Source organism: Nelumbo lutea, chromosome 2 (genome assembly GCF_056320005.1).
Source record: "Nelumbo lutea isolate HS-2025 chromosome 2, American lotus-T2T, whole genome shotgun sequence".
Taxonomy (NCBI): Eukaryota; Viridiplantae; Streptophyta; class Magnoliopsida; order Proteales; family Nelumbonaceae; genus Nelumbo; species Nelumbo lutea.
Window position 1 is genome coordinate 100774453 of NC_142685.1, and position 112271 is coordinate 100886723.

The 112271-nt window shown below is 37.4% G+C and overlaps 2 protein-coding genes across 2 annotated transcripts; both read right to left on the bottom strand.

The window, feature by feature from the left end:
* Nucleotides 1-21029: 21029 nt before the first annotated feature.
* LOC148872331 (protein transport protein SEC31 homolog B-like) lies at nucleotides 21030-64014 on the bottom strand. The gene is made up of 22 exons (XM_088969594.1): nucleotides 63079-64014; nucleotides 60153-60207; nucleotides 59901-60023; nucleotides 53882-53978; nucleotides 53748-53784; nucleotides 53537-53642; nucleotides 53387-53444; nucleotides 51472-51569; nucleotides 51189-51308; nucleotides 50699-50741; nucleotides 27311-27432; nucleotides 27098-27225; nucleotides 26427-26982; nucleotides 26198-26290; nucleotides 25321-25506; nucleotides 25032-25242; nucleotides 23365-23480; nucleotides 23093-23260; nucleotides 22781-22903; nucleotides 22407-22692; nucleotides 21685-21923; nucleotides 21030-21481 (listed from the first exon to the last, which is right to left on the bottom strand). Exons 1-22 carry the CDS (start codon nucleotides 63393-63395, stop codon nucleotides 21386-21388), a joined length of 3378 nt encoding a protein of 1125 aa, XP_088825720.1. The 5' UTR covers nucleotides 63396-64014; the 3' UTR covers nucleotides 21030-21385.
* Nucleotides 64015-76531: 12517 nt separating this feature from the next.
* Nucleotides 76532-88573, bottom strand: LOC148872332 (Cyclin-like family protein). Its single transcript, XM_088971303.1, has 7 exons — nucleotides 88004-88573; nucleotides 86403-86427; nucleotides 79583-79712; nucleotides 79362-79492; nucleotides 79126-79214; nucleotides 76995-77071; nucleotides 76532-76904 (listed from the first exon to the last, which is right to left on the bottom strand). The coding sequence occupies exons 1-7, from the start codon at nucleotides 88354-88356 to the stop codon at nucleotides 76771-76773; spliced, it is 939 nt and encodes a 312-aa protein (XP_088827429.1). The 5' UTR covers nucleotides 88357-88573; the 3' UTR covers nucleotides 76532-76770.
* Between the last annotated feature and the right edge of the window lie 23698 nt (nucleotides 88574-112271).

Below are 112271 nucleotides of genomic sequence, written 5' to 3' on the forward strand. Positions count from 1 at the left end.
TAGATCTGGAGACTTCCTAATTAGATTAGGAGATGGCTGATCTAATCTGCAGATAAGATAAGGGTTATCCCTTATCTTAAAGGGACTTCTAACTCAAATATGATTTGGGTTGGCAACTCCTAATGGGATTAGGAGCTGATCCCTTTAAGTCTATAAAAGGAAGAGGGGGCGGTAGCCTTTAGACACACAATCACAAGCAACAGATAGTCTTGTCTTCAGAGCTGAGATTACAAGAAGAAAGAATTCTGCACCCTGCAAATACTCTCTTGCCGCCTCCTTCCTGCAGCCACCACCTACAGCAGTTTGATCTCTAGTTCTTGGGAGAAATCAAGATTGGATCTTGATTCTAATCTTTTGGAGAAAATATTGGTGGGAGTTGTATTCACAAGCTGTCCAGGTGATTCTTGAGAATGATCAAGTTCTTTTTGAAGAACACTATTGATTCTGTTCCACCCTGCACTGCGCCATATTCAGTGGGAGCAGATTTTGGATCCTACCTTGGGCGTGAACACCTCCATTGAGAGATATTATTTCTTTGTATCAGGTATTATCCTTCCCTACTCCTTTTGGTTCAGATCTGGTTCAATTTATGATTCAAGAATGATCATTGAAAATATGATTTTCTAAATGGAAAATTCGATTCCCAGTTGAAGGGAGAGAAAAAATTTTTGAAATTTGCCCCCTTATTCCGCAATCTTTGGGCATCCATGTGATGGATTTCCTATCCCTTCAGAAATATCAATCCAGGGTTGATTAGGCACTGGTAAAGGGATTGTACATCATGCGGTTTAACTTTAGATTTTACTTGTCTTATCACAAACAGATTGTACATCATGCTTCACAGTAGGCCAATAAAAATACTCACGCAATACATCTAAAGTCTTTTGTACACTGAAGTGCCCCATCAAGCCTCCTCCATGAGTTTCTCTAACAAGTAACTCACGAATAGAACAATTAGGCACACACAATTTATCTTTCTTAAACAGAAATACTTCATGCCTATAGAAATCATTAAACACACACTTATAGCATGCATTCCATACTTGGCCGAAATCAAAATCATTCGCATACATGTCCTTAAGCAATTCAAAACCAAGTAGCTTAGTTTGCAAAAATGTAAGTAATGCGTACCTCCTAGATAATACATCAGCAACAACATTTTCCTTTCCATGCTTGTATCTGATCACATAAGGAAACATTTCTATGAACTCTAGCCACTTAGCATGCCTTTTATTAAGCTTACCTTGGGATTTCAAGAACTTTAAGCTCTCGTGATCAGAATGAATGATGAATTCCCTTGGCCACAAGTAATGCTGCCATGTTTGAAGAGTCCTCACTAATGCATAAAGTTCCTTGTCATAAGTAGGATAATTCAAGGCTGCCCCACTTAGATTTTCACTAAAATAAGCAATTTGTTTGGAATCTTGCATCAAAATAGCCCCTATTTCAATTCTAGATGCATCACATTCTACCTTAAAAGCTTTATTAAAGTTAGGCAAACACAATAAAAGTGCATTAGTTAACTTATCTTTCAAAGTTTCAAAAGCTCGATCATGCACTTCATCCCACTTAAAAACAACATTCTTTTTAACAACTTCATTCAAATTTGTAGCAATAGAACTAAAATCCTTAACAAACCTTCGATAAAAACTTGCTAAACCATGAAAACTTCTTACCTCGTTCGCATTTTTAGGTGTAGGCCAGTCCCTTATTGCCTTTATATTCTCTTCATCAACACTAATACCTTGCGAACTAACAACAAATCCAAGAAACACAACAGATTCCATGCAAAATGTGCACTTTTTAAGATTAGCAAACAATTGGTGCTCTCTTAACACACTAAAAACAACATGAAAGTGTTTCACATGTTCATCCAAATTTTTTCTATAAACTAAATTCCATGCAAAACATGCACTTTTAAGATTAGCAAACAATTGGTGCTCTCTTAACACACTAAAAACAACATGAAAGTGTTTCACATGTTCATCCAAATTTTTGCTATAAACTAAATTCCATGCAAAACGTGCACTTTTTAAGATTAGCAAACAATTGGTGCTCTCTTAACACACTAAAAACAACATGCAAGTGTTTCACATGTTCATCCAAATTTTTGCTATAAACTAAAATATCATCAAAGTAAACTACCACAAATTTCCCTATGAAAGCACGCAAGACATGATTCATTAACATCATGAATGTACTAAGTGCATTAGTTAAACCAAAAGGCATTACTAACCACTCATACAATCCATATTTAGTTTTAAATGTTGTCTTCCATTCATCTCCCTTTGGACAGTTTTGTATGCCCTTAGCTTCAATCAAAATGATGTACATTATGAATTTATTGTAAATGAATAAAAGTACATATTTGATTGATGTTCCCTTGGTATGTTTCTGTGTAATACCCTTAAACCGGACACTTAATGAGACTCGTGTTAGTTTAGTGGGTCGGTCTGGGGAGACCTATCCTAATAAGGCTGACACTGATGTGCCACCAAGTCGGTTGGGGTGGCCTGTCTCAGCTACCGGGGTGAGACCCTAGGCACATGCAGTGTAGGATCAATTGAATCTTTGAACTAGACCAGATTTCCAATATAGCATTGGACCTTGGAGATTAATGGGCAAAACTAGAAAGTTACACCCGGCCCCTAGACTCGATTATGATACTGCACTAGGTGTCAGATTGGGTTGTCTTTGATGTACCAATCAGTGAGATCCTTAGCAGGGGTCAAAACCTGGGTATGTTGGGACAGTCTGAGAATTCATCTGAGTGGGTGATCATAGTGACAAGATCAGCCCCTTTGTCGAACAAAGGTAATGATCGGGGATGCACTCTCTCTGATGGAAACCAAGACTGTCGGCAACCAATTTCAATCATTGAGATTTGTTTTGCAAAATACATTTTATATGAGATATAAAAGTATTTCTAAAATGTTTGCAAAAGGTTTTAATTCCCGGAATCCATATAAGTAGAGAGTGCAACACTGTTCCTTGCAGCCGAGGGAGAGGTTCTCTCTTGTCGGGTAGTGTGTGATCATTATGGGCTGAGGGGTTGAGTATAAGACCATTGAGGATATACCTGATGGGCTAATTTTGCTTCTGCCCACAATCCCTAGGTGTTATAAGGTGGCTTGGCCCATGGACCACTTAGGGTAAGTGTTGGGCCCATAGAGCTCATTTGATGGGTTTCAGGGGGTGCACTATCCATAACAGTGTATTCGGCCAGGCCTTGTAACAAAGGCTAGGCTGAACCCATGTGGCTGATGTGTAGATCAATGCTTGGGTCCCACGCCATACAAGGAAGCCCAATTGGATAGCAGTTAGGAAGGCTAAGTGAGCACTGGACCTTAATGGGCCTAAAGCCCATTTCGAATTGGACTATTTAATTAGTTAAATATGGGGCGAATTTTGAGATGGATTAGCAGACAGAATAGGGCCTTAAACACTATCCACTTAGAGAGTCCAGATCTAAATGTGATTTGGATCTGGAAACCTCCTAATAAGATTAGGAGAAGGTTGATCCAATCTTTAGATAAGATAAGGGCTTATCCTTAACACCTAAAGGGATGCCTGATCAAAATATGATTTGGATCAGCAACTCCTAATTGGATTAGGAGCTGATCCTTTAGGGTTACAAAAGAAGGAAGGGGCGACAGCCTTTAGAAGACAGATATTCACATCCTCTTTAGTGCTGAAATCACAGAAGAAATAATCAAACAACCCTACATAATTCTTTCTTGCCGCCTACCTTGCTAGTTCAATCTCTAGTTCAGTGGGAGAAGTCAAGATTTGATCTTGATATCAGTTCTTTGTAAAAGAACTGATAGGAAGTTGTGCTCACGTGCCATCCTGCTATTTCTTGCGAAGGACTAGGTTCTTGGAGAAGAACTCTGCTAATTCTGCGCCATCCTGCACTGCACCATCTTCAGTGGAAGCAGTTTTTGGATCCTTCATTGAGCGTGAACATCTCCATTGGGAGATATTACTTCTCCGTATCAGGTATAATTCTCTCCTACTGCTTTTGTTCAGATCTGGTTCAGTTTATGGTTTAAGATTGATCTTTGAAAATATGATTTTCTAAATAGGGAATTCGATTCCCAGTTGAAAAGGAGAGAAAAATTTTTGAAATTCGCCCACCTTATTCCACAAGATTTGGGCATCCATACGATGGATCTCTTATCCCTTCAACCACCCCATTTTGTTAGATTGTATCAACATAAGAACATTGGTGTAGAATACCATGGTCAGTAAATATGAAGACATGGGGCCAGTTAAGAATTTTAAGCCATTATCTAAATGCACAAACTTAATAATGGTATTGAATTAAGTTTTTACCATTGTATAATACATGGTAAGATATGTATAATAGTTTATCAAACTAATGTTTCAACAAGTATATCTAAGTTGCTCTAGTAAAATCATCAACTATTAAAAATGCTCGATTACAAGCACCACAATAGAATTACTAAAATAGGAAAATTTCAATTTAGGAATTAGTGACATGGATCACTAGCAGCATGGCCAAGTTTAGAATGGCAAATCTCAGATGTTAAAGAAGTGGTGGTGTGAAGTGCTACTGGCCAACGATGGTGTGGCAAAATGATGAAGTCTGCTTTCCATCTTACCTACACCAATCAACATCTTCAAATTAAGGTCCTATATCACACAAAATGACGGAAAAAATGAGACAACCCAGTTCAATTATGAAGTCAATTTACTTACAAATATTAAGTTTCATCTCAGTTCAGGCACAAAGAGAATGCCATGCAATGAAAGAGTAGGAGTGAGATGTCCGTTCCCTAACTGTGTATAAGGTATTGTATAGTAATTGAACAAGCTTAGTAAAAGAGTCACAATCATTTAAAACCATGGAGGTCATATGGTTCAAAGCCCCACTATCTAATAACTGGAGAGAAGAATTAAGGGCAAATTTCTTAAACTACCCTAATGGTTTAGCTAATTGACTAAGTGTATCCTTACTGCTTGAAAATTGACCAATGTTACCCCTAATGTTTCTGACAATTAACAAAAAGACAAAAAAGACTATTTTATCCTTTATTCTTCTTTAAATTTTCAAAATAAAATAGGGAAAAGGGGAAGGAGAGAGAGAGAGAGAGTACACATCTAGATACCGCCTTCTTCAACAAGTCTGATCTTTGATGCTAGTGGATCAGCTTTCGACTGCCATTAAATTCTAGATGGAACTGGCATTGGCATGGAGGGCAGCAATTGTTTCCCTTCAAGAAGATGATGTGCTTGAAGATGGAGGTGGGGAAATCTCTTCCTTACAAAGTTCAAAGTTCTCTTTGACTTGCAGAGCCTGTTTTTTATGATTCAGGTTAGCCTCAAGCTCCAGTGAGCCATTATCTATAGAAACACCTCTGATACGGGTTTCTTGGCCATTAGTTCTCCTTATACTTTCCTTGGTTTGTGTTGAAGCATCAGTTGCTCCATCACCTTTAGAAACCTTGTACTTTGTCAAGCTCAAAGATCCACCCCAATGGGGATTCTTTCCAACTCTATAATCTAGGGACATATTGGAAGGACTCAATCATTGAAGTGGAGGAGAGATTTCCACTTCTTGACGCCTTATATCTTTCCCATCCATGCTCGAAGAAGATGAAAGAGTTTTGACCAATCAAAACCCACCCATGAACTTTGATAAATAACACCATGTTCTCTACCATGTTTAAGATTCTGGTTTATTTGTCAGTTATTTTTTCGATACCATATGTTTTCCATATCATAGTCGAATCCAAAAACAAATCTTATTTTTCTTTTTACACCCTTTCATTTTATTATTTTCATTAATGCACATAATACAAACAAATAAATTTTTTAGATGAAAAAATTCAATAGACTCTAGGAAAAGAGGCCATTTTCGGCCTTCAGTTCATAATTTGTCACACCACTTTAAACTACGTTTTGAAGTCAAAAGAGAAACATGCAAAAAATTCTTTATTGTTTAAAAAAAATCAAAATTTTGACATGAAAATCTTAAATAACAAACTTGATTATTCTCTTTCCCACGTTTAGTCTTTATTTTTTGTATTTCTACTTGGAGTCTCTCTCACACTCTAACATGTTTCTCCATCTTCTTCACTACCTCTCTCTCTCTCTCTCTCCATTCTTCACGTCCATATTTGTTCTTCAAAAAGTATGTTGGCAAAAAGAGGGGATCTCATGCTCGAAGAAGATGAAGGTACCTTTTGGCTATGGACAGATCCAAGGTCTTGCAATTGCTTCGGGGCCAGCTATTTTGTGCTACCATTTGGATTGAAACGATCTAGGGAAAAGAAATCCAAACTTGAGGACCTTGATTTTCCTTATTTCTGGCATGATATATGCAATTCATCCTTGGAATGAAATAATCCATCTGTTTTGCGGTTACCTGAATGGAATGATTCTTCAAAGAGCTCAGAACCTTTAAGAACGTATTCATTCCCATGTGCAAGAAGAATCAAGTCATCCTCAGAAAGGTCATGCCAAACAGAACCATTTTCGTAGCTCCTGCACCAATCCCATAGGGGAGATGAAAACTTATAAGCATGAATCCTAAAAAGATTTCTAAAGTGAGAAAGGAGAAACTACGATGCCACTACTCTTGAGCATTCACCTCTTACAAGACCAAGAGTACATGGAAGGCATGCCTCTTCCTCTTAGAACATTAAGCCTGTCAATCACATATGCAAAACACACAAAAGTCAGATAACTAGTTTTGTTTCCCGTGAATTAATTTTAAGAAGGAAGAGAGGGAAATGATTGAGAGATTGAAGAAAAGAGAAGACCACCAATAAAGGTGGTGGAAACGGTAAGAAAGTGGGAAGAAGGAGAAGAAAAGAGAAAAGGAGAGAGAGAAAGAGAGGGGAAATCATAGGAAATATAATTGGTGGAGGGAAACCATTGCTGCCCTCCATGCCAATGCCAGTTCTGTCCAGAATTTAATGGCAACCGGAAGTTGATTCACCAACATCAAAGATCAGACTCGTTGAAGAAGGTGGTATCTAGACATGTACTCTCTCTTTTCCTTTTCCCTGTTTTATTTTAAAAATTTGAAGAAGAATAAAGGGTAAAATAGACTTTTTTTTTTTTTTTTGTAAATGTAATATTAAGGGGAGCTAATGGTAAGGGAAGTATTAGTCAATTGTCAAAAATAGTAGGGGTAGCATTAGTCAATTTTCAAACAGTAAGGGTGCACTTAGTCAATTAGCTAAACCATAAGGGTAGTTTAAGAAATTTACCCAAGAATTAATTAGATTGCATGTAGAGATCTTACCAGTACTATCAGTTGCAAAAACTCTTCTATCAATATTGAGAGAAACCAAGGAGCTACTAACATTGTTCAAGACTCAAACCAATAATTAGAGAGGTATTAAAAGGAGGTTCAATAGGGGAGGTGGATTTCTAAATTGGTTTCTCTATCTAAATAGAGGATTCTTGATTTTTAGACACTAGCCCCTTCTTTTCCTAGTTTGGAGGATAACCAATCAATGCATAACACTTATATTTTGTATGACCATTACGCTTACAATGGTTGCATTTCAGTGAAGATCAAGCTTGTTTCGAATTCTTTATGGTAGAATCCATGACATGGAATGCAACAACTTCAATGGAGGGCACATAGCTATTGGACAACAACTGATAATGTTCATCTTGTGAAATCAAGGCAAATGTCATTCCTAAGCTTGGCGAGGGATCTAAACTCAAAATGTTTGAAAGAACCATGTTGTAAGAATCATCCTATCTCATCAAGAACTGGTAAGTTTGATCTTGTTCTCTTTCTGCTCCTAATTGTTTGTTCACTCCATACGAACACATAAGAATTGGAATGAGCATAGCTACTTTGTCCCAAATCGCCTTTAATTCGGTGTAGTATGCTGAGACTGACATGTTTTCTTGTTTGAGAGTTATTATCTTTCTTTTTTAGATGAAATATGTGTGGCACATTTGCTTGTGAATAACACTCTTCAGGACCTCTCCATATCTCCAAGGCATTTCTACATAAACTATGATCTCATATATATCTTGTGAGAGAGAGAGAGAGTTGAAAAATCCATGAAATTACTATGGAATTGCATTTCTACTATGCCAAAGCATGAAAAAATAAGTCACTTGGTTTCTTGAACGATCCATTGATGAAACCATATTTATTTATCGCACATAAGGCAATTGCATAGATCTCTTCCAAGTCAAGTAATTATCTCCTGTAAGAAGACAAGAGACGACGACAACATCTGGATTTTTAGATGGATGTTGAAAGAACAAAAAGGAAAGATCTGTCAAAACATCTCTATTGAAAATTACATTATTGTTAGTTCCGCTTGATGACATCTTTGTTGTAAATCTTTCTTAGTAAAAAATGGGGGGGATAAATCTAATTGGAGATCTCGATATGTTTTGATATAACGAAAACTCTAGAACATGGAAGAAAATGGAAGAAAAAACTTGAAGAAATTTATTGAAGATGATTTATAGACACAAGAGCTTGTGTGAATACAACTGTCAAGTTCGTTGAGCCATTTGGATAAGTGGACGTAATGGTTTTTAACAAATTCATTAATCTTGCCTAAAGAACTTATTGGCATAATAAGAGAAATAAAGAGAATTAAAGAAATAACCCATTGTCACCACCATGCCACTACAACTAATCTCTCTGGCCTATAAATGGTATCTATTATATGTTGTGCTACTATTGTAGGGGTATTTCTAGTATTTCCCCATTTTATTTTATTATAAGTTGTCACCCTAAGTATAAAGACCAACTTAGGAGCTAATAGCTACAACTTTTAGAATAGAACACTTCTCTTTTTATTTCTCCTTTTTTCTCTCTTTTTCTTACTTTATTTTTCTCTCTTCCTTGTTGGACTACATGGTATTAGAGCACTAATATGGGCTTAACCTTCTTAGATCAAGTTCTTCATCTAAAATTTACCTTTTTTATTAGAAGAAGAGACAACTCTATTGGACTGAACTAGGCTCTTATTTTATCATTTTTTCTTTTTTTTTTTCCCTTGGTCATTGTACCAAGAAGAGGTTATGTGGGTATTGTGGTGACAATCGAGTGTAGTTAGTAGCATTCTCTACGGTTTGCACCTATCTTTTATGAACTATGGGTCATGAAATCATTGTTGCACTCCAGGTATGTACTATTACATTCATATCTAAGTGTGTGATAGCTGTGAATGTTATAGTTTGGACTTGTAGGCCCAATTGTCTCCTTGCTATAAGATGATTCCGATTATGCTAGGGTTTATAGACTTATGATTTTGCTGAATATGCTTTTGAAGCCTTCTTAAATCATAATTGGTTGAAGTCCCGTTGTACTCCTTGTTTAGTGTATTGTTCATTGTTCATGTGGTTAGTTAAACCATTATTTGTACTAGTAACAGTGTTGTAGAAGTACAAAACTTTAGTTTTTTGTCATTTCTTAAAAAAATCATCAGTGAAACATTGGGTGCAATGGCTATTGAAGATTTAACAACCTCTAGTATTACTTCCACTCAAGGAAACCTTAACGAAGGGATGGACAACATAAAATTTTCTATGACTATAACCCCCTTTGATGGATGAAATTATCTAGAATAGTCCAAAGGAATTAAACTATATGTCATGGCTAGGGGAAGCCTGATTACATAAATGGAAAAGTTAAAGAACCAAAATTTGGCATAGCTGAACATGATAGATGGGATCAAGAAGTAACATGGTTATGTCATAGATTTTGGTTTCCATATTGCCCTATGTAAAGAAAAACTTCATATGGGCTAATACAACTTATGAGATTTGGGAACAAGCTAAGGCAACCTACTCAGAACAAAGACATCATGCTAAGATTTATCAGCTTCAAGTAGAATCATCTACTTGTAAGCAAGCAAATCATAGCCTATATGCATACTATTCAGCCCTTACCTATGAATGGAAGGAGTTGGACCACTATCAAACCATTGAATGGAAGAATGATGAGGATGCTAAAGCCTACAAAAACTTGATTCCCAACAATGAGTGTTTGCATTCTTGTTGGGGTTGAACCTAGTTTATAAACCACTTTGGGTGTAGATATTAGGTAGTGGACTCCCCTCAATACAATAAATGTTAGAAAATTTTGTATGCCCTTAGCTTCAATCAAAATGATGTACTCTATGAGTTTATTGTAAATGAATAAAAGTGCATATTTGATTCATGTTCCCTTGGTATGTTTCTGTGTAATACCCTTAAACTGGACACTTAATGAGACTCATATTAGTTTACAATGTTCACAACCAATGGGTCGGTCTGGGGAGACCTATCCTGACAAGACTGACACTGTGGTGCCACCAAGTCAGTTGGGGTGGCTTGTCTCAGCTACCGGGGTGAGACCCTAGGCACATATAGTGTAGGATTAATTGAATCTTTGAATTGGACCAGATTTTCAGTATTGCCCTGAACCTTGGAGATTGATGGGCAAAACTGGAAAGTTACACCCAACCCCTAGACTCGATTATGATACTGCACTAGGTGTCGGATTAGTCTGTCTTTGATGTACCAATCAATGAGATCCTTAGCGGGGGTCAAAACCTGGGTATGTTCGGACAGTCTGAGAATTCATCTAAGTGGGTGATCATAGTGACAGGATCAGCCCCTTTGTCGGACAAAGGTAATGATTGGGGATGCACTCTCACTGATGGAAACCAAGACACCGGCAGCCGATTTCAATCGTTGAGATTTGTTTTGCAAAATATATTTTATATGAGATATAAAAGTATATATATTATTGTTTCTAAATGATTTGCAAAAGGTTTTAATTCCCAAGATCCATATAAACAGAGAGTGCAACATTGTTCCTTGTAGCCGAGGGAGAGGTCCTCTTTTGTCGGGCACTGTATGATTATTATGGGCTGAGATGTTAAGTGTAAGACCATTGAGGATAATACCTGATGGGCTATACTTGCATCTGCCCACAGTCCCTGGGTGTTACAAGGTGGCTTGGCCCAGGGACCATTTAGGGTAAGTGTTGGGCCCATAGAGTCCATCTGATGGGTTTCAGGGGGTGCACTATCCATAACAGTGTATTCGGCCAGGCCTTGTAACAAAGACTGGGATGAACCCATGTGGCTGATGTGTATATCAATGTTTGGGTCCCACGCCATACAAGGAAGCCCATTTGGGCAGTAGTTTGGAAGGCTAAATGAATACATAACCTTAAATGGGCCTTAAACTCATTTCGAACTGGGCTAATTTGATTAGTTACTTAAGGGGCGAATTCTGAGATGGATCAGCTGATAGGATTAGGCCCAGACTCTATCCACTTAGAGAGTCCAAGATCTAAATGAGATTTAGATCTGGAGACTTCCTAATTAGATTAGGAGATGGCTGATCTAATCTGCAGATAAGATAAGGGTTATCCCTTATCACTTAAAGGGACTTCTAATTCAAATATGATTTGGGTTAGCAACTCCTAATGGGATTAGGAGCTGGTCCCTTTTAAGTCTATAAAAGGAAGAGGGGGCGGTAGCGTTTAGACATGCAAGCTACATACTCTTGTCTTCAGAGCTGAGATTACAAGAAGAGAGAATTCTGCACCCTGCAAATACTCTCTTGCCGCCTCCTTCCTGCAGCCACCACCTACAGTAGTTCGATCTCTAGTTCTTGGGAGAAATCAAGATTTGATCTTGATACCAATCTTTTGGAGAAAAGATTTGTTGGAGTTGTATTCACAAGTCGTCTAGTTGATTCTTTAGAAGGGTCAAGTTCTTTTGGAAGAACACTGTTGATTCTGCTCCACCCTACACTACGCCATCTTCAGTGGGAGCAGATTTTGGATCCTTCCTTGGGCGTGAACACCTCCATTGGGAGATATTGCTTCTCTGTATCAAGTATTATCCCTCCCTACTCCTTTTGGTTTAAATCTGGTTTAGTTTATAGTTCAAGAATGATCCTTGAAAATATGATTTTCTAAATGGGGAATTCGATTCCCAGTTGAAGGGAGAAAAATTTTTGAAATTCTCCCCCCTTATTCCGCAATCTTTGGGCGTCCATGTGATGGATTTCCTATCCCTTCAATAAATATATGCATTGGTTCGATTTGAAGAGAGTAGAATAAATCTAATGAATATTTCTGAGGAGGAGCTAGTTGCCCCAACTGCAAGAGTGGGTAACACTAAAATGAAAAGGGTGAATAAGAAAAATGATGACAAGGATAAACTATGGTGTACTCATTACCAAAGGTCTAGACACACCCAAGAGGCCTGTTGGGAATTTGTTAGGAAGCCTATCTAAGCAACCAAAAAATTAAAATACTTCAACAAAATCTACTAAAGAAAATTTACCTTTGCAAATCTGACTACACAAGATTGCCAATCAAATAACTTGACTAAAGGTACTTCCCAAGAGCATTCTATTGGTTTTGACCCTAAGGAAGAAATCATTAACTCCTTCATAGATCACTTGGAACTGTATGATAGGACCCTCGGACAGGTGGATAAGTCGGCTCCTACCCCATCTACCTCCTTTGCTTCTACATTAGGTAAAAATGTTTTTGCATTTCATTTGTCTACCTTTGTTCTAGATTTCCCTTAGATCATCGACTCAAGGGAATCCAATCATATGACTAGTAAGCCAAATTTATTTTAGACATACACCCTTCTCTTTGATGGGGACAAAGTGAGACTAGATAATGGGTCATTCTTCACTATTAACTTGTTGTCTATTAGTAGCATTACTCAATTCCTAAACTGTTATATAACCAACCTTCTTTCCTCGTTCTTGTGTTTTTCAAGATTTGGCCTCAAGGAGAATGATGGGTAAAGGAGACATGACTGATGACCTCTACATCTTGGAGAATAAAACTGGTCCTATGGCATCAACTCTTATAGTCATATGAGCTAGTTAGTGAGCCAGTCTACTAAAAGCAAGTGTGGTTATGGCATAACCACCTTGGTCATTTTTCCTTTAAGTATTTGAAAGTTATGTTTCCTAAACTATTTAAGTCAGTGTTTGTCACTAAATTACAATGTCAATCATGTCAATTAAATAAACATTATAAAACAAATTTTCCTTCAAGTAATAAAAGATCTATTTTGCCTTTCTATGTTGTGTTTTCTGATGTTTGGGGCCCAATAAACATACCCACTAAGAGAAAAAACAAGTACTTTATCAATTTTATTGAAGAGTATAAACTTGAATATATCATATGCATTCTAGAGAAGAAATACCAAGAATTGTGAAAGAATTTCATTGAATGGTTTTTACTCAATTCCATGTTGAAATACAAAATTTTCAATTAGATAACATAGAAGAATACTTTCATCATGATCTAGTTGAACTTTTTGCATCTCATGCACGAATCTCTTCATCAAAGCTCTTATTCCAAAACACCACAACAAAATGGTGTTTCAAAAAGGAAGAACCGACATTTCCTTGAAGTTGCCCATAATATAGTGTCATACATGAATGTTCGTAAGTGATTCTGGGACGATGTTGTGATTGTCACAACTTATGTTGTTTGGATGCAAGGTCCCACATCAGCTCTTATTTCCTCAGTCTCCTCTATTTACTATTCCTTTAGATGTTTGGATGTAAATTCTTTGTTCATGATGGTCTCCAAACTGGGATAAGTTGGACCCCAAGTCTATCCCATATTTTTTTTGGGTTACCCATCCTCCCAAAATGGCTACAAATGCTTTAATCTTTCACACATAAGCACTTTGTATCGATGGGTGTGCCCTTTTATTCTTAAGGTATCATAAGGGACAATTAAGTTCAAAGGGTTTGGAGCAGCCAAAATCTATGCATCCGACATAATTTGACTCCTTGGAGGTGGATCCAGGTATCATTGTTCCCCTTGATAATACTAAGCCAATTGATATTGATGAATCTATTAATGATCTTGATGTCCCAATTGCTCATAGGAATGGTGTTTGATCATGTACTACTAATCACCCTATTGCCAATTTATTATCCTATGAAAACATCTCACCCTCTTTTTGTGTTTTTCTGACTACCATTGATTATGTTTTCATTCCCAAAACTGTTGTACAAGCTTTATCTATCCCTGAATAGACATATGCAATGAAGGAAAAAATTTGTTCTCTATACAAAAATAACACCTAGGAATTGGTGGATCTTCTTGAAGGTAAAGAGCCAATGGGGTATAAGTGAGTATTCACGATAAAGCACAAGACAGATGGAACAATTGAGAGGTATAAGGCTAGGCTAGTTGCAAAAGGGTACACATAAGTGTATCAGGTTAACTATACAAAAATATTTACCCTAGTTTTAACACTATTCGAGCCATGTTATCCTTGGCTTTTAACTTTGATTGGGAGCTTTACCAACTAGATAATAAAAACGCTTTCTTAAATGGGGATTTATAGAAAGAAGTATATATGATTCAATCTCTTGGGTTTATATCACAAGGATGTGAAGGGAAAGTTTTCAACCTAAAAAATGCCCTATGGTTTGAAGTGATCCCCTAGGGCCTAGTTTAATAAATTTCACTTGGCTCTTCAATAAATTAGGTTCAAGTAGTACTAGTTTGACCATACTCTATTTGTCGAAAGGAACAAAAAAATGTTGTATTCCTGATCGTCAATGCAGATGACATAATAATTTTAAAGAACTAGAACTCTAAGACTTATAAGGTGAAATAATCATTAGCTATGCACTTTTAAGTTAAGGATCTGGGACAACTATGTTATTTCCTCAAAATTGAGGTTGCACATTCTTAAAAGGGCATTTTCATTTCTTAAAGGAAATATATCCTAGATCTCTTACAAGATACAAGAATTTGGGAGCAAAGCCAACAGACTCTCCTATTGATGAAAACCATAGACTTGGTAATTGTATTGGAGAACTTGTGGTAGATGTCATGAAGTTTCAAAGGTTGATAGGAAGACTCCTCTACTTATCAATGACTCGACCAAATATAACATATGCTATTGATGCCCTCAGTCAGTTTATGCATGCTCCAAGAACTCTCCATTTGGAGGAAACAGAGAATGTTCTTAGATATTTAAAAAAGTATCTAGGGACTGGTATATTGTTCAAGAAATATGGTCATGTGAAAGTGGAAATTTACACAAGTGCAGATTGGGCTAACAATTGATGATAAGAAATCTAGTAGTGGACACTGCACATTTGTTGATAGAAACTTAGTTACTTGGAGGAGTAAAAAACAGTGTAGTGTCTTAATCTAGTGCTCAAGCTGAGTATAGGGCTATGGCTCATAGAGTTGCTAAAGTGCTCTAGGTAAAATTTTAATTAGTGAATTGGGCTTCTCTGTTGATGGTCCAATGTCCCTTTACTATGACAACAAGGCATCTATTAATATTGCGGTCAACTTATTTCTTCATGACAGGATCAAGCATATTGAAGTTGACAATCATTTCATAAGAAAAAAACTTAAGAAGGGAGAAATTTGTACTCCTTACATTAGTTCTAAGGAGCAACTATCAAATGTCCTTACAAAAGTCTCCACTATTTAAAGCAAAATGAGTTGTATGACAAGTTGGGAATGATTGAAATATATGCCCCAACTTGAGAGGGAGTGTTTTAATATGTTATGTTATTACTATAAGGGTATTTTTTGGTATTTTCCCCATTCTATTTATCATAAGTTGTCACCCTAAGTAGCTTAGGTGCCAATAGCTACAACTTTTGAAATAAAACACTTTCTTCTTCTTTCTTCTTCTCTTCTCTTACTTTATTTTTCTCTCTTCCTTGTTGGACTACAATATCTAGAAATCCAAATTCAAACTTGAGATCCAAAATAAACAAACAAAAAAAAAAATGAATGGTCTATTTTTTTTTCAGTAGTTTAACTTTTACAAAATGTACTTACCAATCACTCTAAAGATTTTAACGTCAATGTCACTTGTGACATCTCATCTTAAAGACTACAATATCCAAAAATCCAAATTCAAACTTAAGATCCAAAATAAATAAAACAAATTCAAATGGTTTATTTATTTTTTCAGTAGTTCAAGTTTTACAAAATAAACATTTCATCTTATCACTTTCATCGATGATAAATCAATGCTTATTGATGATGTGCATTTTGGTAGCTCCCGGCTGGCAGGTGACTCGGATGCCTGGCTAAATAATCCCTACCTGGAATGTGGCTTGTATGCCTAACTGAGTGGTGATGAGCTTGAGAGGTGACTCTAATGCCTAACTGAGTGGTGACGAGTTGGAGAGGTGGTTCTGATACTTAACTGAGTGGTGATGAGTTGGAGAGGTGGTTTTGATGCTTAACTAAGTGGTGACGAGCTGGAGAGGTGGCTCTGATGCGACCTGAAAGGAAACAATGTTAGAGTGCTCGGGTTGCTTTACCCGGGGTGGGCACTCTGATGCTTAAGTTAACAAATTAGAGATTTTAAGATAGCTAAATGTGAGAGCTAGAGAGATACGAGAACTAAATTGCGCATCTACCTGGGTCTTAGGGGCTGATGCCCTTATATAGTTGGGTTGCTGTGGGTATCGCAAAATGCTCCCGGAATCCTCGACCCATGACGTAGGGGCCCGTTTCGCTTTGGAAGGAGGATAGTGTGCTAGTTAATAAGCCTTACCATTTCCCTCCAATTCGGGCGGGATGAGGATAAGGCCTACGGTTACGCGACGTGATCTCGAAAGGTTCAAAGATAACTGGCAAGCTTCTAGATAAGTAGGTCACCAAGTCAGTGATAGAGGCAGGTCACCAGGTCGCTAGGTCAGCGGCAAAGGCAGGTCGTCATGTTGGTGGAAGAGGCAAGTCGCCAGGTTGGTAGCAAAAGTAGGCCGCCAAGTCAGCGGCAGAGGTAGGTCGCTAGCTGGGACCCCATTTTGACTAAGGTAAGTTGTTGCCTAGGTGATGCTGGGATATAGTCTAACTGTTCTGATATGCCATGTGTCATGATGTCAGTGGAGGGACAAATCTGCCCTCATCACTTATCAAACCCAAATTGTTGTTCGGTGAATTTCAACAAAGATGAAGCAGAATATGTTTATAGCTATATCAATAAACCTTGCATGCAATTAGGTACAACTAACAAACCTCCATTCTTGATCTCTATGAATCACCTTCTACCATTGAAAAGCTCCCCAACTTTTCTACATGGTTTTCAAAACTGGACCGGACTAGACGGTCAGGCCAGAAAACCAAGAACAGGTCAGGTGGCCGGTTCCGTTTTCCCCCAAAATGGGATTTTCCCCAAAAACCGTTGATTTTGGTAAGCAAACCGCTGAACCGGACGGTTAAATGTTCGAATGGTTTTGACCTTTTTTTTTAAGTTTTTCTTAATTTTTTTTTGTCAAAACAGGCCAACTGTTCGACCCAATAACCGAACCCCTGACCATGGTATTGACATTCATGACCATGGTAAACATAGCAATATCATACCTAGTTACATTTATGTGGTTTATAGAGACTACTAATAATATGTATGTATATAAAGAAACTTATAAAACTTATACAAAAAATTAACCATGCGTATGATATTATATACTCATGATATTGAACAAAAAATAAGTACGATGAATACAGTTTTTCTTATTACTGATTGAAATGAAAAATCTAAGTATTCACTTTGCTTTAATTTCACTTAAGAAAGCTCATAGTTAAAGATGTCATATGTTCATTGATTTACATTACATAAGGTGTACTTGCTAATCATATTAACAATGTTTAGGAAATTGGACGAGATCAACCTGTCCAATTTTTCTTATTACTGATTGAAATGAAAAATCTAAGTATTCACTTTGCTTTAATTTCACTTAACAAAGCTCATAGTTAAAGGTGTCATATGATTCTCATTGATTTACATTACATAAGGTGTACTTGCTAATCATATTAACAATGTTTAGGAAATTGGACCAGATCAACCTGTCCAATCAGTTGAATTAATGATCTGGGGCCCTAGCTAGTTCGGTTACACTGCAATAACTATAATTTCTAAAAAATCGGTGAAAAACAATTGACCAACCGGTTTAATCGGAAAATCAATGAATTGGTTCTGGTTTCATAAAACTACCCGGGCCTTAGCCAGTTCGGTCACACCGCAATAATTATAATTGCTAAAAAACCGGTGAAAACCGATTGACCAATCAGTTTTATCGAAAAAGCAATGAATTGATCTTGGTTTCATGAAACTACCCGAGTCTTTAAATAATTGAAATTTTAAAACACTTGACAAGATTTGAACTCTTAACATCTTTTTTTAATGTATTACTTAATTACCACTAATCCACCTGTTTATTTGCGTTAATTAATGATTCTTTGTTATAAATATTACTTTATTATACACATATTTTAAAGAAAATGTAGATTAAGAGACTTGCAATTTAGTCATTTGCTTTAAAAATTAAGAGATTTGCATCCACCCACCATATTTAATTAAGCACACTAAAAATTAATATATATATATATATATATAATATTTATATGACCTGTAGTATATATGTATATTCCACATCATCACAATTTGATCTCTGATTTGACCCCGGTTGAACCTCTAACCTGTTAACCTCTCCCTTTTCCGGTTCTATGCCCAGTCAAGTTCTTTGAGCATTGAATAATAAACAATATTAAAGATGTCACCTATGACATCTCGCTTTATTATTGATTAATAAACAAACCTAAATTGTTGTTCAAGGCGAATTCCAATGAGGTAAAAGAAAAACATATTTGTAGCCCGATGAATACCCCTACGTGCAATTTTGCAGCTAAATAGAACTAAGAAGCCTCCATCCTTTATGTCCATGAAACACCTTGTACCATCGAAGACCTCCCAACTTCTTTAATCTTTAAAAACAATAAAAACAAAGGGAAAATCTAAGATATAGAAAGAGTTTTGACCAATTAAAACCCACCCATGAACTTTGATAAATAACACCATGTTCTCTACCACGTTTAAGATTCTGGTTTATTTGTCGGTTATTTTTTCGATACCATATGTTTTCCATATCATAGTCGAACCCAAAAACAAATCTTATTTTTCTTTTTACACCCTTTCATTTTATTCTTTTCATTAATGCACATAATACAAACAAATAAATTTTTTAGATGAAAAAATTCAATAGACTCCGGGAAAAAATTCAATAGACTCAGTTCATAATTTGTCACACCACTTTAAACTACGTTTTGAAGTCAAAAGAGAAACATGCAAAAAATTCTTTATTGTTTAAAAAAAAAATCAAAATTTTGACATGAAAATCTTAATTAACAAACTTGATTATTCTCTTTCCCACGTTTAGTCTTTATTTTCTGTATTTCTACTTGGAGTCTCTCTCACACTCTAACATGTTCCTCCATCTTCTTCACTACCCTCTCTCTCTCTCTCTCTCTCTCTCTCTCTCTCTCCATTCTTCACGTCCATATTTGTTCTTCAAAAAGTATGTTGGCAAAAAGAGGGGATCTCAGGCTGTATTAAGGTGGAAAAAGGTGTTATTTTCTCTTGGAATACAATTACTTCTTCTCAAAAGAAAAATAAACCCTACCACTAAAATTGCAATAACAATCTAATCAGAATTGGATTTAGAGGCAAAATTCATGGTTCACAATAGAAAAATATAAATAAAAAGATTAATACTGGTAAACATTAAACAATGCAATCCTGAAAAAAAAAATGAAACAATGATTAATTCCACATTTATTTATTTATTTATAAAGCAACCAACTATACTGCATTGTCAACAAGCGACTGGGTTGTTGACATTGTTGTTTTGTGCTGGCTTAAGCCAACAGTCACTCAAAAAATATTCAAGCTCTCAATCTCTAATGTTGTCTTTTTTTCCATTCCATGCTTCTTGAAAATATGAATGTTTTCTTTATTGTCTTTCATCATACAATTGCCAATTCAATTACAAACCCCCTTATTCTAAGAACTCTCATTTGGGGATTAGTTTGCAAAATCTGTACAAGTTTCTTTGCTAAATTTGCATTTTTAATGTGAGTTTGATCAAAAGGCTCTAGGAACTCAGAAACCATCCCGTCAATCAAAGAATCCACCATTATTGTGTTGGTCCTTTTCGTTTTTTTGGTGAAGTCGTACTGGTCTTGAAGGCACACAAAATCAATTGAAAAGTTTTTCCTATTTGAGAAGTGGGGGATATAGAAAAATGGGCTTGAGAGTTGAGACTTGATAGAGCAAGAATGAAAGGCCTAGAGAAAAGAAATGGTGAAATTTTTTGAGATGAGATTGCTTGGGGCTGGGGAGAGTAGATCGTAAACCAATAGTTGAAAAAAGAGCACTGAGGGTTTCATATGAGAGAGAAAAGGGGTCTCGATTAGAAAAGAAAACATGTAACAGGTTTCATACCTTCAACATATTCTAAGCAAACAAAAAACGTGGCATGCCATGGAGGGTCAATATGGTCCTTTCTTTGGTGCTTCCACATCAAACTTTTACTCTTTTTAAAAACATCAGAAAAGAAAAATCAGCAATTATTCTTGCTATTACTCAGTTTTCACAAATAAAAAAAGCCTCTCTCTCTCTTCGTACAAAACAAACTACTAGGCCAAACTCCAATCAAGGGAAACTCCAAACATAACAAAATTGAATGACAGCAAAAAGAACAAGCAAATGAAATGTCTTGTTCATGAATGACCCGATGTTGTGCGCATGTTTATAGAATAAGCAGCTTGTTAGCCAAATATGTGCTTACAGTCGACACTTGCCACTATGCAAACTTGGTCTGTTCTGACTCCATTTCTTTCCGATTGTATTGAAAAAGATTCACCACTGAGATTGCAATGGAAATTTACCTTGTTAAGCTTGGGGAAAAGAAATTTGAATTGAAATCTTAATTCAATTCGAATTCACATTTACAGGCCTACACCTTGAATGAATTACTGGCTTTACCATCTGGGTCCAAAGTTTTTTAACCAAGCCAACAGGTTTTTGGAACCTGCTATGTTTTGGGTAAAAACGAACCATCATTGCATCCCTGAATGATTGACCACAATGACCAGTCCATGTTTCCAACCATCCGGGTCAACAACGGTTGTGAACATTGGCTAGTAACAGAACGATCAAATTTCAAAAGAGAACTGAACTAAAAGAGCCTCAAATCAGGGAAAATGAGAGAAATGACAAAAATATATATTGAAGAAAAGGGGAAAAGACATCACTACAAAAGAAAATTAGATTTTCAATGCCCCCAAAACAATCTTTTCTAAGTGCTCTTTCAAGGAGCTTAAGTGGGCTCTCTGACTCAAGTTATTGGGAGGAAAAAGGATGTATCCTAATGTAATAACCAAGGAAAAAATCCAAAAGAAAAGAAATAAAAAAACAAAAAAAAACAAAAAAACAGAACTTCTATTGCTATAATGCCAATCTTGTTTACATGAGATTATCAGTGCTTCAAAACTACACTCCCGAGTTTCGTATAAAAAAAATGCAGAACCACAGTGGGTTGCCTGGAAGAATCTCCAACTTTAGCTTAATCTCACAGTCTGCCTTGCCTTGATCATTCGCTTAAGAGCCGCAAGCCAGAAATTGCACTCATCCCACTCACTTGTTGTCAAAAGGACCTGTCCAAAAGAGGCATTCAGTAATGACGAAGAGAACCTTATACCTAACCTGCTACACATCCATGCTGTTAATTCCATAGTAGCAGGGGTGCTTCTTTAGACAATTAAAAAATTCACATGAAATGTTTTTCTGCTCCAACAAATATCTATCTATCTATGTATATAAATATCTGATCCCCTACATAAAGTAGTAAGCTACTTACTTGAATTTGTAGAGCAGTACCATAATCCCCATTATCCAAAGCCTGGCAAAGCTGAACGAGCTTATCAGCAGCATTTTTAGATATATCCCCACTGTTAAGTTTTGCAAACAAGGCTCCTATTTTCTTAGAGTTGTCTTCAATCTCCCTCTTCTTAGCAGGATTTGCGCGTGAACCACCCATTGCTTCTGATGTCTCATTGAAAAGCCTTGTCAACGTTGTGATGACAGGTCTTTGATGGGCTGCAACAATAACAAAGAGAAGCTAAAACATTAGAGCAGGCAGCTTGATGTTTCATACAAAAAACCTTTGCATGGAAGATGAACCACACAAAGCATATGTTCTGATAGTATTTAGATGCTTCTCTTCTTCAATTGAAGATGATATATTTGCAGCAAGGAAGCCAAAATTTATACACAGCATAAAATAGTACAAAAGAGACCTCACTAGTAAAACAGAATAGACAGAAAATTACTTTGTATAGACAGATATTCTAATAATCATAGTTGAAAGACCTTGCATCAATTCAAGATATTGGCAAATATGCATATCAACACTCTAGATATCTCAGAACCATAAATACACATACAAAATTAAAAAAAAATTAAGGTTTTCAGGTACACTTGATGTATTGAATAAAAGATGTCTAGAAATCAAACCATCACTCTACCAATCTCAGGGCAAAATTACATAAAGATGGCAATTAAAACAAATTTTAAGCTTACCAGGTACATTTGATGTATTGACTGTCTGCACAGTAGGGGCTGGTGCTGGAGGTGCAGTGGCTGGTTGGACCTGTGCTGGCTGAGTAGGATTTGGCGGTTGCATGGCTCCCATTGCAGGTGTTTGAACAAACCCTGAATTACTCACTGGCATAAAACCCTTTGGAGTAGTTGCAGGTGCCATAACTTGTGGTGGTTTAAGGCTAGGAACTGAAGCCAGTTGAGATGGCATAGAAGCAATGGAACCAGTAACAGGTGGGCCAGGCTGATAAGTGGGGTTGGCAACTCCCTGCAGTAAACAGGGCAACAAAATCAGTATAACAAATATAATGAATTAAGAAAATACCCGACTTTGATAACAAAGTAGATATACGCACAGGGTATAGATGAGAACCCAAAGTGGGTTGCTGATACTGTTCCACGTTTCTCACCACAAGAGGTGTTGCAGGAACAAATGGCCTCACTGCAGGTTGAGTGATAACAGGAGCAGCAAAGTTTGCCTGAAAATAATTCAAGGAAATAAAATAAGTTAGTCTAATAAAGAGTGAATTTTAAGGATAACGGTATAGTATTAATGCTTGAAAAACTCATATGAAGATGCCCAACTTGGTCATTAAGAAGCATAAAATAATACTAATATATGACTTCATAGTTACTTCTTATGGCAATGAGCCCAAACATAGAAATACCTGAGGTGGTTGAGGTGCCTGTGATGGGAGAAATATCTGAGGTTGTGCCGGTTGATATGGGGCAGGAGTGACATATCCTCCTCCATATGAAGCACCAAAAGGTTGTGAATAATTTTCACCATAGGGACTGCCAGGGATATTTGGCTGCAACTGTGGATGTGTTTTATCCTAGCAAAGAATAAGGAAAGATAAAATGTTAGTAAGTTATCAATTGGATGCAACAAAATTACACTGCATTTGAACTGTAATTGAATGGGATATGCTAAAAGAACCTGATAATATGGTTGTGATCCATCAACTATGCCAAAACTGGGCTTTTCAGAACCATATATGACCTCTGTTTGTGGTTGAGAGATTTCATAAGGGAGTGCCTTGGGCAATTCTTTCTCTGTGACAAAGTATGGTAAGATCATGAACTTGGAATCACAGGCATCAGACAAACTTTATCTCAAGCTAAGCAAAAGAATTAGGATAACATTTTCTGACATCATTTATCCATGATAAAAATTAGAAGAAAATTAGGTACTTGGATTCCTACAGGAGGTAAACTGCTCCGCTAATGAATGCACAAAATACAATCAGAGTTATCTGAAGGCAGATTCAGAATCTAGTGATATGATTGCACCGTATTATTTGTCATGCACAATGTGAACCTACCTTATAGAGAAGGAGCTTTTTGCATCCAAGGGGCAAGGCACAAGGTGAAGCATATGTTTTATTTAAGCAAAGTGCAAAATTTTTAAAAAACTCAAAAAAATAATATTCAGAAAAAATGCATACTTGAATTTTTAAAGAAGTTAAGTGATTAAAAACCTTATTGGCTCAAATTAAAATACACAAACATATAAAACATGTTCAAAGTGAAAAATGTAGAAATAAAGTCAAACATAGCATCTAAAACATATCCAAGCACTCAAAAATTTAAGCATATTAAAGTTTCAATCTGTATATTTCTCTCCCAATTGCATTACTTCAGGTACCTAATATAATGTTAAACATCTTGCATTCCTAATCCTACAAGATTGGCCATCTGCCTCTATAAAGGACCCTTGGGACAAGCCCAAACATGCCTATTTGATGAAGAATATCTTGTATTGAGAAGGGTGAGAAAACACTAGCAAAAAAGTGTGTGGAGGGGGAGGGGGTGATCATGAGCCAGGCTTATGTCATTAAATGTATTACATTTAATACACACACACACACACACACACACTTACAATACTTCATATTATATGACATATAATATATGTATAAAATATGTCATAATTTGTAATAAAATATAAAATATGATATATATAGTGTATGTTGTTTTAAAGAATGTGTATGTCGTTTTAAGGGGTTAGGGAGTTTTTTTCGTTCTGGGATGATTTCTCCTTTATTTTCTTTTATAATAATTTTTCATTTGCTATCAAAATGAATGATTTTACTAGAATTAATATAAGGGAGAGGGGTCAATGCCCCTAACCTCTCTCACATTCATGCATCTTCTTCTCTTTATTTTCTTTTCTTTTCTCTATCAGCTTTTTTTTTAATACTTCGCAGCCCTCTTTGTGAACAAGATGATGGCCTTGATGTACTTTTTTCTTAGTAAAATAAAAGAAATATAATGCTGGAACTGAAAAAAAAAAGTAGCATGTGTCAAAAAAGAGACAAACAGAAAAACATTCTTTTTAATTGATGCTTCATGAGTACCAATATACTTCACTGCCCTTATTGTGAACAAGATGATGGCCTTGATGTACTTTTTTTCTTAGTATAGTATAAAATAAAAGAAATATAATGCTGGAACTGAAAAAAGTAGCATGTGTCAAAAAACCATGAAACAAACAACAAACCTTCTCCTTCTTAATCGATGCTTCATGATTCATGATTACCCATATAAATGTACAGCATTTATACTTAATGTGGTATAGAGCACAGAACAAAAAGGAAATTTTACCTTCTAAAGAGAGAGCTATGCGATCTCGCAAGATAACAAGTTCATGAGATGAATTTTCTGAACCCAAAAGTTTTAAGTATTCCATTGCTGTTTTTAGGAGCCCTTGGCTTGCAAGTAGTTCAGCATAATTCTCAACCAGCTTGGACAGTGATGCACTAAATTGCTTTTGTCCAGTTGCCAAAGCAAGGATGATAGTCTTTTCCATCAAGTCCTACCATCAAAAGTAGAAAAACACTTATCAACCTGCAGTTGGATCAGTGTTTTCAGGGACTAAACAAAAGATATCCACCTGGAGAAGGTCAACTCTGGGTTTCCCTTCATGCTCAGCCTTCAGACTCTGGGACCAGATTTCCACGGTTTTGTCAATATTTCCAGCACATATATAGCAGAGAGTTGCAGCTAATGTGTTTCCAACAACCATTAACCTTGAAGCAAGAGTGTCACATAGCAGAGTCCACTCCTCCTGCTGTGCAAACTGTTAAATTAAGATGGCCAGAACAGCATAAGTAAATGTAGCAAGTCCTGTAAGTTTCAGCCTAATCGCTGCAAAATAAAATGTACAACAATTATTATAACTTAAGTCATTCATTTCTTTCTAAAATGATTAAGAGAATCACAGCACTGGAAAACTTAGAGTTATTGGTCTACATGCTCAGACCAAGGGGATGTGGTCACTACTACATTTAGCATAGGATTATTTAGGCCATCCCAGTGAATTGGGATTTGCTCCTCACAGAACGCACTTCACACCAACCTCACAGCACATCCCACCGTGTATTGGGAACATTTTCCCACAAGTAACAACACACAAGTACAGGAGATGTTCCCGATGAGCAGCTGGGATGTGTTGTGAGGTTGATGTGAAGAGCGCTCACGAGCAGATCCAGACCCCATCCCAGTGAGGGGACCCTATCCTTCAGTAACATCATTAAAAAAACAAAAGATGCCAACAGAAGAGATAATGAGAACAGAAAATTATTTTCAAGCAGTCTGCAACAATGCAATTGTCATATAGGCCATGCACTATTCAGGGAAGTACCATGCATATATTAGTACTAAATTACCAGTAACTAAGATTTCATATATATTAAGCATAACAGTGAACATTGGACAAAAAAATACTACTTAAGCTGGACTTTTTCTTTCTATGCATTTCAACAACTTACAGAGCAGAGAAGAGCAAGGGTTTCTTTCCAGGAGCTCAAGGGCCGGGTGTTTACAAGTGTCATAAGATCATTGTTCACCATTGCAGCTACAACCTGAACATGTAAAACCTTTTTCTTATTACAATGATTTTAAAAAAACAGGATGTGCATTCATTAACAAATTCTATAATTTCTAAAGTACATCAGTATTGCCATCAAGTCACCATCACAGGATTGAAATTTTTGCTACCTTTAAGTAAGAGTAAGGGCTCCTTTTCAGGTACTGATCACGTGTACTCTCCCAAAGAGATGAACTGCCAACATGAGCAATAACTAGGGCATCAGCCATTCTATTTGCTGATATACACAGGGAAACTGCCTCCTTGTAGTCTCCAACAATCAAAGCATGCTGAATGCTATCATCAACTGAAGAGTCAGTTGTTTCTCCCACTCCATCCAATTCTTGTTGCACTTGCTCTCCATTGCGCATGGCATCACCTTCAACTACAAAGTTATCAATAGAAGGTGATACAGATGGATCTTCCTTGGGGCTTTGAAGATTATTAAAGAAGTCTTCAGCATTATCTGAAGGGAATATGTTGGCATCATTGCCTCTGGCCAATCCAGTCTTAATTGTTGACTTTTCATCAAGACTGACAGCATTTACTTGCTGAGAAAGCTCATCCTGTACATTATCTTGAGCTGGAATGCTGAACCCAAGGTGGGTGAGTAATTTCGTCCTTGCTGTCCCTTCTTCCTCGAACATAACCTTCAAGAAGCCCCATGTTTCTCTATCATCCTCAGATCTTCTCCAGACAATAGACAATAGAAAATAATTGAAAAATAGAAACTGTTGAGTCAATTTATGCTTAAATATAGAGAAAAGAAATACATAACAGAAAATTTACTTTGATAACCTACTCAGACTCTTGGGATTTCTTATCACATAAAGCCCTCAGAGAAGATTTTTCCCCATTTTGAATTGCAGCTTCAAATTCCATGCAATGGTTTACCAAGCTTTCTTCAGTGACCAAGTTATGCACATAAACCTGGAAATAAACAAGGACAAGAAATGAACTTCACAACTAAGGCATATGAATGGTGGGCGGATCAACCATTAGAAAAGTAGACTACCTGAGAATTTCCAGATTGGCCACCTACAGTTGATGGACCAGGGTGGAACAAAACAAATTTTCCTCCAAAACCAAAAGAGGCCCCAACTGGGCATTTTAACCACTTTGGAGCTCTCAAGTGAGCTGCAGAAATATGATAAAGTGATAAATTAAAACATATTAAGAATATTAAAAAATTGTAAATGAACAACCATGTCCCAGCAAACAAGTCAGAACTAGGGAAAAAAGTGAGAAGAACAGGAAGGGCCTAGAAAAGTTAATCCCAGAAGACAAATTAAAAATAGTGAAGAAAGCTATTTGATGGCCATATCATAAGAAGTAATTCAAATCTTTGAACCACTCTTTAAATCTTAAGCCTAGTTTGTTTTCAGTGCATTTTTCATTTGAACTGGTGCAAAGTATCGGAGTGCAAATTCTTATCTATTTTTGTTTATTTGCATTATTGATTAAGTACAGAAAAGCCTGAAGCAAAGTAAAACCCAAACCTAAAGGTAATATTTGTATTAATACAAATAAAATTACACAGCAAACAAAAAAGGCCTCAACCATTCAAAAAGGCAGAGAAAATCGAGAAATAAAGTATAATTCCATTAAGACACATGATCAGGGAAATCAAGAAATAAAGTATAATATGTGGTTGAATTTTTGTACCTTTTGTTTTTGCATTTTTTTTTTTAATTTTGCTTCTTGCACTTTTAACCATGTTAGTTATTATACATGTTAGGGGTTATGTCCCCCTTTTCTTTCTCAAAAAAATGGAGTATATGTGTACATAGGTTTTATAGTGCCATAGGCCACTAAACCCATACTATTTTCCCTGATTTACAAAGAATTCTCAGTAACTGTCCCCCAGTGCATTTGATTCATGTCCCCATTTTATTATAAAGATTTTGTGCTGGTAAATCATTGAAATCTAAGTTGAACATTTGAAAAAGAGGTCGGAATCTGGAAATTTTCTTAATCAATTAAAAAAAGCAACCCAAAAACAGCACTGCTTTTCCCTCTGGGTGGCAGATCAGCAGTTGAATCCAGTTCAAATGGCCCAACCCATAACATCATAAATAAAATAATAAAATATAAAAAAATAGATAACATGCAGAAAAAATACAGAAAGTTCATAGAAAAATTGGGCGTCTCAAATATATATTCATCATATTAAACAAAAATAAGTGATAAATGAGAATTACTGTTCTTAACAATGGAAATGACAAAACTAAAAAAATAAAAAATAAAACAGAAAAAGAGAATTAATGTCTAACCTATGACCTGCTGATCAGGTCAAACAGTTCATTGGTTCAACCAGCAGGGTCACCAGTCGTTGACCATGTCTATGCTTTTTGCAAGTAAATGGTTCAGGGACTAAAAAGACACAGAAGCCTGGCCCCGTGACAGGTCAAATGGTCTGACTGGAAGGTTCAACAACAGGTTGAAAATGTTGCTCTTAACAGGAAAAACAAATAAGTCAACTGCATGAAGTCCATTAACCTAGCAAACTAGCTTGCATATTCAAAGAAAAAGTGCCTTAATTAACACAAAGAAAAGAACTTCATAAGGTCCCAATGGTGGTTGTTCTTTTCTGATGACATTTTTTTTATTAATGAAACTGATGAAGGAAATGCGGAGGATAAGAAAAATTCTGGAGGAAGAGGTTTTATTTGTAAACTTGATGTGGAGAAAAGCCTATAACTTTGTAGATTGGTCCTTCCTTTTAGGCCTAGTTCGTTTTTCGAGAAGTCATTTACTTGGGTAAATGAACTTATCCAAGCAAATTTTTCCTAGGAAACACTTACCCAGGTAAGAACACTTACTAGTGTTCTTTTTGTTTCCTAGGTAAAGTTAAAAAATGACATTATTGAAGGGGCAATGTTGTTCCATCATGTCTTAGCAATTTTCCCCCTAGATAGGAAAGTTATTTACCCAAGTGGGTGGATGGTAATACTTACCCAGGTAACTAAACCTCGTATATTGGTCAGCTCACCACTTGGGAATCATTCTTTTTTCCACAAGACCTACTAATACCGGTACACGGACATAGGTGAGTTGACCAATATACGAGGCCTTAGAGGTGATGACGATATGTAGTTTTGAGGAAAAGTGGTGTAATTGGATAATTGGATGCCTTAGGACCTTCCATTACTCAATATACGGGTTAATGGATTGCTTAGAGACTTTTTTCCTGCCTCTAGAGGGCTAGGACAAGGTGATCCCTTATCACCCTTCCTTTTCACCTTGGTAGTGGATGTTCTATGTAGATTTATCTTTAGAGCAGATAGAGAGAAGTTGGTTTAGGGGTGGCGAGTTGGGAGGAATGAGGTTGTAGTCACTCATTTGTAATTTGCAGATGACATCATATTTGTGATGGCAAGAACCCTCAACAAGAGAGAAATGTAAGAATTTTTTGAGGATGACCTTCTTTTGAAGTCCTTCTGGCTTTTTGTACAGCTTCTCATTGTATAAAGGACCTTTTCATTAATACAATTATACTTTACCTTTTCCTCAAAAAAAAAAAAGAAATTTAAGAATTTAGACGAGACTTTTTGAAAGGCTTTCAAACCTAAGGATAAATTTTGAAAAAAAAAAAGTTTTGTGTAGCTAGGAGGATAGAGAGGTGACTACAGTAGCAAGAATCCTTAGGTGGGGATAAGTCCTTGGCCCATAAAGTATTTGGATCTACCTTTGGTAGGTAATTTATGGTGTGGTTCATTCTGGAACTCGGTAGTAAAGATTTGGAAAAAGATTGGCAATTTGGAAGAGAAATTATATTTCCTTAGGGGCGAGGGGTAGAATAACTTTGATTAAGGTGGCGTTTGATAAATCTGAAATCTGAAAAGCAGCATAGATGCTTTTCTACTTTTTAGAGGCTCTAAATAGATAAGGTTGTCTGTGTTGGATCAGTTCTTCAACATCTAAAAATTCTTGATTTTACTATTTTACCCCTGGAAGAATGGGATGTTTTCCAGTGACTGGTCTTTGCGACCTTTTAAGCACTTTAGGGTTTCTTCTCCGCAGTGTTTCTGGCAACTGGTCTTTGTGACCTCTGAAGCACTTTAGGGTTTTTGCGACCACTAAAGAATGGGATGTTTTCCAGTAACTGGTCTTTGCAACTTTTGAAACACTTTAGGGCTTCTTCTTCGTGGTGTTTTTGGCGACTACTCTTTCCGACGTTGTATTGGTTGATCGACTAAGGAGCGATCAGAACAAGGGAATCGGATGAAGGGAAGAAAAGAGAGAGAGAGAGAGAGAGAAGAAGAAGAAGAATTGCTGCTAGGAGTTGCAACGGCAATGATGTGAAGTAGAGGATGCAAGAGAACATCTGGACGAGGAGGAAGCTTGTTGTCACTGGTTCATCGTTGTGTCAAGTGGAGAAGATAAACAATGCCTGAAACGCATGTCTTATTAGTTCAGGTCATTTTAAGGTTTTTTTGGTCATTTGGCAAGGTCTGAAACGCGTCTGACGGCGTTCAATGCCTGGCCTATGTCTTATTCAGAGCTGAACATTCATTTCAAACCTCTATTCAGGGCCTGTTTGTTTGCTCTGACGTCTAACATTTGAAAGTGCAATAATTACATTAAAAGGTATATTGGTATTGGTGAACTTTTCTTTCCTCTGAACCCTTAATGCAAAGAATGTTGTTCTGAATTCTAAAAATTGTCAAATGTCCATTTTAAACCCCATATATGAGAACTTTTGTTTGCCTTTTGGGAGTATCATTAGAAAACAAAAAGTTATAAAATTCCACTTTAAGAGATAAGAGGAAACATACACCCATTTTCCTCTTAAATTTATAAGATTCCTCTTAAGAGATAAGAGTTAAGAGGAAACGAGCAGGCCCTCAGACACACATCCAAACACGTCTAGCGTCTGAAAAGCAATGTTTTCAGACTTCAAAGGTCTAAAAAGTGTTATCAAACGCCACCTAAGACAACCTTGGATAATCTCTCAGTGTAATTGTCAGTCTTTAGGTTCTTCAAAAAGTTGTTAATAAAATAGAAAACTAACGAGAGACTTCTTGTGGGAGCCTAGTGAGGGAAAGAAGGATCATTTAGTGTATTGGGAGATAGTGTGCAAGAATATGGAGCAAGAAGGTTTGGGTTTAGAAAATACAAAGAATAAAAACTTAGCACTATTAGGTAAGTGGTTGTATAGATTTCCAACTGAAAATGATAAAGTCTAGCATAGGGTGGTGGTAATTGGTATCTATGGAATGGGGAAATGGATGGGATGCTAGTGTCTGTGAGAGCTACTTTGGCCTCTTTGTGGAAAGCTATTCATGTTGTCTTACCGTTGTTTATCTACTTTATCAAGTATAATGTTTTTAGTGGAAATAAAGTTCTTTTTAGGGAAGACCTATGGTTGGGTGAACAACCCCTCAAAGATCCATTTCCAACTTGTTTTCTATCTCTCATCTTAAGAATGAACCAATTTCACATTATGTCTCTGTCTCCTTTTCTGAAGGGTTAAATTGGGATTTGGGTTTCAAAAAAGGTCTATGGGAAAATGAATTTCAAGTTGTGGTTGATTCAGTGTTTTAAAAGCACAAGGTGCAAAAAAGGCATAGGGATCAATTTGCACTTAAGGCGCAAGGCGAGGCACGTACCTTTTTAAACAAGGCGCAAAAAATAAAAAAAAAATAAAAAAAATAAACTTAAAAAAAATCAAATTAAATGTCAAAAAAGAAAAAAAATCAAAAAATTATTAAAAATAATATTAAATAAAAATATAAACTTACTTTTTAAAATAAATTCTTTAAAAAACCTATTATCTAAAATTAAAATACATAAATATAACATGTAAAGCATATTCAAATGAGAATTCAAAAATAAAACCAAATATATAAAACAATTTCAAGCATATAAAACCCGCAATCTCTTTTTTTCTCAATTGCATTACTTCAAGTAGCTAATATGATGTAAAACATATTACATTCCTGATTCTGAGTCGTCGAATAGAGCCCCCGGCCCAGCCGCTAGATACAAAAAAACCAAAAAAGCATCAAATTTTCAAAAGGCACATGCCAAGGCTAAGGCACAAGGTGCACCAGGTGTGCGTCTTTTGAAAGGGCTATGCCTAGGACTTAGGCGAGGCGCCTACCCTAAAATGCACCTTGTCTGTGCACCTAGGCACGCCTAAGGCATGGCTTTTAAATCACTGGGTTGATTTATTGCTTTTTTCTTGAGAAGGTGGTGTTGGACACCTCCAAGCTTGATGGGAGAATATGAGTTTCTAGTCTTCAAAAAATCCCAATGCTTGTTTTTGGAGTCTCTATTCTTTAGGACTGAACTGGGATTTTGGTTTTGGAAGGGGTTTAAGGGACAAAGAATGTAACTTGTTATAAACTTATTACATAAACTAGGGTCAGTCTTCCTAGCAAGGGTGGATGACAATAGAACGTGGATACCTTCCCCTTCTGAATCTTTCTCTTGTGCTTCTTTCTTTGACATTCTAGTTTCCTTAGAATCATGGGGGGAGTTTTTTTTTATGAATGAATGGTATTTTATTAAATAGACAGAGAAATAGTACAAGCATGAGCACCCTAAGAGGAGGCACGAGGTGTTACATCCCATTAAAGGTGGCTCCAAACCCAACTCTTTTCAGATTACAGTTACAAAATAGCCAAAAACAAAGAATCCCTTGAAGCCCCTTGTTTAGCTAAAGAATCTGCCAAAGCATTTGTCGATGTACTAACCCACTGAAAGATAACTGACATGGTTCTCGTTAGCCATTTGACTTTTTTGATGATGTCCCTATATCCCCAAACAACAGTTTCTGGGTAATGACATCCATCCCACAAAGAACTTCAAGAAAAGAAAGAAGAAAATACAAAGATACAAGGACACTAACATTACAACTTAGCCCAAAACAAGGAATCCCTTTCTGCCCCTTGTTTTGCTAAACAGTCAGCTAGGGAATTAGCTGATCTCTTAATCCAACATGTCTTAATTTCCATCTCTCACACCAGCCATTTGAATTTCCTCTTCTCATTGTTATACTTCCAAAGATCATTTTGCTCTTTGGTCAGCCACCCTATCACCACCTCTGAATCCCCTTCAATTATAAGTTTCTTGATGTTCAATTCCTTAGCTTTCCGGGCTCCTTCCATAACTGCACATATCTCAGCTCTAAGAGAGTCACCCACTCCAATTGGGCTTGAGAACATAGCAGAGATGACCCCATTTTCATCTCTAAAAACACCCCCGATCCCTGATTGTCCCGGGTTTCCCCTACTGCATCAATCAAAGTTTAATTTCAAGAATCCACTAGGTGGGGGGGTCCAAGCCACACTCATTACTGACTTGATCTGCGTGCAACTTGCAATTTCACCCCACTTCCTCAACATGTCATCCATAGTGTAATCTGTGAATATTTCCAGTGATTTCAGCCACTGTACCGCCCTAACCTGTATGATAGCCCTCAAATTTGCTGTCCCTCTCTGAGTTCTGAGAATATCCTGGAGTTCCTTTCTTCCCACAGTGTCCAACATACTGCAGCCCTTAGTCCTCTCCACATTGTCCTTCCCCTTTTTAATTGCCACCTGAAGAAGGAGGGGGCGAAAAGGCCCTGCATGTCTGATGGGGGATTCCAGCTGCATCCAAATAAGGAGAAAGCCCAATCCCACAATGACCTCGCAAAGTGGCACGACACCATTAGGTGAAAACCAGTCTCCCCATCTGCTTTACACAGAAGACACCACTGAGGTGACAAGCAAGTATTGGGTCTCTTCTTTTGGAGTAGATCACCAGTGTTGATTCTTTCTAGATAGGCTTCCCAACAAAAACTACCAACCCTAGGAGGTATAGCTCTGCACCAAACCTCACCAACAGGAAAAGGGGACAGGGTAGGACTGGTGGACTGACTTAAGACTTTGAAGAACGAAGCACAAGAGAATGCCATTGGAGTTAGGTGTCCAAATTCTAGAATCCGCCCTAGTGGGGTCTAAGACAACGTTATCAAGAAGTGCAAGAAGGCTCGAAATACAGTCGAAGTCTGAATCCCTCAAATCCCTTCTTAGACCCAAGTTCCACCCAATCCCAGAAGTGGAAGAGGACAAGGTGGTGGAAGACGAGATCGGCTCATTTTTCAAATCAGAAAGAGCGTACAAAGACGGAAACTGATCCTTTAGAGGGGCGCTCCCCACCCAGATTTGTTCCCAAAATTTTATGGAGTTACCGGAATTCAAGTCATACCTGATATTAGGAATGAAAACTGGAAGCAGGTCATGAATGGCTTTCCAAGGAGAGTTGCTTGTGATCCTAGCTCTAATTCCAACGTCCCATCCGTTGTGCTCCAACCCATGAATACTTGCCACTATTCTAGCACATAGCTTCTCCTTCTCCATAGGAAACCTCCACAGCCACTTCCCCAGCAAAGTCATATTCCTTCTCCTAATACTCCCAAGCCCCAAACCACCACACGACTTACTCCTGCACACTATTTCCCAACTAACTCTATGATCCCTCTTCTCTTCTCCTGGCTCCCATAGGAAATCTCTCATTAACTTCTCTAATCTGTTAGCAATCTTCACTGGGATTTTAAACACCGACATGAAGAAGATGGGTAAGTTAGCAAGCGTGGCCTTACTTAATGTAATTCTCCCGCCAAGAGAGAGGTAATTCTTTTTCCAGGATACCAATCTTTTTTCAAATCTTTCCATCACCGGGTTCCAGAAGCTCTCTCTCTTGGGATTATCACCTAATGGTAATCCTAAATAGTTCAGAGGCCACCCCGTGACTTCACACCCCAGCACTTCAGCACTCTCCCTGATCTCTCCCTCCTCCAAATTCACCCCCACTACACAGCTTTTCCCAAGGTTAACCTTCAAATTGGACAGTTGCTCAAACAGTTGTATCACCGATTTTAAATTCCTGATAAACCTCACATTACCACCTTCACAAAACAGAATCGTGTCATCAGCAAACTGTAAATGTGTGAGGGGGGTTTCCATCCTCCCAACCCTCCAGCCTCTAATGAGCCCCCTAGAATCTACTCTATGAATCAATTTCCCCAAAACCTCTACAATTAAAATGAACAAGAAAGGAGAAAGGGGGTCTCCTTGTCTTATACCCCTACTGGCTGGAAAGAAATTTACCACTGTCCCGTTCACTAGCACTGAATAATGACAATTCTGGACACAGCCCATGATCCACTTACACCATCTAGCCCCGAACCCGAATTTGGTTAAAACTTTCCTCAAGAACTCCCAGTCCACCAAGTCATAAGCCTTTTCCAAGTCCAGCTTACAGACCACTCCCTTCTTCTTATCCCTCTTAAAGTTTTCCACACTCTCATTAGCAGTTAAAATATGGTATGTAATTTGTCTTCCACTAACAAAAGCTCCTTGATGGTGTTCAATGATATCCAGCATTACCTTCTTCAGCCTCAAAGACAACACTTTTGCAATGATCTTGTACAAGCTATTCACCAAGCTTATTGGCCTAAAATCCTTCGAATGGGATGCATCTTTCTTTCTGGGAATTAAAGCTATAAATGTAGAGTTCACACCCGGATTGACAATTCCTCTCCTGAAAAACTCCTCAAACACCCGCAAGAGATCATCTTTCAAAATATCCCAACAATCCTGATAAAAAGCCATTGTAAACCCATCAGGCCCTGAAGCTTTTGTTCTACCCAAAAAAAACACAACCTCCTTGATCTCTTCTATATTAAAGCTTCTTTCCATCCTTCTCCTGTTCTCCACCCCTACATCTGGCCAATCCAAACCTTCTGCCCACACCCTTCTACACACAGGCCTTCTTAGAATAGATTTGAAATGCTCCACACAGGCCCTGGCAATCTCCTCTTGCTGTACTAACTCAACTCCATCTACTACCAATTTGGAGATAAAGTTCTTCCTTCTCCTATCATCTGCTAGAGAGTGGAAATACCTAGTGTTTCTATCTCCCTCTTGCAGTCATTTACACTGAGATTTTTGCCTCCAACTAATTTCCTCCTTGTGCAGGCAATCCTCTAACTGTCTTCTCAATTCTCTCCTGAGGTCATTGTCTTCCTCTCCAAATTCTCCCCTTTCCTCTTTAAAGTCAAGGCTTTCAATCTTCTTCATCAAGTCTCCCTTTCTTTCTTCTGTCCTCCCGAATTCCATCAAGTTCCACTCCTTAATTCTTGCTTTCAAGAATTGTAGTTTCTTATGGAATTTTATCCCCTCCCACTCCACCGACACATTACACTCATGCTACCATTCCCTCACTTTGTTAGTAAACCCTGGATGCAGTAACCACATATTTTCAAATCTAAAGGGGGTAGGACCTCCACACCTTCATTCCTCCTTGCATAACACTATAGGCCAGTGACCCAAGGTCACCCTTGGGAGAGCTCTAGCATCCAAGGTTCCCCAATGTTCTTCCCAATCCAAAGAGAACAGGAATCTATCCAACTTAGAGCAAATGGGTCTAGATTGGAGATTTGACCATGTAAATGCCTTATGCGCTAGGGAAATCTCTTTAAGCTCAAAGGCATCCACAAAATTGTTAAACTTCCTCATGCTTTTTGTCACCCTCTGGTTAATCTTATTGGACTCTTCCGAGAACCTTATCACATTGAAGTCCCCACCCATGCACCAAGGCCCATCCCACAAACCTCTAACATCGGCTAGTTCCTCCCATAGTTCCTTTCTCTCTCTGTAATCATTCGGTCCGTAAACATTTGTAAGCACCCACATATAATCATCCTCCTGCTGCTTAAACTTCATGGAAACCGAGTACTTTCCGATCAACTCCTCCATCCCTTCAACCACATCCCTCTTCCACATTGTTACAATCCCCTCGAAAGCACCCCACGATGGAGCCGCTTTCCATACACTCCTTGCCCATTTGTCACTAAACTCCATTCTCTTAGACTCTTGCAACAGCACAATGTCTAGGTCATACCGTCTTATTACCTCTTTTATTGTTGCTCTCTTCTTCGCACTCCCAATTCCCCTCACATTCCAACTAAGAATCTTCATTCCGCTTCTTTTACAAACCCCTTGCCACCTACCCGCTACTTTCCCCCTTTCCTTATATCTCCTTTTACCTCGAGCTTCTTGTCTCCTACATCTCTCTTTAGTCTCTCTACTTCACTCAACCTCCTCTTCTTTGTTATGATCTGCATCTTCCTCTTCTATAAGCTTTCTTTCAACTCGTTCAAATCCTCCAGCCTACAACCCAACTTCCCTACAAATTCTGCTATCGTGTCTTCTCTCACCGATTCCACCACCCCTACCCTTCCTACAGAATCCCCTTCATCTCTGTCCACCTGCCTTTCCTTCCTCTCCTCTAGTCCCACCTCAGTTCTTTCCTCTCCAACCTTCCTCCCCTTACTGTTACCTCCCTCCTTCCTTGCTTTCTCCCCGTAACCCTCTCCATCTCTACCCTCATTCCTGTCCCTCCTCTCCATTAACCCCTCCTCTCTTCCTTCCTCCCCTTCCCTCCTCCATATCAGCTGCCCTTCCACATCCTTAAACACTCTTTCAATGATTTCCCACACTTGTCCACTTCTATATCTTTCTTCCCGCACCTTCCCACAATCCTTCCTTCCCCTCTCCCCCTCCTCAAAGAGCCCGCCTACTAGCTCGGCTGCATATTCATGGGCTACAGGACATGGTACAGGAACGGAATCTGGAACCAAAGACACAGGAGACACATTAGTATCACAAACTGAAATCACATGGTTACCTGGGACTGAAGGACAAGCTAGAATAGGACAGCTCCCGGCCTCCTTCTCTTGTTCCGAAGGTTGGTAACCAATTGTCTTCCTGAGTTGGTTGGAAAGTACTTCTACCCTTTGGTCAACCTGGTGATCTTTCCACTCTACCCCTGGGTCACCCCTAGATAGCATATTCCTACTCTGCTTCCGGTTCTCCTGGTTTTCCCCTTCTGAAAAACCTTGCGCACTCTGTGGTCTTGGGAATGAGATAATCCGATTGCAGTCTTCACCCTGGAATAATCTTGCAATATTCCACCCTTCCATATCACCTCCAGCACAGCTGCCTTCATCGTTTACACTGCCCACGCTAGAGCCATCGATAGAAAGGTCCTCTTGTTCACCATCGTCTTCACCGCACTGCACCCACCCTTCAAACTTCGCTTTCTTCTCTTCAGCTCTTCCCCTAGTGAAACTTAGCTCCGGCCTCTCTGAGAAGCCTCGCACGGGGCTAAGCTCCTTCAAGCTGCGTCGGGAGACCCACTATAACGCCCTCTTCTTTCCTGGTTTCCGACGCTGCGCGCATTCCCCCTTTTGGCTCGCGGCTGGGGACGATGATAGACCGAAACCGATGTCTATCATAGTCGAAACCCCAGTCACGTGTTTCTTTAGTGGCTCACGCGCCTTATAAACAAACTGGGTCGGGCCCGCTGGCTTGTTTGGGCCTTTAAGAATACCATTAGCAGCCCAGATGGGCTTTTGCTTTGGCCCATTTGTAAGCACCCGCAAGCTCACGTGACTTTTAAGAAGGTCACGCGCATACAGCCCCGACCTCGATTTGGTTCTAACAGGTTTAAGTTCAAACCTTCCTTGGCCCAACCCCTTTTCCCTGTTCAGAACAGTCTTGGCGCCAGTTACAACCTATGCAAAGGACCTGCCACCCTCCAGACTGCTCACTTCTTCCACACGCGAAAATCCCACCCCCTGCCTACTACCCTTTTGTTTCTCCAGCAAATGTTTTTCCAATTTAGTGAAAGTGCTTTTCTTGTTTGAATCCTCCAACCCTTTCTTGCCACGCAGCTCTTCTTCTTCAACCTTCTCATCTCCCTCCAAACGAGCCTCTTTCCAGAGCATCGATTCAGTGGATGAAGCCAGCCACACTGAGTAGCATTGCCTTTCGACTAGCACCTCTATCTTCCGAGGTATCTCCTCAGGTTTTACTCCATTCAATAAAATGGAAGCTGAACGAACGTCTCCTACATCCATCCCACTATCACCTTAGAGTCTCCTTCAACTATCAAATTAGTCACTCCAAGTTGGTTGGAAATCTGTAGTCCTTGTACCACAGCTAATATCTCAACCCTTGTAGAGTCTTCATAACCAACTGGGCCTGAGAATAAGGGCAGAATGTTGCCATCCTTATTCCTCAAAATCGCTCCTATACCCTAAGGTCCCGGATTACCTTGACTGCTCCCATCAAAGTTCAACTTAACGGCTCCTTCCAGAGGCGGTAACCAACTTGCTTGTGTTCTATTTTTCTTGGACGAGGTGGAGGACACTGCTGCCCAACTCCTTCGAAGGTCATCACTAAAGAGATTTGGAGCAAGCCGATTCCCCCAAAAGTCCAAGCCTTCTGTTGGGAAGTTTTCTTGGAAAAGATAAGTACTTGTTATGTGCTCCAGAGAAGAAGGCCAAACAAATCCGTAACACCTCATATGTGCATCTTATGTACGGAAAATGGTGAAACAATTCCCCACTTACTACTCTCTTGCTCTTTCGCAAATTATGTTTGGTTGTGCATCTCTTCACTCTTTGGCTGCAGGTGGGACCCTCCACAGGACTTTGCAACTTTGTTCAGCCCAACTTTTAAGCAAGCAAAAAATAAAGGAAGATTTCTATGGAAGACAGCGAGGACAGCAACAATATGGACACTATGGGAGGAAAGAAATGAAAGACTATTCAAAGAAAAGGAAAGGAGCATAGAGGACATTATTGAAAGCATAAAGATCAAAACAGCAAACTGGGTAAAAACTTGGGAAGCATTCAAATCGGTGGCAGTGGATGATGTTATTAGAACCTGGTATGAAGTAGAAAATTCAGTCACTGTGAAAGACAAGGTAGTCTTGGACTGAAAGCCTCTCATCCTAACAGACTAAAGTTAAACTTCGACGGAAGCTCTTTAGGAAATCCCAGGCTGCCAGGAATTAGAGTGTTCAGGGATGATGCAAGGAAAATGGTAGCCCTACTTTCAGGACCAATCTGAGTAAGGGACTTGGAAAGAGTAGAAATAACAGCCTTACTTCAAGGTCTGAAACCAGCAGAACACTAGGGGTTTAAGAACTTGGAGATAGAAGGTGATTCAAAATTAGTAATTTCCTAGATGGACGACAGATATCCAGGTATGTGGAAGTTCAGACATCTAATTAGAAAAATTAAGAGTTTACCAAAGGATCTTGAGGTAAACTTCAAATGGGACAAGAGAACAGCAAATGGGATGGCTAATACTTTGGTTAAACAAGGGGTACATATGGATCAACTTTTCTGCGCAAATTTGGGAAAATCTTGTAACTTTCTTTTTCGAAAAGGTAAGGTAAAAACTTTTCTTAACAGTGTAGCCGGCCAGAGATAGGTGAAAGAGGAGAGAAGAGAAGAGAAGAGAAGAGAAGAGAGGAAAAAAGAGAGGGTTTGCAATGCAACAGTATTGGCAGCGCCAGTGTTTATTTAATATATATAGGGCGACAAAAAATAACAAGGAAAAAGACCTTTGTGCCCCTGAGTACAATAACAAACATAACATAAATAAAAAACGAAATAAAAAACACTTAAATTTGGACAAACAGGCCCTAACAACTGCAACTAAGTTATTCTAACATTATTCCAACACTCCCCCTCAAGTTGGAGCATAGATGTCAATCATGCCCAACTTGTCACACAAATCTTTGTGCCGCACATGATGAAGACCTTTGGTGAAGATATCTGCAAGTTGCTCTTCCGAGTTGACATATGGTGTGCACACTTCTCCACTTTCAAGTTTCTCTCTGATAAAATGCTTGTCCACTTCAATGTGTTTTGTCCTATCATGCAGAACTGGATTAGCAGCAATATTGATGGCTGCTTTATTGTCACAGTAGAGTAAAGTAGGATTGTTTACTGCAAAACCCAGTTCACCTAACAGATTTCTTATCCACATGATTTCCACAACCCCATGAGCCATCGCTCTATACTCTGCTTCAGCACTGGATCTAGCCACCACACTTTGTTTTTTGCTTCTCCATGTGACAAGGTTTCCTCCTACAAAGGCACAATAACCACTGGTGAACTTTCGGTCATTGACTGCTCCTGCCCAATCTGCATCAATATATACTTCCACTTTTAAGTGACTGTGTTTCTGGAACAACAAACCAGCTCCAAGAAACTTCTTGAGATATCTCAAGATCCTCTTTGCAACCTCAAAGTGAGTTGTCATCGGGCTGTGCATGAATTGACTAGGGACACCCACTGCATAGGCAATATCAGGCCTGGTCATAGACAAATACAGAAGTCTCCCCACGAGTCTCTGGAACATCTTTACATCTTTCAAAAACTCTCCCTGACTGTCTCCCAGATGGTGATTAGGTTCAATAATCAGATAGTTTTACCCCCAACTTGCCTGTATCTTCTAGTAGATCTAGTACATACTTCCGTTGGGAAATAAAGATGCCCTTGTGAGAGCGGGCAATTTAAATTCCAAGGAAGTATCGTAAGGGGCCTAGATCCTTCACCTCAAATTTAGTGGCTAAGAATTTTTTGTCTTTGGATTTCAGCCTCCCAATCTCCTGTGATCACTATGTCATCCACATACACAATAAGAGCTACAATTTTACCTTCACCTCTTTTTACAAACAAGGTATGATCTGACTAGGGGTTGGGTCATGTAGGGACTTTTTCAACCTGCACACCTTTTGTTCACTGCCTCTGGTACAGAACCCTGGGGGTTGGGTCATATACACCTCCTCTTCCAAGTCACCATTCAGGAAGGCATTCTTGATGTCCATCACCATTCAGGAAGGCATTCTTGATCACTATGTCATCCACATACACAATAAGAGCTACAATTTTACCTTCACCTCTTTTTACAAACAAGGTATGATCTGACTAGGGGTTGGGTCATGTAGGGACTTTTTCAACCTGCACACCTTTTGTTCACTGCCTCTGGTACAGAACCCTGGGGGTTGGGTCATGTACACCTCCTCTTCCAAGTCACCATTCAGGAAGGCATTCTTGATGTCCAATTGGTGAAGATCCCAGTCAAGATTTGCTACCAAGGAAAGGAGAATCCGGATGGAGTTCATCTTCGCTACAGGGGCAAAAGTCTCTACATAGTCCACTCCATATACCTGTGTGAAGCCTCTTGCTACCAGTCTAGCCTTGTACCTTTCAACAGTTCCATCAGCTTTGTGTTTCACTGTGAACACCCACTTGCACCCCATTGGTTCCTTCCCTTCAGGAAGATCTACCAACTCTCACGTACCATTTTTATGTAAGGCATCAAATTCTTCCTGCATTGCATCTGTCCATTCAGGTTTTGACAAAGCTTCTGCCACGGTCTTAGGGATGGGAACACTATCCACAGAGGAGAGGAAGGCACGGTACGAGGGTGAAACATGCTCATAAGACACAAAGTTAGAGATAGGATGATTAGTGGTACAAGATTTAACACCCTTTCTCTTAGCAATAGGAATATTAAGATCATTGGGGACATGTGAATCAACATTTAAAGGAGCAATGGGAGCAAGTCTACCTAGCTGATGAGACGGATCTGCCTCGGGTGAATCCGATGATGTTGGTTGCATAGTGTCCGGATCCACGGCTCTTGAACTCTGCTGGCTCTTATGATGACGATGGAAAACCCAGAACGGAGGAGGATCGGGTAAAGGAGGTAGTTGAATCTGAGTCGTCGCCTGTTTCTCCTCAACCCTACTCTCCCCCTGAGGAGAAACCGAGTAGAACGGTTGACTCTCAAAGAATGATACATCAATGGAAACATAGTACTTGCAGGCAATGGGATCATAGCAACGATACCCCTTTTGAGATGAGGGGTAACCAAGAAAAACACAAGGAATAGCCCAAGGGTCGAGTTTACCACGAGTAGGTGAGAGGTTGTGGACAAAACAACGACACCCAAAAACACGCATCGGAATGGTGGACAGCAAGGCTGTAGGGAACAGGAGCTGATGTGGGGCCTTATACTCTAGTAGCCGAGAGGGCATGCGATTGATGATATATGTCGCACACAATACTACATCCATCCAGAACTGTTTTGGCACATTCATATGAATCAGCAAGCCACGAGCAACTTCGAGAAGATGACGATTTTTTCGTTCAGCCACACCATTTTGTTGGGGTGTCCTAGCACAAGAGCTTCGCTGAAGTGACCCACTCGAATTAAAGAACTTTGTGAGATCACTATGGAAATATTCCTTTGCATTGTCCAACTGAAAAATATGAATTTCCGTTTGGAACTGAGTGAACACCATGCGTTGGAAATCTTTCACAATTTGTGGCACTTCATCTCGAGATCGCATAGGATAAACCCAAGTGTATCGAGAATAATCATCAATCAGCGTAACAAAATACTTATAGCCAGCCGCAGTAGGTAGACTAACAGGGCCCCAAACATCAGAATAAACAATATGAAAGGGAAATTCAGATCTTTTATTTCTTAAAGGTAAAGAGCTTCTACAATGCTTACTCAACTGACAAGTTTGACACTGTAACTGACTCACTGACAAGGACTCAAACAACTTTGGGAACATAACTTTTAACGACTCAAAAGAAAGATGACCTAAACGACTATGCCATAAATAGGCCTGACTCTCACTCGACGAACTTGTGGACTCAGTCGCCACTAGACCAGCATTATTCTCCAACACGTAGAGACCATCCACCATGCTTCCTCTACCAATCGTCTTCCCCAAGGTCAAATCCTGAAACACACATGAAGACGGAAAAAAGGTGACTGAGCAGTTCAAAGAGTGAGCAATACTACTAATGGACAACAAATTAATAGGTAATTTCGGAACATGCAGGACATTTGGAAGAGTAAGGCCAAGTGGGAGAGATATGGTGCCTCGGCCAGCTATGGTAGAAAAAGAACCATCAGCCAATCTTACCTTATCTCTCCCAGAGAGAAGGTTATATGTCTGGAACAAATTTGACTTACCGGTCATGTGATTTAAGGCTCCGGAGTCAATAATCCAAGGTGAATCAGTAGTATGAGATGACACATGGAAGGTTGTGGCATTACCTGATGTAGACGCAAATGAGGTGAGGAGTAGGCCCAGAATCCACCTGGCGGAGAGCCCTACCATACAATTCCAAATGTTCACGGAAGGAATTGATAATATCTTCCTTAGGATCAGAACCGGGATGTCTCTCCTGAGTTACGGAAGGACTAGTCTTTGTCGATGCCAGATTAACTGAGTTATACCTTCTTTGATTCTGCTGGCCTAATTTCTTGCCCTGATCCGGTGCTGACTTCTTACCCAAATCCTGTGCCCATTTAGGTTTTCCATGGAGATCCCAGCATGTATCTTTAGTGTGTCGTGTCTTCTGGCAGTGAGTGCACCAAAGCTTGCTTTTATCTTCTGTTTTTTTTCTGTATGTCACCCCTTTTAAAACCACCTCCGACATTTGTATCTGAATTTCCCCGGACTGCTAGGGCAACTGACTCCCCTTCTACACCATTCATCACACTTCTTCTGCTTTCATCTGACTGCACCAAGGCATACACCTCCTGGACTGATGGCAAGTCTTTACTACCCAAGATCTATAACCTGATGGACTCATATGACTGATTCAGCCCTAGGAGAAAGGCAAACACGCGTTGCTGTGATACAAGTGACTTATAGGCTTTTGCATCTTCATCACACTTGCAATTCACGTTCTGATACTGATCAAGTTCTTTCCATATTGATGTCAAATCAGAATAGTACATCGAGAAACTCCTCTCCCCCTGCTTGCAAGTAGAAGATTCAGCTTGTAGTTGATATATCTTGGCATAGTGTCTCTGTTCTAAATAAGTGGACTTCGCTTGTTCCCATATCTCACAAGCAGTTTCAGCCCACATAAAAGTCTTCTTTACTTGTGGCAGCATTGAAACCAAGAGCCAAGACATCACCATACTGTTCTCTTGGTCCCACCTATCATGCTCAGCACTTCCATACTTCGGTTCCTTTACTCTCCCATTGATGTATCCTATTTGCCCCCGAGCAATGATGTAAAGTTTTATCCCCCTAAACCACTCAAAGTAATTCAGACCATCAAAGGGAATGACAGCCATGGGAAAGCTCATATCCATTCCCCCACTCACTCCATTGTGGCTCCCTGAGATTTCTGAAGTAGCAGAATTCTCAGTCGACATGGTCAAGCAATTACTCAGTCCCACACACCAGATTTAGGACCCCTCCTTACTCCACAAAGCAATGCTCCACTCAGTTCACACCCACACACTAGGGTTTACCAACCAGATTGTGCACAAACCGTACCAAATTCTGGACAAAACTGAGGTAATATTTGGCAGTTTCAGACCTGCCTATCAGAATTCTAGAATGGCTAACAGCCACTAATCAGCAGGAGAGATCCTTCTTGCTTATAGTCAACTCAAACCATTGAGAAGACAGGTCAACATTGACCTACAGGTGTCTTAACACACCAACAGGATCACACGATCCAAGACAACTAGGGTTACACAGGTTCGATAGCATTCAGCCGTCCCAAATTCATAGGGTTTTCACTCGGCCCATGATCAAGAAGAGTAAAGAGGAGAAAAATAGAGGGAGAACTGTACCAGTCGTAGCTATTCTGTAGTCCAGAGTAGGGTTGATCGGTCTGCTCTCTTTTAATCAGTATTCCTGCTCTGATACCATCTTGACAGTGTAGCCGGCCAGAGATAGGTGAAAGAGGAGAGAAGAGAAGAGAAGAGAAGAGAAGAAAGGAGAAAAGAGAGGGTTTGCAATGCAACAGTACTGGCGGCGCCAGTGTTTATTTAATATATATAGGGCGACAGAAAATAACAAGGGAAAAGACCCTTGTGCCCCTGAGTACAATAATAGACATAACAGAAATAAAAAACGAAATAAAAAACACTTTAATTTGGACAAACAGGCCCTAACAACTGCAACCAAGTTATTCTAACATTATTCCAACAACTTTTATTAATGATAGAGGAAAGAGTTACAACAGCAACCCAGTGGAATACACCGGGAAGACAAACAGCTTAGAGAACCCAAATAGAGTGAGATTCAAGAACCTGAAAAACATTCTGGCTTTTAAATTCTGAAACAACAGATAACCAGGAAGCAAGTCTGCTGACGGCAATCTTTAACAGATCTTTAGAAGCTCTGGCTTGGCTGCAGAACACTCGGCTATTCCTTTCAGACCACAGAGAAACTATGATGATGGCAGGAATTGTTTTCCAGACCAGCTTCCCTTTCTTACTCAGACTAGAAATCTTCCAACTGCACAGATCATCCTTGACAGACCGAGGTATAACCCAGTTAATGCCAGCCACCTTGAAGAAGTGCTCCCACAGTTTAGCAGACACAGGGCAGTGCATGCAGAGGTGATCCCCAGATTCAGGTACCAAGCCACAAAGGTCACAGTTGAGATCAGATTAACTTTTGAGAGAAACTTGTTTAAAGCCAGCACCCAGACAAGAAAATTAGCCTTGGAGGGACTGGTAGGAAAATCTTGTAACTTTTGAAAAGCTTTGCTTCTCATATGTCTTTAAAAATTTATCTTAATCTATACTATTTTTCATCCTTATAATGAAATGAAATTCTATTGATCACCAATCAAAAAAATATGGGTTCCTAGTCCAAAGGTATTTTTCTTGCGCTTCTTTCTTTTGTCTTCAATTCTTCACAGGTTTTCTCCACCCCTTCCCTTTTAGAGAAATTTGGAATAAGCATGTTCCCCCAATAATTGAGGCTTTCTGCTGGCAAGTTTATCATGAGAAGATTAATACTTTGGATATTTTACAAAAAAAAAAAAGAGAAAGAAAGAAAGAAAGAATATCTATCTATCCCTTAATTGGCAGATAATTTGTAAGGCAAGCAAATGAGACTGGTTACCACCTCTTAATCTCCTGTCCTTCTGTTACTTTAAATTGGGAATGGTTCTTTTTCTCATTTTCATGCAGGTGGACTATGCTTACAAGCCTGGCCAGTGTGTTTGATGCTAGAGACTGCTAGTACCTTTAAGTAGCCTCAGAAAAAGAGGGGGGTTGTTATGGAGAAGCGCATGAGCTGCAATACTATGGACAGTTTGAGAAGAAAGGAATGAAAGGATTTTCAATGAAAAAGAAAGAAATTTAGAAGCAATCTTGGATTGCATTTTAGGAAAGGTGATTCATTGGGTAAAATCTTTGGACGTTTTTTACCAATATCTTTGGACATTTTTTGTCCTACTCCTTTGATGATATTAGAAGGAATTGGAGGAAGGTGGGTTTATCTACACCAAGAAAGAGCAAAGCATTAAAAGACTGGGAACCACCTGAAGACAATTACATAAAACTAAATTTTGATGGGAACAGCACAGGTAACCTTGGACATCTTTTCGTCCTACTCCGTGATGATATTAGAAGGAATTGGACGGAGGTGGCTTTATCCGCATCATGAAAGAGAAAAGCACACCTGAAGACAATCACACAAAACTAAATTTTAATGGGAATAGCTCAGTTAACCTATGAATTTTGGGTGTGGGAGGAATTTTTAGAGGTAAGGAAGGTCATATACTAGCTCTGTTTCTGGGCCCTACAAGGGAGATTCTACAAAAGTTGAACTCTTGGCTGTTCTTACAATTAACAAAAAGCAAAAGAGTTGAATTTGGAAAGAGTAATTGTTCAAGGTGACTCTCAAGTGATGATAGGAAGGCTAAAAGACAAGAAAACAGCAGTTTGGAGCTATAGAGATGTACTAAAGCAAATTAAAAGGTTAACAAGGAACATGATTATTTTTCAATGGGTATCCAGATAGGCAAATGTCATGGTGGACACCCTGGCTAAGCAAAGGGTAAATAGAGGGCAGTTGTCCTGGGCTCAGTTGTAATCACTTTTCTTTTTGTTTGGGTGAGGTAAATTAACCTCCTCAGTGGGAGCTGCATATGTACATATTTTCCTGTTAATATTAATAAAATCCTTTCATGTTATCCATACAAAAAAAATGAGCGAATAAATCCAAAACGAAATTTATGGAAGAAAACCTTAGAACAAGGGGTTTCAAAATAAGTAGGAGTAAAACAGAATATATACAATGTAAATTTAATAATAATAGGAGTGCAAATCAGGGTACACTTGGAATTGGAGACCAAGAGATAATGTGACCTTTTTTTTTTTCTGAGATAAAAGGACAACTTTCATTAAAAACAGGGGATGTACATGAGGAGATGTACAAAACAATAGCCAAAACAAGACCACATACCAAAAAATGAAAACCCCGAGGACTTACAAAGGCATTGAGGAGTCGATGTGCAAAAAATCCCTCCCCATCCCAGATTTGGCTAGAGAACGGGCCACTCTATTCATCTCTCTTGGAATCCATCTAAATTCTAAAATATAACATTTTTCCAGTACCTTGGTTTGACCACTGTTTTAAAATCACAAGGACCAATTTATGCCCAAGGCGCAAGGCGCAAGGTGAGGCAAGCACCTTTTTTGAAGCAAGGCACAGAAATACAAAAAATGCTAAAAACCAAAAAAAATTGTCAGAAAATTCAAAAAATGCAAAAAAATATTAAACATAATATTAATAAAAAATATAAACTTAAGTTTTAAAATAAATGTTTTATAAAATCAATTGTCTAAAATTAAAATACATAAACATAACATGTAAAGAGTATTCAAATGAAAATTTAAAAATAAAATTAATCATATAGAGCATTTTCAAGCATGTAAAACCCACAATCTTTTTTTTATTCAATTGCATTACTTCAAGTGGCTAAAGTAATGTAAAACATATTGAATTCCTGATTCTACGAGCCACCTTTGTACCACGCCCCTCTAGGTGCACCTGAGACGCGCCTTTTAAATCACTGGGTTTGAAAATTCATAAGGAACAGATTTTGGAGGATGTCACCTGGCTTGGGGTTCCAGGCCTGAATCATATGCCCTAGACCAGGTCTATACGGGCCCGGGCCAGGCCGAGCCTGATTCCGTGCCAATGTCACTCATATGTAAAACATTATATATCTATATATTAAATGGCATAACATGCATATAAACTTATTTTATACATTATATAATATAAAATATTACATAATATAATTATACATGTCATGTTATAATATTTATATATAAAATATATAATATAATGTAAAATAACATGTATACATATGTATAAATTATACACAAAATGTGCAAGTTTAAGTATATGCGGGCCGGGCCGAGCCCGGGCCATGCTTGAAGTATTAAGCCCAAGCCCGGCCCTAAAATTTGCAGGCCTGATGTGGGCCCGGGCCTGGGCCGAGCCTGAACACAAAACCCAGGCCCAAGCCCGGAATTTCCGGGCAGGGCTGAAATGATCACCCATAAAATTATAGCAGGATGGGCAAAATGGAGGGATGATACCACTTAGATTAGAAGAAAAATTCTATAAAACAGTTTTAAAACCAGCAATTCTGCATGGAGCTGAGTGTTGTTCAGTCAAGAAACATGTTCAAAAAAATAAGTGTGGCAGAAATGCATATGCTGAGGTGGATATGAATGAGTGGAAAAGTTAGAAAGGCCAGAGTCAAAAATGAAGTCATTCAAAAGAATATAGGAGTAGCTCCAACAGCTTATCAAATGAGAGAAAGTAGACTTGGATGGTTTGGTCACATGCATAGAGGATCACCTTCAGCACCATTAAGAAAAAGTGATCAGTTAGAAGTTGTAGAGTTTAGAAGGTTAGGGGCAGACCAAAAATGCCATGAGCCCAATTAGTAAGAAATGATTTAAGTGGTCTTAATTAACAATGAATTTGGCATTAAACAGAATGGAATTGTGAAACAGGAATCATGTAGCTGACCCCATAGAGTGGGGAAAGGGGATAGGGGTTAGATGATGATGATAATGATGATTGTCTTGACCTCTCTCTTGGGGTGGGTCGGTATCAATTATCTTTTTGGGGTAAAAGAAACTACTGTGGAAAACGAATATCTTGAGGTAGAATTGGTCTTGTTGAATATATGTATCATTCTTCAAATTCATTTACTGCCTTTGCAAATTTCCAAAGGATGTAATTTTTTTTTTTGAAAGATAAATAGAAAATTTTCATTAAACTGAAAAAGAGGATCTTAAAGATTAACCTAGGGGCCATTTAATGATAGCTGAAATTGTTTAACCCTTTGTCTTTTAGTAGATAAAATAGTTTAACAATAAAAATATTCAAGGGTGGAATAAACTACACAGCTTCAGCTTCAACCATTAAGGAGCCCATAATCTCTCAAAAAATTTATTCACTAAAATAAAAAATAATACCAGCCAGTTCATTTGTTATCACATGATCCCAATATAGGATCAAAAGCATCTAATATTAGCTCTTTAAACCATTTGTTTTTCTAGCTTTCCAAGTTAAGGGGATGGCAAGGACATCATGTTAATAAGAATAGGTTCCAAAGCCGTGGTTAAATACAATTAGGATAGTAGGCAATAAGTTGGATGATAGATGATTTAACAAAGGTGAAGCAACATTTGTGGAAAAACTAAACCTAGCTGTTGTATGAAAAAATGCATACCTGTGCCAAAGGAACCCTCGCCAACAGCTAGTTTGCTGCAGGCCTGCACCATAAGAGACTAGATATGAGATAACAATTACAATCAAGAATGCAACTTGAGAGTAAGACCCTCTGACAAACTAAATAAAAATACTTTGAGTTAAACAACTTAAACACTAATGCAGCAGGAATCAAGTCAAGAAAGAGAACATGATAGATGGAGCTCCTAACTTGGGAATTAATTGCAAAACTGGAAGAAAACTTATGCTTTATCAGAGGTTTCTACCTTACCAAGTTGCCATATATATGACAAGCTTTTCTTCATTTGTTAGTACAGATTAGTTGAGAGATTTCTACTCTCAAATACAAAAATGGAAATCTAATCAAACAGCAGATCAATTATTTCACTCTAAGAGGGCCTGTAAAAACCATATAAGGAAGATTCTTCTTTTGTTTTTTTTTTTTTTTTGATAAATAGATATAAAGAAGAATTTCTACAACAGATGTCAACCTCAATATTATAGATGCCCATTTTTCCGTCAAATGAAGAAGCTGATACGATGCCCGGTATCTTTGGATACCAGTGGATATCAAAATTCCAGTTAGTCCCTGCTGGCAATTCAGATATAATCTGCACAAATTGAACCGAAAAGGCAGCACTGAAATATTAGAAAAATCATGTGACAACTACACAAGAAAATCATATTAGCAGAGAAGAGGAAGTTGAAATCCAGACCAGCACAATTGTACCAAGGAAAAAAAAGATCACTGAAGCTGATTAAAGGTTCCCCTACCTCTCCTGTAAATGTGTCCCAGCAAATTGTCCGGTTATCTTTAGCACAGGTAAGCAAATAGGAACTATCATTAGGACACCATGACATTGCAATTACACCTGGCATAGTCAATAAAGAAAAAAAAGTTAAACAATCAATACCAAACAATACTATTTTTGCTAGTTAATATGACAATCCATGCATAACTTTTTTATCAATAACAGAAACATTTCATTAAGGGCAATCCATGCATAATAACTAAAGTCTAAAAAGAAGGTTAAGAGAACTGCAAAGATAACAAGAAAACCTATAGAAATGATGAATCAGGACAAGAATGAAGAAGATACACCACATAAAGAACAAAAATGTAGTATGTAGATATGAACCTTGTTTGGATGATGGTTGTCAAGGATTTTTGGTAGTGCAGGTAAGCATAGAAGCACACTGACATGGATTCAAAGTTCCAAACCATGCTCATGCTTCTTCCCTCTAAAAGGCAACTCAGAAAAAAAAAAAAAAAAAAATCCACTGGGTAGCTTGGCAGTGGACAAGAGGAGAATCTTGTTTGCTGTATTCCAAACACCATCTCATTTTCAAAGTAATAAAAGCTTGTAGATTGACATCTCTCCCAGATAGGTTTGACTGTGCTTTTGATTTCTGTCTGCTAACTAAGAAATGAAAAGTTGTGTCAGGGACTTGGAATGTACAGATCTACTCTGGCTTCTTGTTCTTTATTCAGGGATTATTCTGTCATTTTCCCTTGTTGAGCTTGCTGCTCATGGGTTGTTCGGGGTTAGTTAATAATGACCTCCAACAACTTTAAGAGTCACCAGAAGAAGGTCAGGCTTTTAATATTAGTTGAATCTTCAGATTCATTTTGTGCTAAAAAAGTATGGATTCTATTATTGCTCATTTGAGAATATTGTGGGGAAATGGATTTTACCTCCTTGATGGTAGTTTTTTTGGGACCATTCCCTAAAAAAAAAAGAAAAATGAAAAAACTAAAACAACCTGATTATCTCTGATTCTGATGATCCGTTTGCATAACCGGATTGAATGCAGATTTAACCTTGTCTGATCTGATTAAAATCTGTATCTGATTATTTTGTAATATATAAATACTGCTCTAACATATAAACTTTATATAATTATATATAAATATATATACTATATGTAAATTTATATATAATAAGTTCAATATTTCATATTTATATTTTTTTTTTTTTTTGAGAGAAAGGTATGACTTCATTCAATAACAAAGAGGAGTACATAAGAAGATGTACATCAGAGAAAGAACAAAAAGACTCACAGGACTACACAGTTATAGAACCATCGCTATATAGGCAATCCCTGTGAGCTCCAGATTCAGCTAAGCCAACAGCATAGAGTTTAGCTCTCTCGGAATCCAACACAGAATCATAGAATTTAGAGTATCTCTAGCTTCAGTGAAGAAATGTACTAAACTCCAGGGGCCACTATCAATTTCTCCTAACCATTTTATTGTGTTTGCAGTAATCTCTTTTAATGGTTAGGTTAAGGCAACCCAGATATGTAGCAATGCAAAGAGCAGTGAGGACAACCAAGATTTCTGCCTAGTTGACTTTGCAACCCCTATCAGACCACTAAAAGCCTAACATATTTATTGAATTCATTATATATAAGTTAAAGAGTAATTAATTTCATTTAGTAGAATCTGATTTGGTTTTCAGTTCTGACAAAGAACATGAAATCCAGACATATAATGGGAACAAATATAATTATGATAAACAAAGAACATGAAATCCAGACATGAGCAAGGGCCCCCATTTGCAAATCATAGTCATCAAAAACAATTATGATCATCTTGCTAAAAGATAGTCCAGATCATTAACCACCTCCAACACATTCAAATCTAATAAAAGAAGAATTCGAAGCACTACCATGCCAGATAACAAACCTCGAGTGTGCCCAACAAATTCTTTTGATGGTGACATTGGGTTCCTCATATCCCACAACTGTAATAAATATCATAAAGATTACTCAGACTAAAACAAAACAGTCAAGAGAAATGTACATGACAGAAGTCATTAATCAAAAGATATTGTACCCTTAGAGAAGGTGAACTATCATCGTCAGAAGCAACAATTAGCTGAGTCGCAACATCAGGATTCCACTGCAAAACAGAGCTTCCTCTTCTACTTGAATCTGACAATCTGTTAAAAACACAAAAAAAACCTTGTCAAGATGTAAGATTTCACAGTTTAGATCTACCATCAAAAAAGTATAGAACATCTCAAATTCGGGCACAAATAGCTTACGTTATCACTGGCTTCTGCCGCCTTAAGTCCCAAACCACTGTAAATGGCAAAACAAATCCAGCAAAGATAGAAGTGAGTAAATGCTGACTAATGTATCAAAGTATTTGAAAATAAATAAACATATTCCTCCTCACCTGTAGTTCCATTATGTGAAGTGGATGCTAATATATGTTGAACCTTGTGATTCCATGATAAGAAGGAAATATCAGTTTGAGAACCAGATCCAACACCCTGAAGAAATTTTAACAGGCTGTGTTAAATGCTGCAAAAATCTCAAGAAACAGGATTGTACTGTAGAAACTCATCTCAACTAGATAAAGACTAGTCCTACTATTTGGTGTCAGCTACATGCCATTACACAAACAATGATTGAATTATCTCAGAAAGGGTTTCGAAAATAATTTATGACTGCTGTCAGCCTGGAACAGGCTTCCTTTATCTGGAATTCAGACAAGCACTTGCAAAGGAGATTAAAATGTAAAATATAAATAAAATAAAATCTAAAATATGTTATGAGCCTTATTCATATATTTTAAGCAGTGAACAGAAATATCACCATAGGTAGTTAATAAGAAATTTGAAGTCTAATGTCCACTTAAATACATGTTAACTACTTAACCATATGCAGACATATTGAGCAGCATGTTGGGATAACGAAAGTGATTTTTTTATCAATAACTCTGAAAAGATTTCATTAATTAGAAAACTTTAGGATATAACAAGAAGTTGTGAAAGAAGCCAGCTTTAGTAAGTGTTAGAATTGTTAGAAGTAGTTAACAGGGGCAGTATTGTCTTTTTCATGCTATTCTTTCTCTCTTATATCTGCTGTAACTTTCATAAGGGTATTGTAGTCATTTCAGCTTTAGTAGAATGTTAATATAACCTGAGTCGACAGTAAGGAGAGGTGAACAGATTTCTCCTTTCTAGTCTTCCCTCTTCTCCTCTCCTTTTCTTCTCTTCCCTTTATCTTTCTCTTCCTATCTATCTTATTCTCTTTCTTTCTTCTATCCTTTTCTTCACCTATTCTTACTTTATTAAAGTTGGAACATGGTATGAGAGCCTTGAGATCGACTGTACCGTTCGCGGCACTGTTCACGTCTCAACTTTTTGTGCCTTAGGAATAGAGAATATTTTCTATTCTTTGTTGGAAAGGAAAAGGATGTAAGAGGACTGATTGCCACTTGGAAAAGAGGTTTTAATGCCTCAAGTTGCAGTGTTGTGTGAGTTGGTGGTGTTTTTCTAAAAGCCCTCTATTCGGTAGTTCGAAGAGGGTAGCTTTGTGATGTCTCGAGTTGTGAGGTAGGTTCTCCTCAATGTGTGGTGATTTTATAGTCGTTTGTGTTGTGGTGACACCTTGTGACAAGTGTACAATCTTTCCCAAGTGTTTCTGAAGTAGATGGCTGATGATTCTTAGTGTTTTTCCTAAAGAAAAAGGTGTATTACAATAATTGCATACCAGTTGTTTGATAGTTTGCCTAGGTGACAAATCAGTGATCTTCTCTCACTCATGGGTTCATCAAATAGTAACACTAAACCTATAGTAGTTGTGCAATAAGATTTTATGACTTCTCAATTAACTACAATGAAACTCAACAGTACTAATTATATCCCATGGGCCAAGTCGGTTGAGGTATCTCTCATTGCAAGAGGTAAGTTGAAGTACATCAAGGAGGGTCCATTGAAAAGTGAATCAAAAGGGTACAATGAATGGATACAAGAGAATGCCCAAATTATGACATCACTTTGGAATAGTATGGGGAATCACATTAGTGTAAACCTTATGTTTCTAGACACGGCCAAGGAGATTTGGAACCATGCCAAGCAATTATGCTCTGGACAAGACAATGTCACAAGAATTTACCAATTGTACCAAGGCTATTTTTCTCAACCCCTATCCACTGATTTGAAGACTCAACAAGAACAACGAAAACATGTAAATGTAGCAAGATTTTTGTATGGGTTGAGGTCTGAATTTGAACCAATGCGAGGCCAAATCGCAGGGAGCAATGATCTTCCATCCTTTTCTGAGGTTTTCTCCCACATAAGGAGAGTCTCAAATCTACATAGTGATCATCCCCTACCTTCAGAGAGATCAGCCATGCTGGTTTCCAGAGAAGGTTTTCCTGATAGAAATATGCATGGTAGAGGTGGAGGAAATGTGAGGGGTTTTGGTCGTGGGCCTAGAGGTGCACGAGGAGGTGGTAGAAAGTTTGGTGGTGCAAAGGGTGGTGGTGGTCGTAGTGGTAGTGGTTGTGGTTCAGACCGTGAGTGCTCACATTGTGGACAAGAAGGTCACGCAGTCAACTTTTGTTATGATCTTCATGGCCTTCCATCTTCCTAGGCTAACCAAGCAATGGTGCAAGGTGATTTTGGGAGTCTTAGTGTGACTGAAGATGCTCCTACTTCCAATGTTGGTAAAGATAAAGACACAATCTCTATCTCACGTGAGGAGTATGAAAAGCTTCACCAATCTACCTCTTCTAGTTTTGCCACTGTTACACTTGTGAAGTCAGGTACTGCTTGTCTTGCTTCTAATTCACCTTCACCTTGGGTAATTAACTCTAGAGCTTCAGACCACATGATTGGCTCCTCAAATATGTTTGTATCCTTGTCACCACCTTCTACCTCGCAAACCGTTACCTTAGCTAATGGTTCTTCTTCTGCTATTACCGGTACCGATAATGTGTCTCTTAGTTCTGACCTTAGTTTATGCTTGGTTTTTTTTATGTTCCTAAGTTTCCTTTCGCCTCTTGTCTATAAGTAAGCTTACTCAAACCTGTCATTGTTCAGTAACATATTATCCTTTATATTGTGTCTTTAAGGATCTCAAAACAAGGAAGACGATTGGTGGCGGTCATGAAGTTGGAGGACTATACTACTTGGATGACCATGGTCCTCAGAAGGCTCATTTCTCTCTTACACCACACTAGTGGCATTGTTGTTTTGGCCATCTTTCTCTGTGTTTTGAAAAAACAAGACCCAACCTTGGAGTCTGTAACTTAGCTAGATTGTGAGTCATGTCAGGTGAGTAAACATCATAGAGTGTCTTTTGTTGCTAGGGATGATAAGAGAGTCCTGAGTCCTTTTGCTTTAGACCATTCATATATATGGGGTCCTAATCATGTGTCATCTTATAATGGATTTAGATATTTTGTAACATTTATTGATGACTAGTCAAGAATGACATAGATTTACTTAATGAATGACAACTCAGAATAGTTCTCTACTTTTCTATCTTTTCATGTTGAGATAAAGAATCAATTTGGTGTATGCATTAAAGTGTTTCGTTCAAATAATGCCAAGAAATACTTTCATAATAATTTTCAATCTTATTTTGACTATCATGGTGTTATACATCAATCCTCGTGTTCACACACTCCTCAGCAAAATGGTGTGGTTGAGAGAAAAAATTGCCATGTGATTGAAACTGCTCAGCCCTTGTTGATTCAAATGTCAGTTTCTAAAATCTATTGGAGTGACGTAGTTCTCACCTCTTGTTTTCTCATAAATCATATGCCTTCTCCAGTCTTAGATGGCAAGTGACCTTTCTCTATCTTATTTCCTTCCATCTCACCTTTTTCTCTTCCTTCTTGTGTGTTTGGTTGTGTGTTTTGTTCACAAATTGGGTCTCGGCCATGATAAACTTGACTCCAGAGCTATTAAATGTATTTTTCTTGGTTATTCTCGTACTCAAAAAGGTTACAAATGTTATGATCCTATTTTACGAAAAGCTTTTATTGCTTCGGATGTTACCTTCTTTGAGAGTTTACCCTATTTCTCTGGACGTGAACCTTCTTCTATTCCTCTTCCCTCTAAATTCGGTGCTATTTTATTCCCTTACCTACTATGGAAGAGCTTATTCGACCATCTATTCACAAAGTGTACTCTAGACGTGATAGGCAACTAGAATTGTCGTCAGTAGTTGATCCAGCTCCAGCTTCTGACATGCCACCAGAGCCTTTTCCATTGACAGATCCACCATCCTCAAATCTTGATCTACCTATTGCTCTTCATAAAGGTAAGCGTACTTGCACAGATCACCCCTTTCTCAATATGTCTCCTTTGCTCACTTGTATCCTTCACAACAATGTTTCATTTCCCTTCTATCATTTGTTTCTCTACCGTGTTCTCTACAGGAAGCCTTCTCATCTCCTAACTGGAAGAAGGCGATGGATGAAGAATGCCATACTCTTTAATCCAATAATACTTGGGATCTCACTTCCTTATCACCTGGGAAGCAAGCCATTGGTTGTCGATGGGTATATACAGTTAAACACCGTCAAGATGGCAGCATTGAGCGGTTCAAAGCCCAACTTGTTACAAAGGGGTATACTTGGACCTATGGTGTGGTTCATAAACCTTCTCTCCCATGGCTAAAATAGGTTATGTACAAGTGCTCATTTCTTTAGCTACCCACTTTGGTTGGCCCCTATTTTAGCTTGATGTCAAAAATGAGTTTCTCCATGGTGATCTTCAAGAGGAGGTATATATGGAGCAATCTCCTAGGTATGTTGCTCAAAGGGAGTCAGGAAAGGTGTGTCGATTGAAGAAGGCTATCTATGGGCTGAAACAATCATCGTCGGTATGGTTCGGTCCTTTTAGTAGTGTAGTGCAAGATTTTGGCTTGAAACAATGCAGTGTTGATCACTCTATGTTTAGCAGAGACTCGTCATATGGGAAGATCATTCTAGCAGTGTATGTTGATGATATTGTTCTCACTGGCAATGATATACATGAAATTAATGAGTTGAAACAGTTCCTACAACAACACTTTCAAACTAAAGATCTAAGAACTTGAAGTACTTTCTTGGAATTGAGGTAGCTTGATCAAAGTGGGGAATCTCTCTGTCCCAAAGAAAGTATGCTTTAGATATGTTGAATGAAAGTGGGTTGTTAGGATCCAAGCCAATTGAAACTCCCATGGATCCCAATGTGAAGATGGTTGATAGTTAGGGGGAGCCATTAGAAGACCCTACAAGGTATCGGAGACTAGTAAGCAAGTTGGTCTATCTTACCATCATTAGGCCTGACATCTCCTTTAGAGTTGGAGTCCTCAGTCAATTCATGCAAAATCCAACAACTACTCAGTGGGATGGTGTTATGAGGGTGTTGAAGTATCTAAAGGGTGCTCCTGGTCGAGGGATTTTGTACAAGAAAGGGGGAGATATGTCTCTGGTAGAATACTCAAATGCAGATTGGGCAGGGTCTCCGATGGACAAGAAGTCTACTATAGGTTATTGTACTTTATTGTGCAGAAATCTCGTTACTTGGAAGAACAAGAAGCAGAATGCAATTGCTAAGAGTAGTGCTGAAGCTGAATACAAGGCAATGGCCCATGCTACTTGTGAACTAGTCTGGTTGAAGCATCTTCTTTAGGAGATGAATATCACAATTTGTCAACCCATTAAATTGTTTTGTGACAACCAAACTGCAACACATATTGCCTCTAATCCAATGTTTATGAAAGGACTAAACACATTGAAGTTGATTGCCATTTCGTGAGATAGAAAGTGACAAGTGGAGAGGTTGTTACTCCCTATGCTAAATTTGAAGACCAAGTAGCTAATATTTTTACTAAAAGTGTGGGTCGCTCAAGGGTGGACTATAGTTGTAACAAGCTAGAACTTTATGATATATATGCTCCAGCTTGAGGGGGAATGTTAGAATTGTTAGAAGTAGTTAAAAGGGGCAGTATTGTCTTTTTCATGTTATTCTTTCTCTCTTATATCTGCTGTAACAAATCTTAAGGGTATTGTAGTCATTTCAGCTTTAGTAGAATGCTAATACAACCTAGGTCGACAGTAAGGAGAGGTGAACAGATTTCTCCTTTTTAGTCTTCCCTCCTTTCTTCTCCTTTTCTTCTCATTTTCTTCTCTTTCCCTTCTCTTTCTCTTCCTATCTTCTTCTTTTTCTTTCTTCTATCATTTTCTTCACCTTTTCTTACTTTATTGAAGTTGGAACAGTAAGCTGACCCAGAACAGAATTACAAATGCGCCCAAAACATGTGTTTTTTGAATCCCTTGCTTTAATGAAAGTGGTATTAACAGTTTCCAAGTTGAAGTGGTTGAGAATAAGTAACTTTTTTATATGCTAAGCACTTGAAAAGACAAGGATAAGGTTTCGCTTGCATCAAGAACCACAGAACCTACAAACCTTGAGAGGTGGAAAATGAGTGGGTTCTACTGGGTTTGCCATATCCCATATGCAGATTTCACCCCCATCAGCTCCAGAAGCAAGTAGATTTGGTGTGATACTGTTGAATTCCAAACCAAGAACCTGTGCTTACAGAGAATTTCATACAATACCGATCATGTCAGAAAGAATATTATTAGAAAGCATCCAAGAGATAGAAGAGTAATTGCAATCTGTGCCAGGGAAAACACAAAAAAAAAAATGAAAACTTACAGGTCCTGTATGCTTAGTAAGACGACTAACAAGGGCCCCTTCAATTTCCTCTTGGCTGCAAAAAAAAATTATATTTGTATCATCAATCCAACTACAGATTTTTTTTATCAATACTACAGAAAATTTCTGCTCTGCAGATTGAGGAAAAATACAGTTCATGGAAAGTTCAGGACTTTTCCATATTGGATATATCCAACTCGAATGTAAAATTAAAAAGGATAAAAAAATAGGCTTCAATAAGACTTTACTCATGGTTTAGAGAGTATAACATGAATTGTCCCAAATTATGTATGTCCAATGTGACTTTCCTAATTCTCTACTTCAAGAAGTGGAAGGCAAAAATTAACAATCTACATAGTTGTCAAGGGAAGCGATAATGCATTTTCAGAGTAACCTTGTGCCTTAGCTTAGTGTTTTCACATAGCAGGTTTACCAAAATTAGGTGTAATGCAGATAAACCATATCAGATTGTATAAATAAGGTTATAAGCATATTAATGGACATCATAAAAAGTAAAAATCAGTTTACAATTTACATAGCCATAAGATGTGTTTAAGGCAAAAATAAAGAACATCACAAAAACCATTTCCAATTTACAGAGGCATAAAATGTGTTTAAGGCAAACATGACAACAATGAGAAAATAGCATGTTCAATTAAAAGTATTCATTATGTATTACTCATAAGAGGCCTGTTTTACCTCTTCTATTTCTTGTTTTCAATGAACCTTTATTTCCCATCAAGGAAAAAACAAGAGGCTTATTCTGCTTTTTCTCTCTCAATTTCTATGAACAAAAAAAATATATCTCCCTCTAAAGAAAATTAGGATTAGGTTCAATTTTTTCAAATCATCTACAATCATTTTTTTGGATCAGCAAAAGAGGATTTTTATTAATTTAAAAACAGATTAAAAGCATTTTCCAGAGTATAACGATATAGAAAGGTCCCAGAATACAAGGATCATCAACCCTCTGTTTTAACACATCCAGCTACAGTTTTGCCCAAAATAGAGAAGGTCTATCAACTCCCCCTTTTTTTTTTCTAGAGCGTCTGCTAATCCATTTGATGTCCTTTTAGTCCACCCAAATGTAGAGTTGAAGCTCTTAGCCAGTAATTCAATCTCCCTGAAAGCAAATCTATACTTCCATGGTGCTGAGTTTCCTTGCTTCGCCCAAGAGATGACCAACAGTAAGTCCCCTTCCACTTCCAACTCTCTAGCTTCTAATTGCACTGCTAATTTCAAGCCTTGCAAGAGTGTCATTACAGCTGCCTGAACCAAGTCTCCGTACCCAATTGGTCCTGAGAACAAAGCCACAATTTCTCAATGATGATTTCTGAAAACTCCCCCCATTCCATCCCTCCCTGGGTTCCCAAAGGAGCTACCATCAAAGTTCAGGTTCAATTTATTTGGCTCTAGAAGTTTCCAATACATCTTGATAATTTCTTTATGCATTTCCATTTGTGCCACTTCCTTCCATTTTCTTATTATGTCATTTGTTGAAACATCTTTGAAGATAACTACTGTTTTAGCCTAGCGTGTAGATCTGATTTTTATTGTTTCAATTACTTCCCCCTTAGATCTGCTCTTCTCAAAGAAAATCCTTTGATTTCTTTCTTCCCAAATGGTCCAAACTACAGCTGCTCTTGTAACCCTCCATCCTTCTAACTGTTTTTTTTTTTTATCAACAGAAGAGAATTGAGTTATTTATTAAGCTGAAAACCTCCACCCTTCTAACTGTACCATAATAGGGGCTACTGCCTTCATTTTGTTTCCCTTTTCTTCACAATTAGAACACTCAAACATGTTCTCTTCTCTGCATCCCTATTGCATTATACATAACAAGGGCTTGGTCCCATCATTTGTTTTCTTTTTCCTATTGTTTGATTTATTAACAGAAATGCACACACACATGATATTCTCTATGTATCACCCTCTTGAACTAACAAGATGGGCTACACCACCAGGTTGTTTTCTTAGGCTAACGTATGTTACTTTAACTCTACTTCTAAATTCTAATGCTTCAATTTTTCATGTTAGAACGCTTCTAATATTTTCTTGTAGCAATATAATTCATAAAAGAGGGTAGCAAACTAAGTTACAACTTACAAGTAAATTTACATATTAAAAATATCAATGCCAATATGACTAGGTCAGGTATGCCATCTAGGCAACAGGGCGCTGCCTGTCACTCAGCCTCAACTCAGCGCCTTGACAACTATGCGCATGCACGTTTACACTCTTTTCAATTAATATAACTCAAGTTTCAATTATTGGTCAAAGAAGAATATCATGTTTAATGTGCCCCCAGAACACACAAATTCCATGTAAAACGTCAATGGTGCAGTTTCAGATTGCCATGATGCCATCTTATTGGCCCTCATTTTGGGACTTTAAAGATTATGTAGCCCACGTATGTTCTCGGAGGGGGAAAAATAGAAATAGTGATGGTGGAATATTTGATTTAGAAAAAAAAAAATTATGAGGAAAAGGAATTTGCCATCCCAGTGACTGCAAACTCGACATGCCAAAATGTGGACAGTAGGAATGCCAGTAAGAAGCAAGAATGGAAGAAAAAGAATAGATTTATGATCTAATTCGAAGAAGAATTAACTTTAATAAAAAAAATACAAAACGAGTATCCTAATAACAGTCAGATAAGAACCGATGAAGATCATATAAATTCTAACTTCACGCGCAAATGGACATCAAATGAGAAATAAAATCTTCCATATATTTTTAACAAAGTTACTGTTATTGATCAAAAAAAAATGAGAGATAAAATCTATCTGTGAGCTATCAATTCCACTGGATTCTGGAAGCAGGTGATGTAACCAGTGAACTATCCGATTTGATCGAGCAGAAATGCAATATCTTTGAACACAACTAATAAAATTGAATTCAATAAATGCAACAATGGAATAACTACCGCATAAGAGTGAGAGGATTCCAAATACTGATATGTCCATCAACAAGCCCTCCAGCAATAAGTCCGAGGGAGAATTCTTCAGTTCCGGATCCAGTCTTACTCCACGAAAGCCGATTAAACCGTTCACTGCTCGGGCACTCACCAGCAAGCAGGAGCTCGCGATCGTCCGACTGGAAATCGAGCTTGAATATCTCAATGTTCGCAGAAGAACTAAACGACAGATCTACCGCACCGGCTATGGTCCCAGCCGCAAGGTAATGCGATTCCGGCGAGAAGGCGACGGACGCCGATCTGTTAACGCTTTTTATGCAAGCCATAGCGTGAGCTCCCGATAGAACCAAGACTCTAAGATCCGCACCTCCTTCGCAGAGCCAATTCGGCACAGATCTATAGATCGAAATAGAAAGCCTCCTTCAATTAGGTTAGAAATTAGGGTTTTCTCCAGTTCAGTGTCTTCCTCTCATGTGAATCCAAGATTGGATCGAAGCTCGGTAGAAATGGGAAGAAAAGAAAAGGAGGTCTCAGTTTCTGCGTCTCTCTCTATTCGTGTCTAAAAAATGTGTGGGAAGATAAATTTGGATTTCGGTCTACCGTCTGAACTGGTTTGGGCCGGTTTGTATTACAATTGAAAGCCCATTACGAAACGCCCACGAGAGTCAAGAAAGAGAAACGAGCAAGAGGGAGAGGGGAGATAGAATCATAGAAATGATGGAGCGGGTGAGCGGTCGGCGAGCACCCGGATCAGAGTAGATACTAGATAATCCGGTCCATGTTGAAGAACCCGAACCGCATTGAACCAATGGAATGGGACAAGGCCGGCCAAACCGCCTTAGCACCAAGGGCGCCAGGGCGGTGCCGCGGTGACCCGAGCTAGTGGAGACTACTCCTAATCTTGTTTTCTTATTTCTTCTTCTTCTTCTTTTTTTAACTAAGGACAAAGAATAGAGCCAAAAAAACTCGTTCGGTAAACTTATATTGTACATGTAAAACAAAAATATATTTTAAATTCTAAAATATATTACAAATTAAAAGTTCTCAGTTCCCAATTTTTTTGTCCCATATTTCTCAAAAAATCCTTATTATTCGTGTTATATTCTATTTTTGGATGATTTGTATTATTTTCCCAAATTTTTCTAAAAACAGTGCAGTTTGTGAACTTTTTTTTCAAAATATAGGGGCATGTATACAATGCCCATATTATCATATGCAAATTTGCTAACTCTTAGGCCGGGCTTACTCTTCTTATAATCTTTACCAAAAAGAGAAATAAAAACAGGTTTGGGTTACTTAGGGATGGTAATTTTCTCTACCCCTATTAAGTAGTCCATGGGGTTGTGTATGGAGATTGCCTTGATGGAGACCAGGTGAGGATGGGGATTGATAGTGATACCTGATTGGAAATAGGGACATAGATGGGGAGTGAATTCCACACCCCACCCCAATCCCAATTATATATATTAAATAGATACATGGTATAATATTATTTATATTATATATCAAAATATTTTTTAATATTTTAAAAGTAAAAATTCACTTATTTTAAGTGAATCTATTTTCTAAATAATTAATTTAAAAATTTCATGAATTTGGGTTCCCAATTAAGAACTCGTCTCCATCGGAGATCAAGGATGGTGAGTCATTTATATCCTCAATGGAGATTGGAGTCAAAGATGGGAATTTGTTTCAAAGTTAGGGCAAAAGATGGAGAATATGGGCCCTGCCCCAAACCCACCCCATTGCCATTCCTATGGCTTCGTCATTAAAACTCATAAACCTATTCATTTTGCTCCCATTATTGTTTCCTACTACCATTCCTATTGTTCAATAAATATCAATATTTATTTGCTTCATGTAAAAGGATCAACATTTTTTTTTTATAATTTAGAAGGTGCTACGCAAGCCTAGGGTACTTATTGTAAAAGGATCGACTTCAAAGAAACGATGGCCAAGCCTTCGAAAGTTTGAAGACAATGATAATGAACCAGAAGGGAGAAAAGAATGGAGAGAAAGCATGTTGACCACACCCCTTCAAAAGGGCTGCACTACATACCCTCCAATGAGATGTTATTCATTTTTCACGTCATTTTGAATGGAGGGTTTAGGTTTTTTAAACTAAATAAAGCCTATGAAAGAATGCACTTTTGGATCAATTGCATTTCAAGTCCTCTCTCTCTCTTCTCCTCCTATGTTGATCCTTTCTTAGCATTCAGATAATGGATATTAGAATTCTTTCCTGATTTATTTTGTTGAATGAAAAAGTAATGATCTTTAATGCTTTTTTTTTCTTGTTTTGTTTGTATTTGTATGGAACTGGCCCTCATGAGATGTTAGATAAATGGATCAAAGAGTTAAGCAGAGTGAACTCAGAATTTGCGATAAGGGAAGCAGCGCCTGACATCTCTTTGGAACAGGCCTTCCAATAGCAAACCAAATGGGCCCTAATATTTTACTACATTCGCACTTGGTGGTGATCAATTGTTTCATAAAATTATTATACGCTTTTGCTAGCATCCCAATATCAAAATCATACACATGGAAATTGTCACACATTTGAGGAAAAGTCTCAAACCTTTTAGTAAGTTTTTTTATTTATTATTATGTTCATATATCAAACTTAAATTAGAAAAATGTTTGGTTCAAACTTCAAAATAATATTTTCAACTCATAACCTGTCAAAGTAGTTGCTAGAATCGTGACCTTTAGTTTCTAAATTTACAAACACAAATATGCATGGATAATATTTTTTAGGGTAAAATATAAAAATCTCCTGTAAAGTTTCTTACAATCATAAAAACCTCCCTTCCGTCACTGAATCAGACGAAAAACGATAGCTAATGCATTATTTATTAAATATCAATTTTACCCTTCCATCACACACTATGATTAATAGTCACACATCACCTATAAAAGGCACATCATCTCCCCCCCCCCCCTAGTTGGGCTCACTACTATCAACTTTTCCTCACTTTTCTCCCAAGCCTCAACTCCCAAACCAGGAAACAGGGCGGAAAGACATAGTATAGCCAAGAAAGTGCACGAATCCATGCCAGCACTCTGGACTTTGAATGCTTGAAGTTGTAGCTTGCTTAGCTGGAAAACTTGTCAGTCCATCCCCAAAAGAATGACAGTCTTTGGTCACTCTAATGGATTTTTTTCCTTGTAAGTTAAGCAAGTCTTTCCTGTTGATTATGAGACAGAAGTCTCTCAATATTAAAGAATATCAACCTATTCAAGGACCTTACCTAATAACAGCTTAAGCTTTTAGGTTGAATAGTTCTTTGAGACTCAACGTCTAGTTGAAGTCCCACACTCTAGAGATCTGAAGTCAGCATTAGAATGCGTCGCTGATTCCTAGTTGATGTGAACTTTATGGGTGTTGTTTCCAATTATTGTTGATGCAATAATTTCTCTTATTTTGCTCACTGAGAGAAACCCACCACAATTACCTATAGCACTAAAGCGATCATTGTCCATGGATTTTTCCTATGCCTCTATTTGGAATGAGTACAAATACAAATATGTACAGTATAATTACATACGGAGTAATACAAAATACAAGGTTTTACGTTCTACATATTTGTATTTGTACTCCTTCCAAAGTGACGTTATAAGATGCAACGAGACATCATAGGCGAAGGCGGAGGGGATTCTTCTTTGGTATCATCTTCATCGTTGCAACCATTGCTATCTTCCTCTTCTAAGGGTGGGGTCTTAGTGTTGTTGAGTAGCAGTTCATGCAGAGCAGCCATGATAACAAGATCCTTGTCATTACTAGGGATGAGTCACAGCCTCATAGGTGCACATCCAGCAAAGTCCTTCCTCAATGAGTCGATTTTGATGATTTAACATATTTTACAAAGGTGGTTGAAGGCTCTTCATGTACAAATTTAGAGATCTAAAATTTCTTTTACTAATTTCGTCGCTGCTTATTCTTTTTCATCTCTGAAATGAATGACACTAGTTTTGTAATAAGATTGGAAAAGTGTCCATTGCAACATTAATTTTCCCCCTTTCGTTGATCTCATCACCCAAACCTACCTTGGTCTCGCCTTAGAAATCTCTCAAAAGCATATATGGGTCTAGGTCCGACCTGGCCAACGAGAAGGAATAACGCAAAGAGGATGGCACCAGTGCCCTTGCCGCATGGGTGGTTAGTGACATTTTCCATCTAACGTCTGCGGCAGTGATGGAAGGGTAAATTTGGTATTTAAAAAGATTAATGCATCAGCTAGCATTTTTTGTTTAGGACAATAACGGAAGGGAGGTTTTTGTCGAGTTTCTCAAAAGTTCAGAGAAGTTATTTGTTATAATGAAACTATAAGAGAGGTTTTTATGATTTTCAGAAACTTCAGGGGAGGTTTTTGTATTTTACCATATTTTTTATAATACTAGTAAAATGGCCCGTGCATTGAAAATTTATAAATGTTGTAACGTTCATGAAAAGCTGACTAACAAAACTTGTATATATGCAATATACTTGTATGTGCACGTTTGTAATAGTTAAGGAGACTAAACATCGAGGGCTTTTATTTTTGTTAAACTAATGAAAAAAGATTTATCATCTAAAGGGAAAAAAAGGATAAAAGATTTATTACATGATACCTAATAATAAAAACTTGACATCTAATACGTTTGTTACAATACCTACTTCTATTGTTGGTTAGTGGGTTTCTTCTTTCAAGCTACTGGTGGGGCTTGGGATATAATTCAGCTTTAATATGATCTAGACAATGGAGAAGATGTAATCAAAATAGTTAGGACAACTACAACTGCATAGATGAACATCATAATTTGGAATGAACCAAAAAGGTAATTAGTGACAAAACCCACTATGGCAAAGATCATTTTTCTTCCTTTCTTTAAATGTAAGGATCAATTTTACCATAAGTTATCAAGATACTAAGAATTCATTTTCCAGACAAATGGTGGTTAACAAAAGGAGAATAAACAATTTCAATTTCATCAGAAAAATCTTATTTATTTATTATACACACAATAATAGTGCCTTTAGTCAATAAATACAATAGTTAATTCCAATAAAAAAAGAATAAACTAACCTAAATAAAATATCTAACTATTGTTACATTATAATACTTGGACAAATATTAGTAACATGACCCACATGCATGTAAATAACTTATGCAAAGTTAGCACTTATGTTATTTATACATAAGGGAAAAATTTTAGAATTAAGTATGACATAAATATAATTAGAGTTTGCAAATCTATATTTGCAGGCTTCAAAGAAACCCCCAAGATTAGGAATTGGATTATGCCTTGGAGCTCTTCAGGTGCTTAATCACCAAAGTAAAGAAGAATGGAAAGTTGGTAAGTTCAATAGAATCAATTTTCTGCTTTTGTCTTTTGGGCTTTGGGAAGATCTAACTAAGGATTGCCTTATCAGAAGAGGCATTCCAATTCAAGACCTTGCCTACTCAATGTGTCCAAAAAGATGAGTTTAGATTATTTGTTTATTGATTGATCAGTGGTGTATGAGATCTAACTTCATTTCCTAAGAGTCACAAACATGCCTTAGGTGTTTCCTTAAAACTAATGAAGCTACTTGCTAGTTGGAGTCCACAGGGATTAAGTTCAGTGAGTAAACAAATTTAGACTCTAATTGTTGTTCTATGGTGTAAACAGTTTGGACTAAAAGAAGCAAGAGAGGTTTCCAAGGGATCCATTATCAGATTGATGAGTTGATTAGAGCTGCTATTGGGAAATTGAGCTCATGGGTTGTGGCCTTTAACGGTCCTACTTAGTAGTAGTTTGGACCAATGTTGTTTTATTTAATTAAGTTTATTGGAGGAATGAGCAATATATTATAACTAACTCCATTGATTTCACGCTTGCATTAGAATAATACTTTTCCTTTTTATGGAATACTTCTATCCAACACTTAAAACTAATCAATACATGAGTACATCAAAGGAAGTGCTTAAGCATTGCATTTAATTTAACATTAACAATCAGTGTATACTGACTCCACAACCCATATGAATCAAGTTTATATCTGGTAGTGGTATAGATATGCATGTTAAACCTATTAGGTTCTATATGTATGGTTCAATTTGATTTTACCATTTTTGCACACCCAATGGTGCTTTTGTATCATTGTTAGATTGACCATTGCCCAATCTAAACTATTGTGTATGCTGATACAAAAAAAAAAAAAAAATCTAAACTATTGTGTATGGTCTAGCTCAGATTGGATCTTCAAAAATTGAAACAAGACAAATGGAAAAGGACCAAGGATCTTACTCCACTTTCCAATGCATTGATAATGTCATGAACTGCCCTTCAAAATTTCTTGGAGTTGTTTTCACAAGGCTTGTTTGGATGTAAAACCAAGAAAATGAAACTATTATGACAGTGTATAAGGGCTACAATCTTATGGAATATATAGGGAAAAGGAAATACAAGGTTGTTTGACAACAATTAATAGGGAGTAGAGGTTTTAACTGACCTGATCAAGGTAAGGGTAATTCATTGGGTGCTAGTATGTGAAGAATACAAAGATGCTAACGCAGATGATCTTTTAAGAGAACGGACAAATTATTGTTGGCCTTCTGATGGGAAGCTTAAGGAGAATGATTAATTGGAAGCCACTCCAAGTGTTCTAAATCCAATTTTTATGGTTGCTTTCTGAGTAATCCTGGGGTTGATTCCATCAAATTAAGTTTTGTGAAGTAATTGAAGTCACTAATTCATTAAAAGTTGAACAATTGACAGTTTTATAAGGACTTAAATTGTTGGCTTCATATTAGTTGGAATAGGTATTTCATTGAGAGTTGAACTATTGTAAGTGTTACAAGGACTTAAGTTGTTGGCTTCATTGAATTGGACTGGGTTAAGTATTGAAGGTGATTGTAAAGTGGTCATCTAATAGCTTGACTCTAAAATAAAACCAGTTTGGAACATCATATTTCTAGTTAAAGGAGACAAACAATCTAGGAAGAAACCAAAACTGTTCGTTCAAGTGGATCCCAAGATCAATTAACTCCCTAGAGTTAGGGTAAATTGTCAAAGGTGTGGTAGACTGTTAGTGTGTATAGAGAATGCTTGGGCCAAGGGTCCGTTTGCAATCTGATTTTTGTCTTGCTTATAGTGTTGTGATCAACTTTCTATTGCCCTTGTATTGTCTTTGTTCCCTATTCTTGACACATGTGGGTTCTTTATAATATAATTAATATAATGTTGTTATTTATTAAAAAATACTTTACCTAAATTCCTAAAAAATGGCATTCCCTCCTTGATATTTTTGCACAAATTAAAAAAGATGTATCAGCCTACAGCACGGGGTAGTTAACAAACATATAAATGAATAAAATCATCGTGCACATAATGCTATAGAAGGAATTAATTGTCTAGAAGAATTAAGGTTAACAAACCAAAATAAAATTAGAATCCGTTACTGAAGGAACGATCTTTCAAATCAAAGATTAATTCCAATTATTCATTGATTGAATGCCAAATTAAATGCAACATTATTTAGGACTCCAAAGTCTAAGTCCTAGCTTGTTTATAGCAAATTAGAATGATATTAGAATTTCTTGATGGATGAAAGTGATATTAGAATGACGAATACTGATTCAGATCCTATTTTCTTGCCCAAGTAGGCACTATTCAGAATCTAAAAGAAGTTTTTTTGACACTACATTCTTAAGAATATAATCATTTCTGTATGTACATGCTTAATGCAGTTTATTATGCCAATCCAATTCTTATATGATTCATTAAAAGAATCATGGCACATTGGTACCCAATAAGAGTTGTATAAACTAATAAAACAACATAAGTGGTTCTCAAGAATATATTGTATTCTGTTTCTCAATCCACTTTTAGCTAAGCATGTATAAAGATTTTTTGTTTACGAATTTCTAGAGTGTATTAGACATAATTCCTTCATATTATTGACAAAGCAAGTATGAAAAAAACCATGGTTTTCAAAATCGGATCGGACCAAAAAAGTTGGGAACCAGTCAAGTGACCGGTTCTGTTTTTCCCCAAAATCGGATTTTTGCAAAAAACCATTGATTTGGTCAGCAAACCACTGACCCTAGCGGTTGAACCGTTCGAACCGTTCAACGATTTTGATCATTTTTTATTTTTTTAATTTTTTTGTCAAAACGGGTCGACCGTTCGACCCAGGAACTGGACCCCTGACCAGTTCGATCTCTGAATCGGTTTTAAAAACCTTGGAAAAAACTTATTACCCCACAGTTTACAACTTTCAGTCTAGTATGATAAGTGCATAACGAAACCAATTTTAAACAGCATACATGGAAAAGACATGGGAAATAAACAAGAAAGAGCAACGGACCTAACGAATGCCTTCATATTATTATAAATATATTTGCCTTCACTAGGGCAACAACTATTGTAGTGAAATTATCATCTACCAATATCATGTTAGAAGCTTCCTTTGCAACCTGCAAAATATAACAAACATTTATGATGGCACTCAAGAACATAGCCATATAAATGGAGTAAAAAAATGATAAACCATTTCACTAGGGGCATAAAATCCAAGAATGGTAATTCATAATAAACATAGACCATAAAAATACCAATAAAATTCTAAATAACCAATAGCAAATGCATAAGAATATCATCACTTGACAACCAATGAAAAAAAGTACCTTGACTCCAATTATACCCATTATGAGTTCAATATCATCCAGTTCAAAAGAAGGAGAGCATCATTGACTCAATGCAGTAGTAACCATTTTCCCATTGCTTGTGAAGTGACAACCAAAACATCCCTTTTGTGAGTCCCATTGGTTTATAGTATCGGTGACTAATTCTTTTGGATGGAAAAGCGAGAAACCTCAAAAACAGAAGAAATATTAGAAATGAAAAATCAGACTATTCGACCATTCAATAGAAAATCATCATCCATCATCATTCTTGCCCCCTTACATAGAGATAGAAATCAATATGTGTATCATGCATAATGTACAAGAATATATCAGGTTTGGGTTGGACCAACCCAAGTTGCACCTCTACTTCAAGCTTGTTCTAATTTTAATCACAAGTTTATTTTGTCTTATCTTTAACATTGTTTTTAGCTGCAAAGAGACATTGATACATTAAGAAGGTCAACTAATACATCAGGTGGGCCACTAGCCACAACCGTTCATGGTCAGTACTCAGTACCACGGAAGCATTGAAAATAGCCAAAGCTTAACAGGTATCCAAAGCATGGAAGATAGCCTTTGTAGGAACTATGCACGCATGCAGAAATTTCTTATCTTTCACTTGTGCAATACTCTATTGTATTGCATTGTATTGGTCCTTATTGTGTGTTTATTTCGTTCATCATTTTCCTTGGTTGTTATTTAAACATTTTTCTCCCCACTAACACGACTATTTTCTTCTCGATTGGCCGAAGAGATTCCACATATATTTCACTATTTGTTAGTCATTTCCATCATTAACACAAATGATTATTATTTGTTATATCATTTAGATGGTGCACGATATGGAACTTCTAGTTTGATAATGGCTTACACATTGGTTGCTTGGCTGGTGAGTCAAGTTGCAAGGAGAGAAAGCATAGAAAACCTTGAGTGGTTAACTCGGTGTGGTCACTCAAATGCTTAAGTCAATGGCTACTTGTGTAAGCAAGCTAATACTTGAATGCAAGAGAGCTACTAATCACAAATCGCACGTACCTTGTGTCACTGAGGTAGTTGCCCTTATATAGGCGTTGTTTGGTGTGGGCTTCATGGATTATGTCCGAGGTCTCCGGGAAAACGTGCCTAACTGGCTCAATGTCCTCGAAGGTAGTCGTGCACGTTGACCAATCTTCGCACCTTGTTCAGTTTCTTCTAGAACATTCGGTACGGGGGCCAACTTCCAAGAAACCCGGGAGTGTTGGGATATGCATGCCGAATTGGTCGGTGAGCATGTCTCGCAGGTCACCACCTAGACCTCAATCAAGTCGGCAAGCCCTCAAGGGAGGTCGCTCCACATCGAGGTCACTTCGACTATACTAACGAGGTGGCACATGTCGGCCCTTGGATGAGGTGCGACAAGCCACTCAGAGTTGGTCGTCATCTAGGTTTTCGCTAGGTCAACGGTGGTGGTAGGTTGCCATGTCGGACTCCATCTCTTTGGCTAAGGCAAGTCATCGCCTAGGTAGTGTCGAGGTGTCATCCAGTTGTTTTGAGATGTCATGTGTCATGATGTCACTAGAGGGCCAAATCCGCTCGGCGAAGGGAGTAGCTTGTTTCTTTGGCCCAGAGTGCCTAATTTGATGAGCTCCCATTGGTCCAGTTTGCTCCCTTGGTTGGAAGAGTCGAAGTGTTGAATGCAGCCTTATGCAGAACCTCGCCGTCTTGATCATTGGAGCACGAGAGAGAATTCATCCATTCGAGGAGAGGTGGAGCAAGTACCCCGAGGACATCTACCCATGGTTCAAACAATACGCCCGTATCGTATCGTATCTTTTAAAAATGATATGGTCCGAAACGCCTGTTTCTAGGTGTTTCAGACTCCCAATTTTTTTAATGATAAAAATAGCATATAAGCTTCCCAAAAAACCAAAATTTGAAAAAAAAAACAAAAATAAGTGTTTCATCCATTTCTAAGTACCAATATGATATGGCTGAAACGCGTATCATACCGATACTTTGAACCTTGCATCTACCTCATTTGGGATGCAACTGTTAAGGAGTTTTGCAATCCGGCCAAGTACCTCAAGAGCGAAGCTCATCATGCCATCCTCAAGAGGGGGTTCTAACTACGTGACTGCCTCATCAAGTCACTCCACCCGGGTAGGCTACAACATAATGTTCGTTGAGCTGGTTCTCGAAAGAGTAGCTAGCAAGGTCGATGTGGAGCCTGAAACCAAGGTGGAGGTCATATGTGAAGAGATCGGACAAATTTGCATCTGCCAGAGTGCTGAAAGTGAACTAGTCATTCCTTCGTTTCTTTTTCTCTCACTTTCTATTTTCTCCTCTTTTTTTTTTAGGTCGGCGGTTAGATGTTGACGTCCTTTGAGGTTAACTAAGTGTAGCAACTGCAACTATGACATTGTCGAGCTAGATAGATAGGGGGGCCGACCTATTGAGGTCGGTCTTCATGTTGCCGATGTGCTTCGAGGTCAGCTTGAGGGGGGTGTTCGCTAAAAAGTGGTATAGCTTTCCCTTAAAACTTGACTTGATTAGGTTGCCAAAGCAAATAATCGTTCTGTAGTAGTTTTAAATGTGGCTGCTTCTATATCGTCACTTGATATTAGCTTTCCCATGTAGGTACTTGCGAGATCATGGCGTACATGTACCACCTACTCCTGGAACCGCTAGCTGCCCACTCCTACTGGAGTCATGGAAGGCTCACCGTGAGGGGTCAGCTCTGCTATCTGTGGGTCGCCTACTCCCACAGGAACCACGAAGGGCTCGACCTATAAGGCCGGTTTCACATTCAGTTCCTTCTAACTCTTAGGGGAGCTATGAAGAGCTTGATCCGTAGTGAGGCTTCACGGTTCAGGCTGGAGAAAGTTTGGGCCACAGATCGCTAGCGCTCGCCCGGGCTGGTTGTTCATTTTTGTTCTGCTTGTGAGCTTCGTCGATACGTACATTACTCTTGATGTCGGATGATAGGGTGGCGTCGCGGCTGCACTGCATCAGCCCTCGGAGACACTAATCGTCTAATTGATGAGGGCGGATTTGGCCCTCCAATGACATCATGACACATTGCATCTCACAACAGTTGGATGACACCTCGACACCACCTAAGCAATGACTTGCCTTAGCCAAAGAGATGGAGTCCGACCTGGCGACCTGGCGAAAACCTATCTGACGACCTCATCCACAACTCTGAGCAGCTTGTAGCACCTCATCCAGGGGCCGACCTGTGGTACCTCGTTAGTATAGTCAAAGTGACCTCGATGTGGAGTGACCTCCCTTGAGGGCTTGCCGACCTAATTGAGGTCCAGGTGGTGACTTGTGAGATGTGCTCACCAACCAATTCAGCATGCATATCCCGACACTCCCGAGTTTTTCAGAAGTTGGCCCCCGTATCGAATGTTCCAGAGGAAACCGAACAAGACGCAAAGATTGGTCTACGTGCATGGCTACCTCTGAGGACATCGGGCTGGAGACCTCGAACACGATGCGTGAAGCCCACACCAAATAACGCCTATATAAGAGCATCTACCTCAATGACACAAGGTACACACGATTTGTGCTAACTAGCTCTTTTGCATTCAAGTATTAGCTCGCTTACACACCATTGATTTAAGTATCGGAGTGACTACGCCGGATTAACCACCCCAGGTTCTCTGTGCTTTCTCTCCTTGCATCTCGACTTGCCAGCCAAGCAACCGATGTCCAAGCTATCATCTGGCTTGGAGTTCCAAATCGTGCACCATCACCTTTGTTTGATGTAACAAGTAAATAACATTAGAGAAAAAGTTGATTTTTTTCCTCCAATTTTCTACCGTTTTTATTTGTTCAGACCAAGAAATAAATTACAACATTGGAAAGAAATTGATTTGTTAGTTTTTTTAAGGGTAAACTTGAATTAAAATTAAGGCCTCGTTCGTTTACCACTAAGTTGGGGTGGGAAAGTTAGTCAACTTTCTCAACTTTCCCATGTTTTTTTGCATATACATGTGGAGCCCATAAAAAATAAAGATTCCCCCTGATATATTAAAAGCCATTTACCTAAGAAAATTTTACCCACCTTAAAAATGGGTAAGTTTACTTTCCCATCGTGGAGGATTTTGTTCAATTGAAAATACCCCTATATTAACAAGCTTTTAGGGCAAATATTAGCTTCCTTTTTTGTTTTAAATAGCAAGTTCTACTTGTTGATTTGATAGGATGAACCTCTGATTTGCTTTTAATTCAAATCTTTCTATGATTAGTGGTATTAAGAAAATATTCAAAAAGGATAATGTTGGCAATAGTGATTGATTAGGTTCCTTTTGATATGACAGACCTATTACTCATGTTTATAAAATAAAACCTTCAAAAAAAATCATTTAGGCCAAAAGGGTAATGTTGATAATAATATAATATATGGGCCTCTTACCCAATTAAGTTGGTGAGACAGAAAAACATGGATAAGTTGGAGTGCCTCGTTTAAGTGGGTAAATTTCAACAAAAAAAACATTGACAAATAAACTTAACTGATAAATTTTACCTAAGAAACACTTACCTGAGTAAATTCAGTAAAATGGCCGTAAACGAACGAGGCCTAAGTAACTTACTGTTCTAAACACCAAATGGTAAACTATGAAGGTCCACGGGATGATTCAAGTAGGCAGTTCACAAATGATCAAAACCACCAAGAATCCAGAGTCAGGTGGGCCTTCTGGTATACCACCGGTTCAACCATCCGGATCAATGATGGCTTAAAGTTGAAATAAAATACAAAAGGAATAGGACAGGTTGCTGAATAAAGTTAATACTTAATAGTAGAAAAGAAGACAATTACTATTCAATTGGGGAAAAGGGCGAAGCTCTTCCATTTTGATTTTTGACTTGAGAAAAAAAAAGGAAAATTTGAGCAAGTTCTTTAATGATCAAAGGTTGGTATAATCCCAAATAGTGTCTAACAAAAGAAAGTCTAAACATTTTGCTTATAAAAAGCAATCCCAACACATTAACTAAACCAAAAAAGGTTCCCGTCATATTGAATCAATTGATATTTTCTATGGTTCTCACTGTAATTTATTGTTTTTCAGGGGCTGCATAAATTCCTAAGGTCCTCCTCCTTGGCAAACCAGTTTGGGATTAACCTTGACGCATATGGATAAAGGTCCTTGTAAGAATTCCTGATTGTGCCTTCCGCAACTCCAGTAGCAAGGGAAATATCTGCACTCAAAATAAAATAATTGATTTAATGACCATGCAAAGTTATGCATTACTCATGAATTTAAGACAACAGTAACACCAGTTTCATACCTCTAAGAAGCTTCTTGTCGTCTGATAGCTGAGTAATCATATAAATAACAGCAGCTGCCACTGAAATGGGGCTCCTCCTGCAACCAGAAATTTTTTTGGGTCGATTTAGTGTCCATTCAAACTTCTGTATTTAAAAATAGACTTTCTACATTTCTTCAATCTCTCCTATTCTAATGCCACACGAAGATTTAAGTTTGGTTACAGTGCTGGTGGGCCTGGTGGCTTTACATAACAAAAATCGAATCCAACAAGGCAAAAGCCCGAATGTTAGTGGGATGTCAGTAAGTTTAAAGAATCCAAGAAGCTCTGAAGTTAGAGAGGGTTATTTATATGTATTACATGTTTTCTTGAGGTTTACAAATTGTGACACGACCACACCCACACCCCTGCAAACTGCAAAGAGATAAGTTGGTAACCTCTAGAATTGAAATTGCTCCATAAAGGTAATGAGTAAGGCCCATGGGACGTTTAAATGGGTGATCCAACTCCTATTATTGGTTGTTTTGGTAGGGTGGCTAACCGGCTATGATTTACATATAGTTTCCCGGGCACAGCAAACCTATCAAGTGGATAACCATGCCTACTTTACTAATCTATCTAAAGGAGTGTGTGGAGACAAGGCTCTGGGTCTCTCACCACAGGCCTCATGCTGAGTCTTCCCTTTTCTGATTTCACGCATGTGAAATATTAAAAATCCTTTTGTCTCCATAATTTTTTCTACTAAAATATATCATTACTCTTCTATAATAAAATTGTTCTTAATCCCCCCCCCCAAATCCCTTATTAAATGCCTTTTAGACTCTTTTGACCCTCCCTAATAAAACATGGATATAAATTAGATGGGTTGGGGGCCAACCATAGACCAGCTTGAACATGAACCTTAGTTTGGAATGACAACATCAGCACAAAAACAAAAACATGTTCTTGAACTCTGTTTTTGTTCCCAAAGGGAAAAACAAGTTTGTTTTATTTCAAAAAACAATGCATCTTTTTGGAACCAACAAAATATTGTTTTTTAAAACAAAAACAAATTTTCTAGTATAGAAAATATGATTTATGGAATATGATGTTGAATAATCAAATGAAAACTGGGTTCCCATAGTTAGTGGCATGGTGGGAGTGGTTGGAAGAACATTTTCTTTTTTTTTTCTTATTTTTTGATCAGCTAGGAAATTGGATCAAATTAAAATGATAATCTGGATATTACAATGACAGGGTGTATTCACCCATTAAGATTCATTCCATTCCCAGCACAAATACAAGATTTACAATGGTGTCCTAAACAGTATGAACATTTTCTTATTCAAGTGGTAGTCCAGTTATACACCTACACCTCTCCTGGAGTTTGGTGTAAGGGGCTTTCTCAATAGTATAAAGTACTTGCCCCTATCCTGGGGTTTTGGTCAAATACAAGTGGATATTCCCTTGAGGCAAGCCCCTTGAAATGTGTCTCGCCTAGGTGTGCCAGAGGCATGCATTTTAAATCACTGGCTCCCACATATACAGTAGTGACATGGTGAGATTATCAGAATAGTTGTAAAAACATTTACTTATACTAGTAGTCCAGTTTATACACCTGAATAAACCAATCACTTATATTTAGTTCTGAAGTAGAGGGGGCATTAGCACCTCATTACAGATGCAAGGTTTTCGGCTAACAGTACTGACATCATTTTCATGGGACCAAATATCCCCTGACACCTTAGGAGATGGCCTTGACAAGGATAAGGTATCATCAAAATACCACCCGTTCAGTTGTATAGATAACTTCTAATACATAATGGCTTAACCAGTTCAAGGATGTTCTTCTGGCAAGTTTCACTACTATTTGTCTGAAGTCCTTCCTCATCCAAGTGAGGAAATATTATTTACTTCCTCACACATTAAACTCCTTGACCTTGTTATGGTTAAAAAATTAACTAGGGTTAACCATAGGTATTCCCTAAGCTTGTCTATGCTACTTGACAAGAATCCTCTTTCCATACCTTCAGCACCTTTCCCACAATATGTGGCCCATATAAATAGTTGTAACCTCTGCCATCCTTAGAGGTTATAAATTTAACAATGCTCCATTCACTAATAAATTTGGACTTCCGGGTACAATGTAACAGAAGAGGGAAACATGAATCACCTGATGTCTAGCTCTTCTGATTTCTGGACTGCTTCTTGGGCAGCTTTTACTGCTTGATTAGTCATGCCAAGATGAGAACAAAAACGTCTCTGCAGATTAAGTTTGATTACGTCAATTGGTGTTGGACAAACTTAACAATTCCAACAACACAATGCTTCAAAACGGTAAAGCGATGCTTAGAATGTCACTGATCAACAGAAAATAAAAACAAAAAAGAACTTAAATGACCAACTCACCAAAAAGTCCCCAGCATGTATAGTTCCCATCTCCATTGATTGACCCATCTCGACCTCAAGTTGTTTCACAATGTACTCTTTTGCCCGGCCAATTTCCTTCTTTGTAGCTCCATTGGCAACCGAGCAAATTTCTAGTTGAAATCCACAGGTTCAGGAAGTTGAAACACATTGAGAAAGATAAATCAGGAACCATCCAGATGTAAAGGAAGCTTAGGCTGTACCCTTTACTGTGCGGGGCTTGTCTTCTTGTCGACAAGCAATGTACAGGCAGGCAGCCAAAATTGCATCCTGATTTCTTCCCCTAATAGACTTTTGATCTTCCACCTTCTTATATATCTCATTGGCCCGATCCTTCAAATCAATATAAAAAGAAAATATTATTCTGGATAGACATCAAAAAAGAGAAAAAAAAAACAAACTAGAAAAAATAACTATAGGAAACTCTGACTTGAATGTCTGTACATATACACAAATACATGTGTATTTATTTAACAAATCTAATGTATGCTATACTCAAAACAAGAACAAAAAGCACATGAGTTTGGTAGTTGAGTTGCCCAGGGGACAAACCTAATAGAGTGGAATCAAACACTTGAACATGTACTAGTGTGTATGTACATGTGAGCGTGAGTTAGATATGGACCATGCCAATTTACAGGTCAAAACAACACCAAGAGGTATCACATCAGGATTATTACCCAACATATTACATGAAGGCACCCCTTAAAACTTCAAGGGAAAAGAGCAAGATTCAACCCTGTCAATCAAAGAATACAAAGAAGAAAATGATGGCCAAAACTACTACTTTGTTCCTTGATGATCTATCATTCAAAAGTTATACATAATCTTTTTTTTTTATAAATAGTTTACATAATCTTTTCCAATTACATGAATGACAAAGCCGAGACTTCCAAGTTTCATGACAAAATTCCCATCAGAAACATGCATGTTTTTCATTCATCTAAAACAAAACATGCATGTTTCTGATTCAGTTGGACTTAGAGTCTAGGACAACTATGGCTATAAGGTATTTGCAAATTTGTGAATTATAAAATTGACCAAAAAATTAGTTATTGATAAAGAACAGATTGAATTATGTATTCCTTGCATTTGTTTATTTAAATTTTTGAATCTACTCCACACCCCGAATTATGCTTTCTTATGTTATGTAGATGTCACACACATAGTCAAATTGATGCTTGGCTCACTGGATATTATGAAAAATCACAGTAATTGTCTATTTAACAATAAATTGAAATCAGATTTGTCCATCATTAGAGAGTAAAGCCCATGGTGTATCTTGGCCATTCATATTGGCAGATTTTTCTGATCAACCTTTTTTTTGGTCAAAACTCAAAAGAGAACCTGTTCATCAACGGATTTACTTCTGCAACTTTTGAGATTCTGGAGTTTGAGGTCCCATTTCTCTGATCCCATGAAAGAAAGATGTGATGAGCATGTAGTTCTGTCTGTTATTAGAATTCCTTCATTCCATTTTTCTCCTTGCATACTTGAACATACAACTTAGAACCATTGTATTTAAATCAACAAAGCTAAAACCTATGTATTTCGGTCTGGTAAGTGGCAAGGCAAGTCAAACACCTAGGCAACAAAAAAAAAAAAACTAATGGTTTGACTATGATGCCAGAAAGACATTATACTGGAAAGACTTGTAACCAATCAACCATCATCGTAAGAGTGGTAACCAATCAACTCAGTTTTAATCAGAATACACGGGGTTTTGATTGATCAAAGCCTTTACGGTACCATGTCTTTCAGGCATCATAGATTTTCCAAAAATTAACAAAAAAACATATACTTCATAATGTATACAGCACAAGCTATAAATGATTTAAGTGCCTAATGGTACTGATCAGAATGGAATGGAAAAACAGGATTCATGTACCAGACACCACTTAGGCAAGGTTTAGATGATGATGAAGATGATAACGACAATACTTTACAATGTATGCATGTAGATAATAACAAAACAACAACAACAATAGTACATAAGCATTATTCGGAAGAGGCTTAGATTGGTCATTTCTAGATTTCGGGTCCATTTGGATTACAATCAGAAATGGAATCAAAATCAGAGCCCAAGTCCCCAAGAATCAGAAATGGAATTGCCTATTCCCCCGTCTGTTTGGTTCAGACAGGAATAGGAATCAAATTGCGTAAAATATGCATGACTCCCAAGGAGGGTTGGCATTAGTATGAATAAATAGGGTTTGAGGGGTTTTAAACCACTTGATCTGCTGGAATGAGGTTCTCATTCCCAAGGGCGGAAGCTGGAACAGGCATTTCCTCAAATGGGGGAATGCCACTCCACCAAGAATGGGAATCGAACTCCAATTCTGCCCAACCAAACGGGTGGAATTGGAATTGCCCATTGTGATTCCGATTCTAGTCCCCTATTCCTGCAAACCAAATGAAACCCTTAGTTCTACTTAATTGTGGCTTGGGGGAGAAGTGCATAAGATGGGGTTTACAATCTTGCCATTATTCAATCTTGGTGAATGGGGTGGCTAAAGACTTGAAGGGCTAAGAGGGATTTGATGCAAGGTGACGCACTACCACCATTTGTGTTTACACCCATTGATAAGCTAAGCAAACTACCCGATAGGGCTCATAGAATTTAATTAATTATTGGATGGAGAGCTGGAAGGGAAAAATTAGTTGTATCCCATTTACAATTTGCGAATGATGTAATAATCTTTCGTCAACATCTTGGGGAGCGGGTGAGAAATCTTAAGATAATAACCAGATGTTTTGAGAGGATTTATTAATTTAAAGGTGAATCTAGGTAAAAAGTTGTATAGTAGAAATCAATTTGGAGAATGACATGGTGAGAAGATATACAGAGATATTGGGTTGCTCAACATCTGATTGGCCAACCAAATACTTTAGACCATCCTTTAGGTTGCTTTTGTTTGTGACGTAAATCGGCATCAATATAAAACTCCACCGCTGGTTCGTTTTTGTCGGCGCTTGTTTGCAGTGTAAGTCAAGATTGATGTAAAACTCCACTTACAGTAAAGCTTTACATCAATAATCGGATGTAAATACTACATCGATTTTATCAATGTATTATTACATCGATTATCACATTTTTCAAAGAACAACGGTTCACAGATTTTAAGCCATCAATAGATTCTTACGTCAATAGAGTTTTACACTACTTCCAAACACAGCCTTAGGGGGTAATCCCAGGTCAGCCAATTTCTAGAATCCTATTGTTGAAAAGTTTTCAAAGAGACTAGTGGTCGAGAAAAAAGAATTATATCACCTTGAGGAGTAAAATCATGTTAATAAAATCAAACTTTGACAAACTTACCAATCTATCATTTGTCAATTTTTAGAATGCATGCACTTGATTAACTAGAGATGGATGTGCAAGAGCAACAGGGAAGGGGGTTTAGGTTTTTGTAGGTTGAGTAGAAATGCTTCTTTCCTTATGATTGTGGAGATTCCCCTAAAACATGAAAAAGTTGTGTTACAAAACCATCGAAAGGATCCATGATGGGGGCACTGGCTGAGATGTGAATCTGAACCCCAAAGCTACTCCTTGAAAAGCTATGTTGTCAATACTTCCTTCCTTTTGCCCTCTGTAAGAACTTATGTGCTTTCTACAAACAAAACCAGATTTTTGGAAGCATTTATGGTGGAAAATCACCCTTTAAATGATAAATTCCATGTCATTTTTCAATTTCTAAATTTAAAGATGCTTTGGTGTTTTTTACCTCAATTTCTACAAATAGTTTGGTTTGGAACCTTGGTTTAAGAAGGGGCCTAAGGGATTGAGATTCAGATTTCAGAAACCTCAATTGTTCTTTCTTTGCTGAATTCAATAGATGGGGTTTTCTTGGATGTCTCAAAAGAAGACAATAGGGTGCAGAGACTCACTTCTTCTGGCCTGTTCTCTTGTGCCTCTTTATTTGAACCCCTTCTTAGAAACACTAGCCCTGTATCTGTTTGCCCAATTAATGCCTTTTGGAATGGTCTTGCTCCTCCAAAGGTTAGAGCCTTATGTTGGGAAATCTTCTATGGTTAAACAAATACTTGTGAAAATCTTTAGTGGAGGAGACCCTCTTGGTGGATTTTTTTCTCACTTATCCCTTTATTTGAAAATTCTTCTTTTCTCTTTTTGGGCTCAAATGTAATCCTCTTATTGATCTTAGAAACCTCTTTAGCTCCTCCTGATGAGGAGAACACTCTGAAGGATTTGGAGAGATGATGGTGGCCCAGACATTTAAAAGGAATGTGGTCCTCAAATTAGAAAGGATTTTTTTTTTTTGCGAATGAATTAAAAAGGATTATTGATAAGCCTAAAGTTTTCAATGAAAGAGATCAGTTGCCTAATGCTGTGAAAAGGTTTAAGAATAGGAAGTACCATCAAAATGTGCAAGTTTCAAAGGTTTTTTCCAAATTGAAGTTGGATCTCCTTGGGATCAGGGAAGAGTTGCCTTTTCTATTTAACAGCTTGCCAATGATTAGACTAACGTTGCCATCAACTAGGAAGTGGCCACGAGCTGAGCCTTTCACGAGCTATTTGAGCTTGGATCAGTTCAATTTAAACCAAACTTCGAGCCAAATTCGAGCCCAATATATAGGCCCATTTGCTAACCGAGTCGAGCTCCAACCCATTGAAGCTCAACTCATGAGGCTTGCAAGCCTAGTATTAAATAAATAATTTTTATTATATATACATAAATATATATTATAATAAATATACATGCATACATAAATATATATAATAAATAATTATTATAATTCTTAATTTTTTGTCTAAAAAATAAAAACTAATTTTATAATATAATTTTTATTTTTTATTTAAAAAAAAAAACTTAGCTTATAGTCAAGCTCGAACTTGCGAGCTATGAACCAAGCAAAGCTCGAGCTCGAGTCTCTAGCTCGAATCAAGCTCGAGCTTGATACTATTCCTACAAGTCAAACTCGAATAGCCAAGTATTCGGCTCGGCTCAGCTCAAACCCACCCCTACCGTCAACCACCGCGTCCTAGTTCGAGAATTTTAACCCGATTCCCTTTCGAAGCCCATGCTGATCGCACTGTCTAACGGGCTTCCCCCGTCTCTTAGGATCAACTAACCCATGTGCAAGTGTTGCTCACATGGAACCTTTCCCCTTTTCTGCCTTCAAAGTTCTTATTTGAATATTTGCTACTACCACAAAGATCTACACTAACGACCGCTCCACCCAGTCTCACGCCCTGGGTTTTATACTGACCGTCGTGCCCTCCTACTCATCAGGGCCTGGCAATCGCCCTGACGGCCAGATATGGGTAGCGCACTTCAGCGCCATCCATTTTTGGGGCTAGTTGATTCGACAGGTGAGTTGTTACACACTCCTTAGCGGATTTCAACTTCCATGACCACCGTCTTGTTGTCTTAATCAACCAACACCCTTTGTGGGTTTTAGGTTAGCGCACAATTGGGCACAGTAACCCGACTTTTGATTCATCCTGAATCGCTAGTTCTGCTTACCAAAAATGGCTCACTCGGAGCTCTTGATTTCGTGGCACGACTCAATAGAGCAACCGCACCGTCCTACCTATTTAAAGTTTAAGAATAGGTCGAGGGCGTTGTGCCCCCGATGCCTCTAATCATTGGCTTTACCCGATAGAACTCGCACCTAGTCTCCAGCTACTAGATGATTCGCTTAATCTTTCGCCCCTATACCTAAGTCAATCCTGGTAAGAAGATAAAGATAACAAAGAAGCAAAGAGCTCATTCCCTTGCAAATGTTGTTAATGTTGTTAGAGTTCTTTAGAACAGCCAAATCTATTTTGGGATGAGAATTGCAAGGTGCGGGCTTATGGATTGGTCTTGTTGGAGTCTGAAGAATGATTAGTCTTGTTTTCATTTCTTTTATGTGGGTTGGTCATAATAAATTTTCTTTTTATTTAAAAAATACATGTATACCTTTTTCACCTGCCCAGTTGATTGCCTAGCCAATAGGCCTCCGAAACATCTAGTTATCTAGTCAATGCCTAGATTTCAAAAAAATATTTTAACCATGCTATACTTGGCACTAACACCTAAAGAAAAATACCTTGGATCTTGGGAACATAAGATCCAAACGGCCCCATAGGCTTTATCGTTGCTCAAAATATATGCTTGAACTTCCTAACACACTACTTCTGGTGCAGGTTTGGATCTTAACCTTTTGAATATCCAACATGACCAACACACTAACTGTTATATGGACCCCAAACCCAAGCTATGGGTTTTGTAGCCCTAGACCCAAAACAGTCCCCATAATAATGTGGAACATGACTTATCAAAAAAATAAATAAATAAATAAATAAAGGGGGACATGATAAAATGGTTCCCCTGCTTTTATCTACTGCATTTTCATCATAAAATGTGCTTGAACACAAAAGCATAATAGGTATAAGCTTCTTGTATAAAGCACAATGGAGGCATAAACCTCCTAAGTCTCTAGGCTGGAAGCTTATGCCTTTATGCTGGAGGTGTACACCTCAAGGCTGCTCTCGAAGCATTTCCTTAGCACCTCACCTTGAGGTATAAGCCTCTAGAGCTTTTAAAAACACTACTTGGATCCAATTTGGATCCTATCAGATTTTCAGACTTGATATGTGTCCATTTTCACCATATTAAAAAATAAAGTAAAAAACTAAAAATATAAGTAAATTAATCTCTCTTTGACTTATATGTGTATTTATAAAATAATAGATTTTATTAACTATTTAACTGTAAACTTTTACAACGTTTAATATACATATTATATAAAATTTAATTGGACCCTGATCATAATTGGATCAAATAGCATTAGATATGCATCAAATCCCATTGTTAAATGAAACCTAATCTGTCTATATAAGCTAAACATCCAAATCCAAAACAATCAAGATTAGACCTTTTTTATGGATACCATGCTGGATGACATTAGTATTTTCCAGGATTGTTTGTTCAGAAAGACAAAGATAGATTTATTGGTGCCACACTAATATACAGATAACAAAAACAATAATGCAATAAAGATAACTCAATAGCATACCTTTATAGTTGCAACAAGACCCAACCTGAAAAAGAAATTATTCATGGCATCAGTTATATTTCTAAATGCTTCATTTAGAATACAAAATTAACCTCATTCATTTACAACCTAAAACAGAGAATTGAACTCAATGTTAGCAGGTGAAAATGTTAAGAATTTGAATGACATGAAAAATAAGACATTTCAAGTCTAAGGGCTTTGCAAATTTCAAATTTCAATTCCATATGAATAAAATCAGAATTAGGGAATAGGAACTTCACTGAAATATCACAAAATCAAAGGAGGGGCCTTTTCCCCAAAAATCAGTGTTTCCATTGCTATGCTTTAACTAGAATTCATAATTCTTCTCTAAGTTTTTAACTATTATCAATTACTGATGAATTGTTAATCTCTATCATTGCTCTCTCTGCCATCCTCATCTTATCACCCACCAGAGTGCACTTATGTAGCCCAAACAGGTGGTGAAATATTTGCATTTGTTGAGTTACACATGAGCAAACTCCACAAAAGGTGCAAATGCAACCAGTCTGATTGAGAATCAATTGCTTGGCTCCAAATCATCAAAAAATGATAACACCGTCAAGTCACCAAAAAATAATAAGTCGGTTATTGATGACTGAATAAAAATCAACAAAAGAGTAAAAAACTGAAATTTCAAAATGTCTCTACCCGAGGTAGTTATATGCATACAAGGCATGAGATTTTGTATAGAATAAGGGTGAGCAAGTGAAGAAGAAAAAGGCATCACTATCTGATTCTGATATGTATACGTAATGTTAACCTTTGAAGGGGGAAGACAAATGGAGTAATAAAGAAAGCAAAAAAGGGGAAGTAGATGATGGAATATGGTTGTGGTTTAAATGAAAATTTGACGAAGAAAAGCCCGTGTCTCTAGGCTGATACATATCAATGTCACCCTACAATTTCTGGCAACGTGGAGCACTCCGGGGGTGATAGCATGGGGTTGAAGGGGGATTGATATCAAGGATTATAATTCCTCACTGACACCTCTACTATTTCTTATTGATATTATGTCTATCTTCATTTATTTATCCAAAACATTGTTATGTCTAAAGATATTTTTCATTATACCCTCCAAACTGAACCGAGCCCAAAGTTGGCGCTTAGAGTAATAGATCACCACACCCTAAAACGCATGGAAAACTCTTTTTGCCAGTAGAAACTTCATTGAAGTACAGAAATGTTTTGTAAAGCAGTTATAATCAAACCATAAATACCATATACATAAAAACAAACAACAGACAAGGAATAGAAAACGAGGTTACTATGATCTGACGGAGAGGTTCCGAGATGCTGATTTGATTAGTAATTTTACGTTCAAGTTGCTTTCAACATTTCAATCCCAACCAAAACCCATAAACAATTTCGAAAAATTCGAGTTCAAAGTTCAAACATAATGAAATAACCCAACCTCCGAAATCAATAACTAACGACTCAAACTCTAGTCACATTCAATTGGAAAAGTGGGGAAAACGACGAGCAAAAAGATATGGGCAAAACCAAAACCGCAAGTAGAATAACAGATAAGCACGACATTCTCATTCAATTAAACTAGGGATTGATCGGAATTAAACAAGTACCTATCAGACATGGTCGCGATGGTCTTAAAAGCGAGTATAAGGGATCGATCGGGATTTGATCCGCGGTTCTGCCATCGTCCGAGAGAAGACGAGAGGAAGTCACCGGAGGCGCCGTTAGGTTTAGAGATTACGGTGGAGAGGCCGCCGTCGGTGAGGAGAGGGTTAGAAGGGCCGCCGACACGGACGGGATCGTTGTCGCCGGACTCGTTTGCGAAGGTTCTCCACTCGGATGTTTCATCAATGGAGTGAGCTTCAAGGACGAGGCCGCACTCGGAGCAGACGGTGTCGCCAGCCGAATGGTCGAAAACCACCTCGGTGTGCCGCTTGCAGTCAGAGCAGTAAGCGTCCGCCATTAATCACACCGACTCTTAATACGTGTATGTGGATATCGATCACTGAATTAGTTTTTTTGTTCTGGTTTTGGTTCGGTTCAAATGGTGAGAGAAGATCTCAGAAGGATGAGTCGGTCCCGAGGGAAAAGGGCGAGAGGAGGAACGTTTCTTGATTCTTCTCTCCCCTCTACGCATAAAAAATGAAGGAAAATGGAGGGAGGCAAGTAACTTATAGGAGATTGTAAGGCGGTTTTTACTTTTTAGCCTTTTATGCGACGAACGCGATTTACGTGAATAGACCACTGGACCAGTCTAATCCTCTTCGTTTACTGACTATATTATCCAATCACAAAAAGCCACGTCATCTTAAATATTGGACTCTTCGGAAGAAAAGTAACGTGGTGTTTTCTGACTGGTTGAGTATTGCGAATAGAAATATTGGCGATTTCTAACTCCTGTAATGGGTGTCTTTGGTTTGAGGTGGGACCGTGGGAGTGAGCGTAGAATTATCAATTAGAGTGGTACAATGTGAATACACTTACAAATACAAATAAACTGTACCTAATTCAGTTCAAATCCAAACCAATCCAATCCAATCCATTAAAATGTAAATAAATATAAAAAATTTATAAAAATATATTAAAATAAAGAATGCTTAAAAATTATAAAAATATATTCTTTTGGCGTTGAAAAAGCGCTTTTGTAAAAGTGCTTTTATAAAAGCACTTTTGTGAAAGTGCTTTTATAAAAGACTTTTACAAAAGTGTTTTTACATTATGAAAGTACTTTGTAAAAGTGCTTTCATAAAAGTACTTTTCGTATAAGTACTTTCGTAGAAGTGTTTTTTATAAAAGTGATTGTAAAAATGCTTTTGCAAAAGTACTTTCGTAAAAGTGCTTTTATAAAAGTACTTTCGTAAGTGTTTTCGTAAAAATATTTTTATAAAATTACATTCATAAAAGTGCTTTCATAAAAATGCTTTTATAAAGTACTTCTATAAAAGTGCTTTTGTAAAGTACTCTTATAAAAGTTTTTTTGTAAAAGTGACTTCATTAAAGTGCTTTCATGTCAAAGTACTTTATAAAATTGCTTTCATAAAAGTACTTTTATTATAAAATTGCTTCTGTAAAAATGCTTTCATAAAAGTACTTTTGTAAAAATATTTTTGTAAGTGTTTTTATAAAATTACATTCATAAAAGTGCTTTCATAAAAGTGCTTTTATAAAGTACTTCTATAAAAGTGCTTTTGTAAAGTACTCTTATAAAAGTTTTTTTGTAAAAGTGATTTCATTAAAGTGCTTTCATGTCAAAGTACTTTATAAAATTGCTTTCATAAAAGTACTTTTATTATAAAATTGCTTCTGTAAAAATGCTTTCATAAAAGTACTTTTGTAAAAATATATTTTGTAAAAGTGTTTTCATAAAAGTGCTTTTGTAAAAGTGTTTTCGTATTTTGGCCTCATGATCGAATTATTGGAAATTTTGTTTAGGTCCAATTCATACCAATAAGAATATGGACCTGTTTATTTTGGATTGGTCCAATCCAATAATTATAATGGACCATCCAAATCCGATTTGATAAGGTTAGGATCAGATTGGATCCAATCCAAAATCGGTCGATTGACACCCCGAGAGTGAGGGCTCAACAAATGGATAAGTGCTTTTGTAAAAGTGTTTCCGTAAAAGTGCTTTCGTAAGTACTTTCATAAGTGATTTTATGCCGACTTCAATTTTGATCAGTTTTAAATTGGACAAGGGTTTGGCCTCATGATTGAATTATTGGAATTTTGGTTTAGGTCCAATTCATGCCAATAAGAATATGGACCTATTTATTTTGGATTGGTCCAATCCAATAATTATAATGGACCGTCCAAATCCGATTTGATAAGTTTGGATCGGATTGGATCCAATCCAAAACCGGTCAATTGATATCTCGAGGGTAAGGGCTCAACAAATGGATAAGTGCTTTTGTGAAAGCTTTTTCGTAAAAGTACTTTCGTAAAAGTACTTTCATAAGTGATTTTATGCCGACTTCAAATTTAATTGGTTTCAAATTAGACAAGGGTTTGGCCTCATGATCGAATTATTGGAAATTTGGTTTAGGTCCAATTCATACCAATAAGAATATAGACCTATTTATTTTGGATTGGTCCAATCCAATAATTGTAATGGACCGTCCAAATCCGATTTGATAAGGTTTGGATCGGATAGGATCTGACTCAAAACCGGTCGATTGACACCCTGAGAGTGAGGGCTCAACAAATGGATCAATTCTACCCCAAACCAATTGGAACCAACCAATTGGAACCAACCATTAACCCGTCCAAATCCGATTTAGGGGTTCTCACAGTTTGCTTAGTTGAAGCGGTAGTACCAGTTTTTTGAAAACCAATAACGAAAACCGAATTGAAGTCGATCTGTTAATTAGTATCAATTTGAATAGTTGGTTTTCAGTTTTTTTATTTGTATAAAATATATTATAAGTAAATATATAAATATATAACAAAAAATTAGAAATACTTATAAAATATTATATTATAAATAATAAATAATATGTTACATATTATAAATGTATATATTTGTATATATAATTCATATTAATTATTATTCATTTATAATATATAGATAATATAAAATATATGAAAAATATATAATATAAATAAATATTATATATATACCAACAGTTAGATTAACTGCCAGTTTTTTATATTGGTTAATTGAAACCGAAACCGAATTGACCGATTCGATTCACTGAAATTTTTGGTTCTATCTCATTGATTTGGTTTTTCAGTTTTTCTTACTCACCCCTATTTAGTTTTAATCGATTTTTGTGTAGGGTGTGATTTCAAATGCTTGGAACTAATGGTAAGATAATTGGACGAGCGTCGACTTTGGAAAGGAAATCGCAGTACCATGGTTGTATAGAAATTCAATTAGTGAAAACGAGTATGGCTGCAAATGGATTGGATTTGATAAGTAATGCAAGCAATTCAAATCCATTTCATGTTTTCAAGATTATGATTTGATTTTAAATTCGAATACCTTATTAGATATTTGATTTGAATCCAATTCGATTTGAATTATAATAAAAAAATGATGATATTATAATATAATATATTATAATATATAATATATAATTAGATAAATAATATAATATATAATATAATACTTCATAACTAACGGATTGGATTGGGGTATATTCGAATTTGATCTGTTAACTAATTAAACATGATTAACGGAGGTATCCAAATCCCCTTTTAACAGTTTGAGTTCAAAGTCAAATCGGATCTGTTTTGATTTATTTACAGCCATAACAACGAACATGCCACTGTTCAAAATAAACTCAACACATCACATCAGTTGCATTTTTATTTAAACAATGGCATTTTGCATTTGATTAGAGGGCCATTGATTTGTTCTACCACAACCATTGCAGGTATTGTTTTCTCCCAAAAAAAGGGAGAGGTTCATGGGTCATAGATTAAACCCGATCGAATTAAAATATATATATATTGAAAATGTATAATTGTATTCTGTTGTAATATTTTTTTATTTTAGTTTCAATTTATTTATATTAAAAAAAAGATTTAAAGCTAAAAAAGGCCTTTTTTTTTTTGCAAAAATAGAATCATCTAGATCCACCATTGAATCTATCTGATCCTAATCTAATGTCCTTGACCAATCTCCAACCATACTCTTACCATCAAATCAAATCCGACCATGAGACTTAAAACCTTAAAATACTTGTTCAAATCAAGATCTCACCCTCCATCCACTAAGGATTCTGTTTCAATAATTTCAATTATCCAATGCGTTAAAAGCAGAAAATTGTTCAACCACATCTCACCAATCACATTAAACCCTACATTTAAGCCAAAAAGCACATGCTTAGCCAACTTACCAAATTTCATGACAAAACTATTTGTTTGATCCATAAACAATATGAGATTCTATTACGATACCATACATTGACCGACCCAATGTGACAATCATCAAATTTCCCATTCTACCCATCTGGTAAAAAGACTATTATATTCCTTTAAACGCCAAACAGCTTCCAACACCTGTCCATAAAATTTCATTATTGATCTCCACCATTTAGCATTCCATCAAACTTACATTCCATTCTAAGCTTTCTCACTGGCCTAAACCTTCAAGCCCCAAATCTACCCTCCAGCCTGACTTTGGATTGGACCTATCAAACGCCGCCAATAAAGTACTCCACACATCTCAACATACCCACCTACCAAACACCATTTAGCCTTCCATCAAACCAAAATCTCACTATGGGTTTTCTCACTAGCTGGAGCATCCGCTCTTTAAATCCCTTTGATCAAGGCACAGTTCTGCCAATCAGACTCTTCAATTGCCCACCACATTCAATTTCACTCAACAAAACACCTTTAGTTACCATCTAATCAGAAAAGATGGCCCATTCCTTTGAGACCACATTGAACCCTCAAACCCCATTTCCACCATCATAAAAATTCACCTCAAAATCTTTAACCCTTTGGAATCTCATTTGATCATTGCCTTATAAAATTACCAAATAATTTCAAAATAATCCCCAAAATAACCACAAACCCTACTATTTAAACTCCTCAAAGTTTTATATTTTAGGGGATTTTTAAAAAAAAAAACTTCTCGCATTCTCTCTCTCTCTTCCCCTTCATTTTCTTCTTTTCTCCTTCCTTTTCCTTCATCCACCCCCTATTTTTCTGTATCCATCAAAATCAATGACTAAACTTGCCATTCCCTCCATTAATCCCTCACTCTTATCTTCTTTGTTACTTTTTTATACCCTTCTTCTTCTTCTTCTTCCTTTTTTCTTCTTATCCCTCCTTCCTTGCTCTTTTTCCCCATTCACCAGGCAATTCTTTGTTTCAGCTTCCCTCTTGTAGCCAAACAAAAACCTAAGATTGCAGTGGTCTTTGGTATCTATCACCTGTATTAGCCACAAGATTGCTCTTAGTCTTCATTGTGCTCACTAAGAGCAACTTAACATCCCACTAGCTTTAGCATATTTTCTACTCGACCTTATCGAACTGAATAGCTCATTCGAGTCATTCGTTAATGTTAAGTGTTTGTTCACAACTCCATATCAAGTTTCACCTCTCAGCTTATATAAACTGTTTGGACCTTCTTACTCTTGGCTTGAATTGCAATTATGCAGCATAAGATGGAGGTTCTAGAACTATCAATCCTCTATGTGGTGTCTTACATAATCAAAACACCCTGGTAGTATGTACAAGTTGATGTTGTATTCTAGTATGTATTCTTATATAGTTCTATATTATGTACATCATGGAGCTACCTACTAATAGTTGCAACTGGGTGCCCTATCTCATGTGTTGCATATTTAACGGATCATGTACCCCATCTCGTACCACTCTATACCCAACAAGGATGGAAATGCCATCCCCATTCCTGCTCCCACGACAATTGGGGATCCCTAAATTTTCCTTGACCCTCCTCGACCATTGCTAGCTATAGTAAGTATGTAAAGATGTAAAATATTGATTTTTTTTTTGATATATGAAAATGATTGAAACTATATATGTGTGTATGAATAATTAAAAAACATATGAACTAATATGTTAGTGATAAATGGGTAAAGACGTAAAGGATTGAAACTTTTGATAGGTTGTAGTCATAGTGAATCTATTGCCAATATAGATCTTTGTGGAAACACAAGGCTTATAAGAAATGTGAATTCATAAATAACTATACTCAATGTTTAAAGTATTAGAAACTCAGTGTGTATTAGAAAGATAATTTTAAGAAACTATTGATACATGTCTTAAATATATATGCATATTAATTAGAGAAAAATCGAGATAAACATGCAAACACTATATATACTTCAATAAATCTTTAAAATATATCAATAACACTAAATACAAGGCCTCAATAAGATATGTATACATAAAAATCATGTACATAAACCTTGAATGAGATCTTTGAACCATGCGCTCAACTATTGAGACACACATCCATGGAATGTTTACCTTGCCTTGAATAATGTTGATGACGAGAAGAGAATCACCTTCGATGATGACATTTTTTGAGTGAACATGTGCTCCAGAATTTTGAGCCTCCAAGGCCGCCCACATCTCAACAACTGTGATTGTCGTCATGCCAATCCTTCTCAATTTCGCCTTTATAGTTTTTCCTCCCACATCTCTCATGATGCATCCATAGGCACATATGCCATTTGATTTGGTCGATGCATCAAATTTAATTTTAATGGTGTTTAGAGGTGGGGGTATCTAGGGGTGTCAATTGGACTGGATTTGATCCAATTCGATCTAGTCCAATGTGAGTCTATTACAAATGGACCAAGTTCAAACTAATTCAATGAATATTTTGGACCATTTTGGATCGGTCCAATTCAATGTCTGGACTATCCAATCTGTTCAATTTTGTTTTAATTTAGATTGGTTTCAGCTCAGACCCGGTCTATTGACACCTATATTTTTATCTTATTTCAATGGACTAGATATCGGCTTAATCCAACATAATCCAATATAAATTTATTACACATGGATCAGGTCCAATCCGATTTAATAAATATTTTGGACCAGATTGGTCTAATCCAATATGTCTTATTGGTCCATCCAAATTGATTTTGGACTGGACGGGTCCAACCAAAACTGGTCCATTGACACTCTTAGGGGTATCCACCTTATCCACTATAACTGTTTTGAAGACTTCACGTGTTGGATGCCTAAGGCCTTGTTGGCATCTATAAACTCCAATACGGGCTTGAGCTTTTGCTAGTATTTCTTGAGGGGTAAAAGATTGGTTTTGGAAAATTTGTCCATTTTGAATTCTCCCAAAATAGGTGGATTATTTTGTCTAGTTTCAATTGATCCACATTTTCCCACCACTTAATTAAATTCCAGTTTGGGTCCGTCTACGATTCCATAAAAGAAGCATTCCGTTTGGATGTTTAAGCCCCTATTCTATTCTGGAGGTTTTTCTTTGATGGAATTTTGTTTCAAAGTAATAATCATAAGAATACTTTTTGTTTTTTCTGGGCAGCAAAAACTTCTTGATTTTTTATTAGCTTAACCAGTATTGGCTCCATAGCTATATTGTCTCTTAAAAAGTCATATGTCCCTTTCACAATCATCTGTCCATTTGTACTAGGGGCCCCATACCCTATGATCCTCTTGCTCAATGGTAGGGATGTGAATGGCTAATACTTCGTCTAAAATGTTTGGTGGGATTTGCTCAACAAGCTTGGATCAACCCCATTTCTTTTCTAGATGATCTATGAAATTGCTCACTTTTTTGGTGTAAGTCTACTTGGGTTCTTGTTTCCATTTCCACAAGGTTGATTATGGGTTGGTTTTCCACCCAATTATCAGTCCAGAAATTACACAAGGTCCCATTGCCAATTCTCCATCTCATTCTTCTCTTAATATTTTCCACTTCAGAGTTAATTTTTTTTTCCATGCCCAAAAGTTGGATTTTGGTGCTTTATAGTCCAATAGATTAGAATTTGTTAAATATTTTTTCCTAACCACGTGCACCCAAATGTTTCTTTTGTCTATTAAGATTTTCCAACCTAGCTTCATTAGGTTTTCTTGGTTAATTTTACCTAACCCAAGCCCTCCTTTTTGCTTATCTATGTAAACTGAGTTCCAACTAGTCAATGCAAAGGATTTGTTATTTTTCTTTGTTCCCCATAAGAAATTCCTCTAGAGTTTATCTAGCTATTTGGTTGTTTCTTTTGGCATGCCAAAGGAACTCATTTGAAAGTGAGCTATATTCCCTACTATGCTTTTAGGAGTGTATTATTCCCTCCCAAGTGATAGAGTTTTATTTTTCTATCCATCTAAATTTTTCTTTACTTTTTCCACCACGTCATTGAAGGTTCTTTTTGTGAACCATTGATTGATTGGTGCTCCTAAGTATTTTCCTTCTTTGTTTGATCTTGGAATTCCCACTAGCCTTGATAATACTTTTTGGAGTCTAGGGGGAACATTTTTGGAGAACATTATGGAGGATTTTTTGAAAGTTTGGATTTTGCCCCGATGCTTTTGTGAATTTATCCAAGATATAATTTATATTACGACACACTTCTCTATTGGCTTTTGCAAAAATTACACAATCATCTGCAAATTGTAGTATGCGAATTCTTGGTCCACTTCTGGAAGTTTTAGCTCCTAGAGTTTCCTTTTGTCTAGTCTATAGGGATTGTATTTACCTTGTAAAAGCTTCAAAACAAAAGACAAATAGAAAAGAGGATAGAGGGTCCCTTTATCTCAGTCCTCTAATAGGATAAAAAGTCCTTGTTAGGGCTTCATTTATTAGAATCTGAAAATTTGAGGTAGTCACACTCTATGACCCATTCTATCCATTTTTTATGGAGCCCCATTTTTTGCATTACTAATCATAGATAGTTCCGTTCTAATTTCTCATAAGCTTTCTCCATGTCTATTTTGAAAGCCATTGTTCCCATCCTACCTTTTTTTCCTCATAGAGTGTAAAATTTCATGGGTCATTAAAATGTTATCCAAAATTTGTCTCCCCAAAACAAAGACTAATTAGAGAGAAGACATTAGTTTTTCTAGGAGTGGCTTCAATATGTTTACTGAGATTTTGGCAGTGATTTTGTATATAACATTATAGAGGCTTATTGGCTTATAGTGCTCTGGCCTTTTAGGACTTTTAATCTTTGGAGTAAGAGCCATATAAATTTTGCTTAAGTCCTTGATTAATTTACTCGAATGGAAAAAGACTTTAATAGTAGCCACTATTGAATCTTTTATTATATGCTAATATATTTTTAAAGAATCCCACATTTAAATCATATGGTCATTGGGCTTTAAGCTCCCCCATGGCATCCAAGGCTTCTAAGATTTCACTTTTTTCAATTCTCTGATAAGGCGAGCATTGTCTTCTTTGTTAATTTCCTGTGTGATCACTTGAAGGAAATATTCAGTTCCTTCTATCCCTTTTCTTTCCATTCTTTTTGTAAAGTTATTCACAAGAATATCTTTTACTTGATCAACTAATGTGGCCCTGTTGTTGTCTTGATCTCTAATCCCATTGACTTAGTTCTTGTATATTCTTATCATTGCAGTCATGTGAAAGAACAAACTTATATTTTTTTTTCTCCACACTTTAGCCACATGTCTCTTGATTTTTTTTTTTTGTTGGAAGGGTTAGAATCCAAATTATGGATGGTCAAACTAGGTTTAATGGTTGGCTGAATTTCAAAAACTCTCTAACTCCACCTGGAAACCGATTTCCCAAATATTTTGAAATCTGAAATTTCTAGATTGATCTTGCACTGAATCAGACCAGATTTGAATCAAAATTAAAACTAATTATACCTGATATGGAGTCCACAAATTGCAACTCCCAAAGTGGTAGTTCACGCCCAAAATCAGTCCCAAAAACCATCCTGCAACTGAAGATGGCATAGTGAATGAAAAGTCGATTCAACATTACTGTTTTCTACAAAACTACAATCCAACTGCCTTGGATCGACTGAGATTTGTGAGCATGATTTTTCCAACATTTTTCTTGCAAAAACACAATAAGAAAACTAATAAAAATTAGTTCTTTCAATGGCTAGGTAGTGATAGGTGTTAGATAGTGTATGCCCTTAGCTCTAATCAGATTGATGTACATTTAACATTTATTGTAAATGAATAAAAGTACATAATTGATTCATGTTATATCTAGTATGTTTCTATGTAATTACCCTTAAACTGGACACTTATGAGACTCGTGTTAGTTTAGAATGTTCTCAGTCGTTGGATAGACCTGAGGAGGTTTATCCTGCCAAGGTTAACACTAATGTGCTGCCAAGTCGGTTGGGGTAACTTGTCTCAGCTGCCAGGGTTAGACCCAAAGCACATGTAGTGTGTGTTTGCTTGAAACATTGAACCCGGACCAATTTTCAGTTGTACCCTGGACCTTAGATACTAATGGGAAAAACTGGAAACTTACACCTTACCCTAGACTCGACTATGGCATTGCACTAGGTGTTGGATTGCACTGCCTTTGATATGCCAATCAGTGAAATCCTTCGAGGGTCAAAACTTGGGTATGTTGGGGCAGTCTGAGAATTCACTTGAGTGGGTGATCATAGTGACAGAATCAGCCCCTTTGTCGGACAAAGTGAATGATTAGGGACTACACTCTCTCTGATGGAAACCAAAACTACCGATAGTCGATTTCGACCATGTTTGAGATTTGTTTTGCAAAATATATTTATATGATTATCTATATATATATATATATATATTATTTTTTTATGAAAATGTTTGCAAAAGGTTTTAATTCTCGAGATCCATCCGAGTAGAGAGTGTGACATTGTACCTTGTAATCAAGGGAGAGATCCTCTCTTGTCAGGCAGTGTTTGATCATTATGGGCTGAGAGGTTAAGTGTAAGACCATTTAGGGCTTTTATACCTGATGGGCTAATCTCACTTAAGACCATAGTCCCTGGGCCTTCATAAGGTGGCTGGACTCAATGACCATTTAGTGTAAATGCTGGGCCCATTAAGAGCCCATGTTGATGGACTTAGGGGTTCACTATGTTCAACAATGAATTCGGCAAGGCCTTGTAATAGAGGCTAGGCTGAACTCATATGGCTTTTGTGAAATCAATGTTAGGGCCCCACACTATACAAAGAGAGTCAATTTAGCCAGAAATTAAAAGGGGAAGTGAGCCTGCTAACTTAATGGGCCTAAGGCCCATAATTAACTGGATTAATTAAGAAGTTGTCATGTGACTTGGGTGAGTTTGGACCTCGTGGGACCCGTCCTATGTAGGACATTTTTTTTGCATCAGTTCTAGTTACTCCTCAGCATTTTTGATAGCATACTATGGTTACTCGTTCTATGGGTTCTCTTCCTCCCCGTTCTCATTTCATGACCAGGTATCGCTTACCACAATCACTATTAACTCAGTCTTGAGATGATACTATAGAAACCTCTAGTAATTCCCAAGCGGTAAAATCTACTCATTGGCGTGATGCTATGATTAAGGAATTTAATGCACTATGATACTTGGAATCTTGTTCCCTACTCTTCTCATACGAATGTGGTAGGGAGCAAATGGGTCTATAAGGTGAAACGAAAGGCAGATGGTATTATTGACAGGTACAAGGCACAATTGATGGCACAAGGTTTTACTCAAATCCCCGGGGTTGACTTTACTACTACTTTTAGCCCAGTTGTAAAACCTGTAACCATCCGTACCATTATCTCTTTTGCCGTGATGAATTAGTGGTGTATCCATCAGATTGATTTTGATAATGCCTTTCTGATTGAGGTACTTCATGAGGATATCTATATCAAACAGCCCAAGGGGTTTGAAGATCCCTCCAGACCGACTCATGTTTGCAAATTGAACAAAGCTCTTTATGGGCTTCTATAGGCACCACGGGCTTGGTATGCTCGTCTCACTCATCAGTTAACTAATACTTCTTTATTTGTGTTTTGCTCCAAGAGTGTTACTCTTTATCTTCTTATATATGTGGATGATGTCTTACTTATTGGGAACTCCCAAAGCGATATCCATATCTACATCCATGAGCTCTCTCACCATTTCTCTCTTAAAGATCTGGGTTCTACTGCATTCTTCCTCGGTATTCAGCTTATTGGGCATCCTAATGGGGTCCTTCTCAGTTAGAGCCAGTACATCATAGATTTACTGCATCGGGCTCGCATGGATGCTACAAATCCCATTTCTTCTCATATGGCGGTTCATCCCAAGCTCACTCAGCAAGGTGGTTGCCCTCTTGATGATCCTACTAAATATAGAAGTGTTGTTGGCGCCTTTTAGTATGTAGCGATCACCCATCCGGACATCTCATTTGTAGTAAGCTAAGTTTCTCAGTTTCTTCAATCTCCTGCTGATGAACACTGGGCAACGGTGAAATGCATCTTGCATTACCTTAAACATACTGTTATGCATGGTTTGAACTTCTCACAGACATCCTCTGCTTCTCTTTCTTTTCATGCTTATTCAGATGCTAGCTAGGCCGGTTGTCCAGATGGTCGCAGATCTACTAGAGGCTTTGCTATCTATTTAGGTCCTAATTTAATTGCTTAGAGCTCTCGCAAACAAGCTACAATTGCACGTTCCAACATTGAGTTTGAATTTCGTGTTTGTGCCACATCAACAACTAAAGTTCTTTGGATTACATCTCTCATTCGAGATCTTGGGGTTACACTTTCTGCGGTAACTACTATTTGGTATGACAACGTTGGTGCCACCTTTCTTGTTGCCAACCCTGTGTTCTATGCTTGGACTCGACATGTTGAGGTTGACTTTCATTTTCTTCGAGATCTGGTTCTTGCATGATGACTTAGCGTCCGTTTTACCTCTTCCAAGGATCAGGTTGCTAACATTCTCACCAAGCCTCTCGCTAGTGATCGCTTTTGCTTCTTGAGAGACAAACTCCATGTTCATGATGAACATGGAGCTTGAGGGGGTGTATTAGAGTATATCTGGTATATAACCAGTTGTGTATATCAATTAGGACTCCATCCTTGGGATAACAATTATCCTTAGAGATTTAGGATAATTTTTATCCTAATGAGATGTACTTTATTGGTTGTTATCTCTGTAGGACTCTACCTAAGATAGAGTTTCCTCTCATGTAAAACTCCTCTATTATAAATTCAGTACAAGGCCAATGGCCAATTCATTGCACCCAAATATTCTTGGTATTCTCTATTTTAACTATTTTCCCTTGGTTTGAAAATTTTACTGAGGTTTCTTTTCCATATCCACTTACCATTTGTTAGCCACTATAAGACTTGATATATAGCCAATTCATCAAGATGTTGCAAGTTTCAACTAGTGTTCAAAACTATTTGAATTATGGTCATCATTTGATATTTGCCTAAAATGGCTTCTCTTCTTAAATGGGAGCAAACTTTGAAAGATTGCTCGAGAGACATCTTCTTGCTTAGGTTTGATTGTTCTCTTGGTACTTGAGACTATTGACACCTCTGCTTGATTTGATCCTCTTTGGGTTGATCATATAGTCTTTTGAGTTCCCTGATCTCCAGTAGGTTGATTTTGATGTCCTCATTGAGTAATCTTCAAGAAGGGTGACGTGTCCTTGCTAATGCCTTGGGCTGGAAACAAATTTGTTTGAGAAATAATTTCTGAGTGTGTAAATTGGTTAATTTGACTCCTCCTTTATGTTTTTCCATGCTTAGATTTTTAGGCCATGATTTTGCTTGTGACTGAGCTGGTGAGGGGTTATTATGATGGGATGGTTTTTTACTCCCCATTAATTGATTGTGTTTAACCATCATTTCACATTTGTTGTCCATTAATGCTTGTTTTCTGTTTGACTTGCAATGCATTTCCAGCAAAAATGTACTCAAATGGTTTTTATTATTTATTTCTATTAAATTCTTGACATACAATTAGATGGGTTTATGGAAATATCAATTTCTACTTTTTATTAAAAAGAAATCATAAAATTGTATGATCATATCATATAGATTATATCAATTTCTTTTTATGTAATTTTATTTTCAACCATAAAACATATATTGACACAACTTCTAAGTGAATATACAATTAATAACTATTTCTCATCTAAATAATTACTATATACTTTTAATTCCAAAACTAAAAAACAATAGAAAAAAATATCAAAGAAGAAACTTTAATTGCTCAATGGATATTATAGATCATCCATATATCTACAACATACTGAATCCTTATGGCCAAATCACAAGAAAGTATAAATAATTAGTTTTTTATTACTTAATTCCAAAAATTACAAAAATAAGTAAAAAATAAATATTGAAGAAAAAATTTCAATTGTATATGGATGTGATAAATCATCCATAGATATACAACATACTCAATCTTTATGGGAAGATAAAAAATAAATAATTATTATTTATATTTTAATTCTAATAATTATAAAAATAAAAAATAATTTTTGAAGAAGAAATTTTAATTGTTCTATGGATATGATTGAATAGACATATAACGTTACTCAATCTTTATTTATAGATCATAAGAAAACTTAAATAATTATTATTTATTTTTAATTAAAAAATTACAAAAAAATAAAATATTGAAAGAAGAAATTACAATTGTTTTATAGATATGATAGAACATTCATAACACCAAAAAATATATGATTTTCAACAAAATAAATGTTGATCAACATATATTTAACCATTCTTAAGCATTCAAACACACACAATATATATGTATGTATATATATATATATATATATATATATATATATATATATATATATATATATATATATATATATATATATAACTGTTTTCCCAATATTTTCCTAATTTTTAAAATCTTCACAAAACTTGATGGATTGACATGTTTTTTTTTTGTGTTTTTTTACATATCTCACGATTTGGGGGTATATTTTTTTAGAGGCTTTTTTTTTTGAGGAGGGGGGGGGGTTGAAAGAAGGGTTATTTTGGGAGTTAGAAGCCTTCTTTCCCCTATATTTTTTCCTTTTATGCCCTTCAGGAATTCATAGTGTATCCATTGATACACCAACGAAATAATAGTGTATCAGTTGATATACCACATTTACACTATCAATATGGGGTGATATGGTGAAAAATAAAAAAAAGAGAACACCCAATTTCTTCATTGAACCGACTATTCAAAGATACAATACAATACACCCTATATCAGGCACATCATGTTGAAATTTTAAACCTTGACTATACTCCAGAATCCCTAACCTCAGTTAGTCAATCGATTATGCATGAAGGGCCCAGGTTGCATGTTCCTACTAGTCTTGATGACAATGTTGTGTCAATCTACAAGGGTGAACTTTCAAGAACAATTGCTTGTGTTCCTGCCTTGTTGCATGATCAACATGGTTCAAATAAAGATTTAGTTGAGAATGAAGAAAGAGGAGAGACAGGTAAATAAAACAAGTGAGAGTATGAATGGAATGGGCAGTTATCATATTACTTTAGTTCACCAATTTTGTGCTCAACGGGATTGTTGGATTCAGATGGGGTGCATTCAGTAAAAGTGTATCATCGGAAGAGTTTCATGCTTTAAGGGTCTGTTTGGTTCATAGTTGGAATTAAATCAAAATCCTTTAAAATTGGAATCAAAATGGTTTATTCCCATATTCTGTATGATTAAGACATGTATGAAAATGGGAATGCCAAGGGAGGGGCAGGGAATGGCCATTCCCTTAAATGGGGGAGTGCCATTCCAGCAAGAATGAGAATGAGAATCCGATTCCACCCAACCAAACATTTGGAATCGGAATAACCCATTCTGATTTTGATTCCAGACCCCTATTCCAGCAAACCAAATAGAGCCTAAAGCTCAATTTTAGAAGGAATACAAATACAAATATATGTACAAATTCATACAAAATATAAGGTTTTCCGCTCTACATATTTGTATTTATACTCCTTCCAAATGGAACTTAAGTTCTGATATATTGAATTTAATGATCCTCTGCTGTCTTCGGAGGTTCTTCATCCAGAGCTCTCTCTTTTAGCTGGGAAGGGTAAATGGGTAAATATTCAGTAATTTGCTTAAAAGGCTAGGCTATGCTGTCAATCTGAGCTTAATTATATTACTTCCCTTCTTACACCAAGTGGATTTAATTATTAAACTATCTCGATTCAGATTATTGTTCTTACTTTGTTCAAATACACCTTGAGTCCTTGACCCAACTTGCGTCCTGTCACTCCTAATGGATCCCTTCTTAATGGGTTGAGTTCATTTTGGGCCAAAAGATACGTCCGGCCCAACTTAATGGGTGATTGTTTATTTGTAGTTTTTCATTTTTAAAATTTACTTACTTTTTATTTTAAATGGTTCCTGTTTTTTTAGTTTGGTTGGATTTCACTTTAAACAAATTTTATTCTCCATCTTAGATTAATACCTATTAAAGTATGTCACATCAGTATTTGGTTTCAAAAAATATTGGGGCATTGGGGAAAATAAGATTTTGACATTTTCCAAAATTCCTCATGTACAAAAATCAAAGCGTTTCAGTTTTATACCATTTATTTGATAAACGGTGAAACCAAATAGTTGTTTTATTTTGCTTCATATGCAATAAACACCAAAGCCTATGTGGTGCTGATGTGGCGGTGTTTTTTCAATAAATTCCAATAGAACCAAACACACACATTGTTGGCCCAAGGTGCTGAATTCAGTACTAGGTCATGCATTTTGAACCAAAGTTAGGTTTACCTTGGCTCAGTGCTCACACACGATTATTATTATTATTATTATTATTATTATTAAAATTGAGCTCAAAGGGCATATTCCAGATATATTAGCAACAAACAGTGCTAGACACATCATATGTTTGTGCCTTCTGTTCATGACGCTTGAGAGTTTATGATCATGATACAATTCAGTGTGGGGTGTAAATTCGAACTTGTTGTAAATAGGGATGTGAGAATAGTTTGTGGATAGAGCTCTGCAGTCGGCATCAATACAATTAGAAAGAAAACTAGGACACAACGACCATGTGTTAATCCTTTAAACTATGGAGAAGAGCTCTGCAGTCGGCAATCGTACGTTGAATATGTCATGGAAGAGGAGACGATGTCTCCCATCCCCCTCAAACAGGACCGAGAAAAGCCCAATTGCTATAATGAGACAGCCATTATAGGAGTTTTAACTATTTTGGTAAGAGACTTTTAAAAATACAATAATTTAAAGGGTTCGACTAAGATATAGAAAAGATATGATATCCCAAAACAATTAACTAATAAATTGGAATTATAAACGTGGTTATAAATCAGGTGTTATTTATCAAAATTCATAGGTGGGTTTTGATTGATTAAAACTCTTTTCATATCTCATATCTTTCCTGTATTATGGATTTTCCCTAATTTAAAACTGGGGTCTGACCGTTTGAGGCTCTGCTTTTGGGCTTTAAAAACACAAACCCTGAAACTTATACAAACACAACCTTGAACTAAGGATTATCTTATCTTAATATCACATCTTAAGTAAGTGGCCTCTTAAGAGATCCATTACATGACGGGACGGAAGGTATTTAGGGGACCAAGCTTCATAGATTTTGCCATGAAGCATATGTAGAGTTTGGATCTCTTGATAAGAACTATGCCCACATCTACTCAACATCGCAGTTATACATGGGAAATAACTCATTCTCCTACATAGTATTATGCATGGGAAGATGTTCCCGATGCATAAAGATATGTGTCTTGTGGGTAAACGTGGGCAGGAGATCCAGAGTTGCATATGCAACTCAAAGGTCTCAGACCTTTCATGTGCTGTGCAGTTATTAGGGCTTTGCTAGTGGGTCATGAAACATACAGATCTAGGTCAGACAAGGATCTCCCACTAGTCACAAAAGGGCTTCATGTGTTGGGCAAGTCCCCCTTTCACCATTTGCCCAAAGAAAACAGCCTTTTATTTTTCCTCTTTCTCCTCAAATATTCGGCTTTGGTGGTTAGTGAGATCTATTTTTTTCATGGATGTAAAATCATTATAGGTTCTACTTTGATGAACTTTTGTTTTTAAATGGTGGTCTGTGTGAAGCAAAAATGAGCCAAAAAACTATTTTGGGCATTTAGTGAGAGTTGCTTCTAAAAACATAATAATATGATGAAGCAAGGTTCAAAGTCTCACAACGTAGGTGTGTATCATATGATATGTATTGGTTTTTGAATCTGCCAATATTCTCAACACTGGGAGTTGGGACATGTGGCCACTTTTAAAAGCTAATACCAAGGTTTTAAAAACCGACTCGGATATCAAACCAGTCAGGGGTTTGGTTCCCGGGTTGAACGGTCCGATGGACCATTTTGACAAAAAAAAAGGTCAAATCCATTGAACGGTTTGAACGGTTCAACCGCCTAGGTCAGCGGTTTGCTGACAAAATCAACGATTTTTTTGGCAAAAATCCATTTTTGGGGAAAAACAGAACCAGTCACCTGACCGGTTCTCAGTTTTTCCAGTCTGATTGTCCGGTCCAATCCGGTTTTGAAAACCATGACTAATACTCTTCTTACAGTATTTTGTCTCAACTTTTTAAACTTTAAACCATTTTAATCTAAGGCCTGTTCACTTTTCAGTAAGTTGTGTACCCATGTTCTTTTGTTTCCCAAGTAAATAAGATAATGACCATTCTAGTCATAAAAATCCATCATTAAAAGGGGTATTTTTGTCCCATCCAAGTGTTGGCAATTTTTTACTAAGTGAAAAAATTATTTACCCACTTAAGAGATGGTTATCACTTACATAGGAAAATAAATTTTCCCAGATTCCCACATAAATTTTAAAAAAGAACATAGATTTCTTGGTCAATGGAAACAAAAAATCCATCGACCACTTAATGAGGCTTGTGTTGATTGTGAATATTCACAGCCGTTGGATAAGTCTGGGGAGATTTATCCTACCAAGGCTGACACTAGTGTGCTACCAACTGTTGGGGTGGCTTGTCTCGGCTGCCAAGGTGAAACCCAAGGCACATGCAGTGTGGGATTAATTGAACATTTGAACTAGACCATATTTCCAGTATTGCCCTGGACCTTGGAGATTGATGGGCAAAACTGAAAAGTTACACCCGACCCCTAGACCCAATTATGGTACTGCACTAGGTGTTGGATTTGGCTGTTTTTGATATACCAATCAGTGAGATCCTTAGCGGGGGTCAAAACCTGGGTATATTGGGACAGTCTGAGAATTCATCTGAGTGGGTGATCATAGAGACGGGATCAGCCTCTTTGTCGGACAAAGGTAATGAACGGGAATGCACTCTCTTTGATGGAAACCAAACTGCCGGCAGTTGATTTCAATCGGAATTTTGTTTTGCAAAATTATATATATGATATATATTTAAGTATGGTTTCAAAATGTTTACAAATGGTTTTAATTCCCGGGATCCATGTGAGTAGAGAGTGCATCATTGTTCCTTGCAGCTGAGAGAGAAGTCCTCTTTTGTCGGGCAGTGCTTGATCATTATGGGCTGAGGGGTTAAGTGTAAGGCCATTTGGGATAATACCTGATGGGTTAATCTTGCACCTACCCACAATCCCTGGGATTTTATAAGATGGCTTGGCCCAAGGACCACTTAGTGTAAGTGTTGGGCTCATAGGGTCCATATGATGGGTTCAGAGGTTCACTGGGCTTTCTAGTGAATTCGGCTAGGCCTTGTAATAAAGGGTGGGCCAAACTCATGTGGCTGGTGTGTAGATCAATGCTTGGGTCCCACGCCATACAAAGAAGCCCAACTGGGCAGCAGATTGGAAACTAATTGAACATTGATTACTTAATGGGCCAAAAGCCCATTTCGAACTGGGATGATATGATCACCCACTTATGGGGCGGATCTGAGAGTAGGGTTAGCTGATAGGATGGGGTTTTAACCTTATCCACTCTTAGAGACCAGATTCAAATATGGTAACCTTCTGATAAGATCAGAAGTAGGTTAACCTAATCTACAGATAGGATTAAGATTATCCACATCCAAATACAGATTTGGATTGGGATAACTCCTAATAGGATTAGGGGATTCTTAATCAACAAGAAAGGAGGAAACCCTATCAAGAATTATTAGAATTCGAACCTAGGGTTTTCAGAGACATTCTTCTGAAAGACAGAGATAGGATCTCATTCTCTCTAAGCTGAAAACTGCTTCTATGCCAATTCAGCATTAGGGAACTCCTCTAGCCACCACCACCTGCTGCATAGTTCGATCTTCACTGAGAAGGGAATCAAGAAATCAGTTCTTGATATCAGTTTTTGCTGAAAATTTGATAGAGTATGGTGCTCATTGTTTCCAGAGGATTCTTCTAAAGAATTCGGTGTGTAGGACGCACTCTGCTGGTTCCGTTCCATAGTTGTTGTGTCATCTTCAGCAGGAGCGGATCTTGGTGTCTTCTCTGGGCGTGAACACCAACTTTGGGAGATATTATTTCTTTGGATCAGGTATAATCCCTCCCTTGTCTTTTGGTTCAGATCTGGTTTGGTTATGGTTCTAATTGGATCATTGAATTTTTATTCTAAAATTAGAGAATATGATTCCCAGTTAGAAGAAAGTGGAAAACTTTTGAAATTCGCCCTACTCTATTCTGCAATCTTTGGCATCCATACAATTGATCCCACCATTCTTTCAGTTTTAATCTCCAAAAGACCATTGGTTCACTCTAAACGCATATAAAAACTCCATCGAGGATTTTACACCATGTTTCTAAGCGCACAAGAGTGTAAAATGAGCATTCGACCATTTTTCTTTTTACACAGACAATTTTAACCATTCTTTATTACCATTAGTGGAGTTTTGTATTTACACCGCTTCCAAACCTAGCCTAAGTAACTTAGCGAAGGCAAATGGGGCCTTAGGAGGAAGAGTTGGCACAATTTAGTAGTTGTGGTAGTGCGCTTTCAACCAAAGCCACCATCTACTTATTCTGGTGGAACCTTAGTTGAGACTTGAGAGTGAAAAGGAGCATATCTATGGAGGGTTTGGGGGAATTGTAGGGCTTCCTGGATAGTCTAGATAATTGAGAAGATGCTAGTGGGAAATGTTCAGAAAATCCATAAGGAATTGGGATATGCACCTCACAGAGCATGCCTCACAACCACATCCCATCCTGTATTGGGACTATCTCCCCATGAGTAAGAAATACAAGTATGGGAGATGTTCCTGATGTGTGTTCAAGACTTGTTGTGAGGTCAGTATGAGGCATGTTCTGTGAGGAGTAGATCTAGACTCATCCATAAGTTGTTGAGTGTTCTGAGATGAAGATTGGATCCAAAGAGAGATTGTAGGGTTAAGAAAGTTACTAGCTTTGAGTTAACAAGAGTTTGGGTTCTTTGAAACAATAGTGGCTTGGAATCTTTGTACACAAATGTGGTTGAGGAAATACCTCATAAAGGCCAAAGGTTATAACTATTCAAAATTCACTAACAAACAAAAACAATTAATACAAATTCCAAACAAAGGTATAAGTAATTGGCAATTAATTGAGGAGTTCACATCTGTGACGATTGAAGTCGCTTTAACTTACGACGGCATCCAATGAAAATGATACACACCAATCCAAATTTCTGCAATTCAATTTAACGGTAACCCTCACTTAATGGTGGATGACAACATCCAATTATACGACTCTAGCCTACCCCATTCACTTCACTCCAATCCAGCAACCACAATAATGATGGATTATGGATGATGGCTACAACCACTCTTCACTCCAGTCCATAGAGAGGAGATCCTCTAGGCTCCAACTAGTTTGGTCACCTCTGCTTTCAACATCAAAGGATCCCTGTATGAAAATCTTATATCCCCAAGTTTAGAAGCCCTAACTATATGGTTCTAGAATCGAATTTTGGATCATCTTTCTTACACCCCAAATTAAGAGCCTCCAACTTCAAGAAAACACACTAAGATTCCAAAGAAATATAACAAATTCTCCTTAACAAGTTGGGAAACATAGATTTGGAGAAAAGAGTTTCATTCTTCTCTAGAACATGCCAAAAACTATTTGAAGATGTTGAAATTGTTTCTTTTTTTCTTTTGATAAATTAGGTTGGGATTTTCATTTCTCGATGCTGATCAATCGCTAAATGCACATTATAGTTTTGAGATCAGAGCATAATCTTATTTTCTCCAACAACACATTCTTAAAAGGTCTTTTGTTTCTATTAGCATTGATAGAACAATAGTTCGAAGCCATGCGCATGGGACATGCAAGACCCTAGATCGCATGGACTTTATTGAAGATAACTCTTGATCCTAATCTTTTCTATCCCGTCACAGATAATACTGTAATCTAAATCTAACTGAACTAGTGTTTGTATTGAGCTCTAGCAAGTGTTTCCTATCTATGATAGAAGTTTGTTGTAAGTCTAACTCTCTTATTATAAATATATACAAGTCTTGGCCATATAGTATGACCCGGTAGATTGCTTTCTTCATAAAAAATTTATCTTGTCCATTATTTTTATTATTATTTATCTAAAGCTTTATCTTGGTATTAGAGCCATGTCGACTGAAACTGGAGCTCAAGATAGCTGCCCAACTTCCTCCAACAATGCTCAACATATGTTTCTTTGAGTGGAACGAATTCACTCCCTTCAATCTAGAATATGACTCACTATTTGCCTATTAAACTAGATAGTGATAATTACTTGTTGTGGCACGTTCAATTTTTACCTATTCTTCGACATCATCATCTGATAGACTTTGTCGAGGGAAAGGAGAAGCCACCACTAGAAGAGATACCAGATTCAACCAGTGCCAAAAAAATTGTAAACCCAAAATTCGAGAAATGGATGGACCTAGACCAACTTGTACTAAGTTGGTTGATCTCCTCCCTTACAAAAGGAGTGATGACTCAAGTTGTGGGCCTATCAGTAGTAGGTGAAGTCTGGACCACTCTTGGTCAGAGTTATTCTACCCACTCAAGAAGGGGTCTCTCTCTATATCAGCCTATGTTCAGCGTGCAAATTTCATTGCCGACAGCCTATCCATTGTCTCTGAACCTGTTCTCAAGTCAGAATTGGTGCTCTATATCCTTGCTGGCCTCAGAAGTGAGTATGAGTTTGTAGTAATTGCTCTTAAACTAGCCTGATGTAGTTAATCTTAGACTTTTAGATATCTTGGGAGCCATTCTCAACCATGAGAGTTGGTTAGAGGAATAGACACACCTCTCAGATCCTCACAATGATAATCTTGCTAGGGTCGGTTCGAAAAACAAATGTAGCACTTCTTAACAACAAAAGTCTCCACTACAGTTTTCTCCCTTATTCAATAATAACAACAGATGCCGAGGACTAGGACATGGTTATCCTCATTACAATCATCAACAATATGAGCATAATATGTTTCCCAATTTGCAATATCAGTTTAATGGTGGATGTGGAGGTAAGAGTAATGTGATTTGTCAAATTTGCAACAAAACTGGACATGGTTCTCTTCAATGTCGTCGAGCAAAGTATGATTTTGGCTTCCAAAATGATAACACCTATAATGAATCATCAGCATTTCATGGAAGAGTTGACACTCCTCAATTCATGAATCCTCATAATGACAATATGTTTGACCCCGCCTAGTATCTAGACTCTGGGCAATACATCACATGACTCCAGATTTGGAAAGCATCCAGAATCACATTAAATATATGGGATCTGACCAAGTGAAGGTTGGAAAAGGCCAAGGTTTGCACATACATCATACTAGTTCATCTTCTATGTTATTTAAGCAACATGCCTTATACTTAGAATGATATTTGTCATGTTCCCTCTATCTGCAAGAACTTATTATCAGTCAGTTGATTCACAAGGGATAATGATTTGTTTTTTGAATTCTATCATGATTATTGCTTTGTAAAGGATTATTTGATGAGTTTTACTACAAGGGGTTAGTAGAGATGACTAGTACAACTTTCCATCATCAGCTACAATTTCTCAAGCACCGAAAGCTCTTGTTGGAGAACGAACTTCTATTCATGGTTGGCACTTACATCTTGGTCATGCAACACTATGTATTGTACGACAAGTTATTTCAAATTATGGTATTTCTTTTGATAATTTTAGGTCGAGTTAGTCAATTTGTGAATCGTGTCAAATGGGTAAGAGTCATAGGTTGTCTTTGCAGTTTTCTGGCTCTCAAATCTATGCATCCATTAGATTTAATTTTCTCTAATGTATGGGGTCCAACTCCAATTAAGTCGAGCAATGATTATTCTTGTTATGTTATTTTTCTGAATGATTTTTCAAACTTTTCTTGGATATATCCTATGGCTTGCAAGTCAGATGTTTTTGATATATTTCTAAAAATTGAAAGGCATGTTGAAGTCCTCTTTGATACTAAAATCCAATCCTTCCAATTTGCTTGGGGAGGAGAGTATTGAAATTTGTCTTGATATCTAGATTCACAAGGCATCTCTCACCGACTACCTTGTCCACACACTCATGAGCAGAATGGATT

Excerpts from the sequence above, each read along its gene's own strand:
- LOC148872332 (XM_088971303.1), bottom strand. The coding sequence starts at position 88,356 with ATGGCGGACGCTTACTGCTCTGACTGCAAGCGGCACACCGAGGTGGTT. Across the intron at positions 79,713-86,402 it reads GTCTTGTTGCAACTATAAAG|GATCGGGCCAATGAGATATA; the intron begins GTATGCTATTGA and ends ATTGATTTGAAG. Across the intron at positions 79,215-79,361 it reads TACATGCTGGGGACTTTTTG|AGACGTTTTTGTTCTCATCT; the intron begins GTGAGTTGGTCA and ends CTTAATCTGCAG.
- LOC148872331 (XM_088969594.1), bottom strand. The coding sequence starts at position 63,395 with ATGGCTTGCATAAAAAGCGTTAACAGATCGGCGTCCGTCGCCTTCTCG. Across the intron at positions 50,742-51,188 it reads TGGGCATCTATAATATTGAG|GCCTGCAGCAAACTAGCTGT; the intron begins GTTGACATCTGT and ends CTTATGGTGCAG. Across the intron at positions 21,924-22,406 it reads CAATACATCAAATGTACCTG|CCCATCAAAGACCTGTCATC; the intron begins GTAAGCTTAAAA and ends TTATTGTTGCAG.